At 38.7% G+C, this 144,179-nt stretch overlaps 4 protein-coding genes across 13 annotated transcripts; 1 reads left to right on the top strand and 3 right to left on the bottom strand.

The window, feature by feature from the left end:
- Positions 1-34,464: 34,464 nt before the first annotated feature.
- On the bottom strand, positions 34,465-77,548 carry eng (endoglin). Of its 4 annotated transcripts, none has more exons than XM_085167043.1 (15): positions 77,415-77,515; positions 76,738-76,895; positions 76,257-76,430; positions 60,346-60,488; positions 52,909-53,022; positions 46,526-46,715; positions 44,176-44,344; positions 43,989-44,094; positions 43,625-43,826; positions 43,070-43,221; positions 42,541-42,771; positions 42,320-42,386; positions 37,467-37,574; positions 37,320-37,367; positions 34,465-37,244 (listed from the first exon to the last, which is right to left on the bottom strand). In XM_085167043.1, exons 3-15 carry the CDS (start codon positions 76,315-76,317, stop codon positions 37,123-37,125), a joined length of 1,713 nt encoding a protein of 570 aa, XP_085023169.1. In that variant the 5' UTR covers positions 76,318-76,430; positions 76,738-76,895; positions 77,415-77,515; the 3' UTR covers positions 34,465-37,122. The 4 variants fall into 4 exon arrangements, with proteins under 4 accessions (XP_085023169.1, XP_085023170.1, XP_085023167.1 ...); XM_085167044.1 differs by having other exon boundaries at positions 76,257-76,408; XM_085167041.1 differs by lacking the exon at positions 76,738-76,895 and having other exon boundaries at positions 77,415-77,548.
- Positions 77,549-85,294: 7,746 nt separating this feature from the next.
- Positions 85,295-91,019, bottom strand: ak1 (adenylate kinase 1). Of its 2 annotated transcripts, XM_085166432.1 has the most exons (7): positions 90,881-91,019; positions 87,664-87,698; positions 87,009-87,044; positions 86,764-86,927; positions 86,455-86,571; positions 86,178-86,369; positions 85,295-86,077 (listed from the first exon to the last, which is right to left on the bottom strand). In XM_085166432.1, the coding sequence occupies exons 2-7, from the start codon at positions 87,668-87,670 to the stop codon at positions 86,012-86,014; spliced, it is 582 nt and encodes a 193-aa protein (XP_085022558.1). In that variant the 5' UTR covers positions 87,671-87,698; positions 90,881-91,019; the 3' UTR covers positions 85,295-86,011. The 2 variants fall into 2 exon arrangements, with proteins under 2 accessions (XP_085022558.1, XP_085022557.1); XM_085166431.1 differs by lacking the exons at positions 87,664-87,698; positions 90,881-91,019 and adding an exon at positions 87,146-87,361.
- A 656-nt stretch (positions 91,020-91,675) lies between these two features.
- gpsm1b (G protein signaling modulator 1b) lies at positions 91,676-116,793 on the bottom strand. Of its 4 annotated transcripts, none has more exons than XM_085166421.1 (14): positions 116,562-116,793; positions 107,203-107,424; positions 105,595-105,730; positions 105,342-105,484; positions 104,130-104,253; positions 101,942-102,057; positions 101,554-101,709; positions 101,357-101,465; positions 101,153-101,267; positions 99,276-99,346; positions 99,012-99,182; positions 94,120-94,282; positions 93,745-93,950; positions 91,676-93,621 (listed from the first exon to the last, which is right to left on the bottom strand). In XM_085166421.1, exons 1-14 carry the CDS (start codon positions 116,621-116,623, stop codon positions 93,421-93,423), a joined length of 1,995 nt encoding a protein of 664 aa, XP_085022547.1. In that variant the 5' UTR covers positions 116,624-116,793; the 3' UTR covers positions 91,676-93,420. The 4 variants fall into 4 exon arrangements, with proteins under 4 accessions (XP_085022547.1, XP_085022548.1, XP_085022546.1 ...); XM_085166422.1 differs by lacking the exon at positions 116,562-116,793 and adding an exon at positions 113,662-116,528; XM_085166420.1 differs by lacking the exon at positions 116,562-116,793 and adding an exon at positions 108,570-113,646.
- Positions 116,794-130,363: 13,570 nt separating this feature from the next.
- lhx3 (LIM homeobox 3) lies at positions 130,364-143,926 on the top strand. Of its 3 annotated transcripts, none has more exons than XM_085168328.1 (6): positions 130,364-133,454; positions 135,498-135,669; positions 135,799-135,998; positions 137,346-137,497; positions 138,625-138,796; positions 139,970-143,926. In XM_085168328.1, the coding sequence occupies exons 1-6, from the start codon at positions 133,358-133,360 to the stop codon at positions 140,401-140,403; spliced, it is 1,227 nt and encodes a 408-aa protein (XP_085024454.1). In that variant the 5' UTR covers positions 130,364-133,357; the 3' UTR covers positions 140,404-143,926. The 3 variants fall into 3 exon arrangements, with proteins under 3 accessions (XP_085024454.1, XP_085024453.1, XP_085024455.1); XM_085168327.1 differs by having other exon boundaries at positions 130,369-133,454; positions 135,796-135,998; positions 139,970-143,923; XM_085168329.1 differs by having other exon boundaries at positions 130,370-130,866; positions 135,796-135,998; positions 139,970-143,922.
- The last annotated feature ends 253 nt before the right edge of the window (positions 143,927-144,179 follow it).

The following is a 144,179-nucleotide window of genomic DNA, read 5'->3' as shown; positions in this document are numbered from 1 at the left end:
GCCTCCTCTCACTTCCAATCCAAATTAAGCAGAAACCCAGCCATGAACTTTTCAAACAAAATGCTAATGGTCTGCTAATGGATCCCTGCTTGCCATGGTGTTGCCTGACAACTGACAACCTATGGACAGTCACAGGTATTTTAAATAAAAGCCCCAACCTAAAGGTGCATCTGGCTTGCATAGGGTATGTAAGTGTTGTGAGTGTTTTAGTATCCCTTGATTATGTATGACCTGTATCTTTTAATGGTATGATGGTATGGATGATATGGATGGACTATTGCTCCACAAGATGTTTTGTGTTCACCTGCCCCCTCAGAAGTGCTTATTTGTATTACACCACAACACTGCATCAATAATGTTGAGGTCCAGACTCTGAGGAGATCAGTTAATGATTGAAACTGTTCTGTTGTGTGTGTTTTTTCTGTCCAGGTATACTTTTACGGCTTCGGCAGTGTTTTGGGGATCATGTGATTTCCATCAAATGCTTTCCAGATGGTACTGCATGCGGGACCAACTACTATTCATATTATTCTGTGCTAAGACAAAATCCCCAGCACCACCAGCTGAAATGCAGTTCCAAACCATGACAGAGCCTCCACTGTGTTTTACAGCTGGCTGCAGACACTGTTGTATCTCTCTCCTGTTCTTCTCTATACATACTGATGACAATTTATGGCAAAACTTTCAAAACTGCATTAAGAACTGCATTCCTAACTCCATAGGACCTGCTGCCACAAATTTTCAGTTCTTATGCAATTTGACATACCTTTTCTCTCTCTGTCTCTTTTGCCTAAGAATGGCTTCTTGACAGCCACTTTTCCACTGAGACCATATCTGATGAGGCTTCAGTGAACAGATGAATCAACTGAAGAGTCAGACACTTCTCTCACGTCCTGTCAGGCTGAATTTATCCAACAAAAACCTGACACATGACTTTCAGCTACTGTTCATCTACTGAAGATAGCTTTTTAGGTATGCCACTTAAATCTTTTAGTTCTCCATGTGTCCAGTTTTCTCTGTTTTTTTTTTTTTTTTTTAGCAAAACATGCTAAAATATGCCAAGTTTCGGGGAATTGCCTTGCTGGTGCAACAGAATAAATTAGCCCCTTATTGACATTGTACATGTACAACAACAAAATTGTATTCATTATGACTGTCAAACTATGTTATCATTAGCATTCTTTGCAGATTCAGCTAAAGAAATGGGAACAAATGATGTTTTTGTGACAGGCTGCTGGTAACAAAGTGCTTATAGATACAATTTAAAGTAAAAGACCAGTTCCTCTTAAAATGAAAGTGAGTGAAAAAACAGCCAATGTCCATAGAGAAACTTTAAAAGAACTTCAAATCTAAAACCAGAACTATATTCTAGAAATGAAATATAAAGAAATAAGGTGTTGGCAATGACTTTTGTACAGGACTTTATATGCTGAAGCATTTGTACCCTGATGAGAGTGTCTCCTCTAAGATGGTAATCGCCCCTTCCATAGGGGATGAGGCATCACTAAATTATCTGTTGATGATAACATAATAATAATAATAATAATAATAATAATAATAATAATAATAATAATAATAATAATAATAATAATAATAATATTTTTTCCACAATAGACAATCTTAAAATAAGATGAGAATATAATCTTTATCAGAATATACTGAAGCTATTCTGGTAATGTGTGGTTGTCCCACTTTCTTCTTATGATACACAGTATTGCTTGGTGCAAATGTTGGTGTCTTCTTCTGATTTGTCACCCATCTGTAGACACACAACTAACTGAAGAAGTTTGTCAGAAATGTCCAATCAGTGATGAGCACTGGCTTGAGTAATTTATGCATTGTAGTATCCCTTCTCCCTGAATGGAAGTGTCTGTATTCATTATTTTGTCTCTATTCATTTTTTCCTTTTCCTTTTTTTATTTTTGTTGTTATATGAAAGAGAAAAATCTAACCCTTCATAACCAGTACCATATAGCTCAGAGGAATTTGGTTTTATGAGCACATGTTTGGTTTTTTTAAGTGATAAAAATACATAATTGCATAGTAATAAAAAAGAGCTCCAATAGGGGTGCTGTCAGTGTCACAAACCAGCTAAGATTCAAAGTATACCTTAAAGTGACAAAATAAAAATAGCACATTAATAACCACCCTCTGTGCAAGTGCAGCTTGCATATTTGACTGTTCTGGTTCTGACGCTTTTCAGATTTTTAAGGATGTTCAAAAAGATGGTTTGAGAAGCAAGAGGAGTGATGAAATATCTTGTGATCCTGTTTTTATAGTCTGCAGAACACGTGTTGTGTATCAGTTAAGTCTCCTTTATTTATTCCTTCTGGGTGTCTGCATGACACCACCTCATGCTTCAACATGCTAACTATTTTTACTTTTTACCAGCTTTGATTTTGATGACTCTCAAATACATCAGTCAAATTTGCACAAAATATGTCCTAATTTGACAAGCTCGTGCAGCGTCTGCAGAGTATTGGCATCAGCAAAGCTCTTACACCGACTGTGAGATAATCGGTCGCTGTTATCAAAACATGCATATTCAGCACGGGCTGAATTGTGTGCTTGATTTGACATAGGCAACACGGTGATAAAATAGATAGTGGAATTGTTAATATTTACAATAGAGTGCAAAGTTTGAGGGCAGAGAAACAAAAGCAAACTCACACAATCTAGTGATGTTATTTTACAAATGATGCAAGAGCCATACTTATTCTGATTATTTATATTTGTATGAGCATTCATGTGTGAATGTGTTTGTATGATTGGGAGTTAAAAAAGCGAATGCAACAGACAAAACAATGCATCAGTAAATTTAATTTTGAGTGCATATTCATGATCTGTGTGCGCAAGTATGCAAACGTTGTTGCTTATAAATGGTTTGATGTCGCTGAGAGTAAATACAAACTATTCCAATTTGTTTGCTCAGCTATTTTCAGTGAATACATTACAAGAAGAGAATGCAAATCAGTGGAAAGACCATTCAAGCCGACCTTTCACACTATCAAACAGGCAAGACATTTTCTGAAGTGCTGCACAGCCAGCATCTCAAGAAGAGATGTCAGCAGTGAAGTAGAAAGTACTGGGATTCTTGATTAACCTATCGTAAAATACATAAGCATGCAATCCTAGGTTGTGCTGTAAACAGAAGAAACCTCTTACCCAAGGTGGGCACTCAGTCCTCCGAAAGCCATTTCTCAGCATTATCGATTCATTCCCTGCTCGGTGAACTGAATTACATTCGATCCAATTTGGTTTCCCACCTTTTCTCCTCTGCAGGACAGGGGCCTGATTTGCATGAAGCTGCAGTGGGAGTACAGTGGCTCGAGAAAGGTGATCAAGGGAGGAGAGGTTAAATAGTGTCACGTGGCAAAAACAGAATTGTGAATACAAATGATTTATTTCAACAAGACGATTTTTTTAAATCAGTTGCAAGACCCTAAGTTGCTGTAAATACATGATAACATATAACACTGCAATTAATCTTAAAGCCATTGCAGAACCATGTTGTAATATTATACCTGCGGAACAACTTGGTTTCAAATATAAAGGTCTGTCCTTGGTAATCGTTCAGTGTATGAAAGAGGGTTGCCTTGGAAACCTGACATAAAGCTTTAAATTAGAGATTCCTGGTGAACAATAAACTCTGTGGTATCCGGTTTTCACTAACAATGGTCAAATGTACAATGTGCAGCTAACACAAGTCAAACATTCCCCAAATTTTGTTTGCTGTATCATAAAGCATCCATGTTGATTGTTGGCTTAGAACTGCCAATTAGTATAATAATGATGTGAGGGCACTTCTGACATATTTCCTTCTTTTTAGCAGAACACATCTGGTAAAGCCAGTGGCTGCTGACAGGACAGCAGGCTTATTAATGATTACCTTCAGCAGGTGCCCCATCGTACTGTATCCTCTGACCTTTCCCTCTGAAGAAAACAGTCAATGGACTGCAACAGCGCCCAGTCAGATGCCCTGCCTCCTCCTCCTAATGCCCATCAACAATGTTAGAAAGCCAAACAAGGAAGGAAGGAAATAAATGCTACTTTGAAAGCCTTAATATTTCTCTGGGTTTGAAAAAATCAGAAGCTACAGCCTGTTTGTCTACTTAGCTTTTCTCTCTTTCCCTTTCTTTATCTTCTTTTTCCTTATAGGGGTACTGATTGCAAAAGCTGTTTTTTGTGCTTCTGTGACAAACAATTATGCACAAAAAAGGTCAATGTATCCTTGGGACAAAAGCCAGAATTGATTACCTATCTTGACAACCACTTAAGCCACACCGTTATCAAATATTGCTCTGAATGTATAAACTGGGCTTAAGTGAAAATGCGAGAATAAACTCACCTTTCACCACTTACCTTTTTTTTTAAGACAGTGAAATCATCCACCTATCCCCATATCATCATTATATTATGCTGAAAAAAGCAAATTAGTGACAGGCCATAATGATTCCTCATCTGTTTTGTACCTGGGTGAAAACTAAAGTGTAATCTAGCATCCCAGATGCCTCCTGTAGAGAATTACTCCAAATATAATTATATTGTTTTTTTTGTTTTTTTCTTAATTTTATTTTTCATTTCTTGTGCTGTGTGTTCTGAGGAGATATCATGGGGTGGCACTAGCCCCTCCGGTTCTGTCTTTGTTCATGTTTGAAGATCGTGACAGGCTGCATAGCCTGAATCTTCCTTCTGGGAAAGCAGCAGGACATTTCTCAGATAGAGACCCTTTAAAGGGCTCCAGTGGTTTTAGCTCTGAGAGAGAGAAGAAGAAGTTCCTATTAGTGTTTCCATTTCACTGAGAATCAATGTGAGTTCTGGGTAATTAAGAGGCTTTGGTAATTCTCACTGAAAAAAAAGAAAAAAGATTCTTGTGTTGATTTATGTATTGCCTTCTTTCCACTTCAAATAACCAGTTTTACACCCTTCCCCCCCACCACCACCAAAAAGGAAAATCAGGCAAAGTAACGTGTATATTATTGACTCTAGCATTGCTTTGTTGCAAAGGCTATATACAGCTCAAAAGAATTAAAGGAACACTTTGAAAGCACATTAGATCTGAATTGGGAAAAAAACATCAAGCTGAATATCTATACAGATATAGACTAGGTAATTTTAATTCCCACAGCATTTGGTGGAAATGCATGGCCCCACGGCCGTGTAAGCCACTTCAGTAAACTGAATATGTTTCTCGGTTTTCCGTTTACAGGAAACGTGGCTCTCTGTGGATTAAGCAACAGCAGAAATTCATCACACCATCATCATACGGGTCAGAAAAATGTTGACTTTTTTAAATGGTCATTCATTTTCAGACAAATGAACTAATAGAACATAAGACAAACCAGTGGAGTGTTTTCAGTCACAAAGCTCAGCAAGCTTGTTAACACATAACTGAAATTAAATTCAGTATTCTCTAGAGTTTCATGCTTTGAGACTATCATCCATCTTGACCACCACTATGCCCTTCACTCAAAAATTTTTCTTTGTGACCATAATCCAGGCAGTGATTGCATTTCAAACAAGGTTGCTTGTGGGGCTTACTGGATTACTTGTAATGCATTTCTGCCTTTATGTGCTAGACAGTTTCTCGCAAGCACTAGAAAATGTGTCAAGTGCCAAACACAAGGGTACTAACAAAGATAAACATTGCCAACAGATTGATCCAACACCAGCTGTTGCATTTGCTCCTCAGCAACACAAACTCTCACCTCATAGTTTGCCAGCGTGGTACCAACAACAAGTTGAACTATTTAAGTTTCCCGTGATTTTATTTGTTGAACTTTTATTGCTCGGCATTATATTATAGCGCAATGTGTGCTTGTTATTTCATCCACCCCCATGTATGTGCATCACTGTCCTGAGGGAGTCCACACTGCGCCTGTCATCCAATTAGGACTAAATCTGATTTCACTAAAAGGCTCCATCATTTAGACGGTCTTTTAGGGAGCAGGCACTGAGATGCATTACAACTGGAGAATTGTTTGCATTCATTTTCACAGCAGTGAGCACATTCTGCTTCAGCTTTTAAGCAAATGTGTTAGTGCCTTATGTTTGGTAGTGGCAGCTGGCACATACTGACAGATTGGTCTAAAGCAGTGGTTCTCAAACTGTGGAGCACAGAGCATAGGCACTGCAGAGAGGTCATGGAGGACCAGGAGAAATGTATGGCATGAAGCTAAGTTGAATGAATGGGGAAAATAAACTAGAGATTGCTGCAGCTTTCTTTTATCATTACTGTTTGGAGGGGGGGGGGGGGGGGGGGGGGGAAGCATCATAGGTGGAGATTGTAGCTTTTTCAGGTGCCAGTGGTATGAAATCCAAAAATCACACCTATCATACAGTACTAAAAGGATTGGAAAAAAAAAGCTCCAATTTAATCGAAATGTTATATCTTGCGAAGTTTAATGTCCCACTTCCATCGGGTGCTCCCTTCTGATGCAATTATTGAATATTGCAATTGTTAGCTAAGTGGAGACGATTAGTGTTGATGCAGGATGCATAAAACAGCAAGAATTGTGTTGAGGGTTAGGAGTTTGTGTGCATTCTGTATCATTCGTCATTCACAAAGGTATCCTACCCGACATTTATAAGTCAAAAATCTAATGCACGTACACTACTAGACAAATTTATTAGACCACCTGTCATAAGAAACAAGAAAACAGATATTTCAGAAGCTGGTCAAAAACACAGGCACAGCACACTCATCTTCTCTGAGGAGTTTTAAATTACCTAAGTGTAACAGTCAACCACTAAATCTAATTTCAGAATTTCTGGTAAATAAGTCTAATTTGATGACATCATCGAAAATAATTATGTGCTTTACTATTTGTTTCTTTCTTCTAATTTTGTAAAATAGTAAATTGGAAAGTTCATGAACAAAAACAATTATTATGTTTTAATATTAAAAATCTATTTCTGACAAAAGAGCTTGTGCCTACTCATAATAGAAACATAAATAACATTTTAGTCATTAGGGCAACTGTGGCATAAACTTTACATGGGTGGTGGTCAAGGAAATTTGTTAAGCACTGTACGTTTCTCAAAAATCCTGTAAGCCATGAAACAGCTACCTGCTCCTATGTGTTTCATCTAATCAAACACTGGTCTTTGCCTTGATGTACTTGCTAAAGCAAAAAATATGGTTTAAGATACCAATAAACCCAAGTTGGGTTTTTGGTCTTCATACCTTCTAAATCAAGAAATGACCACTATTGCTTTGTTATTGTTACATTATATCATTATTTCTTTAACACCTTTGGTGATAGGGCAGATGATCTAAAAGCTGAGCTACAGTATGTGCCAGTGAGGCTGCTGTGTGCACACTTACAGTTTTCAAAAGAAAGGCCTAATTAGCCAGAAACCTGCAAGTGAAGCAGAGAGTCGTGTCAAAACAACCAGCTTCAATTCTCAGGACACTGCCACCAAACAGCAAACATAGGAAACAGAACAACAGAAGCCTCTTCACTATAGCACATCCACAAAGCCAATCTCTCCTTTGGTACCTTTCATAAAAGAAAAGTAAGAGCAATTTTATGTGCCCTCTTTTGTTGAAGGTCCCCAATGTCAGCCACTGGTGTTTTTCTTCAAATGAACATCATGAAAAGTGTTTTAGCTGCAATATCGGTGACATCTTGCGTGCGACCCCATTTGAACCCAACAGAGGGATGAAGAAATGAGAGGATGTGTCAGTACAAATTCACAGTATAAACCGCTGCAAATACAAAAGTGCAGCACTGGGGGGGGGGGGGGGGGGGGGGGGGATACATCTTTGGGGAGCATAGCAATGTGACATTTCGCAGACACATTAAACGCAATATTACATGACAACTTGCTGTGCTTACGATAACAGGCTAACTTGCCACCTTTCACACAGACACTAGTGTCCGTGGCTAAATGGTTTATGCAACCTCTGCCTGCCAAGAAGATAGCAGTACATGATTCTTATACATATGAATATGAGAAACAAAAGACACAGTCATATTAACTGAATAATTATAAACAGAAGTTTTTTCTGATAGCAGTAGGAGGCAGTATATAACCTGCCTCCCCTGAAAGTCTCATCAGTGGAGAAGGCTAATCATCCACATGCTATGCATCTGAATGAGAGCACAAAAGAAACACATGCAAAAGAATTAAAGCTCTTTTCCAGACATTATGTCTGCCGTATTTTAAACTTGCAGCTCTTTTTTTAATCATAAAATAGAAGCGGGTGAATAACATACAGTGCAAATCATATAGTTTAAAAAGTAGAAAGTTATGACTTCCATTTAAACCGCCACCGTAAGGAATTTTGACTTTGTTCTACACATTATATTGCACAGCATTAAGGTTCAAAGAATGTAACTCTGCTGTAACTCTGGTGAAGAAAATTTGTGTGCATGAAATTTGAAAACTGTGACTAAAAGCAGTTTGTATACCGTATCATCTAACTGTGATGATCCACTCATGAGCCAAGCTAGATTAAGAAATATTTTTTTATTTTTTAAATATTTTGCTACAAGGTGAAAATGTAAAAACTCAATGGAACTCCAGGATAATACATCTGGGCCTAGTTATGCAGAAACAGGAACATTTGGGAAACATTTGCATTTACATAAGAATACATGTATGGCTTGTACTTGCTATTAAGCAGCCTCGGTCTCACAGACCAGGCTATACATGAAGTGACCTCCTGTTTCCTACATTGTACACTAACTAGTAAATCAGCTTATTACAGTGCTTTATTCCACATCACCTATTAATTTCATCAACTACACTTCTTCTTCCAGTTGTTACATTTAAGCTTCTGTCACACCAACCCTCTACATGTTGTTCACTTCATGAACTCTATGAACTTCCTTTGAGGTCTTCCTCTTTTCCTCTTGCCTGGCAGCTCTATCTTCAGTATCTATTGCCCAGTGTATCCACTGTGTATTGCTCCTCTGCACATGTCCAAACCACCTCAACTTTGCTTCTCTAACTTTATCTCCAAACCGCTCATTCTGAGCTGGCCCTCGGATGTACTCCTTTCTTTTCCATCTTCATCACTCTCAATGAAAATCTTAGCATCTACAGTTCTGGCACCTGGAGAACTGACTCTTTTGTCAGCATCACCGTCTCCAAACCATACATCATAGCAGGTAAACCTTCCATTCCACCCTTGTTGCTATTTTTCTATCACAAATGACCCCCATCTCCACCTACTCCAACCTGCCTGCACTCTGGTCTTCAACCCTTTTTTGTGCACAGTTTGTTTCTCCCTGTCATCCAGAGACATGTATTCTTTCTTTCTTCTGCCGACTTCTTCTCCCCAGTGAATACTTCCACCTTTCCAGATTCTTATCCACTTGCTCCCTACTATACCTATGGATCACAAAGTCATCTGCAAACATCATAGTCCAGGGGGACTCTTGACCTTGTGACCTCATCTATCAGCCTGTCCATCACCACTGCAAATTCCAAGGCGATCCCTACTGTAATCCCAAGCCCACCTTGAACCCATTTGTGACTCCTAACAAACACCACATCACTGTCTCGCTGTCTTCATACATCTCTTGCACTACCTTCACATACCTCTCATACAGAACTACAGTTCGTGTTTTGACACCTTACCACGTCCTTTCTCTAGATCCACAAAGACACTCCTTCTGACCTTCTCTATAGTTCAACCCTGGCAAAGCAAACATCAACTATTAACACACTACAACATGGAAATGTTACACTCCCAAAAAAAGTGTAGAGAAAACACTGTCTTCATCAGCCAACACCATCATGCATTGTGGTCTGTCTGTCTGTTGCAGAAGAATAAAAGGACCATCAAATATGGAGCTAAGTTAATTTTCTTAATTGCTCAGAGTGTCTGGTGGGAATAATACTTCTCAGACATCTCAGCTCTGCAGCAGCTCATCTCCTCCGCTGCCCAAGCAACAGGATGTAAATAGAAAATACTAATTAAATGCCTACAGTATTTGATATTTTAGTTGCTCAGTCTGAGCTGGAAGTTTCAGAGATGCATTGAGGTTTGGTTATGAAAAATGTGCATGTAAGCAACAAAAACAATGGGGCCAGTGCTCAGAAACAAAAATGTTATAGAAATTCATTTGACTGCCTTGTATGGGTGACATTATTTCACAATTAATACATTAAAGATTAGCCTATAATAGCACAGTTACAGCTGTATTTGCCTTCTGGCATGCCCGGGAGATAGAGGACCTACTTCAGCACATATCTTTTCTCACACATATGCAAGTTTCTATAAGATGTTTCAGTTACAATGTGCATGTAAGTCACATAAAGTCAAAATTAAAATGGCTGAGAGTATTCTGATGCCACTGCTCCCCAGACCTGTGGACATGTGGACATTTTTGCAAACATGAGTGTTTGCAGTTGGCAATGGCAGAAGCCACCGTCTGTGTATCTCTAATGCCAGCAGCTTGGACAAAACAGTCGTATTTGATGCTTTGGGAACGGGATGAGCTGGTTTAACTGAGTGGAGCTCGAAGTGACAGTCTGACATGAAACTATTTTGACAGCATCTCATTATAGTGTATTGGATAAAAGACACCATATCAATCTCTTCCTCTGTCATAATTTTATATTCTAAGAACTTTTGAAGACATTGCAATGTTGCCTTCATCTAAAAGAGCCCAATGAAAACACTCAGAAACACCCCCCATTTAAAACCCCAAACCCTTTATTCTACTGACCTCTTACATTAAAACAGTCTTATGTTTCTGTTTCCTTTGTCGGTTTTAAAATGTGAGGGGTTTCAATTGGGAGGAACTATTTCCAAACAGTTCAAGCAATCTGGTAAAACAAGATGCTTTTTAATTGCAGTTACTAGTATTTGCACTATTATCTGCAAGATAACACATTAAAGAACAGAAAATAATTGAATACAGTGGTACAAATTTCTTTAGAACTGTAAGATGGGGGAAAGGTTGGTCTGTTTTCATACACATAAATAGAGCTGCAATATATATTTGTGTGTTTCTGACCAGTCTGTCGGAAAAATTACTGACACTTTTGTAAGCTACAACTCAAGAAATGTCCAAGAAATGAACTGGATATGTATGTTTAACGATATACAGCCAAGTATTCAATGAAAAAAAGGTATTTTTCTTTTGGCAAACACTATGAAGCCCAACTATACGGGAGACTCAGTTTCACTAACATCTTATAGAATTATCTCTCAGTAGGACTCTATCAACTATTACTATCATAAGCTCTCAGCAAACAGGAAATTTAAAACATGATTCATTGTGGCATTTCTAGTAACATTTTATTACTTGCAGATGCAGCTGTGTGTTATTACTGGCAACAAAAAATGTCAGGCATTAGGCACTGTTCAAAAGACAAGAGAGAAATTATTTTAACAGTATGCAAAACTGCACTCTAATATCTCAGGGGCACAATTGTACGCAAAAGGTTAAGAAACCCATGGTTAAAATTGCTGCTACTGCAAAGAGTTTGTGAAGTTCTGTACAAATAAAGTTATTATTGTTATTATAACATTTAACAGAGTAGAAAATTAATTGGTCTCCAAATGGCATAAAGTTAAAAGGAAATGATATTAGTTAATTATATTGAAAAAAGGAAATGAGGACTGTGCATATTCCAGCAGATCTGAACTCTCGGTTAACTATTTGCCTGAGATTGCAGCTAGCTCTCCAGGATTGCTTACTCCAACACTGATGGGAAAAGCCAGGTTATATCAGATTTGCCTAAATAATATTCTGCACGTGCTGGGCTTTTTTAAAACAATCAGCATCTACCTAGGCAAAACAAAAGCTAAAATAATTGACACAAGGTCATCAGGCAATAGAAGTGAAGCAGTTTCATCAGCTTGTGCTGTCATTATGAACGTAGAAAATGAGAGTTGCACTTTTCTGCTTTGCAGCGACACGTGCACAAACAACCCTAAAAAGCTACTTTTAGCTGCGTCCTTATTGAGAAGGGGTTGCTCCAGTATCTGCAGCAGCTCCACCCCAAAGGGATGTGAGTCTCCTCCTATGTTCGAAAGAAAAAAATCCCAAAAAATGCTTTTCCAGTTTAACCAGATAATTTAGCATCCGATCTTTTTGTTATATGCAATAAGAAAGAACACCTGAATGTCATGAGGAAAAAAATCCTCTTTTCAACTTCTACGATGGACAGCTTCAAGAGAGGCAAGTTAAAGGTTTCACCAAGGCCCTGCAGAGACACCCAACCTTAAAAATCTTTTTTTTTTTTAATGTGTTGTTAAACCTCAAAGGAAAATGGCATTAAAGACAGCCCAAGTGTATTACAAAATTTGAAGCCTTTAGCTAAATAGAATGGAGTTCAAATCTAAAAAAAAGAAAAAAGAAGCACTGACCATACATAAAGAATGCCTTGACTTTTGCTTCAGGCCTTTTTCCCTTTTCATTAGTTTGGAACTGTAAAAAACTTAAATAAAACATAATCTGTAAATAAATGATTCGTGTTTCATTTTATTTTGGAAATAACACATTTTAATCAGGGTTGCTTAAACTTTTGCTATCCACAGGATACTTGAGCTATACAGAGATAATATCAGCTAGAATATGTTGCTGCAGCATGTTAAGGAACAACACTCATGGCCTGTGGGTTAATATGAATCACAGCTCAATAAGAGTGGAATGAACTGTTGCAGTGTGGCTCTTTCAGGGACGGGCTTTTTGAAAGGAGAAAATGGATTTCAGCAAATTATCTCAAAATAAAGGGCACAAAACTTATTTTTGCTTTTCAAGTATCTGTCTCTTTGCTTGTTTGGCGGTGTTATTTTGTGGATTCGGACGAGTTTAGATCATCTTTCAGCTGGAGTAAAATCCTATACTGACTGCTGGAAATGTGGCCAACAGGATCTAGGCAGCGTGGAGATTCATTAGGAGCAGAAGATGAGCACATTTGCAACACTAAACAACAAACCACAACAGTTAAACCATGAACGTGCTCACGGTTTGCTTAGAAGGTATGTCAGTGGTTTTCACTGTTATATAGCAACTACTGTCTCATTAGCACATTCTCCAATGTCTGGTCTCTGTGTTTGACTGTTGCATATTTTTGTAAAGATCATTAACTGGGTGTGCATTAAATATAAATACAATTTCTTAATTACTTGCACCTAAGACAAGTAACATAATAGCAAAGAGTCATAGAAACAAATAACATATACATAAATTTGAAAGAGGAAAAACCGTCATGTCTTGAAATGAACTGGGGATACAGCTGAATATTGGCTTTGAGTTTTGATATTCTTCACTGTAATTTTCAGTCATATGCACTCACACACTCGCCTATCAAGTTCTTGGAGGCAGCCGGTTTGGGGGCCACAGAGATTTCCTATGACTGGATTTTTAAGACAGTATTCAGTGTTTTGCCATCTTCCAACATGACGTTCTGTGACAGCCTCTTTTCTTGGCCAGACTATGTCTGTGGTGAAGAAGTCTGGGATTGTAGACAAAGCACGGGGTTTAAAGCCTCAATTTTTAAAGAGAAGAAGCCTGCAAAGCATGCTTTTTTTCCATGGCTGCTGAAGTTTTCGCATTACACTTAGGCGTGTCAGAAATAGTATTCATGTATTTTTCTGTGCATATGTATTGCAGTGTAGGTAGTAAACATGTACATTTTCACAGTCCTAAAATATATAAATTCTTTTTGTGAAAGATCAATGGTAGTAAAAGCATTAGAAATGAACTACATAGAGAGGATAGAGATAGATGCTTTGATAGATGTCGGAGTTGCTTGTGCTTGAAGACCTGCACACCTGCCAGAACCATAGGATGCAGCCCGACTTATGCCCTCATATTTTATTACCTCTTGATGAGCAGGCCTGTGGTGCCATTAATCAAACACCGCATGGCAGACATATCCTTTTAAGCATGGGCTCATTCTCAGCTTCATCTTCTATCTCTTAGAAACACCAATCTCCACTTTGCACTGCAAAAATGCAGAATAATTTCTACATTAAATTACTTCACAAGTGAATATATTACTATGAGAGGCAGCAAAGCTAAGCATGGTAATCAATGCCTTGGCACATCAACAAGCAATTTTTCTTTTTATTTTCCTTACTTCTCTTGAAAGCCATTTAACTGCACAACTGAAAGTCCCACAATTCTGTTCAGCATAATAGAAGACGTTATTATTTGAAAAGACATCCTTCTATACTTCAGTATGCTAAAGATGAATGCTTTCTTTTTCTAAAGGGAAGGAAGGCATAAAAGCAGAATGGAATTTCTCTGAATGTGTTGTCATTGCCTCACCGGAACCCAGCCAGAAAGGTCAACCTGTCTAAGATGCACATTTTCCCAGTGAAGTATGGCCATCTTACATCCCATGCAAAACACCTTTTTTTAACATACAAGCACCACCCTTCATTGATCAAATGATAATTCTTATAAATCTGATTGACATTTATGACCAAAAGCAGTATTTCTTTCCCCTTTTTTTCTCCCATTGTCCCTATGTTTCAGTTTTCAGTTTTATTTGTCATATGCAAGTTAGCATAGGGTCAACATCGCAATGAAATGTATTTGACGAGCAGGAGACAGTCACTCAGCAGAATGGTACTGTAGATAAAAATAAAATAAAATAATAAAAAATAAATAGAAAAATAGTAAGAGCAAAATATTAATAAGATGTAGTAAAATAAAAAATAGATTTTCAGTTAACTGACTATATATATATATATATATATATATATATATATATGTATATATATATATATATATATATATATATATATATATATACTTACATAGCTCTGAGTACAGGATCCATAGAGGCTGGGGTCTATCACACCAGGCAAGACCCCAGGTGCAGGCTGTGTAAAGATGCTCCAGAGACAATCCAGCAGATAACAGCAGGGTGCAAGATGCTAGCAGGCAAGGCATACATGGAACGCCATAACCATAGTGTACAGGAACATCTGTGCCGAGTATAACCTGGAAGTCCCGAGGTCAAAATGGGAAATGCCCCCAAGGGTGGTGGAGAATGACCGAGCTAAGATCCTGTGGGACTTCCAGATACAGACGGACAAAATGGTGGTGGCTAACCAACCGGACATAGTGGTGGTAGACAAACAGAAGAAGACGGCCGTAGTGATCGATGTAGCGGTTCCGAATGACAGCAACATCAGAAAGAAGGAACACGAGAAGCTGGAGAAATACCAAGGGCTCAGAGAAGAGCTCGAGAGGATGTGGAGGGTGAAGGTAACGGTGGTCCCCGTGGTAATCAGAGCACTAGGTGCTCCCAAGCTAGGCGAGTGGCTCCAGCAGATCCCGGGAATAACATCGGAGATCTCTGTCCAGCTAAGATACTGCGCAGGACCCTCAAGCTCCCAGGCCTCTGGCTGAGGACCCGAGCTTGAAGGATAAACCGCCCGCAGGGGCGTGCTGGGTGTTTTGTGGTTATATATATATATATATATATATATATATATATATATATATATATATATGTATGTACACACTAGTGATTACATAAAGAAAATCTTAAATAGGAATGTGGGGGGGTGGGGGGGGGATGTGATATTCAATTCAATTCAATTCAATTTTATTTATATAGCGCCAAATCACAACAAAAGTCACCTCAAGGCGCTTCATGGATACAGAGAAAAACCCAACAATCATATGACCCCCTATGAGCAAGCACTTTGGCGACAGTGGGAAGGAAAAACTCCCTTTTAACAGGAAGAAACCTCCGGCAGAACCAGGCTCAGGGAGGGGCGGCCATCTGCTGCGACCGGTTGGGGTGAGAGAAGGAAGACAGGATAAAAGACATGCTGTGGAAGAGAGACAGAGATTAATAACAGATATGATTCAACACAGAGAGGTCTGTTAATACATAGTGAGCGAGAAAGGTGACTGGAAAGGAAAAACTCAATGCATCATGGGAATCCCCGGCAGCCTACATCTATTGCAGCATAACTAAGGGAGGATTCAGGGTCACCTGGTCCAGCCCTAACTATATGCTTTAGCAAAAAGGAAAGTTTTAAGCCTAATCTTAAACGTAGAGATAGTGTCTGTCTCCCGAATCCAAACTGGAAGCTGGTTCCACAGAACCCTCCCATTCTACTTTTAAATACTCTAGGAACAACAAATAGGCCTGCATACGATATTGCACAGGAATGAGCAGCAGTACAAACTAAACAGTACAAAAGTTTTTGTCTTTTGTGGCAGTTGTTACAGTATTGCACTACAGTACATAACATCAGAGTGGACTCTGAACAGCAACATCTCTGTTGCCACAGCTCTCTTTAACATCTTGTCGACCTCAATATAGTGGTATCTCACTCCCATCTCATTAAGGAACCTTATTCTTCTCTTATATAACTATGAAATATTTCATTTTTCTTTCTCTGTTGTAAGATTCTTAGCTGTGGGACATGAGACGTGTCATTAATATATTTTGTGTGTGAAAAACTATTTCAGTGACATGGATGATCAGGGACAGTTGGACAACAGAGAGTGTTGGATAATTCTGTTTCCAGTCATTAATGACACAACAGTTTAGTTGTTTTGTTTTTTTTAATATGCAGACTAGTTGCTGTATAATGCTATCATGTTGGGGTTGGGGGTAATCATTTTCTATTTGGTCCCTCGCTCAACTCTTTTATGGTGCCGTTATGAAGCCAGTGGCAGACTGGAGATATATGATAAATTCTCCAAATCAGTGTCCTCAAATCTGATGCAGAAAAGGGTGATTATTTTTTAGCCCCAAGGAGGAACAATCAACAGTAGAGTAGTGAAGCTGGTTGGTACTGACAGTCTCCTCCAAAATTAATCCGGCAGGAGAACTTTGGTAAAGACAGCAAGCTATCTTAAGCGTCTGAGCTATATGTGCCGTGTGTGGGTGTAGAAAAACGTTTTTTTATCATCGGCATCAAATAATTAATTAAGTGTTGGATTTGATTTGCATCTGTTTGATACATTGCATTAAATCATGTAGGTGTAGTTAGTGGAAGTGGTTGGATACCGCACAGCCCCATCACCAATCACTTCTCTGCAAACTCACCTGATTTAAGAGGAAATACCTGAGTCACAAGCAATGCAAAAGACTTAAGCATTATAAAAGAAGAAAACCTGATGTGAGGTACTCGTGACAGGGAAGCTGCTGCAACAGATGCTGGCTGTCCATATAATTTCATAAAACATGTGGGACATGTAACACTTATGCTGAGTTGCCAGGAGCCCATCACTTTTTCGTTGTTGTTGTTTGTGGGATTTCACTACTGTCTTAAAATGCTTTTATTCTCTTGTTTTCCACAAAGCCAAACTAAACTGCACTTAAGCAGTCCATGAGGGGGGAGGCACACTGTCAAAATGAATAGTCATGGAACAGTCAGTCAGACATTGACTCATGACCTGCGTGCCATTCCTGACTTTTCTCATTTAGTCTAACTCAGTAGGATACTAAGCTGTTTAAATGTCTCTCAATCAGGGTGTTGTAGTTCATATAAATGACTAGACTAACACATCCTTCAAGTCACCGCAACACTGAACAATGAACATCAACCAACTGGGTAAAAATTGAATGTTGTGTTCTTATGTTTTATGCAATTCTGGCACCATGGCTTAGGTTTACAAATCAAACTACAAAACATCTGGAACGATGCACTTAGGACATATAAGACCAAAATGATGTTTGGCCATTAAGCACAGGGTCACATGTGCCAAAAATCAAAAACATAGCAAATCAACACAAACACCAAAACCAACTGTCAGCCCGTGGAGGAGTTATGAGTTGGGCTTATTTCGAAGCCACAGAAGCTGGGCACATTGTAGTAACTGAGTCAAACTGCATACCAAATTATTCTAGAGTCAAATGTGAGGCTATGTGTCGTCAGCTAAAGTTTTGCCCAAAATGAGTCACGCAACAGGGTAAGCACACCAGAAATTCAACCAGAGTGGGTGAAAAAGAAAAGAATAGGGTCCAAGACCTTAATGCATAATTAAAATGCCTGCAAATATCAATGAAATAGAGTGTCTCTAAATTTCTCTACAATAATGTGAGCAACCCGATATCACGGCAAAACGTGTAATAGACACGCCGTTCTGCTGTGTCCATTTAACACCTTGACACTTCGAAACGTGAAATGGACAGAAGGTGCAGTAAGCTGCAGTAACAACAGAGGGAGATATTTTATATCAAGCCAACATTAAAAATATCACGGGAAAACATTTAAACACACATTATTAACGCATTTGCATGTATATACATATTAGCTTAATCATTTCTGGCTATTAAGGACCCTGGAATGTACTTCATACGTTTCTTTGCTAAGTACTGACTTTGTGGCTTTAAATAAATATATTATCTCTCCTTGCTGGTAAGGCAACTTCTGCATGCAGTAATGCAATTTCTGCATGTGTGTCCATGTCACATTTCAGAGAGGCAAAGCATAAAATGGACCGGTGCATATTACACATTTTGCCATGATATCCAGTAGTTTACAATTGCAGTCTACGCTGGCAATAACACAACAGTTATGTGTTAATGCGATCATATGACATTTTTCGGTAGTTTTGTAATGCAGCACTTTATACTAAATTAAGTAATCACGTTAAATTTATAATTACAACATTACTTGTGTTACAAAGGTGCAATGGACAGATAAATAACAATCTCTTTCAGTGCTACAGTCAGCTGGGCCAGTCTTTAAATTTTAAGGAGTGGAGATATGGGCATTACTTTTATTTTCACAGAACAAAAGGAGCATTGAACATGCTGTTAAAGCGCACACTGTGTCCAGAAACAGAAACAACTATCCAATGCGGCTAACAGGACAGCATTTCTTTGCAAGTATCTGCAAAGTCAGCATGCTAGTACTAATCCAGTAGGGAATGTTAAAAGGTGAGTGTCAGCGGACATGACCCCAGAACCCAGAGGCTGATCAACAGGTAAGAAAAGCAGTAAGTCTTAGTCAGTCTACACCTGCCTCTACAGTAGAATTGCAGTGATGGTTTCAGTTTTGCTATTGGCTATGTCCTCATTAGGATATAGGTTTCGGTCAATGTGTGTGACTGTGTGGGAACAGTTACTGTGTCAATTTTTGTCTAAGGTCATGTAATATAATGCAAACAACTAATTAAGTAACACATGGCTCTGCTTTTCAAAAGAAATGTCTAATACATTACATTTTTTAAGAAATCACCCCAGCAGTGTTTGCAATATCCTTGTGTGTCAATTACTTTCACTTGCTTTGTCCTGATCAGGTGTTTGTATCAGGGGATTTAGCATTCATCATAGCATTCACCACCTGCAGTTATTTCAGTTGCTTTTTTTCCACTTCTCAAGAAATATTTTAGTAATATGCACCTTTTCTCCTCTTTGGACACAATTTTTTAGACCAACTAATTCTGACTCAATGTTCAGGAAAATAAATGTTTTTCATGAGTCTTCCTGTAATTTTAAAAATATTTGATGTGCACATATTTTGTGCACAGAAAAAAATGGTTCTATGTATATCATAATAAAAGAGAGCCACTAAGAGTAGATGTCATTCAAGTAAGGAAAGTACTTGTGGATAGTTGCGCTACAAAAGAATTCACAAAGTGTAGCAATATTTATGAAAAAGAAAATGGCGATTTTTTTTGGTTTAGGGCAATTTTTGGGGGGTGGTTGGGTGGGTTTGTTTGTTTGTTTGTTTGTTTGTGTGTTTGCATTGTAGTGTTTTCTTCCTTAACACCTCTGTGTGTGTTTGGAAGGTGCAACTTTAAAAGCAGCCAGCGAGCACTGTGGAGTTTAAGAGTTGTGAAAGTGTGGCATGATGGATGCTTGTGCCCAGTGTTGTGGAAAAAGTGATTCCACTTCACACCTAATGGACTGGCCCATCCCCTACACTGCTAGTGATTCCAAAATAAAAGCCCAGTCATTTTGTAAAGCTGACAACAGTCCTTCCATCTAATTAAAACTTTATGATCTAGCTCCACCAGTACAATAAGACAAATACCCCTATATACTGCATACTGTTTGAATAAAATGCTGAAATCTGAATAAATCTGAAGAGTTGCAAGCAAAACAGCACTAAAAGAATTATTTAATGTTCCCATAGCTACTCATTTTTGTGATCACGCATCACAACGTTCAACTCTTGATGTATTTAAAAATGCTTAAAATACTTCTGACCTTTTCTGGTGTTCGCTCTGTGTCACATCAGCAACACCGCCTCATTCTATAGCTCGTCTCAGCGCAGTGTGCTTCACACAAGTCCACAAAACCACATGGACACAGAGAGAGAAACAAATACAGCCATAGACAATGAGGCCAAACATCATGCTGTTTCTCACCTTTCTTAAAACTACCCTACCCTGGGTATTTAGGCATCACAAACACAGAATAGTGCAGTGGACAAACAGGGAGGCTGCCCTGGTCTGACCTCACTAGTAATGGGATGACTTTGATATTCCCTGGGCACACGACACAAGGTACTCAGATTAAAAGCCTTTTATTCACCGTGACCTTTCGCTCAACAGCTTTCCTCAGAGAAATCGTCCCTCCTTCTACAGCCATCACAGTGACAAGCCATCCCCACCAAAACAAAAGGCCAAGTGGTAGGGTGACACAAAGTCAATATGGGAGACTTGTTGATGTTTGAACACGTCACAGAATATCCTCTGGGTTTTCTTGTTTCTTTATAAAACTTACAGGGTGAAGAATGCAAACTTAGAAGATTGATGTTGATTAATCACCACTGTTCAGAGCCTTATGCGTTTCCACCAAAAAATATAGATTAACTACATTAATTAATGTCTGCATTGTAAATGTTTTATTTATCACTTTCTTCTACTAAAAATTTTAATTAGTCATTTAATTCTTGGTTGGATGGATATCATGCAACATTATTGTTTTATAATCCAGTGTACTATTATTGAAACATATACCGAATTAGTTTCCTGCTTTGCTCCAATCATCATTATCACCATTCTTATTATCACCTTCTTCATGTGGGTGTGACAGCTCACCTTCAATATGTCATGACTGTGCATGAACATGGATTTGATGGTTTCTTCAATCACACATTTTGATGTATTTTTGTGTAACTACAACTCTCATGAAATCTCACAGCTTACCTATGACAAACATGTTAGAGAGGTATAGTAGCTTAATGCTGCAACAGAATAACAGTGGACACTTTCACGTCTTTGTAAAGTAAAAGTGATTATTGTTATTAGTGTGTGGAGCTGTGACTAAATAAAATGCGCCGTCTAGCTTTTTAGAATGAAGAAAGATGTCACTTCAGCAGTGTGGCTCAATAATGCCTTTTTAATAGTTTATTTTAGCCCTGTGGCACAGAGAAGTAAGCTGAATCAGAACACAGAGTACTTCCAGGATTAATTCAGAGTTCAAAAACATATGCCCGCTTTGTTTTAAAATTAATACGAAATGCTTCCATTCAGTTGGTTTAAATCTTAGTGGAGCCTCACAGATTTGAAGCTGTGCTGATTATATCTTGTAGTCTTATGCAAAAAAGAAAAAAGAAAAAAGAAAAGAAAAAAGTGCTTGACTGAGTTCATTACACAACCATATAGCGGACAGAGAGTGGGATGTAGCATATTCATGCATACGATGGCTTTTAGGTTTGCCCTTGTGCATAAATAATTGTCAGGAGACAGAGGGATGGTAAAAAAAAGTATAATACAAAGTATATTATATAAAATGTAGACACATTTACTAAGAATTATCACTTGATATCAAGGAGAACTGGTGAACAATATTATAGCTGGCATGGTTATCCAATTCTGAAGTTAAAATCTTACATAGAGTCATATAGACCATCCTAGATAAACTCTCCAGATAAGGAAAGACAATATGGGTAGTCTGCTCTTGGGGCTACAATAGAGCCAAAACACTGATTACCATCAGTAGATGAAGGTCATGATAGTCCTAAAGGTTTTTTCCAGCTTTAACGGATAGTGAGACGTCACCAAATAGAAGGATTGATCAAAAAAAAAAAAGAAAGAAAAGAAAACACTGACAACAGGAGTCAATAGCATACACTGAATGCTGTATTTCTGTATTGTATTCATGGTTACATTACAGCAAAAATAAATAAATTGGTACCATAACAAGGTCAGCCAGTATCTTTCAATTAAAAAACAAAGAAAAGAAAAGAAAAAATTGTATCAATGATATCACTGCAAGATTACTTGAAAATGTTGACTTTAGTAAGCACATGGCCATTTCACAGATTTTTATCCTCCTGGCTTTTGTTCATTGCATGGAGCCTTCACTGTGAGAGGTCATTTTCATTTTATAATGTAATCTCCATAACACTGGCATTACAATTTGTTCCAAGCAACATATGGTGAAGGGCCTCTGCAGGACTTAAATGCTAAATATCAGTCTGTAAAAAGAAGGACGGAAATGCACTCGAGCAGTTACACATAAAACTATGTTCTCTTTCACTCCTGTGTAGCACACACATAAACACACACACTTCATCTCTCCTTGGTGTGCAGATATAATCATAATAATTCGATTTGAAACCACATTAACATGTATGTTGTTCCCCAAAATTCATTACGGCTGTGATTTTGGCTCAGGGCACTGTTAGTCATTGTCCAATTGGTCCGTGCCACCCGCTACTAACTTTATCTCTCAGTCCAGCTTTCCATCCACTGTAGCCAAGTCCTCTCTCCCCCCCACCCACAAAAACTGTCTTTTTTTTTTTTTTTTTTTTTGCACAAGGCCCCCTCATTCATTCTAATTAAGCCAACTGAAACTAAATAGCAGAAGCTTTGTTTACAAGGGGATAGCTGCACTCAGCATTCTGTGCACGGAGGCACTTGTCTTTACAGCCAGCCAGAGGTTTATCTAGAGCTACACTTACTGCTTACACTAATTTACATTTGTGTTTTCCTTTCCACTTATTTCCATATCTGCCACGGTGGGGCTAGGTTGCCTTCACAGAGGAAATTTATCAGTCACATTTAAGCTATAACTAACACAGGCTGCTTCAGCACTACAAAAACATGAGCTTACACTCAGTTTCTTTTAAGAAATTGAATGGTGATGCAATAACATCATCACCATCAAGGAAAACAGCAATGCTGGATGAGGTCAAATAATAATTTTGGTCTTAAAAAAATAAGCAAAACAATATTGTGGGTGAAAGAAAAAGAAAAGCATCTGACAACTTCAAAGAAAACATCTTGAAAATATCCTTGAGGACCTTAAATAGCTGACGAAGGGTAAAATACCCAACACCATGGAAATGCACACCACTTTGATCAAGTAGAAGGATGCTTATGGATTGTGAAAACATAGAATATTTCAGTGTTCAAAATCTTATTTTATCTAATTGTATCTCCGAATTTAATGTGAGAAACCTTAAGAGTTCAATTTTGCCAAAGCTCAACTGCACCTGTCAGTCAAATCTATCTATCGATCTATCTATATACATATATGTCTATCTTTCTATCTATGTATCTATTGATCTAGCTATCTTTAGGGCTACATAACCAATTAGGCAAGTGCCTGGTACAGAAACACCAGCATATGAGCTACAAGGATATTAACACATGCTCTATGATCACAAATTTGCAGACATGTAAGAAACATCAGGGACCTTCATGTAAGAAGCATGGAAGATGTTTTGCCATACATCCCACTGAACATCTTTAATTAGCATTAATAAGCAAGGTTTTGTAAAGCAGAGTCTAAACAATCGTCTTGTTACTGACAGCTACCTATCCAGTTTCACACCTGCATTATAGATCATTTATAATCACCCACTAATTAACATTGATCTCTAACATTGATCTGTTTGGACTGAACATCCAAATTCCACACAGAAAGGTCTTTACCACTGCATGCTCCATCAGAACCACTCGTGGCGAGCCATCTGCATGACTCACTAGACTATACTATGTAATGTGTTCTTGTACCGCTATATATTTAGATGCTTATTTTTTTTAAATTTTGGCTTTGTGTCTTTACCGTTTTATGAGCAAACACTCGTCCATCATTCCCGAGTCAAAACAACTCAGGCGTGTTTGGTTATATCGAGATACACTAGATATATAAAACAAACCTGTAACTGTGAACTCTGTAATGCTTACCTAGTTCAGCCCATTTGAAAGTGGTAAACAAAATGTTCTGTGATAGACCAGCATTAGCAGAAGCGAGCAACCTGATGAAAATTTTAATCTGTTGTGGCAGTCAGCAGAGAGACAAACTAAAAGAGAAACAAAACCCAATACCTGTAGAGGATTTAGGCGAAACCAATTACACATCAGCTGGATCACCAGGCAAGAGCAGAAAATGTTCAGCACCTAAAATGTTACTGCGAGAGCCTTTTTTTTTTAAAGTGAATCATGGAAAACAAAGGTAGAGTCGATAGAAAAGACACCATTCTGTTCTTTATTCCTTTTCAAAGAGCTGTTGCAAAAGGAAAGATTGGTTTCTAGTAAAAGTAACATTACATTAGGCTACAGGTTAACTGTGGCTGAATATGCGTAATAATGAAGAAAATACACATATGTTTCAAGACTCAGTGTTCAATCAATAAGTAAACGCAACAGTCCTGGCTTTGCTCTGTCACATGAGGATGTCTGTCAGAGCTACTTTTGCAGCAGTTTAAAATGCATTGCTCCAGGCACTACTTCTGGGTATGTAATTTCAAGAAGAATTCAGCTGGCGACAACCTGGCAATTCTAGATGAGGAGACCACTAAGGGTTTGTCGGGGTAAAAGTTTTCTCCAGCAGAGGGAACTGTTGTGGACCATCCTGTTAAAACTGTTGAACCTTGATGATCTCCCGGGGCAGCACTTTGCAGCTGTTCTTAGCACATCTGAGGATACAACTGTGGAACTTTGAGGACACACTGGTATGGAGAGGCTGTGGGTTACTTCTCCTTGCAGGTCTGCAAAATAACAAGTTGGATGAATGGCTGGATTGACATGACCTACCATCTGCAGACTACGTTTCCCTTCACCTATCAGGAAAATATATTCACACACTAGCGGCAACTGGACTGAGATGTGCTGTATGTTAGGAAGTAGAACTGTATGTATTTTAAAATTTAGAGAAATGTATGAGCTTACAGGGTCTGCATCTATATTGGCTTTTATTTTGCACTATTTCAATCCGAGCACTGTTAGAAGAAAATAATAATGCTCACAACATTCACTTTTCTTATATGTAGACCTGTTTGTGTGTAAAAGCAACAAATTACAAATGTAAGTTAAGCTGCTCATTGTTAGAAGCAGCTCACCTGTTAAATACTATGTTTTAAGAGAATGTATGCCTTGAAAAAAATTACAGGAGTAATATGATACTAGCTGGGATATTTGTATTAAATGTCACATTTCCGATAACTGTTTGCATGTAGGTGAGCAAGATGAGCAAAGACTGAAGGAAGGGAAAGTGTTGCTGTACACCTCTGAGGTGTTTTATCCAAACATCAGCTCAGAGGTGTCTGCATTTTGAAGGAATACAATTTGCTTCTAGCAGACTGTACTGCCTTTAAGTTAGAGGATTACTCCGGACCAGGCTGTAGATACTCAGTGAGGTGTGGGCAAGCTACACGGGCGCCTGCGAGAGAGTGATGTGTGGGTGAGAGATGAGGTGAGAGGCTGAGCATGTACACAGGCTTGAAAAGTGTAAACAACCTTGTGTGCAGCACAGCGCCTCAGGGTGTGAAAGTCTGACGGAGAGCCGCCTTACTCCGGGTAGCTCCAGTTGCACTCTGTTGTAGCTTCCTGAATTCAACATGGCTATAAGGCTTCATGTCAGGCTTTTACACTGAATTTCTTTTTTGCTTTGTTATTGATTTCATTTAAGTGTTTCTCTGCAAATTTGTTTGGTACTTGGCTTCCAGTGAAGGCTCATTGTCTTCTTCTGTTGACAGGCCACGCAATCTGTGCATTCAGAGAAAAATACAAATTGTTGCACCATCTGGTGGTGGCCAGCAGTAATCCATTCATCAGGGTAATTAAATGGAATGGTATGTTTCCCCGCAGCCACTCATTATGCAATGTTAAAGGAATATTTAACAGTATAATGACATCTATACCGGGATAGTTTATCTTTTTAATTTCATCATAGTCGATGGTCACCTCTACACAATTGGGTTTATTGAGTACTAAGGTGGTGCTCGGGGACATACGACTGAACAAGACCACAAAATTAGAGTCACCGGTAAACTCCTACTGCACCAGTTTTCTCCCATTCTTACTTACTTGTTTGAGTAGTTTGTGAATGTTACATTTTTCAGCTTATTAAATCCTTTATATATTAATAATGTAAATGTAAATGAAGCCCAAAAACATAATGGAGATCCAAACATACATTTCATTACAATAATAACACATTATTATGGATTATTATTCATAATGCCGTGTTATATATATTACATATTTATTATTAATGTTGTTTTCTTCTTTCTTCTGTGTATGAGGTTGATTTTGTTTTCTAATTTAATGATACCATTCCTTTGCGCCCGTTTTCCTCGCAGCAAATACACACAGGCACAGCCCCTAGAGACAAAGCACATACAAACTCCAAAACACTTGCAAACTCCAAAACACATGCAAACTCCAAAACACATGCAAACTCCAAAACACTTGCAAACCCCAAAGCATATGCAAATTCCAAAACACAACGGAAGTGCTCCAGGACGCTAGGGGCAGTGTTGAGCTTTTGTTACCTAGTAACTACACAAGCCAGGAAGTACCTGTGACCGGATTTGGGGTCTGCAGCCTTTTTTTTTTTTTTTTTTTTATTTAGACAATTGAACAACAAACATACATAGTAATGTAGAATATAGAAAGGGTATGAAAAATTCCACAGCTTGCAGTGTCTTGAACGAGTTACGTATACAAGTACGTAAACAAAAAGGTATACTTTAGAAGAAAACAGATAAACAAAATAACTGAAAAAAAAGAAAAAGGGAAGTGCTCAAGGTATAAATAAACAACACGTAAGTCAAGTGAAATTATACATTTGACACAGCTCTAGTGTTTTACATGCTTTGGAGTTAGTACTGTTCTTAAGATTCTCCAGATAAACGGAAAACAAGGCTTTAAAAGCAAATATGTTTGGACGCTGTTGAGAAAATTTTGTACAATGTATGTGAAATTTGGCAAAAATAATCAGAAGATTAATAATATATTTTTTCCCTGGATTTATTTTATCGGTATGTGAGAGTCCAAATAGAGTATGTTGAAACTTCAGTTTACATGAGGAATCAATTTTGGTGTTTATAAAATTATTTAGATCAATCCAAAATACATGTGTATAAGTGCATTCCCAAAATAAATGACATATTGTTTCCTCTGCATTGCTGCAAAAAGTACAAAGAGTATCAATATTTTTTTTAAATTTAACCAGATATGTCTTTACCGGATAACATCTATGGATCAACTTAAGAGTAACTTCTCTTATCTTATTAGTAATAATAAATTTCCTTGATAGAATCCAAGTGTTTTTCCAGTCTATATCATTGTAAATATTGTTCCAGTAAAATATAGCTGCAGGTTTGGAAACAATATCTCTTTGAATGATTTGTCTAATACATTGATTTGTGGCTTTATCACTCAATAAAGGACAGATGTTACCGATGTATATGCTACCGGGATTTAGTTCTGGAATAATACAATTTCTACCCTTAGGAGCAGACACCAATAACCTTCTCACTCCATCTGGTATCGCATCAAAAACTACAGCATATTCTCTTGGAGTGGTCTGCAGCCTTAAAGGCCATATTTTAAGGCCGATTACGTCACAGCGACACGACGAAGGCTGTCCCAATTCAAAGGCTGCTCGAAATGCGGCCCTCAAATGCGTCCTTAATTTCCCTGAATTTTAAGGATTGGTCGTGTAGCCTTCATGGCCCAACATATCCCAGATTTCATAGCGCAGCTGCGGTGTGGATAATTTTGTCGAAAAAAACGGCGGAAGCGGAGCCGCTGAAGAGTAAACTTTCAGAAGTAAGTACTGAATATTATGTCACTTATTTATGCGCAAATGTTTTTATAATGAAGAACATTAAAACATTACTGTTGGCCACATGTCGGGAAAGTTATGTGACATTAGCGATGTTTGTACTAACTTGGTTTTAAAGCCTTTACTTCAAAATATACGCGATTCAATAATTAACTTTAATCTTACAGAGAATGTGATGATTTTATGGATAATTAAAGTAAGTCATATATCCACAAACACAACAAGCTGAAAGTCAGTGATGCTGCTCGGTTTGCAGTCCTGAATATCACGGCACAAGCAGGATTCACTGCACTGTTAATGTTAGCTATGTTATATTGCTGCCTCTGTTCGGTGGTGTCGAGCCAAATGGACTTTAACGTGTGTTTGAACGAGCTGACGGTTCACTCGTTAAGCTGAAAGAAAGATGCTTTAATCACAGGAGTCATACATGTGTCCACTGTACCATCTGGGAACTCTTCTCGTTTCGTAATAACACAATCCTCCTTCTTTTGTGCTGTTTTGTAGCAGTGTATACACCTGAGACTGCCACCTGTCTGTCTGTCCTGCACTCTCTCTCTCTTTCTTTCTCTCTGATTGTGGAATAAAAGTATGAACATGTATTTATAAGTTACACTTGTGTTTGAATCCTGCAGCTTATCACACATTTGATTTCCATGTGTGACAACTGCAAGTGTCCAGAGTGAGGACAGACTGAGGGACCCACTGCTGCACATCATCTGTGAGGCTTTACACCCCTGATGATTCACCAGGACAAACTCAGCAGTGTGTGAGGAAGAGGAGGAGGAAGAGCCAGCAGCAGCTGACAGATGGAGAGAATAGACAGACTGTTCCCTGTTTGTGAAGGACTGCTAGGAAAGTTTAACATAACTAATTGTCTGTCCTGAATCAGTCTTATTAGGTAATGTTCAAATAATTTTATCATTCCAATGTTTTCAGTGTGGGAGAAAGTACTCAGGGCCTTCAAGTTACACACTATGAAAGGCAGAAACAAGTTTAATATTCAGAAACCTAAAGTATGTATCAGCAGCTGAATGGACCTAAAAATAAATGTTTGTTTCAGTTCTATGAAGCTTTGAGTATTTTGGATCAGTAGTACTGCTGTGTTTGTTGCATCATATTGCTGTAATTGTTTATATGCTTTATATATTCTTAGGTAAGTTGATCTATAGTGTTACATCATATTCTATAAGGATGTTATGTGTTTGTATACTTTCTGCCCAGTTTGACCCATTTAGCAGAAGTCAGCCTGTTTAAGGCTCTGATATCTATTCTGTATGACTTAAAGCAGTTATGACATGGTCTGATTTTCTCACCCAATAAAGGAATATTCATTATATCAGTCTACTCTGCATTTTATCAGGAACAGTTATCACAGCTCATACAATTTCTTTTTACACATGTATGTAAGCAATGAGCCAAATTTAGTAATGCCAACATACTGAAGGAACAACATTTCTCTCTTATATATGATACACCTATATATGCACTGTCAAAGATACTTGTCTTTGAGTGAAGATTTAAGGTGATAAGACATATAAATAACTGCAACTTGAATCTGTACTGAGGCTCAGTATTTGACACAGAGTTGTTCACTGCTGTAATAACTAATAATGATTAATATAATAACTATAATATTGGCCATATTATATTTACATTACCAAAGTGATATGACTTTAGTCTCATGAACAACATTAGCTAATTGTTATTTACTAACTAATCTTAAATGACTGTTCAGTACAGAAATGAAGCCCAAAAATCATGTTTTACTGTCCTGTGGTCTCAGCCTCAGATACTTATCAAATCACACAAAGCTCATGTAGAAACAAACAAACAAATGAACAAATATGTTTTCCTTCATTTCTGTCAAACAAAGTTGTATGACACGTTTCCAACGGTTAGTATCATGGTTGCTAGGCAACCTGGGAAGCGCGACGGAGACTAGACTGTCCCATACGGACAAACTTGCCGTTTATTTTGCAAATTGAGCTCAACACTGCCCCTAGCGTCCTGGAGCACTTCCGTTGTGTTTTGGAGTTTGCATGTGTTTTGGAGTTTGCAAGTGTTTTGGAGTTTGTACGTGCTTTGTCTCTAGGGGCCACCGTACCTTTCTATTTCCAGTCTTTTCCTTTCTCTCCCTGTGCTTTTACCATCTATTAAATGCACTCTATGCAGTTCTTACAAAACAGATGGCAGCGGATCAGAGGTAATGTTTTCTGTTTGTCTACTGCTTAGCACATTTTTGTCATTAATATATTTTACTTTTTTTAAATATAAATGTAAAGGTTCTATTAATATGCAGAGAATGTGGTCTAAACACCATATACTAGTTAATAATCCTAAAAGTAATGTGCTCCCATACTGTGTGCTAATTTTCTATATTTCAGCTTGCACGGTGATCTTAATTAACTTTTTTTTTAACAATAGGAAAGGCTAAAAGTTAAGGCTAAAACCAACATATTTAACAACTACTGTCTGCAGTACATTACTTATTATACTCATCTGAGCTGACTGAACAAGAAATTGTTTTTCTAATGGTCTATTGCTGAACACTAATGTGTTACCGACTCTGCTGCCCTTGAGAGCCTAGCAACACGTTATGATGTATATCGTTGGGAAGCAACTCCTTGGCAACAATGGCTTTTCTTTCCTTCTACTTCTTGAAATATATCCTCAGAGCCTACAGCTGCATACAACACTGACATCTGTTTCTTTATTTACATATAAGCACACGGAGTGCATGATGTTGTCAAGAGAAAAGAAAAATCTTTCTCTTACACATTCACACCTTAATTCTATAGAAAAGAGCTGACAACTGTTTTTACCCCGAGGCTATTGTTGCGAGCTTTATGCATGGATAACACATTTCACCAGGCACCGTTTTGCAGAAAAGAACAGGCACGCACACAGACGGATACATCACGAAATGTATCCTGTGCAAGGCCAAATGGTTTCATGGTCACATTTGGAGATGAATGCTGTCCATAAACATGGATTGTGTGCCTTGGCTGCAGTCCTGAAAACACTGATTGAACTTGTGTATTAAAAGGAAGAGTTGGAGCCTAAAGAATGACTACAGCAGAAAAACATTTTTTTCATTTGTATCCCCTAACAAAAAGGGTTATATATGACTCACAAGGTCATTAGAGTGTGTTTTGAATTCAGTCATTCATGAGTCAAACCTTTTCTGAGTCAGAATAATAAAATCTGAAAAACTGACAACTCGATAATGGTGGTGGAAACACATTAACCCAGGCACGTCTTACACAACTTTATTAATGTATCTCATTGCACTTTAGAGCTAAACATTAAACTTTTATTTACAGTATGTTACAGCTGCAAATACTTTGTAAGTGACAAACTTAGCTGTACTACTACACTTTTTTTTTGTTTAGCCATAAAGCTAAATTCTAACAGGGTTACTGTTGAACACATATGAAACAAGAAGACTCAGAGAGTGCAAACCTTAATCTCTGGCCAGTATCTACTTTTAATGGAATACTATTGTATTTTGCATGAATTCATTTTATTTTCTTTGTTTTTAAACATACTTTATGAAGTTTGTAGTGTAGTAAAAACAAGTGCAAAGTCCAGGTTTTTATGGATTTTAGTTGAAATCCATTTTGATATACTTGACAAAATTTTGACTACAATTTTGTTTTTAAATGTGGATTCATTTGCTGGCCCTTGACAGTACAGGTGAATAAATGTGGCAATACACATTTTGGGGTCAACTTACAGGAAATGCAGATGTAAAATGTAAAAGTGAGATCAGAGGTCAAATATGACTACAATGTAATATTTAATATTCCCATGTACCAGTATCATTTCCTACGTGTTGCCAGTACAAACAGAGGCAGTAGAATTTCAATCATAGTTTTAAAGATAAAACACATGAAAGTTTGACCTTATTTGACCTTGAACAGCTGACATGTTAAAGAAGATGTCAGCGGTTTAAAGTGGCGTGATATTTAGAATCCCTATATAGCTTTCCCTACATGCCTTAAATATCTTTCATGTCAATACATGCAATGGCAGTAAACATAGTTTTAATAAATAGCTTCATTATTATCACTTCAGATCAATCTATTGACCTTGAACGAACGCTACCAAAAAGACAACCTCCTTGGCGGATGTATTCATTTCAAGTAATGGAGACGTTTGTAAGTTAAGTGAAAAACTAATATGATACAAGGTTTAATGTTTCTGTAATATACCAAAACCATATAGAGTATGTCCATATGGGTTGATAAGTAACCGCAAGTGTGTATCTAATGTATCTATTAGTATAAACTCTCTGCACCATACTCATATGGATTTGCTGTCTAATCAAAAACACAGCAGTCAAGAGAAGCTCTCACTTGACCGCAAGCAAGAGAATGCCAAAGTAGTTGTCACAGAAAAAAAAAATCAGTCAAATAAATCTTCATTTTTATAGCCCCATGTATGTTCAGCAATGATTTCATCAAATTGGTAGGCAAATATGGCTTAAAAACACTGTACTCTTTGTTGTTCCTTTGCATTTTTCATTTGTGCTATGAATACATTTGAGACGGTGCGGTAAATCTGGTTCTTTATTCCACATCAGCGCTCTACAAAGTGTGCTATATTACTGCTCTCTATTGCTTATCCTGGGAGATCTGTCGTGTCCTGGGAGTTTGCTGTTTCCAAGGTCTACCAGCGAGCGTAACATAAAGGCCTAAGAAACAAAGCAGAAAACACAGGGATTTTTTTTCAAATGGAGTTTATTAAGATAATTTTGACAAAACATATATTTCTCTGAGACAACACAGAAGTACACGGCATCAGTTGAATACTGTCTCAACAAATGGACTCATTTTAAAGAGTAAAAGGCTGCCAACTCCAGAACAAAAATGACACTGCATCTTATACTTGATAAAATAAAAGCAGACATTTTGACACATTGTTACAATTTCCGACTGTTTGGTAGGAATACAGGTAAGAATCCAATTGCATAAATGTAGCTGTAGTTCCTATTGTAACGACACACCCGCGCACACACACAGAGCACGCATACTGTGTATATGCGCACATATTTCATTAACTGTGTAGAGCATCTGTGGAAGTGAGAGCTTTTGTGAGAGGTAACGAAGGGATCTGCAGGGTTAACACTGAATTAACTGACAACCTGTCTGATTCTACTGTCAGTGCTTAGACAGTTACTGGGGCTGGTTTAACACAGGTGCAGGATAGTTATTATAGAAAAAAAGTCTCATGCTGCAAACGTTTCCACGAATCTAATGACAAAAAAGTTTGTAATAATAGCTGCGTTTTGACTATTTTTGGTGCGAATGTATCCTGGTAACTGTCAGTGCTGAATATTTAACTGTGATGCTACTGTTTAGTGAGACATCCTGTCTTCAGAATCCAGAATGCACTTCCCCCTCACACCCAGTGAAGATAGTACAATGAATACAACACAATGTCAGGATGTCAGTTTGCAGAGATATCTCATGTTTTTGGACAGCATGGGACCCTTAGGGTGAGGGCAAAAGTGTAACAGGGCTAAAATCAATAAACCATATGTACTGTGACGTGATGTGGCACGCACTGTCTGTGATTACAGAATAAAAACCTATATGAGATTCAAAAACAATTGCTATACAGAATCAATGTGCATTTTATACGTGCCATGATTATGAATTGTCCCAGTAAATTAAATACATAAAAGAACAAGTCAGGTTAAAAAATCATTCAATGTAAGATTATCATACAAAACTTACAAAAAAAAAAGGTTAAAAATGACATATAGACATTACATACAGGTTTACCTCATTATATTGCACAAATACTCAAGTGACAGCTTGTACTGGCCCTCTTTGTCTACAAAAAATATACAAAGAAAATCAGGCATGCACTGGAAAATGTACATGCAGACACACTGAGTAAGAGAGAAAATGTGGTTCTGCTACATTGCTCACATACAAAGAAAAGACATTTTACAATGTCGGTGGTTTGGAACATTTTTAAGATCATAATTAAAGGTGAACAAATTCTTATAGCAAACCAGAAGGAGAAGGAGGATAAGCATTTCTCATTTGAATTTAAATAATTCCTAGGTCTACACACACACACACACGCACACACACACAGATATATATATATATATATATATATATATATATATATATATATATATATATATATATATATATATATATATATACTGTATATCCTTGGCACACTTCATGTTTCAAAGCTTGAAGAACCACCCTTAGCACTATAACGTGTAGTAATCTTCCCTTTTCAGCTGCACTGCTGTAGATTTGCTAATGAGCTTGTACTGCTGCATAACCCAACTTCTAAACTAAATAAAATGCTTTGGTAAAAAGAGGAGATCATGCTTGATCTAATGACTGCAAGGTGCACAGGTCCAGTGATTAAAAAACAAGCCCAAATCATAACCCCTCCACCGCCATGCTTGACAGTTGGTTGGAGGTGTTTCTGCTGATATGCTGAGTTTAGTTTTTCCAAAGTCTTGTGGTTTGCTCAGATGTAAGAATAGCAAACGCTATACCTCCCGCCCAGTTCTTTTTAGAAAAGAGGCTTTCTCGTGACATGCTATTTTTGTTCAGTCTTCTTCTAGTTGTATCTTCATGAATTTTAACATGCTAAGTGAGGCCTGAAGAGTTACAGATGTTTAGTTTTTGTGCGATCTCTCTCACTTTGCTGTGAATTTACTGGAAAACAGTGGCATTTTAAAACAGAGCTGATTGCTGACCAAATCGCCAGAACTACTGCTTTTACAGAGGTGGTCACACTTACTGATGGTCAGTTAATCAAGTGCACTTGACTAGCAGCAATCTGGCTGCTACTTCCGCTCTTAATTCCTGAGTAAACAGTAAGGGTGTACTTTTTATATATACATCATATATATGTGTGTGTGAGAGAGTGTTTGTCATCATAAAGTTTAACATATCACAGTTTTACTACTTGTGTTGATGCAATGTACTGTAAATGCAAAATGATTTCTTTTTTCTGCTTACCTACCCCAGAGTTGATGCGATGGCAATATTTTAGAGGTAAAAGAGTGGCAATAAAATACTAAACTCATTTACATTTGTACATTAAAATAAAAAAGTGGGTTCACGGATCAACCGTCACTTTACAGTTGCAGGACCCCCCCACCCCCCCCACCCCCCCCTTAACATCCTCATCATGCAAATATGCAGCATAAGTCTAACATTAGCCAGGCAGTGGCTGATGCAGCCTATTAAATGTGGAAAGCAGAAGTTAATATTGATAACCACAAACTAATTTCTTGCAAGTGACAGCTTCCATATCTTTACACAGATCATGTGACAAATGAAAAAAAAAAATAAAGATTTGAATTTTTATAATAGTATGCATGGAGCTGAATTCAAATTTTAATACATACACATACATTCAGATTATGGTTTTACAGTACAGTTGCAATTGATACTGCAAAGTCACAATGGGCTGTGTTCAGAGCTGATTTAAGTAGGCAGTTAAAGTTAAAAAGTTAAAGGTCAAAGGATAAGTGGGGGGGAGCTGTTTTCAGGGGCAAATTTACATACACGTGGGCACATTCGAGCACAGCCATCTCATTTAAAGCAAACATTTGCCTTAGACTGGATTCATTTTTTTTTTCACATTAAAAAACAAAACATTTAATTAGCACTTATATTTATTATTTTAAAAAATGATCACCTTTTCATTGAGCCTGTACTTCCCACCTAAAGCAAGGTCATGGCATGGGTAACAATAGCTGTTTTTTTTCTTTAATGCAAAATCTGTGATGCATTTGTGGTCCACACCATCAGTTTAATGACAAAAGCCCTTTCACACCCTGTGCACTCATCTCCAATCAAAAATAGAGCAGAAAATTACTGCCTACATTTTGAATAAAATGACACTTAATATAAGAAGGTCAGCTGGTCTTCATGTCAAGTATTCAAATGTAAGTACAATATACTGTTAACACTATAAACAGTGCGCTTAATTCTACTGGGCGATGATTACACCACCCTGAAAACACCAAAATGTAATTTAAAATAGTCTGTTGTGAAAAAAGTACAGCAAATTGTCAGGCCGTGGTGATAGACGTGGTGATTGATGACTCTCATTAGAATGGATATTGTAGTGTTTTAGAACTAACGCCTAATTACAGCCATACTATTCAGTTCTGAATACAGCCATACGTCTCTACATGTGACACTTTGGACAACTAAAGGTACTGACGTCTTAATGATTCAGTATTAATTGCAACCTGTGAGCCATAAATGATGGCTTTGATTGTACTTCTTGAGCAATTAGTAAATATATCTTCCAAAACACATTAGTACAGCAGCTTTGATTCATCTATTAATAGCATGAAAATGGCACCATAACTTTGTTTCATAGGCTACATATTACCAAAACAGTCATTTTAAGATTCACCTAAAGTGACACAGAATTTATAAAAAAAGAAAGAAAGAAAATGAAATTCACTACAGATATCTAAGTTTAAACTTAGGTCTAGACTAAATAATAAGAGGTAGCTGTTAACCATTAACCTTAAACTTTATTTAAGAAAAATAGCCACTGAAATAAGCATTTTGTTGACTTGTCTGAGACCCAAACACGTTGATCTTTTCAGTCCGCAAAATGCTGCTGACTAAACTGACCTAGCAAACAGCCCCTCATATTTTTGTAGCTTGATGTGAGCGCACAACAGCTTTTCATCTGTTTTTCAAAGTATGTCTTTTGACTGGTTTTGTCTCCTGTCTGACTATTATTGTGCTGCCATCACACAAGCACAATTCATTGGAAGGAATGCAGTGAATTTCCTGTTAGCTCTTGTGGGGATATGGTTTGTTTTTCCTGTTGCTGCAAGCCAATTTATTTTTTTCTTTTGCCCTCTTTAACTTCCTGTCTTAGAGCTTGACTTTACAGAGAAGTAGCAGAGGTGAACGTCAGAAGCTATTGATTAAACTTTGGTTACCATCGCTTAGCCCTCCCCACCGCCAATTACAAGCTCCCAGATCACATCCGTTTCAGAGGTGTTATGCCAAAGATATGTGTTGTGCTTTTTAAAGGAGAATCTAAAGAAGTAGGAATGTAACAAATGCTTTTCAGGCACCGATTTAAAAAAAAAAAGAAGAAGAAGCACAAAACCCGTATAGGTAAATTTGAAGGAGGATGGTGGCCCTGCTGGGTGAAAATACCACATTCTCAAGCCATGCTGCTGGTAGGTGTGCTTTGGGTGCTTCCAATGCTAGCATTGGCACTGCTGTTCTCAGAGGGGGATGGGTTGGTAGAAACAGGTTGTCGCTTTGCTCCTGAGCAAGGACATCCTGTGGAAAGGAAAAACAAGCCAATAAGAACCTGCTAAAAATAAAAAAGAATTATTAAAAAATAAGAGTCCTTACCAGGAATATTGACTACAGTTGAATTCATCTCCAGTCCAGTTGGGTACCCTAAATTAAGGAGAATTGGACAATTTCAAATTCAGACATACATCAATTCTATAGATCTATTCTTTAGTCCAAACATTCTGTCCTCACTCATAAATTTACCTGTTTTGATTTTGATAAACCACAGCGCTCCAACAAGTAATACCCCAATCAGGAACCCTCCAAAGGCAATACCCAGAACTCCAGACAGGCCATTAATGCATGTTGGGGCTGAAAAGCAGACATGCAAAAACAATGTATGCAAGCTTAAATTTAAAAAAAAAAGAAAGAAAAAGATTTACTACAACTGCTACAACTACAATTACGTTCAATCAAACACGATTTAAAAAATCTTTGGAGACCCGAAATCCTCCTTTTATGTTGTAATGCAGCTTGAATATAATATAATATAATATAATATAATATAATATAATATAATATAATATAATATAATATAATATAATATAATATAATATAATAATTTCTCCAAAGAACCACTGAAAAGTCCTATTTGTTCTTACAAGCTATGGTGTGTCCTTTTAATAACATTGCATTTTCACATTGTAAAGGTAAAGGTTTGGTAGTACAAAGACAGAATTGTTTCCTCTATACCAAATAAAATCAGTCATGCAATAGGTTCATTATATAATGCACACAAGTAGAATATGTAGATTAGATTATCTCTATTACAACACAAACACAGATTCTATCTATTCACTCTAACCAAAAACAAAATCATATAGCCACATAGCAAGTGTTTTCTTTTCAGGAAGACCAATGTACTTGGTATTTTTTTATGTAACTTAACTCTGCACACAGAGATTTTTTGACCACTTTAACTGATTTTTCATCTGAAAATATGTTCTTAATTTGGGTTTGTCCTAAATCTGCACTGTGAATCACAATGACTACAATGTAATCTTCTTAGTTCAATAAAGAATTCACCCCAACTAACCCATGTGTGTCCTTAGAGAGCATCTCTATTAAATGTTCCAGTGAGCTGCTGTTCGTACATTTATGTGTGATGCTTAAAAGTTACTATTCCATATCCTCTGTAATAGAAAAAAACTAGTTAAAGTTTATGAACTCCCGGAAATGAGAGGCTAGTTCTGCAATGTACACAGTTAGAATTTACATCTCTATGAAGACACCAAATTTCAAACCTATAATCTGACAGACATTCAATACACTGGACATTTTTTCATGACTTGCCAATAGTTCATGCCTCAACATAAAGTACTATATTAACAATAATAATCGTGCCATCTATATCCAAAACAGCCTCTGTGTTTCACAATTAAGTGCTACTTAACCTTAATGCACGCCAGAGTCGCTCCACATAGGACTTAATGATAATCGCCATAATTGTTTCCATCCACTCCTGAAGCTGGCAGACTATCTATGCATCTACTAAAACACCTTCTGAAAATCAATAGAGCTTACATATAGTGCTATTTATCACCTCCCAAAACTACAGCTGTTTTGGGTGAGTCAGATTTTTTTTTAAAGAAAATTGAATTTGTCCTGTTCCAATGTAGCCATACAAATTTTGATTAATAACCAACTTTGCAAGTTTTCTGAGCATGCCATGAGCTGGCTTCTGCTACACAAGAGACTTTTTGGCTAACAAAATATATTAGATAACCTATAACCTTGAACCAGTAGTTATAAAAATAAAATACTTTCCCTCAAAGCAGCTCTGAATGAATATGTACCGGGGCACATAGAGACGTCCAGCATACTTGGGAAATGAAAATTTTTCTGTACACTACCACAATGGATTTTTAAACTTAAAAAAATAATAATAATTAAATTTAAATGTGATTGAAGAGAAGATTTTCTGCTTTAATTCAAAGGACAAAAGTATTGCATTGACTGTGTGAATCCATCCATTCTCTAATGCTTATCAGGGTCGCACAAGCCTATCCCTGCAACCAGAAGGCGAGAGGCACACAGAAAGGCCCCAGCCAGATGGTGAAGTCCAGCTCGGGACATTCTTGTGGTGAGGCAAAAAGTGCTAACCTCGTATTAAAGCCATTTTGTACATTTTTGCTCACTCTCTGGTCTCACCTGGCCTGCTTGTCAGTTAATTGTCCAATGAATCAAAAATGAATTAATTAAAATACAGACGGTTTACAATAAGGTGCAAACCACTGGTTGCGCTCAAGGTTAGAAAAGGTTTGCCAGAAAACATCAAAAAGACCCTGCAGAGTTCTGGGGGGGGGGGGGGGGATATTCATTGGACAGATGAAGCTAAGATTAACTTGTACAAAACTGATGGGAAGAGAAATTTATGGAGAAGGAGAGAGAGAGAGCTCATGATCTGAACCGCATCATCTGTCAAAAACTATGGAGGCCGTGCTATTGCATCTACAGCCGTCAGTGGAACTGGGTCTGCTGATAGCAGCAGCAGTTCTAAATTCTGAATTGTGCCGTGCTGTACTCAGATTCACTCAAGCCCCGCAAAACTGATAAGATGGCACTTCACAGTGCAAATGGATGATAACCTAAAACACAAAGTGAAAGCAAGAGTTTCTCCGAGCAAAGAAACGGAATATTCTTCAACCCAGCAGAGCGTGGTCTTTAGTTATTAAATACTAAACTGAAGGCAGACCGACAAACACGGAGCAACTGAAGGTGGCTGCAGTAAAGCCTAATGGATCATCTCAAGGGTAGAAATATCTTGAGTGTTTGATTTAAAATCCACTGTGGTAGTTTATAGAGGCAAAATGACAAAAAATATCATTACCCACAAACTGCATCAACCAGACTGTACATATTGTAACAGCCTAGCAATTTTTTTTCTCTAGTTTTAGTGGGCTGGCAAAGCTAGAAATTAACAACCTTGAGAAAGACATCTTTTCAAAAAGACTGCACAGCAGATCACTGACAGTTTTTCCCTTCTCTCAAACATCACAGTAAACTCTAACCCTCATTTGAAGAAAATAAAAACAGATGTTCTTAAATGTATTAAAATTTCCAATGACAAACAATGTTAAAAACATATTGCTTAGATCTAAACTTTGATTTGTTCAGTATCCATCTGAATTTGCACCAAAATCAATATCTGGGAATGTAGTGAAGCTTTTCAAGGCTGCAAATAAACAACCTTGTCCCAAACCATGTGAGCTGTTAGAAGTCCCCACAAGAGCAGAGGCAGTATGTTATGTGTTATCTATCAAGAAAACCACTGCGTAAATACCGGCTTTCCCTCCTTCCCCTCTACTGCTGCCTGTAGAGATTTTCCCACAAGTATCCAGAGCAGTAGGAGGAAACTAATCATCACCTTTCCATGAGTTTCTCACCTGCCTTCTGCTGCCTTCTGCCTCTGGGTTGAACATGCTAAGCACTAATGCACAAAACATAAAACCTCATTAGGACATAACAACCAGAAAGCAGGAGCTTGCTTTGCAAAAACGTAATCCTACTTAACACAGTATGGTCATTTGACTAATATCTGTGTGAAGCTGAATCGTGTCTGCATAAAGTCGTCATAAGGCCAAGACACATTTAACTCTAAATTAACGCCGAAATTCTCAGTGAGTGTGTGTGTTTATGTGTGTCATTTCACATATAACGTGAACCAGAGCACTGACACAGTGACATCTTGTGGGCATTTGGGTTGACTGCATTCCAGGCAGTCAACCCAGTTTGTTGATTTCACAGCAAAGGACATTCCTAAATGAGTGAGAAACATCACAGCAACCTAAGTAGGTTTTCCCTAGAGACGTTTTTTTCTATTATCAATTGGTGTGCTAGTTTGTATAAGTGAGACTTTGACAGCGAAGCTGAATAAACAAGAGGAGGAAGCAGAAGCTTCAGTGCAGGTGGAGAGGAGGAGAGAAACAGCATGCCTGCGCTCACACTCCCTGTAGCCCTCTGTATTACCAAACAGGAAAGATTGCTGAATGGAGTTCATAGTCCTGCCCAGTGAAGGCTTGCAACAGACTGCAGTCTGCTAGTGCTGCTGGTATACAATAACCCTTGTCTGACACTGGCTAATGAAGTGAATAGACGTACCAAACAAGTGTGTTACTTTAAAGTTTGATCTCTCAATTTACCCTGGTCTCCAAAAAGAATACACATTTCTTTAAACCATATAAGTCAAAGAAATGCAGAGAGAATCAAGGAAGAGGACAACCAGGACACAGGGAAGCATGGATGAGTAGTTTAGGCAGCTTCCCCTGCAATACTGACATAAAAACCTTTATCTTTCTTCTCTAAAAGGACAGGAAGCATAAAGGCAGCTTAAGGCATAAACAAACAAATTACAAGTTTTACAAAGACACTTCATGTGTCCTTCCATTTATTCAGCTTCTGCTTCCTTGTGTCTTCTTGTTTAGAAATTGATTCATCTGAAATTTCCTAGAAATTAATCATAACGTGTGGCGACGGTACTTTCTTTCAAGAAAGACATCTTTTCTTGTTTGAGTCAACTGTGTTGATTGGTCTGACAATAGCACAAAGCTCAGTGCCTATGTTAGGACAGCAGCGCAGTCAAACCCCTTGGAAACACAAAGGACTTCACCCGCCCTCCCCGGAGGGTCATTATTTTTGATTGTGGCCACAAGGTCAGTCTGCAGACCTTCCTAAAGGACGAGGGCCTGCCCCACAACCCCTTATGTGCCTCACTGCATATCCACTGTTATGACAACAGCCTGTGCAGCATTTGTTTTGCACTGAAAGCAATAATAGGAATGAAAATTATTGCAGCAAGCAACAACACTCTGACCAAGCACCAGACTAGCAATTAAGTCCTGAAGGCATAAAAGGTAATTTAAAAGTTTTGGTATTTCTGCTGAGAGTTTGGAGAGTTTATTCTTAGAGAGTTAAATATAAAACATTCATCTGTCAAAAATGAATTTTAAACTCAAGGGGACATTGGGACTTTTTTTTTGCAACTTTTTTTTTATTAATTTAACGAAATTAAAAAAACAAAAAACTTATCCACATGTTGGAGTTTAAACTGAACTTACTTGGGGCTTCTGAGCATGGTTGAGTAAATTCCAAATTCCTGCTGGCTTTTCCTCCATATGCACATTGCTAGGGAAGAAGCAAAAACACAGCTCACCCAAAAGTGTCCATAGGTTTGTCATACAGGCAGATTTTCTGAATTCAGAGCGACTGAGTTAAACAGATTAAAACTGTAAAGTGTTGTATTGATGTGAAACATTAAAAGTGGCTGATAAATCCTTACCTCAGTATAACAAAAGCTGACATCACATTCCATGTCCCATGTGGTGGATGAAAGCTCCTGAAGCTGCTCTATGGAGAAGGTGAATCGAGCTCTGTTAGGACAAGAATTTGAGGGGCAGTCCACTGGAAAGAAGGGCAGGTTTTTCTCTGCAAGGCACGAGCCTTTGGATCGCAAAATACATTTGGTCACCTTCCAAGTCAAGACTAGACTCCCTAAAGTGTTTCCAGAAATCTGCAGAGAACAGAAAAGAATTCAAATCAAAGATAATAAGTTCGATGGGCATTAGCTGATGAAGGACAAACTGATATGTTAAACAGTGAGCCTTTTTGTTGCTATTGTAAAATATTTATATTTAGATAGAAAAATTTCTATTTAATTCAGTTTGCGGACTGCAGTTAACTAAAATCAGTAACTGTGTGATGGGTGTCATCCCTGTAACAATTAAAAAAAAGACCACAAAGACAAAAACATTGCCCATCACTTATTTAAGCAGTGAATAAATGCAGTTAAAAGGTAAAGAGAGTTTTACCTCTGCAAAAATTCTTTTGTCGGTCTGGATTTTGGTGTTAAAGTCTATGGGCGTCTGATAGTCTGCAGAGGTGTACAGCATTATCACCATGGGGATTTGAGTGGGGGAATTTGTCGCAACAGGATTGCCTGGTGTCAGAACGCTTGGTACAACTGAGTGAGAAATTAAATTAAAATAGGTCAACAAAATTTTTTTGCATGAAACAACTGTATCACTGTTGATGTTCTTGGATTCTTTCTGAAAAACAAGAGTTACTGAGAACTTAAATGACCATTCAAATTACAGCATAGTAAAATATATATATATATATATATATATATATATATATATATATATATATATATATAGATATATATATATATATACACCAAATGCAAGAATGTTAATATTTAATTTGTTATTGCTGTCGTTATCCTACTGATACAGTACAGTCTCTGGGTTTGGTAACATGTATTTTTTGGGGAGGTTATTGTATTTTGCAATACTCAGTCTACTCTATTTTTGCTAAAGCTTCCAACATAAAGCAAGAAGAATGCTTTCATTTTATTGTCTTACCTGTTGGGCTCTCATTTTTCTTAAGAACCAGTGAAATCCTCAATTCTTTTAATTCCAATTCAGTATAGCTGGCAAAAGTAGGGACTTTAAAATGGTCCAAAGCCATCCTTTGCACATCTGATGCAGTATCACTAGTCAGTGTCAATGCAGGGGGTATTTTGTGCGAGGCTGAGGCATGATTCAGCGTTATTTCATTGTTAGACTGAAGAAAATGAGGACAGGTTAAGATAAATCAGTAACAATGCGGAGGTAGACATGATAACTTAAATACCTGAAGTCTTTTTCATCTTAATAAATAATATCTCACACATGGTGCATTCCATAAATACTTCTTAAAGTATGAGACATTAATATGTATGCTTACAGCAAATGAAGTGTGTTGTGGATTGATGAAGGTCCACATGGTGCCCTGAGGACCCCTCATGAACACGCGGGTCTGCTTCTTTGCATGCACGTGCAGGGATACATTGCTGCAATAAAAAATTAAATGTCACAAGAAAGATTTTGCCAGTAAATATAGCTAAAAAAAAGCATTTTATATTAAGGTTTACCGAATGCTGGAATTCTCTGCGATGTTTATAATATGAAGCTCAGTTTCAGGACTTGAGGCCTGCTGCTGTGGGAAGCAAAATTTGCTTGGATTTGATTGAATCTTCATGAAATTCTTCTCCAGCAGATCTTCAATTTCAAGTGTACAGATTGGAGAGCCTGGCTTGGTTCCTGTAAAACCATAAAACAATTACTTTCTATCATCGGTCGTCCAATGGTTCAAGAAAGACACTGATGAGCTAATCTCTAACCAAGGACTAACCTGCTTTGGGAAGAACATTAACACCTATCATTTACTGCTGTTAAACATACTCCAGCAGCAGTTTTGAAGATACACACAGGTGGTTCAAAGGTGTAACTTGCTACAGTGCTCCAAAAGTTTTAGAACACTATGGCTGAATTGTGGGTTGATATACGTTTCCCACAGCTCCTGACACCGCATCATCACACTAATGGGCAAGCGGTGTGTGCCAAGAATACTTAATGTGTGTTTGGAACCAAAACACATGGGGAGAAATGGCTCATGCTATAGGGCAGGGTTGCTTTTCCCCATACTTTTATTAAATGCTACAAATTATTGCAATCTGTGACCAAGTCAAATTCAAGCTGGCTGCCATTGCTCCATTTGCACAGAGGATTGGAGCAGTCTTCTTCTAATTACTTAAAATCTTGTCTGTAGCTCTTCTAACTATAATTCAAAAGTAGCTTCATTATCATTGCTTAACACTTGTCTTCTGCAAAAGCAATAGCATGACATGAATTTGAAATCACATTTCAAATTTGACATTGACGAATCCCGAAGGACATGCACACATTTTCTACTCTTGCTGCTCGGCGAGCCCGCGTCTCAGCAACATATTGTTGTGTGTCATTGCACAGACTTTTCAAACACCTACAACAAGGCCTACGCAAATGCACCTAACACCCCAATGCAGGCAAGGCCAAATGATACAACAAAATAGAAATGTAAAATGTTCCACTACTTGAGTAATTATCATGCCCTTGTGGAGCATGACTCAGTTACAACATTAGCTAAAACTAAGCAGGCTGAAAACATCCTTTTGCTTACAATTTAAATACGGCATTTTCAATGAGAGAAAGCACTGCTTGAAAGGGAAGCTGAGCTCCCTCGTACTGTAACACATTACATGTTGGAAATCACAGAGAAGGACAGGGACTGATGAAGACAGATTCAAACATAAATCCTTAAAAATACTCAAAATTATAATAGGAATGGAGCACAAGCAGCCATCGCTATTTCAGCCCCACCACTGTTCACTTCTTTTTAAATCCAGCTAAGAGCTCTGTGTTGGCTCAGACTGCCTTAAGGAGGCTTTGCTAGGAAATAATTGTGCTTGCACTGAGCATCCTGCTGCTACTGCTGATGGCAGTAACATCCCATAATATTCCTAATGTCCAGCTTTTAGTCATCCGTGAGTGTTCACTTTGAATCTGTGTTGTTTTGTGCTTCCATCTTCAGCATCAATGGTCACTTCTCAATTGCTTCTCTTTCCAAATGTTCTGCCATATGTAATGACATCTTGTCAGCACTAAAAAAATATGTTGATTAGTCCTCAACACTTTAGCCAAGCTCAAGATTTTCTCAGACTACTTAAGATTTTAACATGTTGTGCTTGTTGCATACAGCTTTATAGAAAAAACAAAATAAAATGTTTTAAAAAATCTGTCGCAGCTGTTTGTTTTGCTTTTAATTCCTCTGGCTTGTCCACCTACAAATGTGTATGAAAAGCATTGGAAATATGTGCACAGATGACATTCAGTAATAGAAATCTTGCCTATGAAAATGTTCAACTCAAAACGGCTTTTTGGTGCACACATTGCTTTTTGCAGTTATTTCATCAGAAAGTGTTTTTATGCATACTTCAGATAAAAGAAGGTTAGAGATGAATGCTCTCTATAGAGCACCAGAAACAGCACCGCATCCAGCCTTGATTACTATAATGCAGACTCTCTCCTGAGTTATGTAAGCTGGAGCTGCATGATGTGCTGACTGTAATTACTTTGTTCTCTTCAGCATCCAAAACATGCTGTTTTAGACCAAACACAGATGCAGATAGCATATCCTAAATACAAAAAACCCACACAGTTTCAAAGTTCATTTAAAACACTGTTTTAGAGACAGATAAGAAACCTTTTTGCTGTTCTTCTGTGATCTGCGGTATCTATATATATCTATATATCTACATCTATATGGGAGAGAGAGAGAGATTTTCATCTTTATTTCATAATGTGTGTATGGCACATTTCCATGCCTTACAAGTAAATGGATGGTTTAGAAGATGATTGTAATAAAAATTAACCCAAAATCACCTTTACACAAATGTCTCTCACCTTGTGTTCCTGTTGATGTGATATGACCCACATTACTAAGAGTAGTGAATGAAGTCACACCCCCAAACGTCTCTGTTGCCCATTTGATCAGCTCCTCCTCTTCGGAGGGTAAACCTTGTATCAAATGGATATTTCTCTGAAAACTTGGTTCCTTGGCATTGTGTAGTGTAATTGTGGAGTTTTGGTTTGTCTGGAGAGAAAAGACAAAAAACAAATTCATTACCTTCATTTAATGCAATTTTCAGAAAGCACAGAGCCAAATCAGGTCCTAAAAGGCATGTCCACTACCCGTTGCTATGATTACACAGAACTGTATGAGTCAGCTTTGAATGTATTTTTATTTACCTCTTGTCTGCTTAGAATTGGTTAGATCAAACATATTTGGCCATCAATCTCATTATACTTTTTCTTACCCTCCACACCCAACTTTCCCCCTATTCTCCTAAGCAGGGCCCTGTTAAAAAGAAATGTTTATTATGGTTAAGTGTCCACGAGCCCAGTTGCACAACCCTGTTGGAGCCAAGGTCTTTCCTTTGCTTCCTGTGTGGGGCCAGGAAATGGGACCTTTTTTAGCTTTGTGCGTCACCACGGTCGGCTGGAATCTGGCTCCATACAAGGTATAAATATATACATCCATCCCAACGACTAGACACTGCTGTTTCCTCGTCTGGGCCAATGGGAAATAATGGAGTTTATATTATGTTTTGCATGAATAAGAAAGCAGGGGAAGGCTTTAGGAATAGGGATTGCTAAGATTGTTAAGAATAGGCTTTTATAACCTTGATATGTAAAAATGTGCTCAATAAATAACAATTAAAAAAAGAAACCATGGGCTCCAGGTTTATTTTGGGCTCAATCTTTAATGAATTTCTATCTAGGCTGAGTTGTTCTTCTCTACTTGAGTGCTCCAAGAGCTGAAGAAGAAAAAAAGTACTGCACCTCTTCAGTGCATTCAGTGCCACACAATGAATGGAGAACAGCTAATTTTGAAGAAATAGGTTATACCAATCCAATGACATCACTGGCCAAATAAAAGAAAATGTTATTTCAATTAGGGCTGGGCGATATGGCCTAAAATCCATATCACGGTATAATGTGAAGCATGTCTATGGCGTTATTTTTGTGCCACTATTCTGAGCGCAAGTAAAAAAACATTTGAGTGCACGTAAAAAAAGTTTGCAGGTGCAAGTGTTGCATTTTATTTGCAACACTTGCAATTTATTTTGAGCAAAGAAAAACTAAATTTGAGTGAACAAAATGCATTGCTGCGTGCAAAAATGTATTTCAGTGTTTGCTATTATCCATACACACACACAATAGCAGCCCCTGTCGCTCAGTTTTTGCACTTGCGCTTGCTCGCAATGTGCTGCTTGCGCTCTCAACATTTCTGCCCGTGCGCGCTCAACTCTTTCTGTACACCGTTATATTTGTGCCACAAACCCAGCCAATCACAGACTTGGATGCAAAAAAATCTGATTGGCTGTTTTGGTCTCCAATCAGCTCGAAATGACAAAATGCAATATCCCAGAATCCATTTCGTCCAAAACCCAAACGAGGCAGTGGCGGAGGAACACAGAGTGGCGGAGTTTGAAATATTACTGTTTCTGGGTCACAAAATAAACTTTTAAGATGTTTTCATGCGAGAATGGTGCTGTGTAAACTTCTAATATCTGCTCGATTCATCAAGACATCACATATTTGCAAAAGTGCTCTAACGTTTTCGGAGATGCCTGTTACCCACCAGCTGACCGGGTGGTCACTCGGGTTAAACATAATATATAAGGCTGAACTGACAAAACCACCACCAGGTATTACAGGAAAAACCCTAAAGCCTTTGAACTAAAACAAACGCTGTTGTGACAGTGATGTACACTGTCTTGTTGGTATATATGTATGATTTGTATCACCTTCATGTTTCCCTCTCACCACATATCCAAATCGATATCATGGCCAGCAGCTTTTACAGCTGTGGCTCCAGCAAACATCAGCTGATACTAGAAATTAATATTAAATAAATTCTAACAACAGCTGATCAAGCTTGAACGTGCTGCTGTTGTTTAGTGCAACATCTGCTGGTTTCCTCTTTCTGGCGCAAAGTGGGCGATAAGCAAACAAGAGAAAAAAGCCAATCAGCTGATCATTGATCAGTTTCATGATTGAAGTAGTAGAGAGAAGAGGCAGCTGTGCACCAAAGACACAGAATAACTCCAGCTTTGTGTCTTTTTTTCATTGTTGCTGAAGTCCGGGACGAATCACGTTCCTTTTCCTCTCAATATGGATGCATTGCAATTGGTCCAGCCCAGAGTTGATCATGACCAATTGGCTAATCCACCACCTTTCATTGTTTATACCGTTACAAAAACAAACAAACAAACATAAAAATGAAAAATCACCATCGGCCTACCGGGCAAATGTATGCCCAATGGCCAGTCCAGCTATGCGGTCAGCTGGTGGGTAACAGGCATCTCGGAAAACGTTAGAGCACTTATGCAAATATGTGATGTCTTGATAAATCGAGCAGATATTTGAAGTTTACACAGCACCATTCTTACATGAAAATATCTTAAAAGTTTATTTTGTGACCCAGAAACAGTAATATTTCAAACTCCGCCACTCCGTGTTTCTCCGCAACTGCCTCGTTTGAGTTTTGGACGAAATGGATTCTGGGATATTGCATTTTGTCATTTCGAGCTGATTGGAGACCAAAACAGCCAATCAGATTTTTTTGCATCCAAGTCTGTGATTGGCTGGTTTTGTGGCACAAATATAACGGTGTACAGAAAGAGTTGAACGCGCGCGGGCAGAAATGTCTAGAGCGCAAGCAGCACATTGCAAGCAAGCGCTAATGCAAAAACTGAGCGACAGGGGCTGCTATTGTGTGTGTGTATGGATAATAGCAAACACTGAAATACATTTTTGCACGCAGCAATGAATTTTGTTCACTCAAATTTAGCTTTTCTTTGCTTGAAATTAATTTCTCCTCAAAATGCAACACTTGCATCTGCAAACTTCTTTTTACATGCGCTCAAATTTTTTTACGTGCACTCAGAATAGTGGCACAAAAATGACGCCATACATGTGCAGTAACGATATATATCACAATATATTATTTTCTTCTGTATAACGTATTTTACACAATATAAGGCACACTTAAAATCCTTTAATTTTCTCAAAAATCGACAGTGTACCTTATCTATGAATTCTGGTTGTGCTTATTGACCTCGAACCAATTTTACGTAGCACACAGCATGCAGTAATCTGTCAAAAAATGTTTTAGTACGACTTTGGTAAGCTATGAAGGCACACTGCTTGATGGATTTTTGGAGCATTACGGCTACCATAGTCAGGAGCCTTGCGGAGTAATCTGGGTCCCAAAGTCAAACAAACACTGTGGCATCACTGAGAGTTAAAAACTGTCTAAATTCTTTCATCTTTAATAAAATGATCAGCGTTGCTGCTTTACCAGGTGTAACAATTAAGTTTAACATCCAGGCATCCATGAAAAAAGAATTTATTAAATTCAACGGAGTTAGAAGTTAGCAGGAAGTTAGCTCGCTAGTTTCCACCTAAACATTTCATACCATGTTCTGACTGAGAGATTTCTGACAAAATTTAAACGTACAGCTCTGCTAACACAAATGAAGACAGAAAACTAAATAGCAGTGACGTTTGTAGGGTTACTGCAGTTGGACTAGGTGGTATATAATGATGTCCTACGTGATCACTAGCGACACAGCTATGTTAGCATAACATTAGCACAGTGAAGCTGAAGGACGAACGCTAACTTTTTTCCACTCGATAAAAGTTAAGGTGAGGGTTTCTAGTGGTTAGGGACAAATGCAATTGCATGGAAGGGTGACCAAAACAGGCACAGCTTGATGACACCATCAATATGCGGTAGAGCGGTGTAGTCAAAATCTCTACCTTCGGCCAAATTTATATTGTTTCTACTGTATACCGTTTATACCGCCCACCCCTAATTTCAATCTCACATTAACTTTTTGCCTTGCTTTGAATGTTTCAGTTAGCTGTATCTGAAGTTTTACAATTGAAGTTTTAAATGAACACTCTAAAATTAACAGCTCTTATGCGTTTTGGGGGATCATCAGTGTTTCTTTCACTGTTCAGCACATTACTACAACTACCATGCCGATTGGTCCTTCAACTAGAGGTGAACACATTCAACAGATGTTTGGCATACCATAGCATCTGACCAAAATAAGCTTTTGCGTCACAAGGAAAGGGGGGGGGGGGGGGGGGTTGGTGAAAGCCGAGGAAGCCTGAGGGAGTCATCAGTCTTTCTACATAAATATTTGATTGACGCGTGATCAAAAATAGTGTGAAGGGAAACGACAGAAATAAAAGAAGGCAAGTTAGTCACGACAGACAGGGAAGGCCTCAAAGGCAGGATGGAAAGAAAAAAGGAAATAACAATGGCAATCATTTTAATGACTACAGTGGAATTTAACTCACATTAGTATCAGTAATATCAGTTTGTTATTGCGAATTCTTCCAGTAATGATCAAGGAACCTTCCTTTTGAAATAAATGAGCCTTTCTGTTTGCTGAGGATTACAGGAATTTCTTCTTCTACTACCCATCAGTTACTCCATCCAATAATTGTATAGTGTCATGTCAGAAGCTGGGCATTCCTCCATAAAATGTTATCAGTTCGTATAAGTATTTTAATTGTGTTAAGTTTGTTACAAATTGTTTGAAATCTGGTGGAGAGAAAAAAAAGAAGCTTTTTCAACTAACAAGCTGTCACGTAAGATCGTTAAAAAAATGCTGCAAGACATTACAGATAAAACGCTGCTGTCGCCACATGTATTCGGGTCAGCTATGGGAGGTCAACAAGAGCTGTGACACTGAGCCAAGCTGTCAAGCTGGTGACGTACTTTCTCAGATGCTGACCAGATGCTGATTCTCTTACAATGCAATCTGCAGTAAAGTGCTATTATCCCCCAGTGATATGGCTCATCCCGCAAAAACATCCTGCAGTCACAGGCAATGTTGTCTAGGCTCTCGACAGGACATGATACAGGATGTGCTATCACACTGCTGTCAGCATATCAGTAATTGGTGACATTCCTCCAAACATTTCATTGTTTTTCAAGCGTATCATGGCTTCTTAAAACTGACAAATATGAAACACTAACTTCATGAAAAGGACAGTGAGATTTAGCTTTTTTCTTTCTTCCTTTTTTTTTTTTGTTTTTAAAATCCAATGTTAATTGTTCTCAAGACAAAAACTGTGACACAATCCAGGCGAAAAAATGTTTTAAACTAGATTGGCAAAGTTTGTGGAAAGAAATAAAGACGATTAAATGTTCACTGTGATTCTACCTCCCGAGGATGTTTCAAATCTAAATTCAGTTTACTCTAAGGTAGGAAAAACACCTCCATCCTTCCTTTGGGAGCACAAAGTGTTACAGTCATTGTGTAGTTGTACAGTGCTGCACTGTGACTTTAAAAACCAAATACTTTCTATAGCCCTCAACAGCAGGAGATGCCTAATGGTTTTAATATTGATTTAATCACAGTTATTACAATTTCTCATGAAGATAAGAGTCCTTATGTACAGATACTGCAACATTTTTCATTTAGCAACGAGGAGCTTCATCAATAACATATTTAGAAATAATAGCCTAGTTAGAGGCAGTCTCATTTATTTGCCCATCTCAGTGCTATTTAAATCCTGGTTTATGTTTTTAATTACCACTGTAGCATTTTGCCCTGCTACATTATCACTTAAGCACACAATAGAATAAAAGTTTCAAGTTCTTCCTGAGTTCAGTCCACAAACATAATCTAAGAACAGTGTATAAAAGTCAGAATCTCCGGTTTCATTGGAACATTAATTTTATGGCCAGTGCCATCAGCATCAGCCTTCCTCGATACTCTCTAAAACTTCTCTTACGATTTTATAGTGTGGAGAGTAAAAGACACAAAATACAAAACTGCTTGCTCTTTTGTAACATTTTGCTACAGAGGGGCCACTGGGGAATCAACACTGCAAAATCAACATAGTTTACTGTCTCTCCAAACAGACTCACAGAGCTGCACAGCTGTGTCAGCTTGACTGTGTGTGAAAACAGCTGGCGATAGACAAGCACATCTGGAGACATGTGGAAATCATGCATTACGGATAAAACTAACTACTTGTAGTGGCATCCCCACAACCTGATCTTTTTTTATGATTAGTTAGTGACTCTTTAGCAACCTTATGTTACAGCTGAGGCAGTATGTGTAATCGGGGTTAAATAAAAGTGAGCCAAAGGTGGCATTTTATTTCCAGGTTCAGTCCCAAATGTGCATTCAAAAGAAAAGCAAAAAACTGCATGTGCACACAGTAGTACAGAAAAACAAAGATGCATTACTTACATACAAGTGAGCCTCGCTGTTGAGATAGGATAAACCATAAGCTGTTTCTGCAGATGTGAGGATAAGGTGCATTGGCTTTGCATCCGTCAAGTCAATTTCAAATATGGCATTTTCCTGAAAGGAAAAAACCCACAAATTATTACAAGAATAAAAATAGAAAATCAAACAATGCAGCTGTTATTTTAAAGATCTATTCATATAAGTTCAGACTGACGTTTTAAACGCAGCGTCTATTTTTACAGTGGAAAGTCTGCTTTACATATGAAAGCTAACAACTTTCCAAATAGTTTGCAGATTCAGAAAGTGTTGCAGGCAAATGATGTCTGAAGATGGTATACATCTCCAGGTGGAAGATTGGGACTGATACGAAAGACAAAGCAATCAAGTGTTATAAATATTCAGTCACACTGTTTAGCCATATGGGAGCTACTGCACTGTCTATTAGAAGTTTTCTGGAAAGCCTTCCACGTTGTGTATGTAATACAGAAATAAAATCAAAACATTAAAATGTTTGAAAAGCACTTCAAGCAATGCTTCTGGCTCCCATTGTATAATTTTTGATTGTGTTATCATAAAGCAGAATGGAAAAATAAAGGAAAACAGAATACATAGCAGCTATGCTAAATCATTTTTTGGGGGAGGAATTAATGTAGACAATGAAAAATATCCTGTAATGAAATGACAAGAATTAACCTTTAGCACAGGCAAAATTGAAACGTAATTTTTTCCTGAAATTCAAACATTATTACACTGGCTTAAGATGAAAAACATCACAAATGCGATTTAAGAATGTTCTAACCTGTGACATGAAGAATGAAAAGTTCTGAAACTTCAGAGAGCAAATAAAAAGACCAACATTATTATGGTCATTTTGCACTGAATCACAATTTGACAGTGCTCAAACTTTGAAGGTCTTGGGTAGAGCTGCTCACCAATTTGCAACCTTCCCTATCTGTCATTAAATTAATAGGCCTCAAGTTGACAGAGGAGGGAGATATTTTACTTGCAGCACACAAAAATAGTTCCAACCCCAATTTAATACCGCACAACTTTGATTTCATTTCCATGCTGGAGGAAATCTCAGCAGGGGGGACGTGACTATTCCTTATTTTCACAACCATGAGATGTCAACACGTGGATCGCTCCAGACACACGTGCAACCACTCATTTGAAGAGAGTCAAAAACAGGCAAGAAGAAAACAGTCTTCAAATGCCTGCTTTTGAGCTGACACTCATATTTATGAGGTAATGTAGCTTGGTTGTATTATTATATTTCTATGCAATGCAAGGGAGGAGACATAAAAAACATGCAAAGCTATAAAATTAATTATTTACCAGATGTGCAATTAGATGCATTTGTGTAATGTATACTCTGTGTCTTGGTTGCATTAAAACTATCCCTAAAGGTGTAGTCAGAATTACTTATGTACAGTCTTATTATTAATTTATCTACTTCGTTTCATTCACAACCTGCTGCCTTAACAATGGCTAACCTTGGTGGTTGTTATGAGGCATATTACATATAAAACTCCATTAACATAATTCAACACATAATATAATATCCAATTAACTATATTTTAACCACAGTAACATAATGGTGATGTGATTTGCTAATCACCACCCCAGTCACACTATGAATCAGCCTTAATTACTATGCTTCGCATATGCGTTTGGCAAAGCTGGTGCTGCAGAGATTTATGGATGTAAGTGGTGGTGAGTAAACCTTTTGAATGTGGAATAATAAGTCTGGGTTTAAAGACTTTTTATTTTTTCGACAGACTTAATTCCAGTGAATCCCAGGTCTTTTTACTTCCCCAAGAGCCCAAAGATAATTGGGTTTAGAAAAGTGAAAGAGTCATGGATTTGTAATCAGCTCAATTTTATGACTCAGTGCATTAGAAATGAACAACAGCTTTAAAAAAGAAGAAGAAGAAGGAACAAAAAACTTGGAAATATTGCTCCAATGTGAGGCTTTTATGGGAGGTTAACATTGACAACTTTTTTTTTTGACACCAAATGCTTAATTCTGTTATATTGTGTGTATTTGAAGGCAGATTGTTTTCAGACAGAACCTGTTAGTGAGACAATGAGCTTGCTGGGGAAACAGTAAGAAGCCCTCATATCAAATTCATTTACTTGATACCTGATGTTGCCAGAGTGTGATCCAAGAGAATTGTGATGAGCTCAGGTTGAAGCTATGGAAATTTTCAGGCGCATTCAGAGCAGAGCAAATTAAGTCTAAGGAGACCATGGACAAATTGCCTATAAACCAAACACAGATGAATTTCAAAGACAGCCTTGCACGCTGAGTGCTATGGACAGAAGGATCACTGATATACACACACGGTGAGACACATGCTTTAACCGGTGTCTAGTACATGCAGGCTTGTGCTTAATGACTTCTGCATCTTATAAATGGGTTCAGTCCCCAGTTTGAAAGGAAAAATGTCTAAAAGGGGTGACTGCAGTCCCAGGTGAAGATACAGTGGAATTTATCTGACTAGATGAGTGGTTAGGACTACTTATAAAAGAAACATGTTCGCTACAGGCGGAGGGTTTGGCATGAAAATAATAACTTACCACAAGAACCTGGAACACAGTGTCTAAAGCTGTTAGATATCCAAGTACTCAAATGCTGCTCTGCCCATCATAATAGCATCACACTCACTTTGAATGTAAAGATAGACCCAGTTCTACAAGTCGGGGAATTTAAAATTCCTGTGATAGCCCACAGGAAAATCAGATATCAGTGAATAAGACAGGGGCTATGAGATCATATCACAGACCGAAAAAAAAACCCTGCAAAGGGTGTTGAAAAATAATTGACTAACATATTAGCATACCGTATAATGCTAGTTGTCTGCAACAGTGCAGAAGGTGGCCATAAAATATGAGCTACTGCTGTATATGATTTCCATGTGTCAGTCTCTATAAATGCATAACATGTGCAATACTGTGTGAATGTGGCAAGGTGAGCCACAGGAAATCACATTTTTGATTCCATCTTCTGTGCGCGGTATATATTATTAAATTTAAAAAAAAAGAAAAAGGATTCAGCTAGATTGCCCTGAAGACATACTAACCTTGGAGAGGTCTGAGGTTCTTTTGTAACATTTAGTTTGTGCCTCACTTGTTGTGTTGCATGTGCGTAGAGCAAATGAATGAACGGCATTTCCTCCTGACTTCATTGTGCTTCATACAGAGATAACTCTCGGCGGTGTTTTCCTTAAATACCCCTTTCTAATGAGCTTTCTGTCTAACTTCCCTTCATCCTTTTGTGACTTTCTTTCTTTCCTTCTGAACTCTGACCCTGATCACTCACCTTTGCTGCTTTTGTTCCTGTGCTTTCAAGATACAATTGTTTTCCTTTTCAGTTTTTTTTTCTTTTCTTCAGAGCATTTTTTGAAGGGCCTTTGCTGATGCAGTTTCCAGTTATTCTTTTGACTCTCTCCCTTGGCTTGAATTGGCTCTCTTGGTCTCGTCTCGGCCTTGTGCCAAGAGCCTGACTATCCAAGCCTCTGTGTGACATCAATGAGTCCTGTACAAGCAGCTCCTCCCAGTAAATTCTCTCTGACTGTGTACCCCCTTGATGCTCCCTCTATAATTCTCTGTGGGGTCAAACTGTGACAGTCAACTGTTCCTGGCAGGTTGTAAATCAGTATGAAAATAAAGGAATGGGGAAGAAGGTGATAAGACAATTTGGAGGACAAAGAAAAGAGGATGCAAGAGCAAACCTCCCTTTTGACTGGACAGTCTGGCATAAGATGAATATGTTCCCCTTTCTTTTTGATTACAAGAACAGTTTTTTTTATATAAACAGACAGCCAAAAGCAGATAAGGGGTATGTGTTAAGAGGTCACATGTCCACTTTTTTCTTGCTTTTTGATATGATAAAACGTCCACTCGTGGTCCCATCAAGAGACCAGGATATGCCAATTATGCACAGTGTTGAGTGGATCACACAGATTGCAGACCAAATTCCTTTTGTGAACTCTCACCAGTCTCAAACAGAGTTCACCTTTTTTTTAAATCAGAGAGCTTGCGCCATTCTTTCCACAAACTACACTTAGAACTTTTCGCAATTAAATTTTCTTCCTCTCCCACAGAACATAATGTGCCTAATTTTACTCTTCGGGCCTAATAAAAAGACAGAGAACCATTTCCTTTCTAATATGCTTTAAATCTGTTTTGTCATCAAACTGCATTTTCTTCTGATTTACAGTCCATTAAATGAGACTAAAGACCTGACGACATTTGCAGCAGTAACTGTGTCTTTGAGACAAAGACAATGATGTGCTTGCACAATGTTAGCAGCGTTACTCGAAGCAAAGAAAGGCACAAAACCATATGTGAGGTAACCAAGCTTCATTCTTAAGGACGCTTGTGTTAATGATTCTTTGTATATCATAACATTTTCCAGTGGAAATCAAATTGAATCAGTTTAGCTTGCTGGTAAACGTTTCTGCTAAAGGATGACAGGATTCTCAATGGCTTTCCTGGGAGAGGTTAAAGGAAAGGACCTTGAGGCTTTTATTAATTCTGGAGCTGATGGATGGGCAGGCAGGGATTGTATTTCACCATCCTGTGACAATGTCTTAGCAAGGCTGCACACATCTGCTTTTCCCTTCTCATAATCTCTGCCAGATGACGGCGAAAAACCAATACAGTGAAAAATAATACGGGATGATCAATAAATAGCATTTGCTTAACAGAATTTGTGCAAAAATACTACATAGTCTAAGTGAAAACAAACAGCAGAAGCAAGCAAACAAACAAAGGACACTGATAAAGAAATGACTAATGCGAGCTGACCGACAATGTTGGACAGTGAAAAATGGAGTCTGGCCGAACAATAACAACATATAGATTAGAACTTTTCTGGAATTACTTTTCACTGACATTCCCTGAAGCAAAAAGTTTGAAAATCAAAACATCCCAAAACCCTATCAGCAATTACTGCATATGTTTGTTTAGCTGGAAAATGAATTCTTTAAACACAGACCAAAATTGAACAATGTGGCTTTTAAAAGCTGCGTTTCTGTCACATCTGGCATCTGTTAATGGTTAGCTAGTTATCAGGCTGATAAAGTTGGGAAAGGAGTGTGTTTATGTTTTGTAATGTGGGAAGAAAGTCTGCGCACAATGTTGACCAAATACGGTAAATTGTGCATTTTTTTTATATATACATACCAGATACACTATTATCTTTAGCCTTAAGTTTCTCTCATAAAATGCCAGGTTCCACACATTGATCCCCCATAGGACTTTTTTAGCCTACAGTTTTGTTTTCATGCCCGACACACATCAGCAGTAAGATCCCAGATCACATGACAGATTTTCCAACCTACAAAAGCTGTAGGTTGGAAAACCTGTCTTATGTAAAGACTGAGTCTTGATAAGGATATCAAGACTCAGTCTTTACATAAGACAGGTAGCAGTGCATCTTTGCTAACTCAAGGTCTTTACATCTCTGCGTTACAACCACATTTTGAGTTGTCACAGAAGAAAAGCCGCAGGTTTGACAACTAAACAATAACATCCATCCATTTTAAGGCAAGGCACTGTGAACATGTGTGCACATTACCCAAGTTCTAAAGGAGCTCAGCCATCATTAATTCATACAATTATACCTGTTCTTTTTCTAATTTGAATACTAAAATATATCCTTCATCCTTTCCCATCCAGCTGAAAATGTGCCTTTAAAAGGAATAACACTCTTTTGAAGCTGCACTTATTTACCTTACCACAGCATAATGTCTGATACAAGAAAGCACACAGACTGTTTTACTTTTTTTTTAAAAAAAGGAATACTTTAACATATTTCCTTCATAAATAAGTCATTATGTATTTTTCTTTTTATTCACAGGTCATCAATTTACATAAAGAAGAGGAGTGTTTAATGGTCTATGCAGTGCTTTTAACACTGTTATTCATTAATTTGAACACATTAAACCGAATAAAATCATATCTGACAAACTATATCAAGTGTGTAAATTATATGCTCCATCCTATGCCAGTTTTATTTCTTGCGAATTAATGACCTCACTCTGTGTGGGACGGTGTCAAACGATGTGTTTGAACACTGAGGTGTTTTTTTGGATGCTTCACTTGGTTAGAAGAACATGCTCGAATGTAACATTGATATTTTTAGAAATAAATAAGGAACATTCATCGTTTGCGCTGGTCTCTGAAAGCCCCCGTCACAACATTGAAAAGCCCAAAAAGTTACAGACAAGAAGTAAAAACTGCATAATTACTGTGACATAATCAGTAAAGTGCTGAACTCTGAGAATTAATTTTTGTCAAGGTAACTGAGAAATAACTGCACTGCCATCATTATAAGCTTTGTAAATCTTGCTCAAGCCTATTGATTAGAAACTAAAGGTCAACTGCTAACAATGAGGGCTTCGTCCCTAAAACAAGCTCTGCCGTTACACAATCTTCCATTTACTTCAAGGCCAAAAATTGCAACAAGCTGTCTGATATTTTGCCAGTTACACCAAGGTTTAGAGATGGAGCAAGAAAGGGAAAGGAGGGTGTTTGCTGGTGCTTTTGATGAGTGTAGTTCTGCATATTGTGGAGATTGGTTGAACTGGTGATTACTCACATACTGTATAAAAGGGGTTTTGATTTTGTGCAAGTTTTAGTTCAAGTATTTATTTTGAATTTTGGACTGTTGATTGCAAAGGTTCTTGTGGTGTTTTGTTTCTATCTACGATTGAATTTAGCTGTTAGCTCTAATACTGCTAAAATCATATGTCATAGAAAATATCATGCAAAAGAAATATATATTATATATTTTTAAATATATTTAAAGTTAAATGTGCATAATTACACAGTGCATGCTTCTTTTTACTGGATATGGTCAGTTTTTAAACCTGACTCAGCTTTAATACTGTCCCACTTTGCATAACATCTGATAACTCTATAAATAAGTAAATGAGCATCATTAAACTCAGAGTAATGATAGTTCAGTGGAATGAAACATTTCATTTTAGGAATGCTGTGAACTGTGAGGTGAACATAGGTGCAGAGCTTTCTCCTTTTCAGCATGACAGCACCTGACATACTATTCCATCAGCTAAAAAGTAAGATGAATGAGCAGACGATAACGTATCCCTGTCGCACAGGGGAATTTGGGATTAAATGACAACTAAGCCGTGCTTGACAGATGGCAGCAGTTTGATTGTGAAACATTTGAACTTTCTACATTGTGATGTTTACCTAAAGTTTTATTTGAATTTTACCACTACTTTTCAGGTTATTACTTCTTTCCATAAAAATTATTTAGTTCAGACGAGCTCGACACTTTACTCTCAGTCAAACTGGACTTTTTTTTAACTTGATGACAAGTTGACAACTTGATACAATTTTTACAGATTATTATATCTAACTTAGATAGTCAGCATTAAACTCAAATAACTTTGACATGCTTACCGGGTTATTAAAGTTCAGTTTAAAGATGTGGACCTCTGCCTTGTCCTCTCTGACAAAACTGGTCCAGCAGCCAATCTCATTCACGATCCACGGACTGCCTTTCTCACCTTTAGAAGTCACCGGGGTGCATGTCTGACTTGTGGCTGAAAGAAATGAAGTAAAAATAGTAAAATATGAACAGCAGCATGTTTTTAAGTTGCAGTAAATAATGAAACTCCCTGTATTCTCTCGTCTCATATCTTAAATAGCTTGTATTGCAAGAATTTGAATCCATCTGTAACAATCCTGTCATATTTTGACATAACAGGAGAAAAACCAAAAGAAAACCTTCACGTGTGAAAGTCAAAACGCTATTATTTAAAAGAAAGATAAACCCAGCAATGTTACAGATTTCTTGTCAGAACAGGGCTAAATTTGTTATTAATCATTTTGAAAGCTTTCCCCTGGTCGCAGAGAATGGATGTTAAATGTGTGGGTAGGACTACATTGTTTAAAAACAGATCCGCTGGTTCACGTTTATCAGACGTGTCAGGACACGGGGCTGCGGTCATTCATCACCGTGCTCACTCTGCTCCCTGCTAGAAGACGGCTGTTTAACCTGAGGATCCAAGTCTTGGGAGGCTGAATTAATCCAGCCAAGGGTGTATGATCAGTGGTGAGGGTGGGTATAAATGCCTGGTATCTGACCTGGACTGTGTATGCGCGTCTGTGTGCCAGAGATCTATTGTGCTAGACTAGAATGAATATGTGTACACGCATGCTTATTCTAACCTGTATAAAGTTGCCAGGGACAAAATATTCTCCAACAAACTTCCTCTTTCCTCAAGAAAAAAGGTCAGAGGCTTTTTCCAGCTCAATTAGAGATCGCTTTCCTTGCCCATCGCTCACCGTTCGCTGACTATAGATGACAGAGTTTAAGTGGGTTATTCTAGAAGTTTTCTGGCACTAGTCACAGCCACATCACGGCTGACACAGTCACTAGTTTGGATTTACTCCTTACAGAGTCTTCCTTAGCCCACCTGCACATGGAATGAGCTTTCATTAAATCAGTCAGAACTGATCTACACTCAAAAATAAGATAAGCATATCCATTGTGTGATGAATATACGCAACATATGCCGAAACATCCACTATTCATGCCTCAATCACCCTCAAAGCAGCTGGCACTGAAGCACATAAGTGAGCGAGCGTGGTATCATGACAGAAGCGACGAATTTACTAAGCAAATGCTGCATAACACTGCGCTCCACTGGCTTTTATGATGCATTTGGTCTGTTTACCTAGCAGGCCACAATTCATCACAGAGGAGATCTGGAGTGAGGCAAGCGAGACAGAGACAGAAGAACAGGGTGGAAGGGGTTAATGGATACATTACAAGGATTGGAAAGCTAACCGGATGTGCCTTATTTAGAAGTGGCACTAATCAGCGGCCTTGTTTGAGGCAATGTCATCACTGCTGGTGGGCGAGAGTGGCCAGAGATTGTGATAAAAATGGGACAAAGATGGATAAATGCAACAAACAACGGCAAGATAGTGGGAGCAAGAGCATGTTACATAATCAGCTCTTTGTCTCCTTTAATGGGCTGGTTTTTTGTGTTTTGTTTTGTTTTTTGGGGGGGGTGGGTATTCAATTGGTAAACTCACATGTTTTTTTTTCTCCTCACATTACCTGTGACCTAAGATATCCCTGATGAAAATAGGCTGCTTTTAATTTAAACTCAGTTATATCATTGTTATCACATCACTTTTGTGCACTGTAGAAGTGATGCATCATTTTATGTTCCACATGGTGCTTTTTTCCCTCTTAGATTGGAACAAGTCGTCTCATTATTCCATGAAGTTAGGAACATATTTGGCACAAATTGAGGGACTTGGGAGGCCTGTATCATTTGTAAATCGTCATCTTCACTGTTCCTCAGTCTGCTCAGCGTTAAACTAAAAGTTTTCCTGAAAATCCAGATGGGGAGCCATCCATACTTTGCTTTCTCTTTTTTTCCCTCTGCCTCTCACCCCAGAGGTCAAGGCTGGCTTCCTGTTATTCTGCTCCTCTGTGTTAATGTTTGTTGCTCAATAACCACAACCATAAAGTTATTTCTCTCTTGTTCTGCTGTCATAGAGTCAACGGCCCATGACTGTTGCCCAAGAGCTCTGGGTATAAATCACTCTGACCACACAAGAATGTGTGTGTATGTTTGCGTGCTTGTGCATGCTTGTGTCACCAGCCTCCTTTTTTTACGAGTCACCATCGGATATGAAGAACATTCATTTTGCCCTCTTGCCCCCGGAAATGCCAATGGCCTCGCTAAGCGGTCTGCTGGTAAATGAGGTATAGAAGAACTATTTCATTCGCTGTCCTCTTTATCTACTTATATCAGTCGCCTCCATTTTCCATTCCATGAGAAGACATGTTTATGGATGCTGCTGATTTTCTATTTAGATGTTAGGTATCAGGGGTAGATATAAATAGAAAACATAATTGAAGACAGAAAATACCCCCGATTCATGAAATAAGATTTGATCTTAAAGCCTTCTTTAATCTTTATTCCTTTCCTTTTCAGTAGTTGTATATGTCATGTCTGTTATTTTATAGACCTAAACAGGCTACTTAGAAATCCATCTCTTATGAAAACAGACGTGAAGACAGTTTTATTCAACGGGAGACCGATGAAACCCAATCGTAGCAAACCGATCGAAAGCTTATAAAATAAAACAAAGTCTGTAGTCAAAATCAATAATTGTCAATTTGCTGTTTGTAAAAGAGACTTTGGACAAGGTTCATATTTGCGGATTAAGCCGATATCTGTGACTGATGAAAACCATACTGCATGACACACTTGTCTGAGGGGGGGAATCCATCTGGCCCCTTTGCGTGTCCAGGTTCTATCTGCTCCTGCTTTCTTAACCTTCAGGGCATTCTACCAGAGGATGGGAGACGGACTCAGAAAATGACAGACATCCGTTTTCCACAAGTTCAATTGTGCATGGGACCATTAATCCAGCATCAACACTGTGCCCATTTTAGGAAATCTGAGGATCAGCTTGACATCAACTATGTTCTGCTTCATAGCTCTACTTTATTTATTTATTTGTTAGCAATTATGCATACACATATTGATCTCAATGAGTAGAGATGCAGTCTATCAGATTTGCAGTACTGTGTGAAAGTTTGTATTCCAAGGAGACAGATTTGTGGTCTTCAGCAGTAGTTCTCAAGGTTTTTTTGTAGGCCTTTCAAACTTTATTTTCCTTTTGGACATTGGCTGCTTTAAACTCTCTTTCATCCTTGTACTTTACCATTTTAATAGGAATGATTATTTTGGTTTTTTAAATAATTTTTTTGTTAAGCTACTTAACACCCATCTATGAATTGTTCAAACTTCAAAAAGGGACAATCTTGAGAGATGAACCAGCGTTGTGGTGACACATAACAGACAACTTATCAAAGAACCAACTTTAAATTTGATTTTTAGGCCCTTTGTTAGTAGCAGCATGTTGCAAAAACACTTCTTTAGTTACAAAAATTGACAGAGACAACACAATTTTACACAGGACCTGCATCTGGGCCTTCAGTTGATCCATTTACTGTTCAATGGAGCCTCATCAGAAATGGTGTCAGTGGAAGGCTGACTGTCAAGCAGCCATTCTTAAAGAAGTGAAATGGTTAGAAATGGCTGATGTATGCCAAATTACACAATAACTGGACTGAAAATCAGTGGCAACAGTTCTTATAGAGTGATGAATTGATATTTTAAAATTCTGGTTCAAATCATCATCAATATGTATGGAGGAGGTCAGGAAAGAGGTACAACAGTGAGTGTCTACAACCATCTGAAACACAGTGAAGGTGCTGTCATTGTTTGGGGCTTCATTCTGCCAGTGGTGTTGGGCATCTTGTTAAAACTGATTGAATTACAAACACAGAAAAATGACACTAGATTGACCATGCAATACCAGCTGGAAACCACACGACTGACAATGTATGCATTTTTCATCATGAGAATGGCCTGAAAAACACACTAGCAATGCAGCAAAATGATACCTGAATAGAACAGCACACAATGGAACAGTATCAGTCGTGCACTGATCTCCCCAGAGCCCTGACCTCAACATTATTTAAGCAGTGTGGGATCATCTTGACGGAGAACAGAATAAAAGGCAGCCAACATTCAAAGAAGACCTCTGAGTGTCCTTCAAGAAGCCTGCAGAAGTACCGCTGAAGACAGAAGAAATGGCAATAAAGCTTGACTTTATTCAGTTCAGATTTTCTTGAGAAATAAAAGCTGTCTTAGAAAATATAGATTTCCAAGCTTATTAGGATTGTACAAACTATGTTTTTGCCTTATATACTGTATTCCCATGTAAGTCTGCACAAGTTTCAATACATTGCTGCACCTATTTCCCATGTTCCAGCAAAAATATAAAGTAATGAAGTGTGGCTCAAGACCGTTGCACAGCGCTGTAGCAACTAGCTAATTTCCATCGGTAATCCCTAAGCAGGTAACAATATCAAATCCACATGTTTTGACAAAACCCGCCTTCTCATCTCACCCCAAACACATACACACCATAAAACACATATACATATAGTTCCCTATTCCATCCCCAGGCTACCCCTGCAGTGTAAAACACTGCATAGATATCAAGACAAGATAATACAGGGATAAAAATATCTGATTAATGTGAACAACACTGGTACTCAAGTGCTCATTCAATAAATGGCCATACTTTATTATGCTTAGCTCAGCAAGCTACATTTTATTTTGTCACGCTTGTTTTACACTTAGTTTCAGTTAGCAATGAGGTCAGGTTGGGTTCTTTATGTAAAAATGTTATCATGCTAACGCTAGCATTTTACGAAAGTATCACCTGACTGAGTCAGAAAGTAAGCCTCACAAAACAGAGCGCAGATTTGTCTGGTCTAGACCTCAGGATGAGAAATGTGTGACATCTTATTTTTTTATGTATTAATTACATTATGCTAATTTTAATATTTTTAGACTGCAGCTTGACTGACCAGCAACACCCCACTAAACACATTATCCACGTGTGCACCAAAGTGTTCTTCCACATTGTTTTCAGATTTAAATTAAAACACTTTGGAAAAATGTAATTAATTCGGGATGCCAACCTGAACCTCTCAAATGAAGTATCACTGTCCAGGAGGGAGCCACATAATTATGAAGAGTGCAGTGTAGCTGAACTGAGGCCAGAGGCTGTGCTTGGAGACTTGGGGTGATTTATCATTATTAAGATCAAAGGTACCCTACACATTGCTGATATCCTAACTTGATACGTGTTCAAACTCAAATCTGTTCCTTTTACATTTGTGCAAAATTATTGTAACACGTTCATGGGAAGCAAATCTTCTCTACAAAAATTGAAAACATATACTGTCTAGTCATCACACAATATGCTACCAGCGTCAAGTAAGTGTTTGTGAATCCACAAAAGAACAAGCTGAATGTTCCCAAGGTTATCAAGTTATTACAAATGCTAGGAAATAGTATAATACGGGCACCTGTGCACTGGCGCTAGCATTTGATAGGCTGAATGGGGATATGTGGAACTCTATGCTTTCAGTGCTACAAGTACTATAACATAACACCTCTCTATAATGTATTTGACCTTTTTTAAAGAATATGTTAGCTAATCATTACTTATGTGCACACAGTGCATTTCAGTATAACTCTCTTGCTCACATCACAAATCCTAGAAATTATTCACTATGGCTCCAGACTGTCTATAACTGCCAGGAAAAGGAGAAGCACATATATGCAAAAAGTAAAGTTCACTTTTCAGTCAGCTTCTCATTTTGAATATATTCTAGGGTGTCAGCATGTCATTGGTCAGCAAAAATAAAAAGGACTAAAGCTGACTCCGGTAATGGGAGCAATAACATTAAAGAAGACTAGAAGCCTGTGAACAGCAAATACAACATCTCTTTTATGGGAAAGCACCCTTGATGTAATGAACCCCAGAGAAATTGTGCTTGGTATATTCAAACAGTTTTGGTTTTGCAGAGACTGATGTTGCACATAGTCAGCACACACAAATAATTATTTAGTTGCATTATTTGCCACAAACATGCGCAATTTGGGTAGTTTTACATGATGTTTTACGGCGTTCTTAAAGATCTCAAAAGCCCAGGACTGTTTGTGCGTTTCGTTAACTTGAAGCAACCCCACTGTGCAGAATGCTGACAGCCACCAGCGAGTCCTTGAATTTAAAAAGTTCCATCACACCCTAACTAAATGCTGATTTTGATTCAAAGCACTGAGTACTTGCTGTTCAATAACTTGCTGCCTTTTCATTCACCTCAGGAAAGCAAGCAGGCAGGCTTGATTTCATGCCCGATCTTTCACGCACACCCTCATTGTGAGTCTCTGTGGAAAAATGGAGCTACTTGCCTGGAGTGTATGCAAAACGAAGGCTTGCAAAACTTGCAGTAGGATGGTTTAAAAGCGAGAGAGAAAGAGAAAGAGAGAGAAAGGGAGGAGAGAGGAAAGGGATAAAAAAAAAAACAGGAGGGGGAAACCCTGACAGCAAACAACATCAAGACCAGCTGTCTCCCATGGTCCCTTGGGGTCAAGTAAACTGTTTGTGTCCAGGGTCAGGCGACAGAGTCGTGACGGGGAATGTGGAGGGAGGGTCAGCAGTCCTACCCTAGTTAGTCAGAGAGGGAAAGGGGAGCTTCAAGGCTAGCTCAAGTTTCTCTCTTGATTACACACACACACACACACACACACACACACACACCTATTGTCCTGGCGCTTCCGCGACTGCAGATTGAGGCCTGACCATCCACAGGAAGGTAAACAAGCTCTTATCAGTGCTCTGCAGGGGCCTGCACTGTCCCCTGGCCTCTCACCCCTGCATACTACACAGTACACACTCCATGCAACACACAAGCTTCCTGACCATCTCACCTCCCTCTTCTAAGTCTGATATTTTATCCAAAAAAGAAAAAAAATGCTGATTAGTCTTGTTAGCTTGATAGCAAGTCCTAGATGTCCTGCTTCCACTATTTGCTGGGGCAGGAATTACGGATGTGATAGCAGGTCTGGAGACAGCCTGTCTTCACACTAGCTCTGTTTACACCTCTGGGAGCCATTCGTCCGTCGTCTCATCATTGTCGTAAACCAGTGGCGATGTTCACCACACACACACACGCAACCCCATACCCTGTCTGTTGCTAGCATTTAGCCACTGCTGCTGATTAGCTCAGTGACACACATGAAAAGCATAATTTTAATGTCGATGCTTTATACTGCAGATGGTTAACGGGTAAAGTGTTTCTTTTCTATCCACTTGTTTCATTAGATTTCTCTCCTCTACACCAAAAGAGCACTGGCAAAACACAATTAATCATCTAAGTGTTAATTGGTGGATAGACAGACTAATTTAGCAAGTTTCATGCTAACTGCGTGCAACCAAAACAGGCTGAAGCGTTGAGAGATTCATTGCACAGTAGCTGCTCCTAATCATTTAAGATTGATGTAGCTTTGCACAACATATGCTTCATGTAGAACCAATAGAGATTAGCCTGTTTTTCTTGACTGAGTTTTGCCAGTAAATATTAATACTTTCCAACATGAAGACTGCATATTAATGAAGGCTCTGATATTTTCTTAAGATATTCTAAGTGAGGGAGGGTCAAGGGTGCGATTCATGATCTATGGACTGAGAGCCACCATAGTGCACTATATGGGACTGGAGAGGCTCTCAAACTGGAAGTGATATTCTGCAAACACAAAATGAATAGTGTCTTTTTATTTCCATGAAGAGATATTTAAATATATGTGGTCACACAAACGACTTCAGTGGGCCTCAAAGGGTTTTGAATCATCTCAAAAAGAGATCTATGAGACAGCTTCAAGTTTTGTGATTTCATTTCACTGTTTAACTAATGGAAGTGTCTGGACTCCGGCACTTGTTATTTGACAAGTGTAACTTTATTCCCTGCAGCAGGGAAAAGATTATTAAGTACCCCAAGTTTGACTGTTGGATTTGTTGTAGTAACACTGTATAAGCAGATTAAAATAATCTGTCAGATGTCTCAAAGCTTTCTCTTCGAGTCACATATTCTGCTTTCTGACATATCACAGAAATGCAAGCAAATGAAATATCGAGCGTCCAAATCCAGCGAGGGCTCTCTCATCACATCAAACACACACACGCTAGGAAAAAACACACGCACAGCCAGACATCACAGAGAAATTTCAGCTCTTTAAATACAGATTGACCGGTTTGGCACCTGAATCAACAGGAAAACTACCCACCCAGTGCTTGAATCAAGAGGCCCTGCCATTTTAAAGCACTCGACTGCACATTGTGCACCATTAGAAATCAGTATATCGTGTACTGAGAAAGCCCATATTTCCTGTTTAGGAAAGCACCGTGTACAAGTAAATTGTACGCTAAAATCTAAAATACATGTGAGCTAAAGATTCCACAGTTTATGTTTGCTGAAAGTTAATTTAAACTAAAAGGAAATTTCCGAGCAACAGCTCTATACTCGCGCTATAACGTGACACAAAATATTTGAAAGCTTTTCAACTGACCATGTTTTTGTCAAGCTGTTCTGTCAAAAAATTTTGAACTCTGACCTGCAAAAGCATTAATTAAAGATACCCGTCTAAGATTTTGCTAAGCAAGGACAGACCACATAACCCTACTGTGAGTTGGCACCTCTGACTTGAAGTCATAGGGTGAGTCAGATGACCTGCCAGTAGTTCATCCACTAAATCCAGTAATACTGTGCAGGTACATTTCCTGCATTTGTGCAGACCAAGGGTGACTGTGGCAGACAGACCACAAGATAAGAATACATAACACCATGCCTTATCTTCACAGACAGCAGGCATGTTGACATGGGTACAAGTGGTCGCCATGCTGACTGGGCATTTATCTCGCCCAGCGCTAATGAGGCATTCAGTGCTCATACAGCTCCATAATGAAAAACATTGGGCCAGAGGGCATGAGACCTTGCAGTCACATAATAATGATGTTCAGGACACGGCTAAGTGCCGGTATCTTAAATTTATATGATGATGCTGCACTCAGGTTTCAGTAGTGAAGGAAACTTGCTGAGCCATTAAGAAGAAGATGGTTTCATTTATATAATATAAGGGCGAGATACAGCACAGCTGCAGCATGAACCGTGTTTCACATTTTTGGTTTGTTTGTGTTTTGAAACAGTGTGCAGTTTTTTCTTGTCCAGTGATACATTTAGCCCTGATATGAATTTCAAATGACGTCATTCAAATTTTTGACAACTGATTTTTTTATTGGAGGTCAGCACATGGGTGCAGTGGTTTGGCCATAGATCTAAGTGGTTGTCTTTATGTGTTAGCCTTGCAACAGGCTGGCAACCTGTCCAGGATTGTCCCTGCCTCTCACTCTATGACAGCTGGTGCAGGCTCCAGGCCCTGCCTCTGCTGCAACCATAAATTGGATCAACAGAAAAAGGCGGGTGGATTGTCATTAGGTTTTTGTATAATTTCTGTCAATAAAAATTGAAGACCTTATTGATTTCTTTTTTATCTAATTTCTCGATTTTTCATTTTTATATCTCCTAAGGATCTTTGTGTAAGGTTACCATGGCTACAAGAGTCATTCTCATCTGTGGCGAGGTTAATGCAGGAGGCTGAGATTCCATGTCCAGCTCCTCTGCAGTGTTCCAAAAAGACTTTTCTCAGTTAACATTATCATTTACAAATTCTGTTTAAGCAGAGCAGCTCTTCTCTGTCCATCCTGCTCATCCTGCTGTAGCATTATTGCCGCAGCTACTTGTTCTCTTTAATGATGAGCCGCTGCTATTCAGAAGATCATTGATTCACTTCTTTACTTTAAAAAAAGCTCTTTCTGGCTTTGCCTGGTAAAGAGAGCCAAATCTTTTGAAAGCACAGACAATACCTCTCTGAAATTAACATTAACACTGCATCACCTGTGTTTCATAAACTGTGTCAGATTAAACCTGGCACAGGAAACATGTTCTGGGCATCATTTGATGAAAAAGAAAATCCATAATAACCTTGGGGGCAACATATTGTAATTCAGGTGGTCTGAGATAGAAGTAAAAAAGCCTTAGCCAATCACAGGTGTGTTCAGTCCATATTAGACGTCTCATCTATAAAAGAGCGCTAAAGATCAATACTACAAGTACATGAGCACGAAAGCCAATAATGGCCGCACACAAAAAAAGTGAGATTTATAAAACACGTGAACACACACCTGGATCGCATGTTCCTTTTATAAATCCGATCCCACCTGGAAATGTGCCCGTGTTTGTATCCTGCCTTCTAAACACCCACATTCAACTATACACTGGGAAACACTGAGCAGAATTTAAACCGAGACCTCATATAGCTTTTATCTTTTATCGACAGAAACAATAATAAAAGAGATTTTTTGGGGGGGTCAGTGGATATGTTTGCTAATGAAAAGTTGCACTATTTAATTCCAAAGACTCCAAACAGTAAAGTGTTCTTTGGTTCATCGTGAATACTTTAATTACATTTTTATTTCTTAAATCATTTTTATTTGAAGAAAAAAACCCCTCTAAAACATATCTTTATAGTTTTAATCTCGACATACTGAGTTTATCCAGCTTCCTCACACGCAGACGTTTCGCTTTGATCATGAAAAAAATTACTTGTCAATATTTTTCATCCTGCTTTTTCTTTGATGAAATTAACACTAGTTTTCTCAAAGACAAAGTAAGAATGGGGAGATAACGCAAAAAACTGTAGACTCCCTTGATCGCACAGATACCATCGCGTGTACGCCACACTGCACGCCAAAGCCGTCCAGTCAAGTGCCGGGACATGGTGTTAGTGAGGCTTCCCCACAATGCTTTCTGTATTCAAACAGAGGAAAAGCGAGGCAGTCAGAAATGGATTGTTATTTGGGAGGGGCATAACACTGAAGGAGATTGAAATCAGTCTCAGGCAGCGACAAGCGGTCGCGTCTCCCTGCCACCCAGTCTGACTGCAGGCAGAGCTGGCTCACTGCAGTAAAACAGGGGAAGTTGACTGTTTTGACTCTCAAAGCCATTTTTAACATGACGTGGGTTTTTTTTTTTTCTACTTCAGCATGCTTTCTGAGAAGCCTCAGTCATCTCTTTCAATTTCTTATAATCTTTTTAAGTCCCTGACATCCCCTTTCTGTAAACGAACACATTCCTCTTTTGGTTTCAGAAGTTTTCTTCCCTCGTCTTTCTCTTTGGTGTCATTATTTTGTGTAATTAATAGTTTTGCATTTTCACTTATCACTAATTGAAATTTCCCTCCTCTATATCTCTTAATGTTTATCCGTTTTGCATTTTTCTTATCTTTCTTTTTTTTAATCCACTATTTACTTCTCCCCCCAAAATCTTTCTTCTGAACCACTTATCTTCTCTTTGACAGTCACATAAATTTGATCCCCACTCCCTCACTGTCTCCATGAATCAGCCTTTATGAATTCTGTTATCTCTGTTTGTGTTTCTGTCTGTCCGCCCGTCTCTCTCTTTCCCTCTTTAAGATTAATTTTCAGACAGCTTGTCGTCCTTCTCCAGTGGTTCGCTAATCACTTTTGTACTTTTCCTTTAGCCCGTGGCGGGAGGGTCGGGGGTAAGCAAAAGTGCAGCAGGAGGTCTGGCAGTTAACATCACGATGTCTGTCTCCCACTGGGAAAGCTGTTGCAGCAGGGGGCATATTCAACACGATTTTCCTGCCAGGAAATGCCGGACTCACAGTGGATAAAAATCACTAAATACAAAGACTTCAGTCAGACGCAAAGATAACTGTTTATGCGTCTGACTGCCACGGTCGGCTTAAGTGGTAACGCTTATTGTGCTCGGTCTGGAAATAATATCTGAAAATTGTCTTCAAAGGAGGTGGCATGCAGCTACCTCCCATATAATAAGCGGCTAGCCAGACGCAATCTGCAGCGACGCTTGGATAGCAAAACTACATACATGCTAAAATGTCTAGATCTAAAAGGCCAGCAGGGGCACTCCGCTGATTGTATACACAAAGATCTGTTCATTTGTAACAGCCTGAAAGCTAGTTGCATAATGTCCTCTGTATCCTGGAGGGTTTTTTTTCAAGTCAGGCAAATTAACCCCGATGACATCATGAGGGTTATCGCAGTTTGTGCTTAGAAAGTTAAGATTAATGAGAGAGTTATAAGAGAAAGTGGGGGCGTTTACAAAAGTAGACTTCTTAACAAGACAGGGAGGCACCAGTTGTGGTGCCAGGGAAACAAAGGCGTCTTCGGTCTTCAGTGTTTCAACTCTCCGTCACACTATTTTTGAACAGTGAGCCAGTGCAAATTTAACGTGACACAACATAAGCACTAGCTTACATCAGTAAAAGTCATCCTACTTACAGGCCGAGCAGTAAGCGAGACAAATGTTATCACATTCACACGGAGAAGGTGCCACGTTAGCTTCACATAATGCCTCAAAACAATGCAATTGCAAGAAAACCTGACACAGTAGCTGCACTTCACACTCGAAAGAGTCACAAACTACACAAAAAAGAGTCAAAAGGAAAACTTAAAGAGAGTTAGAAAACTGAGGGGAAACTGCATGTTTATTAGACCTATCACAGTGTCTATATGAGCTTGACACAAGCAAATACCACAGTTAAAACGGATTCAGACACATCACGGCTTCAGAGGCGCTCAGAGATAAACCTGTAGCTTGGACCATGTAAGACCTTCAAAACAAACAGCAACATTTTGAACACAATTGACCTCACAGGGAGACAGTGTAGTGAAACTAAGACCAGCGTGATGTTGTCTGTTTCACTGGAGCCTGACAGAAGCTCGTCCAGAGAATATGGATGAGCTGCAAACAAGAAAGAGAGAGGCCTGACTGATCCCAACACAGAGAGAATTTTAATAATCATGCTGTAACATGAAAGAACGGATGATCGTTTCACTGGAAGACATAGGCAGAGGGTGACTTTTCAGATAATCCAGAGCTAAAGAAAACACGGCCTCCAAACCAAATTCATCCATGTTTGTCAAATTGCAGGGTAAGTACAAAAGTCATGTCTGGGTTTTTAAGAAAGGAAGCCAGCAAGTCAGCGTAAGAGCTAAAGAACTGGAGTCTGGTGGGCTTAACAAGATGACTGCAGTTTTACTGATTTACCCAGGGACTGCTGCGAGGCATCCACCTTATTATCATCTATAGAGTCTCTAAATTTGGCCGGATTAGTTAGATAGTGTCATTTTAATGAAAGACACTGTCTGTACTATTGTAATAGGAAGAATATTTCAGTCCTTTGGTCTCAGACAGCCCAACAGTGAATTGATAAGCGTGCAGGAACATTAAGGAAAAAGCTCTAGCCTCCAAGTTTTTTTTTACTGCTAACGCTTTAACGCTAATAATCTGTCCAAAGGTAAATGAACACATGACAGAAGACCAAGGGAAGCTCCAAGGAGCAATTAAGTTTCCAATTTCAGGAAATTAGGTGCACACGTTAAGTATATGACTCTTAGAATTAAGGGTACAAACATAATCCTCTGGGTTTTACTGGGTCATTTTGCAAGATTGTGCATCTGTAGTAGCTCAAAGTGTGTAATATACCAATAAGGTCTATACATGAAGTATAAGGCTTGCTTTAACTTTGAGCTTAACAACTGTTTGAAATTCAAACCCTGTTTTAAACGTCACACGAGGATTTCATGAGTCTGATTTCAAGGAGCTGACAGGGGGTCATACATATGGAAAGCTTAAATAAAGCTAAAGCAAGACTGACCTGAAGCAAAACACAATATGCCATTTCTTGCAGTTGGGTAAGGGCTTCATGGGATTTGTGGCAGGCTGCGGGCTATTTTTGATTTACTTTTTTCTGTTTACCTCTTCTTTTAAGTTGCCTTCGCATCGTGTCTTCTCCGACAGTGACTTGAAGTTTACTTGGATTCGATTAAACACGCAGACATCGAATCACAGTGGATGTTTCCAAATGTGTATGGAATATATACTCGTATATCTATTTATGTATCTATCACCTGTCTGGAAATATGATTTTATGGCGCTGGGTACAGCATGTCACACCTGAGGATTGTGCTTGATTTACTTAAGAACGCATTATTAATCCCATAAGACTATATAAGAGAAAATGATTAAATAATATGACAGTACTTGGCTGCATAATAAAGAAATAAACTTAAAGCAGAAACAATGTACAGAGAATCAGAGTGCTTTGTCGCCTGAAAATAGTGGCACAGCTCCCTCTGGGTCTTCTTCTAAAGCTGCTGCAGCAGATGCAAAGAAAAGGAGGGAAAAAAAGGAAAATTTGCAGAGCCTCATTCAAGAAAGAAAAAAATAATAGCAAATACAGAACTATGTGTCACAGAGGCAATTAGGACTGAGCAAAACAGCTCCTCACAGACTACACCAGCAGACAGCGAGACTGATCCCCTGCGGTGGATGCTACATAAGGTCAGCTCTCCATAGGTCTGCCAGTTGGCCAAAAGATACCTCTGTATTTCTGCCACCAGCACCCCTGCTGAGAGGGTGTTTAGCACTTGTGGCAATATTGTGATTTGTCATACAGCAGGTCAGCACTGAAGCCAAATTCAGTGAATAGGCTTGTTTTTCTGGCGCATAGCTTTAACAGTGATGTATGCTTGCCTCGGCTACTTTGCTTTATTTAAAGAGCAAGCTGAAAATGTCACTTTATTTTTTCTGCTGTATGTTTATGGGGCTGGAGTGTGGAAAAGGTTATTTGGCACTTAAGTGTTTTGTTAGGTTTTCGTTTTTGGGTTGTTTTTTTTTGCATATGTAAGTATATGGCACTGAAAAATGCAAGCACCTGAGCTCATTTAACTGACAGTTAATTTTAAAGCTGTATTAAATAACACCAGGGCGTGTTATGCGTTCTTTTATGACATTTCGAGTGAGGAAATGTGTGTTTTACATTTACAGTCAGCTATTAAATTGAGGCTCGTAGCTTTTAACACTTGACAATTCAGAACAGCCAGATTGGGATAAAAGGTTTCCCTAAAGCTAATAATAAAAGACTGATAATTTCTTGTTTTTAAAAGTGAAACATTTTCATATTCAGATTAGCATATCTTTTATTTGGAGGGGGGGAAAGATGACTGTAACAAAAAAATGTGCACTTTAATCCACTTTTACCTGCTAATGTTTTAACATGAAATATATAACATTTTTTAACCTTATTAAAATAACACCTAAACTGTGGCCACCTCAAATGCCACGCTGCTGTGGGGAAGTGTGACGCAAACACCCTGAAGCATCACTGGAGGTAAGAGAGCGAAGCTGGATTACGGCCTATGGAGATAGGGAGGGTTTCTGATCCTTTTGCCACCTTGCAGGGATTACAGGTTTGAATTCGATATGAGCAGCCACATGCAGCCAAGGCAGGGAATGGCAGAGCGGACAACAGAGGAAGATCACATAAAATCTATCTAGCATCCGCATGCCGTCTTGTTACCTGAATCTGGACAATCTTTAAAGAAAATATTTTTTAGCACTAAAAAAAAAATGAAAAACTAGACAAACAAATGCTTTGGCTGACTTGGAACAACACTTGCTCCCTTGTTACCAGTATAATTCTTCATTTGATTTGTAAAATTCAACCATAATTCAAGAGTTTTGTTCTTTTTTGCATGTATTTTTTTCGTCTTCAGACTGATTTCCATCTAAAAAAAAAAATACATTATTGTCAGAGCACGAGACAGGAGACGATCAATATCTGCACTTGAACTTTAGGCCAGAAACAGTCCCTGGAGGTTTTTTCTAAAGCTAGTGTCTGCTGACTAGGATGATAATGTTTTCCTTTTTCCCAATTTAATAAAATCAAGCTGCAGAAAGAAAGAAAAAAAGAAAGAACGGAAACTAACTTCAGATCTGAACTGCTAAAATGCTCTATAACAGCAGGCAGACTTACCAAAGGCTGTAGTTGCGATGATGCACAGAAGAAGGGCAAACCGTGTCACGCAATCCTCCATCTCTGCTGCTGAAGTTTAAGGTGTTGGGAGAAAGCTGAATCTCAGTCTCTGGGGTGTGAAGACACTCGGGCGGAGGTTGAAGCGTGCTTGTCTGGTGGCAGAGCAGCAAAAGACTGTGACAGAGGAAGAGCAGAACAATTCCAGTCTTAAAAAGGTGGAAAGGTCAGAAAGTAAGAAGCTGGGGAAATGGTGAGGAGAGGAGGAGACGTGATGGCTGATAAGGCTCTGACTAACTGCCAATTTCCAGCATGTCCCTCTGAGAGTCAGCGTGCCATGTCAAACCAAGTGTCCACATGTGTGTGATGGACAGCTTATGCCATGAGTTTGGTCTCTGCTCTTGAGCAACCACGATTATGGTGATTATTATTTATTATTAACATGATTATTGTAATGATATTATTGGTGGAGACAGCTGCTTACATTTCTTCCTCATATGACGACTGGAATTTCCTTATGAGACAATCCCATCATGTTTCTGCCCGTCTTCCTGGCACACAATGAGGGTCTGAACCTAGAGGTTATCTGGTGGTCACTATGCTTCTGGCCGACGGTTTCAGGAAGCACCACGGCACCGTTTTCTTTAAATAATACCACAATGCCAGCATCAGATAAGAAGGAGACTGCTCCTGTTATATGATTCATATAGAGTAAAAGGAAGAGCCTGTGTAAACTGTTTATGGAGTTCCAAATGGAAAACAAAATGTCTCGTTAATTCGTTATTTCCCGCAACATCTTGCCGTAAGAGAGAAAATGACTTATCCGTGGACTAACGTGCTTTTTGAAATCCACAGATGTGCATATTAGTAAAGTAATAAGCGCGGATTTTATCAGGCACTGCGTTAATACAGAAAGTAGTTTGACTTTAACACACGCACGCGCCTTTCTGCCTCCCATAATTCCGTGTTTTCGCAATTCTAACGTTTGGCATCTTTACAGCGTTATTTGACCAAAACATGCGCATTAAATTGTTTTTAAGCGGACATGAAGCCGGATTGCTTTAGAATCTAGACACAGACATTTCCCAACAAACTTTCAGGAAATGAATCACAGAGAGTTACAAAGATGAAGTAGAGAAAGTTATAAACAGCAAAACTTACTTTTTATGTAGGTGTCTATCTCGAATAAAGTAGGTTTATAATCCACGGGCGGGGATGTGGTGCTTTGAGCAATGTAACGATGCCTGGACTTTCCAAACTTTTTTGTGCTGTCTGGGCGGTGCGAATTTACTTCAGCAGCCCTCCCTCCCTCCCAGTCTAATAAGCACTCCCACCGTCATGCTATTCTCATTCCGTGGAGTTTTTGAGTAATAAGACTTTACTATTGAAACCAACTGTGACAACGCACGGGGCGAAATTATTGTATTTAAAACGTATCTAGTGCAGGGCATGCTTAGATAAGAAAGGAAAACATGCCTTATACATGTGTTGATGAATGATGATCATATTGTTGAAAGAAAAGAAAAACTCCTATGACACATAGTTGCTGTACTTTCCAAAATGGGCTTGGACTTTCAGGAGAAGGATGAATAACATAGGCCAAGTTTTATAGCAAAGGTCGAACCTTCTGGAATCAGCTCCACAAGCCTTAGCTGTTTTATCTGGCACAAACACCGATCATCTACACTCACCTGCCAGTTAAAGCAAATATCTAGTCTAACAAACACATGGCAACAACGCAGCCCAGTTAAGTGTGCCCAGTGTGGTCAAGTTAACCCGCTGGAGTTCAAAGTGAGTGTCAGACTGGGGAAGAAAGAGGATTTAAGAAACTGTGAATATGGCAATATAGGTCTGAGAACTTTAGATGTACAACCATCTCAGCTTTACAGAGAAATGTCTGATGAAGAGAAAATATCTAGTTGCCTGGACAAAAATCCCTTGCTTTTGCCAGAGGTCAAAGGAGAGAAGCTAGCCTTCGTCAAGCTGATAGGAAGGCAATAACACCTTAAATAAGCACTCACTACAACTAAAGTATGTAGAAGATTGTCTCTTAGTCAATACAGTACGTCAAACCTTGAAGCAGATGAGCAACAGCAACAGAAGAACATGATTCCAAGGCTCATATGGGCCCAACAAAACAGAACTGTGTAGAGTCATTGCCTGGTCTGATGAAAAACAAAATCTAATACAGCATTTTTGGATTACTGTGGGAGATTCACATTATGGATGTGCAGCCATTAAATCTGCAGCAACTCTGTGATGTTGTCACGTAAATATAGAGCAAAATCTCAGAGTAATCATTCCAACACTTTGCAGAATCATTAGTACAGAGAATTAAGACAGTTCTTAATGTAAAAGTGGGCCCAGCCCAATATTAGCAAACTGTACCTAATGGAGTGTCTGGTGAGTGTATATTAGAAGCATCCACTCATTCTGGTCACCAGTGCATTGTTAGACCTTTTCTTAATATATGAGGTTTGTTGTGATGAAAAGCAAGATTGATCAGGCTCAGCGGTGTCATGAAAACCAGTGCAACAAAAGCATTTACCGTAATTACAAAACTGCTGCTGCGAGCAAATTTACTGAGCTGTGACTTAAGCAGAATACTAGTGCCTGCAGTCAGTGGTGAAACAGATTAAAGCAGTATTCCCAGAGATACGGCTAGATATCCAAGTTTCTGTTCCACACTTGTCCAAATCAGAATCAGAATACTTTATTAATCCCGAAGGAAATGTGATGTGTTTGGATAAGACCAAATGGCACATATGCCACACAACAGAGCACAGTTGTTACCAAATATATATCAACAAGAAGGTGTTTCAACAATTACTGTCACATTTGGTTTCTCATCTTTCAGTGAGACAAGAAGTTCCAGATGTCTGCTCATCTTATGCACATATATACAAAGTCCAAGCTGCCCAGAGCTGACGGCACACTAAATTGTTGCTCATTTTGAGTTATGCACGTTCATTTCTATTTCCAGTCACACACCTATTCGTGTACAGTATTGTCCCCAGAACGACACAGAATTGTGTAATATGGAAGTAAGTTTTTGTATGCCTCGGGGAAGCATAATCGGTGTCATTACAGTGCTATTATGGAAATTACACACCTATTATCAGGTAAAGGTCAGTGCTGTGTTTAATGGTCTATACTCAGGAAACCGATGCATAATTTAAAGATATTAGCAGGTCCATTTTAGTTAAAATTATTTACCAGGTGTCACTGAAGGTGCTTTTCCTATGTACACCATTTTCTACTAATATCCCCACAATGCAGTAAATGCCAATAATTACCATATCGCACAAAGGTTGTGCATTTTATGACGTTTGTGGTGGTGATGGTGCAAAGTAGCACATGGACACTATAGATTATTTAAAGTGTATTAAGATGGGATTGTTTTGGACTAGGATCCAAGAAGTCAGACACTAAGTTTGACAGCTACATAGTAAGAAAGGTGTCACCTGCAAGCAGTTACAACAAGACAGTTGTCAAGTTTCAGTTAAAAGGCAGAATACATTTTCACCAATGAGGGGAAAAATGCAATCTGTTGTTAGTTGAGTGCTGTTTATATCTAACAGTTAGGAGAAAATTCACAAGTGAAGTGCTACAGAGGAGGATGGCACAAGGAGACAGAAGTAAAAGAGCAAAACATTTTAAAAAGGAGAGAAACCATATTCACAATTTAACAGAAAAATGGTATTTATGTATCAATTTGAAGTTCATCACTGGGCCACACCAGCTTCCCTCTGGTCCCTTCAGCAAAGCAGAGACTTAAGTGATACTTATAATCTCATTTAAATCATGATTTATTCACTAAATGTGTTCCCACACCACAGTTTGTCACATTTTACTTTAACTAATATGCAATTTTTTTTTTGATGGCTGGCTTTTCAATGCCAGCAAAGTGGATATGAGACATAATTAAAGTTATTCTTACATTCATAACCTGCAAATATGAAGATTGAGCAATGCAAAATTGAGACTAAAAAATACGGCTCAAAAACTCAAGGAAACATTTAAAAAATGTTCATTTTTTAAATTGTACATACATAAATTAATTACTTATTTAACATTTCAAAAATATTTTGTTATTTGTAATTATTTGTAGGAACGCCTTGTAATTTTCTTTAATAAAAAAAAATAGTGTGACATTTTTACGAGCTGCTTACTTTAAAAACCAAAACTGGGAAAAAAAAGTTTGATTTATCTTTGAACTGTGTTTATGTTTGGCTACATCAGCCTCACAAAGAAAGAGTGAGAGTTCTAAAGAGTAGACACAACATCCTTTTTGCACTGAACAGACTCGGAGGAGTCATCATCGTATCAAATCAACAATGCAATAAAAGCGTTCACAGTAATCACAAAAGTCCAGTAGCAAACACTTGCACAAACAGCAACTCTGCAGTTTTGTGGCTTTCTTTCATTTTCTCTCTCCCTAATGATTTACATGTGCAATATAGGAATGTAAAATAAATACTTAACTGCCTAAGTCACTCTGAACTTACCTTTGTGTGCACAGTTTAGTGGACACGTTTAATGAAGGCAGCACATGTCTCTAAGTCTGGTTAGTATTCTGTGTATGGACTCTGTAAAATGACCACATTCCTTCAGGCGGAATGAACAAAGAAGTGCACATGGGATGTGACACTAAACAGAGACGACTGCATGCTACTTGTGTCCATTGATGCTCAAACAACTGCAGTGCTCTCGTACTGAGGCGTATATCACACTTTGCATTTGCTTCAGGTATTTAAGTCCCTCTGAAGCTAAAGGACAGTAGCCCTCTGCTTCAATGGCATTCCTTTTTTATTGGAGCCAGCCCCCAACTCCCCACCCCCACCCATGCATCCTTTTTCAATAACAGGAAACAATCGGCCGTCGTCTTTCATCACTAGTTGACATTGGTTCCCGCACGGTGCCACTGGGTCTCTGTGGTGGTGCCAGCCAGCCCGTGCTATGCAGTCCACAGCAAAGTAGAAGGAGAATGAGGACTATGAGCCAGCTTACTTATTTCCTTATCGTACTCCGAGGGGGGATTTGACACATGGCCTTCCACTGGTAATTTCACAGACTGATACCAGATGAACAAGAAGTCTGTCCGTTTTACAAAGCAATTGAACCTACACCCACAATCCCCTATGGTGTTTAATTGGCAAGACCTTCATTATAGAAAAGTCCCATTTGCAAAATCATATCTCACCTTTAAAAGTAATACAAGGCTTTTGTTAGAGTGCGTTTATCTTTGAGTTAAATGAGAGGCCCTGGTAACAGTCTGTGACAGTCTGAAAGCAGGCAGGTTATTTTCTAAGCAAGTTGACCCCCCCTCCCCCCTCCTCCAAAAATACCCCCCAAAAAACTCTGTATACATAAGTTACTGGTAGCTGGAATGACTCCCATGAGATACCCGATGTCTGGAATAAACAAAGCCCAACAAGCCTTTGCTTAGAATTTCTAGCTGACGTTAGATTCTGCGGTGCAAATAAGTGAACGCAGTTATACATCATGTACACATTTTTTTTCAGACCATCCTTTCTGCCTTGGCTGAAATCTTACACATGGACTGTTTCATTTGAAACTTGCCTTTTAACCAGGTTTTAAAGCAAATAAATTTGTGCATGCAAGGCCATTCACTTACTGTTTAAAAAACCTCCACAGGGGGGCACTGAAGAAAAAAATCTAATCCTACCTAGGCTATGAAGAAATAAGTGCTCAGATCTTCCCTGCTTGTTGTTCATTGTGCAGGTGTTGGACTTGGAACATTGCATAAAATCTATTAGTGAAAAAAGAGTGTAAAGATGTGCAAATCATTTTGACTTAGTAGTGAATTAGACTTCCAAGCGATGGAAAGTGAGGGAGGAAAAATGTTGTTGAGTTCAAAAAGGAGTAAAGAACTAAGTAAAACTACAAAGAAGGTATTTGGTGTATCCTCTGGACAGAAGAAAGAAGGCAATGACACATGGTGGTGGAAAGAGGGAGTACAGGCAAGTATTTGAAGGAAGAGGCTGGCAAAGAAAAAGTGGAAGAAGTAGTAAAATGAGTACTTAAAGTCTAGTTGTATATTAAAGAGAGAGGTGGCAACGCCTTATAGGACTTGTATCAATTGGCTAGGCAGAGAGTGTGTGCTGGAAAGGATGTGCAGCAAGTTAGGGCAATTAAGGACAGAGACGCAAATGTACTAATGTGTGAAGAGAGCGTGATGAGAAGGTGGATGGAGTCATTTAAGGAGCTAAAGAATGAAAAGAAAAGGGATAGAAGAGGACAGAAGGAGGACAGTTGGTGAAACTTTAGATGAAAATGGTAAATGTTAAATGGCCTGTATTTGTATAGCGCTTTACTTAGTCCCTAAGGACCCCAAAGCGCTTTACACTACATTCAGGCATCCACCCATTCACACACACATTCACACACTGGTGATGGAAAGCTACATTGTAGCCACAGCTGTCCTGGGGCGCACTGACAGAGGCGAGATGACCCCTAAAAGGAAGCCAAAACAAGACTAAATCAATTAAACATCTACTGATCAAACTTGCAAATGTATCATCTGTAATATGTTACTTTGAATTTTATATTAACAACACTCCCTATGCCGCTTTGATAAAGCTGCAATATGGGCAACAAAACACTGGAAAACCTGTCTTTCACTCATAATTACAGAAAGAGTTTACCACTCAGTGACAGGCTATGTGAGCAAATACTTGAACAATTTAAAAATGACGCTTTTCAACTTAAAAATGGAAAGAATTTGGGAGTTATTTTCTATTCATACTTCATAGTAGGTGATGTATCTTCATACTGTAAATAACACATATCATTAAATAATCCAGAGAATCTAAAGCAGCCTTTAACTGCAAGGGGCAACACCAGAAAAAGAAAATTCACATCACAACACTAAAAACCACTGACAGTGAACATACATCATCAGTACAGCCATGCAGTTTATGCAATGAAAAAAAATATACAGAAATGCCACGACTTTCACTGAGCGCGAGCTCATTAAAGATGGTCTCAGTCAAAGTGAAGAACTGTCTCTTGGACCAAGCAATCCAAGTAATGTACACCAAGCCTGTGGTTTGAGGAGGCAAGAGAATTTCCAGCTTGTTAAGAGCTGAACCTACACCCACATTAAATATATATATATATATGTGTGTGTGTGTGTGTGTGTGTGTGTGTGTGTGTGTGTGTGTGTGTGTGTGTGTGTGTGTGTGTGTGTATTCCCCATGCTAAGCCAGCCTGCCTGAGGTTTTTTAAAATAAATATGAAGTCATGTCAGCTTGGATGTCACCCGGATTAACAAGGTCTAGATGTTGAGGAATCAGGATGCCCTGATGAGAAGTGGGCTACTGGAACAAGAAGGCATCAGTGGGCAAGAAATGAAATTTTTATATATGAATGTTTTTGAAGAATCATGTGCAGAGAATGCTAAACTATAATCTGCACACTCATCAGAATTCCTCCATAGCAAAAGAGTCTAGGTGCAAATGTGGCCCGTCTGCAATGCAGGCCTGCCACCTTTTTAAAATATTTGCCACAATAGCAAATGAAAAATGTAATGAAGTAGGTCTCTTCTTTTATACATTAATTTTTTACAAAACATCACACGGCGTTGTGTAAAAAAAAAGTCTGGAGCCAATCTTTATTTTGTTATATTCTTGCTTTCAAAGAGCTAGATGTATAATTCTTGAAGTGTAACAAGATGATTCCCCAAATCCTATTAACTTAAGATTTAGCATATCTGCTGTGCAGTAGTCCTTAAAAAATCTTAAGGACACTGATGATCAACATCCAAAAGTCATGCCCTTAAGGGCCTGGGCCTTTAGCTGATCCATCTACTGTTTACCAAAGCCTCAAATCATCATCCATAAATTAAAGGTCAGGAGAGAGATACGGTGAGTGTCAACAACCCTCTGCAGAACACAGTGGAGGCTTTATCGTGGGTTTGTTGTTGCATTACAGCCAGTAGTTTAGTTGATCTTGTTAAAATTGATTGAAATATGAACACATAAAAGTGCCATCAGATTTTGAGCCCCCATGTAATACAATCTGATTGTCAAAAATTTCAATTTTCATCATACCAATGATAGCAAACACTCAGAAACAGCTCAGACTTTAACATTATTGAAGCAGTGTGGGATCAACAAAAGTAAGCCAACATCCAAAGAAGAGCTTTGAATGCCCTTCAAGAAGCCCAGACTACTTAAATAAACCAAAAGCACCTAGTAACAGAGCAAGAAATAAAGGGGGACTCAAAACATTTGCTCTGTATTGTATATATTTTTTAGTAAATCAGAATAGGTTAGCTTGGTTGGAGATCCCAAACTTGCAGGGCTGTAGGTAAGTAGACACGCGCACACACTTAGGGTTGCTATCACCCCCGTCTCCCTCTCACCTCTCTCCCACATTCAGAGACATGCGCCTCTGTCTTTCTTTCTCTGCTGTACGTGATAAATTCCACCGCGACCTCTGGTCATTCCCTTTGTCTTCTACCTTTATTAAGTAAGACTAGCATTCCTAGCATTCAAGCCGCATCCTCAATGGCTTCATGAAAGCACATAGAGACGCCGTCTCCTGATTGACTTTCCAATGGACACATCCTGTGCACCTTTCAGAGGTCGTTTTCCTCTTCCTTGTCCCTGCAGCACACGGTCATGATCAGAGCTCTCCTTTGAGAGTAGTCCGGATACCTGCCGCAGTGTTTGCTTGGCCAGCTGGAAATGTGTGTTTGTGTGTGCGAGAGAGAGGAAGATGAGAGGCAAGTGAAGACCAGGTGGTCACCAAGGTCTTAAGGGAAAACTTTATAACAGGAGAAGACTGGCTCACAGCTTTCTGCATCCTGTTGTGTCTACAAGCTTCAGCAACACCACCATTTCCCCTTTTGAACTCGTAAGCCTTGTCAAAGTCCCCTTTTTAGGTGTGCTTGTTGTTGTCCAGGATTCCTCACAATATGACTTTGTATATTGTTTTATGCACTGTAAAGAAGAGAGTATGTTTTTTTAAGTATTACTGCAGACTGCAGGGCAATGGTAACACAATCACCAGTAATAACTCAAATTGTTTTTTATTATAGGCTATTTCATTTTTACATATACCACATTATAGAAATACATGTAACATGTGTATATCTTAATGAAAAAATAGAAAAGAAATTGAACATTTTTGTGCTTTAAATGTAACTGTAAATAGATTAACAGAAATGACCGTGTGAAGTTAAAAGCGGTCAGCAACTGTAATTTAAAAGCTCCATCAACGAACATGAAAATGAAGTTCCACCAGTGTGTCCACAGTGATCTCTGCAGTTATTTAATGGCACAATGTATAAAGAAGTCGTTAACTCTTGGTTCTAATACGGCAGCACTTAAGAGGGGAAAAAAGGGGGAGTGTAAAGTGCGTGTTTGACCAAGTGTAGGCCTTAAAGGTTAGAAGGTGGTTAACATTTCTTGTATACAGCACCTCTGAATTGTAGACAGGCCTGCATCCATATCTGTAAATGTTAAGTATAGAATGGAAACAAGACTTATACGTTGTACATATAGAGATATTTTTTAAAGTTGCTTCACACAGAATCATTTCTGTGTAACTTTAAAACTTTAGGTTCTTATTGCTGATTAGGATTAAAGTTAAGACATCTTTGAGACTGGTGGCCAAAAGAGTTGAAAGTGTATTGTTTCTCTTTTGTTTTGGCTTTTTTTAGTTAGTTTTTTTGAAATTTGAAAATAAAATAACAATCAGACACAGGCCCATCTAGTTATGCTGCTTTACTACAGAGCATCAATAGCCTTGGCGACTTGGCCGAAGACATCATCCACTGGCAGCTCTGAGTCAACCTGGGCAAAATAAGATGACAATGGGTGCGTTAGAATATATGCTGACGTTTCACATGAGATTCAAATGTTGTTTTTCCGCTGACGCAGCAGTCACACACACCTTCCTGACAATACCACGGCTCTCATAAAAGGCAATCACTGGCTCGGTTGCTTTGTAATACAGGTCCAGGCGCTTCTTGATGGTCTCCTCGTTGTCATCAGAGCGGCCGCTGGTCTCACCGCGTTTCAAAAGCCTCTTGGCCATAGTCTCTGCTTTTGCGTCGACGTACAGCAGCAAGCAGGGTTTGCCGATCTGGGATCAAAGACAGTTTGTTCATTTAAGCTTCCTTCTTTCTTTCTTTTTAAATCATTGCTGCAAAGATGAATTAAGCCCATACCTTCTTCTCAAACTCCTCCCCCTGCTTGACCTCACGGGGATAGCCATCAATAAGGAAACCCTTGGAGACATCAGCCTTGGCAATCATGGCTTCCTTAATCATGTCTAAGACTGTGTCCTGCAGGTAGCCCCAAAACATTATGATCAATCTTCACCATGATATGGCACTGACAAAAAAAGCTGTCGTAGAAGAGCTGACACTTGTATTTTGTCTTTTCATTTAGTATTGGACAAAAAAAACATGAAACCTTTTATTTTCTTTTAAATTATGCATACTCGCAATTATTTCAGTTATAGTGCCCTCTCTTACCAAAGGTACCAGCTCTCCCTTCTGCATGATGGCCTGGAGATGCTTGCCCCTCTCAGAGCCAGAAGCCACCTCGGCACGGAGCAGATCACCAGATGACAGGTGAGTGTAGCCGTACTTTGCCACTATCTTCTCACACTGGGTGCCCTTTCCAGAGCCAGGCCCACCTTTAAAAATAAGATTTAAAAAAAAAAAACAGTCATGTGGCATGAAGTGCTAAAGTGCTAAGAGTGGCTCAGGGTACTTACCCACAACAAAGATGATCTTGGCATCTTTGAGCTTGTCTGAAATGAGCAGGCACAGACAAAGTTATACATGCGTGAATTGGGAGGTTTTTCTTGACAGCAAAAGTTCAAATCACAAGGAAAACGTTTTTGTAACAAACCGTCTTGATAGTCGGATGTGGAGGAAAGACGCGCACGTGATGAAGAAGAAAACACGTCCATTTTTAACTGCTGCAACAGGCTGTTTAGACTGAGCTTGTTTATGTCTAGGTTAGTGCTATTGCTTAAATAGTGTTGGCATGGCAACTGTTGTTACCCCTTGTTTTGTTGCCAAGTGTTCCCAGGCACTTATAACAAAGTCTGAATTGCAAATCTAACCAATAAGGCCATTTCCATTTGTTCTTAATCATATTCTGCGATCATGTCTGGGTTTTTCATTAAATGCAATATCACGACAAAGAATCTGAGCGCAATATTTTTAAAATGTACATACTAAAACCTCCCCTGTGTTCTCCAAACTGTCCAAAAGAGGGCAGTAGAGTTCATGGAAACGCAACAGTCTGTCTGCTTTCCTTTACTCCATTAGATTAATAATAAACACACAAATGAACACGTTCCACCTCATTAATCATCAGTAACGAGACATTTATAATAATACTTGAACAGGTGTATTAATTACCTGCCATTGTGTTACGTCTGAGTGTTTTCGGTCAACTAAAAGAGAGAAAAGGACACATAAAAGTAAATATATTCACAGACAATACATACAGCAAGCAAGGTCAAGCAAGGCATAGATTTATAGGTGGCCCTTTAATGTATAAATCAATAACTTTGGATTATGTATGCATGATCACCGTAATTACTGTGCCAGATTTAGGCTATAATAACCATAATAGGGTCATTTTCACCTCTACATATTCTTTAAGCAATACAGAACAGTTTTGTGTGCTCAGAAGATCAAATTGCTCTATTTAAATTAGTTTTTTCTGTTTAATTTAATTTAATTTTAGAATAATTCCCAGCATAAAATTGAAAATAATTTGGAGATTTCAGTATTTATAATTAAAAGTTTAACAGAATTCATATGAAATCTTTAAGAAATTTAACAATTTTATATTTTACACAATATTCCAACTTTTGGGGGGAAATTGGTTTTAGTAAAGGTGGCAATATTACTATTCCTGGTAAAGTCACTACAGTTTGTTTGTGTGTGTGTGTTTTGTATAGTATAATGTAGGAAAAGCCAGTTTTCTGGTGTGTCATTGAGCGTACAGTGTACTGAGCACAATTGAGCAGACACAACAGCACGCAGCATGCTGTTAATGGCAACCCTGCTTTTCTTTCCTATAGTGTAAAAGCTGTTATGAGCATATTTTGATTAACAAAACCTTTGGCGTAATAAAATACCTTTTAGTGTTGTATTAATAGACCTGGGCATATCTAAAAAAGACAATAGCCAGTTTGTTTCCTGTTTACACGTTTTAGATGACTCAAAGACAGAAGTCTGAAGAATGAGGAAGAAGGCTGAGTTGCTGGCATAAATAAGCATGTTCAAGTAGCTGCATGTCCGTCTGAACGCACAGTTGAAAAACAAAATACTTTAAAGCAGGGCCAGTCATATGCCCACACACTCTGTCAACTTGTCATGTATTGTTTCCTAAATTAAATGGATTTCTCTCACACAGCTGTTGTGCACTGAGATAAGTTTTTGCACTATTTGTGTGCCTTTGGAGTTATGCATACAGCACTTTTTGGCTATTGTGCTTGTTACTATGTTACACACATGAAACAAACTGGCTAGCTATAGTCTTAAAGTAACCTAAGAAGCTGCTTGTATGTCAAATTAAATGTGTGTCAAAAGGCAAGGGAGTACTTCTCAGGTTACTTGGTGCCTCCAAGTGCCTTGGCATGGGCACTAAAAAGGAAAGGACACACTGTACACCAGAAAAAAAAAAAACATTATATGGTGACAAATATCTTCATAGGTGCAGTGTTGGACATTTTGAGTGTAATCGTGGAATGCGTATTTAAATGAACAACTAAAAAACAGTATTTTTGGATTTATTATTTAATAGGAATTACATATTCCTCAAGGATCTCCAGGAACTGTTTTACTGTGGCACGATTTTATTAGAATGCATTAAAAGAACCACACCTCGAGGAGTAGCATTAAATTAATTGAAACAAACCTGACCTGGTGACATTGCAGCAGTTTGCATTTTATCTAGCCCTCGCAATTCAAATAGTACAGTTTGCATAGTGCCAGGTTGCAAAAATACGCTTGCAGAACAGTGCGATATGAGTCATTTTATGGCTAAACTGCCGGACAGAAAAAGTAAGATATACATTAAAGTATACTTAATCTGAAGGAAGCTTGTACATTCCTAAACCTAGTGTGTGCTTTTTGGTTTGCATTAAAAGTTTGTCAGCTTGTTCTCGGATTCTCACTTGTACCACACCTCAGTGCTCCCTGCCATTGATTCTCAGGTATCCAGTTTTATGTCAGCAGCCATTAACCCTGTGGTCTGGGTAAATGTCACTCGGAGGCTGACATCTGAGTCAGCACAGTGCCTGTTTTGGGAGTCTCGGTGTGACCTATTATGGTGCCACCTTCTGTGTCCTGACATGTCATATGTGTTCTAACTCCTGATTGCACAACTCCTAGGTGTGGGCATGGCATTTAACACTGTCTGCAATTATGGAAGGGAAACTACATACTACATTTCCTCGGGAGAGTCTTAACAGAGAGGTGGTGTCCAAATTGTCCCTTATATAATCCTGCAATATGAAAATTCAATTCAGTCCAATCAAGTGCTGAAATTATTTAGAGAACCTGATATAGTAGTGGTGTTCTATTCATATATGCAGTTTTGAATTTTTTTTTATTCTATATTTACAGATCCTACAATCACCATTACATGCATCCTAAGGAAGATGGCACAGTCCGTCTTGCCTGCACCACCCTCATGTCTAATTACCGTTTTTATACATGCGGCCCTGCTAAAAAAAGACTCAAGCTGATGTGCAGCTGTTAAAGGTTATCTGTCAAGCATTCCTAAAAAGCCCATGGAGATGAAGCTCTGACTGACCGCCCCTGAAAGCAAAACACAGAAAGCGATGATCTAACAGTGCATTCTCCCTGTAAATCGTTTGGTTACCAGGGTGCTCTGCGGTTTTAATTGAGAGCGCTGTCCCTTTAAGGGAAATCAGGGGACCCTTTGACGTCAGTGCGGTGGGAGATATTCCGTGTTGTTTGTGAAAGGATGGAGCATGAGACATTCAATTGTTTGCTGTGGGTGTTATTAATGTGTCTGTGCTCCAAATTGCACGTAAAAACAGGAATCAATAGCACTCAGCCCTCATCAGCTGCTAATGATCCTCGCGGGCTCTAAAAGCTTTGCAGCAGACTTTAATGGCTACGCGGGATTGCATGAAAATGCCCTTTTAAATGGCTGCAGGTTCAGGAGAATGTTGACACGGTATCAAAGTAGAAGAAAACCAGAGAAGGAAAAGTCAAAGCAAAACAAGCAAATACAATCAGTGCTAATTATAGTTTTGGGGATAATTATGATGCAATGCCTTAAGTAACGTCACTGTGAATGACAGACGAGCCCTGCATGCCTTTACACTGCAAAGAAATCCATGATTGGCTCCTTTGGCACATAAAGAAAAAAAGAAATGTCAACCATTTTAAAGTGTGACTAAACGGTCCCATGACAGTTCCCATAAGAACCTCTGCCTCTGTCATTCCCACTCTCCATCCCGTCAAAGAGCCCTGCCCACTTTGTCTCTCCGATATTTCTCTATTTGTCTCTCTCTCTCTGACAAACCCAGCCCTGTTCAGAGGCGTTTCCTGCCTGTTTTTCCTCTATAGAGCCTTTGTCCTCTGTACTGACCTCTCTTTTGCGTTGTGGCTTTAGATCTCAGCGTAAGGGGCTGCTGTCCCTGGATCCCCGTGTGCGTGTGACTGCACAGTTCCTGCTGCACGCCAGCCCTCCCTCTCCGCTTCTATGCCTTTTTATAGCTCGCCTGAGCCTGCTCAAGTTTGCATTGCATTCTGGGTAGGAGGGAGGAAAGAAGGGATGATGGACAGGAGGAAGTGGGGAAAGCGGAGTGGCATGGTCTGACAGCTGCACATCAGCACACCCCCTTAGTAAATTAAAATCTTGTGGTCAGTGTGTCTTTGCGAGTTTGGGGGATATCTGATGAGAAGAAGAGGACATGTGACATGCAGAAATGCTCAGTGTTTGAGGAAGTTTGATTAAGTGATATGTAACCATTAAAAAACACATAGATGCATTATAATGGTGCTTTTTAACCTAATATTGAATCTATAATTATTATATAATAGAATTGCAGTGCTTTGTAATTACACTATGCAGATTAATACAGCTGTAATTACACCGCAGGTTTATCCAATGTGATGCAGGGAGTGGTGTAAATGCAAATAAGAAACTTTGTTTGTTATATTTAATTCTTCACATTCCTACCCAGTCTTAGCTGAGCAACCATATTTGAGTGGGTCAACAGAGTCCGATTAGCTTTTTGTGAAATGTTCCACAAAAGATTACAGCTTGAGAAATCCAATCCATCCAAATGATTGCAAGGTTCATACAGCACAGAGGTGTACGTGTAAGCAAAGAGGAACTAATGCATGCTAATGCAAGCTTTTTTTAAAAACAAGTCCAAACTAAACATCTCAAACATTTTATTAAAAGCATGAGGGGACATATTCATGCCCTTAAAAGGAACATAAATACAAAATATCTTTATATATACAAATTATGGCAAAGACAAATCGAAGCGTACCGTGTAGTGTCTAAAAAAATGTTAATTCACAAAAAACATGAAGAGAATTTTTTAACCTTAGCTCCCAATGTGTTGTTTATCAAAGAGAGATGGACCAAACATAAAGCACTGTGGTACATGATCCATCCTGATTCACAATTCAGCATGTTTAAGGTTCCTGTAAGCATTGAGGTACTACTTTTGATTAAAAAATTAAAAATAAAGCAAGCCACTGGGTAAGGTCAAATATTTTCGGTGCCATGATGCAGTCACTTTGTACAATAAATATTTTCAAGCCTTTAGCGAAAAAACCAAACAGAAAAGTTTGTAAGAAACAGGAAAGTGCACCAGGCCGTACCTGGATTTAATGGTGCAATTTAAAATTTACCAAACAATATATCATGGTAACAATTAGGGTACAGGTTAGCATAACTTTGTTTGCAGAATTTGTGCAGAACAGAATGTAGGTATAATATAAACCTTCAAATATTCTAGAAGAGAGGAAGCCTGTTTTCCCCGACAGACTGCACTCTTCATTTCACAGAGGTAATACTAGATTTTGGCCACCGAGAGGCAACATATAGTAGCGACACAGAGTTAGCATTGCTCATTGCGTTAGAATTTCCAAAATATGACACACGTGTCTCATTTCTTATTTAATATATTTGCTTCTAAGTCTATTTAAGTAACAATAAAGGCAGTAAGTAGCAGTAGTCCATTATCAGAATTTTTTGAACACAAAGGGCAGCAGATAGCACCACTTTAAAAGCCAAGCAGAAACATAAACTGGAGATTAAATATCACACCATCGTACTTTTGAGCCTGTGAAATGTTGCAGATTTTGTTTTGTTTTTTTGCTCAGTAACATTAGCACAGCATGTGAGATGCACTTTTTAAAGGCATAGATTCGCATAAATTACACTTTTGTGTGAAACCAGACTTAAATCAGTGTTTTAATTTAACCAAATATAATCGCTTCGTGTGGATGGAGTGCAGTTACCAATAATGGAGAAGTTCAAATTGACCAAAGCATTTTTTGTCATAACACTGGGGGGGGGGTGTAATACTGTAAATAACAGCACATTTCTATGAGCAGTGGGGACCACGAAAATTGAATAATAAAAGCAGCATTGAGCACTTCAGATATATCTGTCTGAAATTTTCATTATCAGGTATTTTTTTAAGATTCTAAGATTCTCTAATGTCAACACTGTTTCTATAAATAAGTCTTTTGTGACTTCCACTGTAGCGATCTATATTAAATGTCCATATTATACAATGTGCTTCTAGAAGAAACACATCTGACACCCGTGAATACAATCTTGAGTCAGATTCTTTTTTTTAATGCTGATTAAGGCATTAGATTAAATATATATTTAATGTTTGTAATCATGTCACCCCCACGCTTTCATTTTCCTCTCCTCTGCATCACCGAGGTTAAATTCTGCCTGTTTGCCATTATATTTACACACATTTAACATAATACACTGAGCAACATTTAACAGGGCAACATCTATTGCACATTGAATTTGTCTTGTTATTAAAAAGCTTGTTAGTTCACCCTTTAGTACTGTCCTTAAATGTTGGCTCATCCTTTCCTTTTTTCCTGCTTCCATTTTCTTTGACATGAAGCTTTATTCACCAAATCCTAGCTGGAAAATCCGCTAGCTGGCTCGGGACTTGGGGACGGAGGGCTTTCCTGGTCGTCTGTGGGCAGCTGGACGCGCTGCTCGTCCATACGCTTGGCCTGCACCCTCTGGATCAGACTGAAGAAGTCTTCATCAGGCACCGTAGGGGCATGGGGGCCCGCTTCTGGTGGGGAGCACCGCTGATCGTCAATTCTAGATGACTAGAATCAGAAAGAGCGCATACAGATTATTTAATATAGGATTCACATTTGCTAAAGAGGCAACCTACATAAACAATACAACAACCACATTTCAAAATTATGTGTGTGCTAATGTGTCATTACCTGGCACTTGATAAGCATGTTGAAGAAGTCATCACTGGGCTCTTGATGATCTCCCTCTCCCACCAGGTGACCCAGGTTGTTATGAGTAATCCTCAGGCCTGGGAGGTTACCAACATTAACACGTTGGTCATCAAGACGTCGACTCTGAGAGCTGGCGATCAAATCAAACAGCTCCTCTGTCTGGGGGGAAGTGGTAATTGCAGGATCTAAAGAAAAAGGGGGGGTGGAGATATCCCAGTGAGTGCAAATGATCTGGTAGATCCCAGACATTTGCAGGGATTAGCTTTCAGCAAGAACAGAGATGCCATAAAGAAAGCAGTTAATCCTAACATAGGACACAAAAGACATAAAAGGCATATGCTGTTGTCAACAAACCTATCATCTCTCTCAGGGATGACATGGAGGTTGCGGCGCCTTCTCTGTTGTCTCCATTCTGTGGCTCATCGAGGTGGCAGCGCTGGTCATCCATGCGGCTGCTCTGGAATTTGCTGAGGAGGTCAAAGAAGCAGTCTTCATCAGAGGGGTCACGGCCCAGCTTCTGCAACGAAAACAACAAATCTCTCACTTTAAGCACAAAGAGCGTCTGTGTTATTTGCCGAGTGCCTGTTTTCTCATTTTCTTATTTTTTGCTGCTCTGTCTGAAAAGATACTTCCTGAAAGTGAGGCAACTAAAGTATTTCAAGTGCACTTGATTATGATGAACTGCTCGTACATTAAAAAACCATTATGTGCAGGTGACTTAATTAAGCTCAATGCCATTAGGAGTTGCATAATGAGGATTTTCAAGATAGCCAGCTCGCGGAGGTGAAAAATAATCTGATTAACTCACAAGGGATGGCACTTCTGAAGAGACTACCTTGACCTACATACGGAATGTGATACAAGCACATAAAATGAGTATCAGCTGCAGCAAGTCATGTGGCCCAATGACCATCAACTAGTAAAATCAGATGGAAATCTTTAAAAAGAAATGTAGCAGCTGCCACAGAATTATTGAACTGTTAAAACATCATTTTGTGTATCAGATCTAGTCAATGGGTCAGTCACATCGACTGAATGCCATTTTTGTGTTACACTGACTTCCCAGTCCTCCAGCAACAGCTTTCTGCTGTTTATTCTGAGATAACACCAAGAGGTTCTCTCGCTCATATCCTGCTGAATGATGCTTTTTTTTCTTTTAATTAAACACAACCAGAGTCTTGATAATACACACAAGTTTGCAAGTGAAGTGGATAATTTATGTGTGAAACAAATACCCTGCGCTAGCAAAGCAGATGTGGAATTTATTATGTTTGAACAATGCTGCTAAATATTGTGGCACTCGGGCTACAATATCATACCTCTGAAACAAAAGCTAATCTGCCAGACCGGATGGCAGCAGATGAAATGAGATGCTAACACCGTCTCAAATTAAAATTAAGCTGCTGATCCAGCGATCATCTGATGGAAAACTGCTAACAAACCAACTTTCACGCAACACATCAGAAAGTGCTAGACTGAAAAGAGAAACAACTTTCAGCTGCATATTTCACAAAATATTAAAACTACAATCGTGCAAAAGGGTGGTGGGCTGCACTTCGAAATAAGCATTTGTGCATAAATGATCACACTTGCTGCATTAACTCTCTAGACCCTCTAGAGCTGGGAAAATATGTGCTATATAATACTGTACATTTGTCAGAATAATTTTGAAAAACTTATTACCGGCCAGTAATTTTGAATTTAATCTATTTAAGTTTATAAATTAAAGCCTAATATTAATTCTTTTTTTTCTTTTTTAAAAGTTTGGCTTTTCATATCTCAACATTGAACAATCGACAACATCCGCTGCATTATATTTGTGACACAAAAGTGCCAGAGCAGGTTAACGGAAACTTGGGTCAATGGCACTAAAATCAACACAAGCTGATGGGGTCTTCCTTATAAAAGCTTTCTGGTTGTATTCCTCTCCCACGCGCAGCAAATATAATAGACTTGTTCCAAATAATCTGTTTTGAACACCTTCAACACCGACTCAAATCACTTTGCCTTACAGCAATATGTGAAGTAGGTCAGCAGACACCAGATTTCATGCATCTCTATTCTAAGAATCACGTGTTTTTCAACTTCTGCATTGAAAAAGTCAAACTGTTGTTTAAAATACACAAAAAGTATATATAGTATACTATAGATCATAAAGAAACATCTTTTTTCCAACTCTGCGGTATTTGCTCAGTGAAAACAGTAAAATATCTTTACATGCAGTGCAAGACAAACACATTAACTGCAAATAAAGGCACGCTTCAGTATCAAACGTGAAAAGAAAGTGAATACTCCCCGCTAAACCTTTGCAGGAAGCCGTTTTTCCAAGTTACAAAACAAAAAGTGAGACAACTTACCAACAACACTTCTTTGTCCTCTATCTACCCTTCTGTCTCATGTCTTTATGAGCTCTCTTTCTGTCTAGCGCTGTCCACACGTCTGGCTCACACCTCCTTCTCCCCTACTTTCACCCACCCCTTTACATCACTCTCTGCTTTCTCCCTGCTGCTCCTACACAACTACCTACCTCTAATTTCCTTGCATTCTCCTCCTCCAGACTTTTTTTAATCCCTACCAACCACTGCCGCCTCCTCTCTCTCTCTCTCCCTCTCCCCCTGTGTCTATCTTACTCTCTCTGTGCAGCTCTCCAGCAGGCCATTTTTGTCCTGTTCACTCACTGTGGGAAAACAACTCATTATGGAGAGCTGGGGGGGGGGTTGACCCTATGGGGAGAGTAGCGCTTCTCTGATCAAGGTCACATTATCAGCTATGAGGGAGGGCTGGTATGGACAAAGGGGAGGAGGGGGAGGCAGCAGGGGTAGAAAGATGGGTGGAGGAGTACAGTTATGAGTGAACTGCATGCGAGCACCCATTTCCATCAGAAGTCAACTACTCTCAAATGGCAAAAAACACCAATATCTTAACTTACTTCTTACAAACTCACATGACTGGGCTTTATAAACACACACCCAATGTGACTTAAAGCAGTTTCTGCTCTGTCTCTATGTGGATGCTGTCATTTGCTTCTCTGTATAGGCCAACTAATCAAGTAGGCCATATGGAAAGAACAAGACAGAAAGCAACACGTGATGATGGTGAGAGAGGAAGAGAATAGACAGTAGGAGGGTGGGAGAGGTAAAGATATGTGTGTGCTTGCAGAGAGAGACTGGGAGTACTGTCAGACCGGGACAGTGAATGATAAAAGGAAGTTCTTCCTAAAGTATAGATAGGTTACAAAATTAAAAAAGGACCTGAATCACTGACCCCCAAAGTGAGGGGGATCTGGTGACTTTGATATGCTTTGGAGGGCCTTTTGCTTGATGGTTTAGGTCTACTTCCCCCCTTAGAAAGAAGTGATTAACTTTATTCTATGATGAAATTTCTTAATCCTGATGGGAGAGGTTTCTTTCAGGGTTAACCTTCCCCTGTCTATAGAGTATGAAGAGGGAGGCCTTTGCCAGATTTCAACCAATGTAAGAAAAGCACTGCTTATTGAGTTCTGTGTCTTCTACATAACTTTTTCCCTGGTACATACAGCCTAAACCGCCTGTCAGTGCATTTATCTACTTTTTGCATGTTTCTGATTTTTAAAAACTAGAAGACACTGCAGACATCCCCCACAGCGAGCACTCAGATCAAACATCATAATGATTTATTCATGAACAAAGTGTAACACCAATTAACATACACACCATGTACTTAAACCACAAAGGAGTAACACTAAACATCACTGAAATCCCAATTAGACCCAACACTCTCTCATTGTCTAAACTGCTGGTGTGCATTGCATTCACCCTCTACCTAGGGCCCCTTTCTCAGGAGTTTTTCTACTGATATGTCATTGCAAACCATCTGCTGGTTACTTAACATGGAGGGAATAAAGTTTGTCAGTCCTCAGTGGCCCATTAACAACCCGAGCCTCCAAGCACGGAGCTTGGCATGCCTGTTCACAAGCTACTGGTGAGGCTAAATTTGTGAAACAGTTTCCATTCAAGTGTCATTAAAACTTGGCCGGTACTTTTTGGGTAATCCCGACCCTCTCAAGCAGGCGCAGTTGACACAAGCAACGAGTCGTCTGGTAATATTAAAAACTAAGCACGATGCAGCTTTTTCAACCGACTCGAGAGCTAAAGTTAGCTTATCTGCCTAGATACACTCGCTGTGGCAAAATCAAATGTCAAACTGCATGCTGCAGATGTAGCATGAAAAAAAAAAAAAAAGCAGAAACACGAAATGCTTAGCAACCAAAGCCGAGGACTTTATCAACTATGGTTTCATCAAAAATTAGCCATCCATTAACTTGTAGCAAAAACAAAGAAAAGTCGTAACATCTGCAGCTCACAGATACACAAATGGTCTTAAACGGTCTTAATGCCAGATTTGAAAATAGGTATGACTCAAGATCACCCACATTTACTTCTGTACTTCTATTTCTACTTCGCTGTGATAAACTGTTATTCCCAAAGCTCTGTAATTTTCACTTTCATTTCTCCCCATGTCACATTACTAATAACAACAATTAGCAGTGCCACAGAAACAAGGCATGATTAGGTGCTGTGGTGAGTCAGGCAGAACAGCTGTGGGGGGAAAAACATATCCATTAAGAATCTAGTTTATATTATTAACAGAGAAGTCACTTTTACACTGCAGAAGACATCTTTTACCAGAGTTATTGGAAATTAATGTAGTTTCTCCCTCATTTTCGCTTTAAAGCGGAAGCTACAATGAACAGAAAAGATAAGAAAGCAAAGTTAAGTGAAACATTCACTATCTCACAGTCATCTCGCGCTTTCTACAAAATTATCTCCACCTTTTCTCAGATGCACTGTAAGAGATTGCACTGAGGCTCAGGTGTATCTTAGAAATATGAAGCTGGTGAAATGAACACTCATCAGTCCATGTACAGTAAATGAGTGTCTGTGTTATACTGTAACAGAAATATCTACATTTTCTTGTTATTTCAAATGAGTCCATAAATAAAAAGGTCTACTATGTTTATAAAGCTTTTGTGTACAGTTTTTGTTATCAGCAAAAAAGGGGGAAAAAAGTAAAAACAAAAAAACTAAACAGGAAATGGAAATGGAATACAATGTGAAAATTCTCCACAATGTGTTACCTGTTTAATTTTTGATACTTGTTGAAGATTAGGTTACGAGTGCAGTGACGAGGCAATAAGGATAAGGATATGATGTGAGGTCGGGAGTTGATAAGTATTTAATAAAAACAGCAACATTGAGGCCACTTACTGGCACTGGAGGTGGAACTTGCACAGTGATGTCATCAGTGTCCACGGGTGAGTCAAACCACAGCCTTTCCTCTGATGACTGGCTGTCAGAACAGCCTTTTCTTTTGCTAGGCTGCGACAGGTGACTCTTAGATCTCCTCGGTATACTTTCCAAGTCTTGGTTCTCACCATTCTGCATGAACAGAGCTTGCTGTTAGAGGTGGATCACAATGTAGGCACATTTTCCTACAGTGGTTTAGAGACATGTTCAAATAATGGAAATCACCTTATCTGAAGAGTATTTCCACAGTTCTACACTGTCCATGCTGTTTCTCTTGGTGAATTTGGGTCTTGCTCCTACAGGGAAAAAAAAAAACCCAAATATTTAATAAAGCATTACATTACATTACATTGCAATTTTGGGTTTTGATCACTTAGACAGTCTTGAATCCCATTTATGAGCCGGTTTAAGCTTGCAAGCTGCCCTTTGTTTATCTTTTATTTTTGCAGTAGGCTGTAATCTCGGCTGTGGTCCCATGATGTTCGGTGTGGATATGAGGCTTAGGCCGACCACTAGGCAAGCAAAGTGAATAAGAGTCTGTTTGCCAGCTCTGCTCCAAAGAGGGAAATGTAGGACATGGGTGTGAATTTCTGCCTGGAGGATAGTTTATGAAAGCAAATATCACAGAGAAGCCAGGCAAACTGTTCAGATATTACAGTTTCTACTCACTTTATTATACAAGGCTCTGACGTCTATGTGAGCTGGTGGACCATTTGAGGGGACTCAATAAAACATTGTTGTTACTCGAGGCCTGATATGGCTTACGGACAACCCATCCTCCTGGACCACAGAGTGAAACAAGTATCTTTATCCTACCTCATAAATATGCACACACCACTTATTTTCTGTCACATTTAGCCTCAGTGCAGATTTAACACACCGTCCCACCTGGAGTATTTTTGCATTTATAATTTTGTGCACACATAAAACATTGTAGTTAGCTCGCTCAGGCCCACAGATACCACACAGAACTTGTGCAGTATGTGTGGGCCTAATCGGATGAGAAGAGCATTTAACTGCACATTTACTAACTACTTCAACAAAGTTCAGAATGATTCTTGTTTTTACAAGAATGTTTTTAGAAATCTGTAAAAAAAAAAAATTAAATACAAATTTACTGAAGTATATTTATGTGTATTTAAGTAACAAGTAACCAAATAATTTCATCACTAAGATTTTCTGTTTAAGAATGCAAGTTAAACAGGTGTGATTTGGCATCTTAAGCAAATATTTTTTCTAGCTTTTTTGTAAAAATTTGTGGATAATAGTAATAATAATAATAACAACAATGATGATGATGGTTATTATTACATTTTAGCATTAAAAACATAATTTTGATTACACAGTCTGCACATGCTAGCAGATTAACCACTAAAGAAACATAAAAATATATTAATTTAATGCAGATGTGTGTATATATGTATATGTATATGTGTGTCTTAGTGATAATAAGCACTTTCCACTGCTGTTCCATTTATTGTTTATGCATGCATATGTGTAAGAAGCGTTTCCTCTCAGCCTTGGTTCGCCTTTTTTCTGTCAGCTGAAGAAGAAGACATTGCAAACCACATGAGGACGTTCACACTACATATCAGCGATAAGCCGTTTTATTTGGGGAGAAGCGATAGAGTAAATGCAGGAGAAAGGTCCTGTGTTCTGGATTGGTGCATTTATCTGTGAGAGAAGTTAGTATATGCACATACTTTGAAAAGAAGAAGCACCATCTTCACACAATTGAGCAAAACAAGGAAGTTAATACTGAGCGTAAACAACAGCATGCTAGCAAGCTACATGATACAGTTTTTGCTCTGACATATTCCAGACACACACTTTGTTGAAAGAGATCATCTCTGTGGGACCTTTGCCTGAAACTACCTGACCAAACTAATCAACAAGTATATTTTTTAATATTTCTGAGCTATTTCTGTTTTGGGATCTTGTATTCATGTGACTAAGGCAGGTTGTTTTTCATGTTTTATCTACTGTGACGATAATTTCCCAACTTTCGACATCAATAGAGTATATCCTAAACACAAAGTCCAGCATGACCACATTACCTTTCATGTAAAAAAGAAAAGAAAAAAAAAATATTTCAGTGCTACCTTGCATCTCAAACTCTGAACTTGAGGGTGAAAGGTCGCTCTCAGTGACCCCCAGGGCCTCCATCAGCTGATCCACATTCATCCTGGCTGTCAGTTCACCATTTCTGTCTCCAATCTGCGGATGAAATCAGGGACAGAGACAAAAAAAATTACATGAAATGCAAGAGGCCTTTTTATATTATTGCGCTTGTAAAGATTTCTCACTTCTTTAGAGATTTCCAGGTGCTTTCTGGCATAGTAAAGCGCTTGTTTGTGGTTCCCTAAAGACACATATGCATTTCCCAGACTCCAACATGCACGGCCCTCTCCAACCCTATGAAAAAGTGAACGCACAACATTAAAAAAAAACCTGTTCCTGTGGTCATTTGTTTGGTTTTCTTTCAATTTTTTTTAAACAATACCTATCTGTAAGCTCCTGCGCTATGTACAGGTGCTTGAGGTGATAGTCTATGGCCCTCTCATACTGCTGTAAAAGAGTGTAAGTGTTGCCCAGGCTGTAACACGCTTGAGCCTCCATCACCTGATCCCTCAGCTGCCTGGACAGTTGAAGAGTTTTCCTATAGGAAGGAAAATAATGGGATAAATAAGGGTAGGGAAAAAATGAAGAAAATAGAGGCTAACAAAGGAATGCGAGAAACAGGGTACATGAATAAGAATGATGATTAAACAGCTACATAGCTATTTAACTACACATATTTAAGCATTCATGAGATATTCTAAGTGGTTTTTCTAAGTGGTGTTTCATTTCTCCTTCAATCCACTAGATGTCAGACTGCACTCTTTCCTTACCTGTAGTACTCTGTGGCTGTGTTGAACTGTCCCAGGAATATCAGGGCATTGCCTAAGTTACTGTAAGCTCGCCGTTCAGCTGCTTTGTCCCCGAATTCTTTGGCAATGGATAATCGCTGTAAATGATGACAGTAACAAGTTCACAAATCAAGACTTTTAATTTCAGTTGTTAACTTTCACTTTGCTTTACTTAGGTGCATTTGTTTTACTTGGTGCTCAGGCAGAGAGATTTTTCACAAGTTCATATTGGAAGCTCTGTAGGAAACCTTATTTTATAAGCAGAGGTGATGCTGCAGCACCAGTGCATCAAATCAGCTCCTCTGACTCTCTACAGGGAAACCTCTCCTCTGCAGCATACTGATAGATTTGTAACAGGGAAGGAAGTGGAGAAATCAGTTTCCCACTTGAGGAAAAACTTGGTTTTCAATAGAAACATGGAGGGCGGAAGCCTGAAGCCATGCTTCCCGCTGATTCACCAAGAAACCAATTTTGTCCTTTTTCTGTATGAGTAGCCATCAGTCTCTGCAAACTGTCCACTAGGGCAGCTTTAGATGGATACCAAAGTACTGAAACACACACTTTTACACCACGTTTACCTTGGTAAGACCAGCAAAAACATCTCTCAGGAACACCACCTGCTTCACTGACTGAAATTAAATGAACTGTACTCTACTCTGACTGAACTTAGAAGCTAAACGCTCAAGTCATGCAAATGTTTCTGATCTTATCTCAACACCAAAGCAAATTCGGTGTGGGCCACCTGTTTGCTTCTCAGGTGCATTTAACAGATAAAGGAGGCTAAAATAAAGAAAATGTAGTTTGACTCTGTGCTGCAGTTCAAACATCCAGGATGTCAAGGCCACAACAGTAAGGACACAAGCCACCAAAACCACACCAGACAAGGCAAAACATATGTAAAACATTAGGTTCATCTTTTACATGATGTTGTGAAACAAATTTGGAAAATGAAAGAGCTTCATTCAAATCTTTGGGGTTTTTTTTTTTGCTCAGCCAGATGCAAATAACATTTGTTCATTAATTCATTTTATTTCTGTCTGAAAATACTGCAAAAATACTGCAAAACAAGCAATATTTTCCAAAAGCAAAGGGAAACCAGAAAAGAACAACTTTATCTCTGCAAAAAGGGCACATAATATAAACAAACGTATATGCAACTACCCTTTATTCCTTTTAGAATTATTATTTATCTATTTACAGTACTGTGCAAAAGTTTTAGGCAGGTGTGAAAAAATGCTATAAACAAAGAATGCTTTCAGAAATATAAATAATTGTTTATTGGCCCCAAATGTACTCTGCAGCAGGACAACGACCCCAAACACACAGCCAAAGTCATTAAGAACTATCTTCAGCGTAAAGAACAGAAGTACTGGAAGTGATGGTATGGCTCCCACAGAGCTCTGACCTCAACATCATCGAGTGTGTCTGGGATTACATGATTACAGAAGGAGGTGAGGAAGCCTACATTCACAGAAGATCTATGGTTAGTTCTCCAAGATGTTTGGAATAACCTACCAGCCGAGATCTTTCAAAAACTGTGTGCAAGTGTACCTAGAAGAATTGATGCTGTTTTGAAGGCAAAGTATGGCCACATCAAGTATTGATTTGATTTAGATTTCTCTTTTGTTCATTCACTTCATTTTGTTGTTTGATGAAAATAAATGATTAACACTTCCATTTTTGAAAGCATTCTTTGTTTACAGCATTTTTCTCACCTGCCAAAGGTTTTGCACAGTACTGTATTAGCTGTACTGTACAGTACTGTGCAAAACCTCCATACTTGACCTATAAAATTCCTCTTTATAGGTCAAGTATGGAACTACGAGTGAGCAGCACATTATCTAAAAAGAAATGGGATTTATAAATTCTTTGACTTGGTGTATTAACGCGATTCTTGTAAACATTTTTATTGAAATATGTTTTATTGAGTTCCCTTACTTAATTTACAATCTATTAATACACCTAAGAACTTCAACATCCTTCACCCAAACATGATATGCATGTATCATACATGTATTATATGATGGGAGGCCACCGCTGCTGAACAGCTGCACAGTGAATGGTCCAACCTGGAAAACTGCTCATATGAAATCATTATGGCTGATACCTCCCACCTCAGCATTACAGCAGTGCGATCTTGATACTTGTGGATGAAATGTGGATTTCTTACCTGACGGTGGAACTTTATAGCCTCCACAAAGTTACCCAGCAGGTAGTGGGTGTTGCCCAAGTTCCCATAGGCTCTCCCCTGAGCAGCTCGGTCGCCAAGCTCTTTGACCAAACACAGGTTCATCCTACACATCCAGGCACACACATTTAGTTGTTATTGGTTGTTGAACTTTTTTTTTGCATTCCCATTTTTATGTGTAATCAACAGAATTGAGTCTAATATGTGAGGTATGACATGAGACAACAGCTAATTAATTGATGTTGATATAAAGCAATTACTACATTCATTATAGTTAGAAAGAAACCAAAAAAGTAAAATATTAATTTTTTTTTTAAATGGGCTCTTTAAGTTACCCAGGAAGATGAGCTGTATTGCACACACTTCTATCTGTAAAATAGTGTTTTTTCAGTGTAGCCTTTTTCTTATGTATTGGCCATATTTTCAGATATCATAGAAACACCAACTAACTGCATTTGGTTTCTTTTTAATGTCATTTACAGCCTGCCCGTAAACATTTCAGCCCATAATTTATAAAGAAATAAGATGATGTGTTGCAATATACTCAGTGTGTTGTACTTCTTGTGTTGAAAGACAACACTTCCTTTATCAAAGTTCAACTGAAGACTTTATTCTGTAAAACCTGCATTACAATAGGTTTAGGCCCAATTCAATCCTCTCAACATGTGGAGACATTTACAGACGTCTTAAACCTTCCAAACTGTTTGCATACGTTGTGAGTGGTTATTTGCTCTTATCTTGGCATATTAATGACAAAGATCTTGTTAAAATAACAGCAGGAGAGTAGAAATTAAAATATTTGATAGTATGGTGAAAATAAAATGAAACCTTCATTATCACAGTGGTGGTACCAAGACTGTATTAAAAGAGATTTAAAATATATTTTCAAAGTCACCCTCACCCCAGTCATAAAGACGGTAGCACAGTGAGGGCGGTGACGGTTGCTTTTAATCATCAGGGACTCAAAAGTAAATTCACTGTTACACACATGTACACTTTTATTCTGTTTAAAATGAGTAAGCAGCCAAACCAACTCTCGGCCACTACTTGACAAAAAAGGGAATTGACAATATTCAAAAATCATCAATAGCACCACAAAACGCAGCAACATTCGTATGTCAGAGCTACTGACTACTGTGACTCTGGTAGCTGTTCTATACATTCATTTGCTGTACAGGCATAAAACATACATACTCGTAAAATCCAGTAGCCCTTTGCAGTGTGTCTCTGACATCAGGAGGCAGGTCCCCTGGTTCCTGGGTGCAGCCCCATAACTGCTGTTTGCCCTTTGCATGAAACACGTTCCCCATGTTATACAGTGCTCTGGCCTCTCCAACCTTCAGGACAGTGAAGAAACACAGGCTGCCACTATCTTTTTCTAGAAGGTTTTCATGCTTGTGTTTGTGTTGGTTTGTTTGGATATCCAAATATATGTACGTAATCTTACCTTATCGCCCTGCTCTTGAGAAATGTCCAGGTGTCTTTGGCAGCAGACAGCGGCCTCATCGAAACGCCCTAATACTTTTAAAGTGTTACCGAGGTTGCCGCTGGCCTTTCCTTCTCCAATTCGGTCTCCTATTGTTCTGTGGAGGAAAAACATCTTTGGCGATTAGTGGCAGAGTTAAAGACCGAGTTATTGCTCGGAGATCTTGCACCATTAGAATCAATATCACTGCTTTTTTGAGACCCCTCTAGTTAAACATTTAGATCAATCAGTGATCTACACAGCTTTTATTTTAAAAATAAATAAATAAAATAAAAAATACACAATAAGCTTGGTGTACCACAAACTAAATATCACTGCAATTAATATCTACAACAGACCGTATCTGATCGTTTTCTTCACCAGATGACAGTAAAGTGAATCAAGGAAATCAAATGTCACTTTAAGGTTGTGGTTTTGTTCACTGTTTCTGTTTTCCAAGACTGTTTTTTCTGGACCTAAAATGACTATCCACATCAAGGAATTTGTAAGATATTCAGTCATATTGCTGCTATATTACATTTATTCAACAACGGGCTATTGAACATAACTGATTTTCTTTATTTGTTATACATGTAAAGTTATGCACAACCCTAGAGAGTCACTGACAATGTATTATAAAGCATAACAAGCACTAAGTAGAGCACCATGTCCACTAATTACTTTAGGCTTAATCATGCATCGCTGAATCGGAACTTGTCAACACGATTAGTTCCTCTCTGGTTGCTATGGCCTACTTTCTCTTCATGCTGGAAGTGAGAAATAATTTCCCCATTGTGTCGTTCTCCTTTTTTCACTTTCACACTTTGAAACTGAGCAACTAAAAGATGGTATGCACTAAGTGCTTGCAGTTACTATATGCTCTTATGAACCTGCTACTACCACATTGTTTCATTATGTTATTGTCCTCTAGCAGGCAGCCCAGATGACCCACAGGAAGCCACGAGTTATCCATTTAGCTAATGAATAACCATTAAAATACTGCAACAACCGTTGCCTACTTCCGAGGACCAAGCCCCAGTGGCCCTGGTGAGACTGTAATGTAACAAGGTAAATCTCCCTAGGGTTCTTAATTAGTTCCCTGCAGGAGTACCAGCTGCACTAACTGCAGGAGACCAGATTACTCACAAGCTAAATATCCAGTTGGTATTTGTCAACTGTTACTACGTAAAAGTCTCCTCACTTTTTTTTTTTAAATTTCTTTGTCTGAAATTCATGAAGGTCTCCATGCATCAAATCATCTAAAGAAAAAAGGGTGGAAAAGACTGTTTTCCTTTTGAACTGTGTGTACATCAAATAACAGAACGTAGCATATGATTCCTGCATACTGGTGCACAGTCCTCTTATATGTCCGTGTGATGGATGCAGTATGCATGCAGGGTTTATTGATCTGTGTATAAGTTCCCTTATCGTAAAGATGCAGCTCTTCTCAGCTAAAGATTTCAAATGTGAAATTTATTAACTGTTTACTGTGCAGCAAACAGATTGTTGAATAAGACTCCCAAGCAGCTCAAAACAAGCAGCACAAAGCTGAGGTGAATGTTTTACTCATAGCTTGTGCACATTGCTCACCTTGCTAAGGTAAGGTCATGTCTGTGGTATTCCAGGGCTTTGCCATACTCCTTAAGGTAGAAGTATGCATTGCCCAGCTGGCTGTAGATGGCACTGAGGGTCTTCAGGTCTTCTGTGCCGACCTTTACGGCTGCTTCGAAAAACGCTGTTCCCCCTTTGAAGTCCCCAGCCTTGCATAGCCGCTCTCCTTCCAAGGCCAATTCTAAGCACGAGGCCTCCATTCTGCAAGATACACGCATACAATAAAGTCATGAAACTAATGAAATAAAAACATTAGCCCTATCACAGATTAGGACATACAGTAAACATGGATACCATTACAGTCGCAGTGAAATATACTTTCCAAGAGAGGCAGTATCACCATGACAACAAGGTCTGTAATAAATTCTGTGGACTGTTGCCTTAGTAACTGAGTTTGAGCTCGAAGACGAACACCTTGAAAAGGTGATACACTTTTAACTGCTTAAATCAGTTAACAGCCTGATGTTCGAAGACGTGCCGTTCTCTTGCATGTTCTGAGATTTTCATGAGGATATGAAACAAAATAAGACAGAGACAGAGTGTCCCACCCACACCAGAGAGAAAACATTTGAAAAACAATATGGTTCTCTACTGACTGCAATCTGAGACAATGTCATCCATCCACTTCCTTAACTGCTTATCCACTTCAGGGCTGCGGCAGCTTAAAGCCTGTCTCTGATGAGAGCAGGGGTACGCTCTGGATAAGATGCCAGACCACTGCAGGGTTCATGCATGAAGTCTATGAAGATCTGGTATTTCTGGACAGCTAAAGGGGTTAGTATTTTGCCCTATGTCGCACTCCATGCCTTGAAGTTAACAAAACTATGTTTCAGAGATTGAAGTTAGCTGCTGAGCTAAAATACACCAAATCATCTATGGTGTCCAGTCAGAACTCACTGTAAGCATACAACAAGGCTTCATGAGTGAGCTATATCCACTCATGCATTGCATAATCCAGGATAAACAAGACCAGACAGTTTAGTAGTAACACTAAATTCCAGATAAAGTACTAGAATGTAGAGATAAGCAAGGATTATCCTTGCATCTAATCAAAAGGCTTTGCAAAAGGCTCGATTCAAAAGGTAAAGAGTTGTACCATTTGCAGTTTTCTGCATTACAGCTTATTTATTGTCAAATCGAAGATGCGAATGCATCGTCATTTTTGAGGCAAAAAGGATTTACTGTGATGTGAAAAGTAATTTAAAGCAGCTGAAATTACACTATGTTCTAGTCAGATTTCATAACATTGCCCTAATGTGGAATGTATGTGTTCACCAAGGTCATTTTAGTTTGTAAAACCTTGACGGGTTACTTTTGAGTTTTGTTTTGGGTTTTTTTTACAGTACCTGTGTTTTCGCTTGGTCCTTGTTTTGTCCACATACACCTGGAGCTCCAAAGATAAAGGCTTTAGCATAGCTTGAGGTCGGGGTCCACAGTGGACAAGTCTACACACGGCTCTTTCTGCTCCAGTCAGAGGACAAGGCATGATGGTATTGTTAAGTAAAACTAACTTTATCAGAAAACTCTTAAATGAACTCTGTAGAGTTCATTTAAGTACTATGCTTACAACTAAAAATTCCTCTCACACTTTAACAAACTGCGGTCTTATAAAGTTTATATTTCCCAGCTTCAATAAAAACCATTATATCAGCAACATTACAACAAACCTGGACACACTCATATTGTAAATTCTAACCACAGTCCAAAGCAAGCCGAGAGACGTGTGTGCTTTTCAAGTCCTCAAGATCGCTCCAAAACTACACAGTGAAGCAACCTGCAGACAAAACAGTCCAGAGGGAATTTGAGATCATTCCACACGAACGTTGAGCTCCAAAACAAGAGAATTTCTAAGATGTCACAAGTTTACAAGTTTATGTTTTATTAATCCAGATGATTTTAATCAAGTTAAGATATCCATTGTTGTTATGTAATTCAGTTCCCGCTACTCCCAACAGAAAATTGTGCTCATCTCTAATCCTCTTCAACTTCTCCTCAAGTCTGACCCGGAGACCAGTTGTTCTATCAGGTTTTAAAAGAACAGGGGAGCATGATGACAGACCATTCTGGGCAATAGTAGAGGAACAGTCAATGATTACAAAGTGAATACCTAATACCTAATATCTAAGCTTGACCATTGCCCCAATGAGAGGCAGAGAGAAAGGATGAGAGAGACAGGGATGGCTAATCCAATGCCCTGCACCTCCTCAGTAGAGACAATACAGCACAGTGAGTGGCCTAAACAAATCCAACTACATGCTGACACTAGCATAAACATTATTAGGTCACCAACCGAGACAGATGACACTGTGAGTAAATAAGACCTAAGGGACGTATTAAGTAAACTTATTTTCACTAAAAAGGAAACATGTTGTTTTTCTGTTTTTAATCTTTAGATTAATTTTATTTTAAAGCTATAAAAAACACTTCCTGCATGAAAATCTTGCCACTCTGACACACATGTCCAACTTTCAAAGCACAGAAAGCACAACTACGTTAACAAGTGCCCTACTTAACCAAGACAATGTCACAGGGGCAGCAAGCAAAATACAAGCTAAACAAGGAATTTACAAGAGATCTCTTCACTACAGTGTTGTTTTCCCCTTTTATTAAATATCAGTCTATACAGTAACATGGAAATATACATAGGAATTTAAAGTAAGTGGGGGTTTTTTCCTAAAAGTTTATTTTTGCCGTCTACATGTATATAATAAATGCTATTTTTGCCTTTTATGGCAAAATAACATGATAAATTGAACGCAAATAAATTATTTGTTAAGGTTAATTCTCAGTGCACAATGTAATAAAGAGAATTCAATGATTTTGATTAGTTTCCCAGAAATCTTGCTTTCAGTATGCAATTCCTCCTGCAACTGGATACAAACTTTCATTGGAAAATGTAAACAGGAAGAAAATGATTATTTAATTTTTCATAGCTGAAGTGGAGGGCAGTGGAACAACCACTATAACTGTATAAACTATATTAGGAAAAAGGAAGATGAAGAGAAGAATGAGTAGAAACCAAAACCAAAGCATGAATTTACACCAAAAGAGTGTTTATTCAGTGGAGCTCTATGGCTGAAGATCATTCAAAAGCTGGTGGCATTATTTTTACAAGATCCTTATAGAACTCAACCCACTACAAGGGATTGGAAGTTCAGGATTGTCAGATGTAAGTCTTGTTCTCTTAAGGTAGACTGTGTATTTTGCTCGTGCCTGCTAAGAGGTGGCTCACTAGAAAGTACCCATTGTGAAATTAGATACTACTTTACAAACAGGAGAAACATGCAAAGCCAACCATCAAAGAGTCTTGGAACATGCAATACTGAATTGCAACAAAGTCATCAGCGGTCTAAAAATACAAATACTAACAGGGTGGCACAATGATGCAGTGGTTAGCACTGTCACCAGTCCATTTCTATTACCCAGTCTTGTTTAGAAATTAAGGTTTTGTGTGAAAACCTGGATGACATCAAAAAATCAAAAATGCATTAAATTAGCAAACTACTAACAATTAAATTGTGAAGTATTGTTGGTTGAGGTTCCACAGCTCTTTGTCTTTCAGCTAACATTAACAAATTTTGCTGTTGTTGCAGAAAAACATGCTGCTAGAGCAAAAGCGGGACTCTCATCACCTTTTTGTATGGCTGGCAATAACAAACAAAAGTCCAGTCTCTGGAATGTGGATAATCTAGTTCCCACCGTAGATAACAGTCCTTGAAAGTGTACAACGTTATAACATAAAACAGCAACAGCTACTTCTTCAACAGTGGAGGAAAACTTGCCAGCTCTGTAGTCCTTGCGCCCTAAAATGATTTTTGCACTAGCCATAGCTAAACAGCTTAAAGACAGACCGGCATCAGAATGTGCCAAGGCTACCCTTCAGTGCAAACAGGAAGGTTTAGCAGAGCCTAACAGCCATAGCCAGAGAGATGAAAGGCATAAGGTTGGTGCATACACAAAAGAATACAGAGGCAATTTATTTAAAGCTGATCGGTTATATCAGCGGCATGTCAAACTCACTTTGACTCAATGTGAACACCCACCCTCCCATCAACATTTCTATAGTAGATAGGATCTGTAGAGATAATGAAAATACAGGTGAAAGTAGGGCTGCGCCATATCACACCGTTCACGGTAATACCGGTATACTGTTAGGCAATGATAAGAAAATGAAATATCGCGATAGAATATGGGTAAAACACACATGCGCAGTGCCTTTGTTTTTATATGGACATTGTGGAAAAAGCACGGCGGCAACGGAGAATGACAAGGGCGAAAGCGGATCGTTGAATGAAACAGATGAACCAGAATTGGTTCGTAAAAATGCTGCAACTTCAGTAGTGGTGGAACTAGGCTTTCATCCGTCAGATACACACAAAAGCACAATTTTTGGTAAAGCATGGGAGCGGGCCGTCGTTATTACCGTGTTTTTTGGAAAATACGGCACACTTAAAATCAATCTTTTGATTTTCTGAAAAATCGACAGTGCCCCTTATAATCCGGTGTGCCTTGTGTATGAATTCTGGTTGTGCTTACTGACCTTAAACCGATTTTATGTGGTACACAGTGCTCGAAAATCTGTCAAAAGATGTTTTAGTACGACCTTGACAAGCTACGAAGGAGCACCACTTGATGGATTGTCGGAGCATTATGGCTACAATGATATGTACTGTGCTTCAACATAATATTACCGTATTGTGTGTGTATAACCTCTTTTTAAGTTTTGTGGATATTATACATGTTATGCTGAGGATATCTCAGCCTCTTTCCACTAGAAATGTCTTTTGGTTAAACTGTCAGCAAGGAATTTTCATTAAAAAACAGCTGCTTGTTTCAGTGAAAATACATTGAGGGTTTTTTGCACTAATAAAGTTGCGGAGTTATGGTCTCGAGTCAATTATATCTCAGTTATATCATTATCGCAAATTTTTAAATATATATTGCGATAAATATTTTTGGCCATATTGCCCTGCTCTACTGGTGTGCATGGTCTGAGGAAGTTCTGGTGAACATTTGTTAATAACTTTGTAATGAGACAAATATGTGAGCATTTAATCACAGAGTGTTGACAAATTCATGTAAAAAGATATTGATGTAGCACAGATTTGTGCATTAAATGTTTGAATGGACTGCTTATGCAGGGATTTGTGCATACAGGGTGTTTGTAAATAATGCTAAGAGTAGGTGGTAGATACAGGCCAAAATGTTGATCTACCCAATCGTCAGTGCTATTGTGGTTGGATGAGAATTCAATTTATGGCTGGAAGTCACAGATGTGCAAGAATATGAGAAGAAAAACAAAAAGACAGCAAGTCTGGTCAGAGACGGTGACGGGGGCCTCAGTTTGTTAAAACACAGCCGAACAATAAAGGCTTGCATTGTAAAACTGTGGCTGTGGAAAAGGGTGTTGCCTTAATAATGCCTCGCAATATTTTTAAAAGCTTGAGCAAAATCCAAACTGTTGTAAAGTTGGAAGTCAACACATCCTCACTCACTTTAATCAAAGTCTGCAAACTAAACTTCAAGAGGCAGCCTGCGGGCTGACTCACACACAAAAAAGAAAGAATAGAAGGGGGAAAAGTTGAAGCAAACAAAGAGCAAAATTTCATGGCAGGATTTCCACAAAATGACATTAATTCTTGCCATCGTTGCGGTCGGAGTAAGAAGAATTTGTGCCGAACAGTCGGCCATTCTCTCCTCTTATTACCCCCTCTAATTGTTCTGTTTGGGAGACACTCATCTCATAATAGCCTGCTTGTGGTCTAACAGAGACAAACTCCCAGTGCTGTTACCATGGCATCAAGGAGTACATGTAGCACACTGGGCAGGTTTCAAGAGTAAGTAAGAGAGGCAGAAGTGAGGTTAGAGTGCAACAATGTCAGTGGAAAACAGTATAATGCCAATAATAAATATTTGTCAAATAATTAATTATAACCTATATAAATGTAAAATAATGCTTCATCATTATAGTAAGGCTAAAGTGTAAATGCAAGTTTAAAAAAGTTCAGAAGACAAAGACGGGGAGTAAAGATGAGACATCCAAATGTTTACTTCGGTGGAAGTTTATGGCAAGGTGACCTTCAACACATAAACTGGCCATGGCTACACAATGCCTGCAAAGACGGGGACAATGCGCAGTAGCTCAGATGTTAAGCTTGAGTTGTAAGTCTAGACTAAATGTACACTGTAGCTGCACTGGAGCAGCACGCCTTACGCCATAGCCTGACCTGTAGCTTTATGTGCAGCTCCCTCGGAAATGTAAGTATACACAACTATCACAGTACTGTAACAACTATTACTGGTCCATTTGGAATTTACAATTTAAACAGAGCATATTGATTTGTGCCTCTGTGCAACAAAATGTAATACGTAGCAGACTGTGATTGTACCTAGCTTGCATTCACAATAGCTGTTATGCTGCAAATAAGCTCTACCAACCTTTGCATAGACTCGCCTGGTTCTGACATCTTCTTCCTTTTCCTCGTTGCACAATATTCAGTAAAAGCAAGCGTTGAACATTTACTACTAGCTCTAAATCCAACAAGGTCACCCTCACTTTCAGACACCACTGTTTCATGACCACATAAAAAAAAAAACCTCAGTGGGCAAATCGAGTGTAATGTTACTTCAGGTAATCGCTCAGCAGATCAGCTGACCTCAGTGTCTGCTCACAGCTGATAGTGCAGCTGATTCACTTCTGTACATTCAAAGCATGCCCACCTCCAAGCTGTGTCTGACTTCATCAGTGTCACATTTGCTGTCTTCGATCATGTGTTGGCTCTTGCTGCTGCTCTCCTGGTACAGAGCAGAGCCCGGAGGACATTTAAAGAGCTATTCAACACTCATACCTGAGATTCTTATCAGGCATGTAGTTGGGAAAGCAGTAAACCCATTAGGATACATGCTGCTTCGGAGTAGCTTTGTAACTTGGATTTTATTTCATCATTAAAATCAGTTACACTTTTGTTTTAGCTGATTTAATTCAATTCATTGATTCTTATTTCATTTTTAAAGGCCTATACTTCCAACACTGTGAATCTTGGTTAAGCTAAGAAACTGTGCACTCAGTAATCCAGCCATAATTACAGAGTGCCATGGCTAGTTGTCAGGGAAACCAAAGAGAAACTCTCTAGGAATGCTTTCCTTCCTCAGTGCATGTCACTTTCAGTTAAAGCTAGGCTCTCTCCTCCTCTCCTTTGTCTAAGTCTCTTGTGAAGCTGCATTTTTACTCTCTGCATGTTCTGTTTTCTAGAGCCAGGTTGAATAGTGCTACACACACACACACACACACACACACACACACACTGTAGGCCATACGAAGGGAACCAAGTGCTGCAGGGGCCATGAAAACAAAGCAATGAACACGGCAATGATGTTAGTCAATCTAAGATGAACTTCAGTTAGTAACTACTGTCATTACTGACAGAAAGACAGGCTAGATTTAAAGATTTCAGAGTAAATCCCTTTCTCTAGCTTGCTTTTTTATGACACAAAGTCACAATTTTATAGTCAAATCATTTGTTACACGGCAACAGGTGCTGAGTCAGACATTTGTAATTTAAGTATTAGTAAACGTTTCAGTTTTCAGTCGCAAAAATCTAGTATAGGTTCAGGGAAAATACCATTACATGAAGTTTATGGAAAAACAACAGTACTATTCAGTTATTTCCAAAGCTTACAAAATCGCAGCAAAGAGTTGTTTTTGAGGGTTTAATTCAAAGTGCTTTGGTACTAATAAAAAGAGCTTGTGTAAGTCTTGTCTTATTTTTTTTTTTAGATTTATTTATTGAATTAATACTAATTATGTTTTGTGGCTTTTTTTGTTGTTGTTTCTTTCTTCTTTTTTTTAAAGATGTAAAGATTGTTTTGTTCTCCTCAATCATCACACACACACAAACACAGGTGGACAAATGGGCTTTAAAATACTAATCTCTATAGCCGGACACGTTCTCATTTTAGGAAGAAAACAAAAGGATTTTACAGGATAGGTCAGTTGACAAATAAATCCTAAACATAACGCCCCCTTTGTGCTTGCCTATGCTTTTTGGAGTTTAAAGATAATACACACACACACCAAACCGTCATGTACAAAGGTCATGTGTTGAGTTAAATAGAGGAAAACCTATCACAGCTCTAATAGCAGTCCTACCCACCCCATGTGTGTGTCTATGAATCTTGTGTTTATGTTGGCAGAGCATATGATAACCTTGCAGGGTTTGTGAATGTCACTCACGCAGCTTGACAATAGTAAGTAAGTTTAATTGTTGTTTTCTTAAAGTATCTAACATAATCACTTAAGATATATATTACATATCCCTTAAAGCCAATGGAATAAGGTATCAACTTAAAGCATACAAGCATGATTTGACTTTATATATAAACATGCCTGCTCCCTCACCCCAGCTCTCTGGGCAATGTTACCATAAATGTGTTTAATGCAGGATTCTTTTGATATTCACAGTGATTAATGATAGTTTTGTCCAATGCATGACACTGGACAAAATGTCAAAATTATGTGATAAGTGGTGCTGAATCACACCGTCAGCTAGCTGACCGGATGATGAGACATCCCATTTCTCATAAGCAAATGGATCATCTGAGATGAAATAGAGATGATTAATCATAAATCACAAACAACATAACATATGCTCAAGTTTTGTCAAACTTAACTAAAGTTCGGTAATACTGTCATTATTGAGTTCTTCATAATGCAAAAAACGAATAAATACTCTCACTGCCTGGCCATGGAGGACACAGTCAAATGTTGTGCTAATTAAGAGGCAAATGGTGCAAGTATACATATTTCTGATGATCATCAAAGATGATTAAAAGAAACTACAAATGAAACTGAACAAGCCTGTGATATTTGTATGTAAACACTGGGTTTTAACTAGTAACGCTCTGACAGCCAGTCTATGTGTATTTGGGTTTAGGTCCATCACCCTTCAAGGTGAAGTTCAGCACCCACATCGCACCTTAAAAACCATGCGCACTGTCAGCTTGTCCACCCTTTAGCCAAACTCCCCTTGTTACACCGCGTCTGCATCTTATGAGGCTCCTCTCAGTCTGTACATTCCAGCCACAGCCGCTCAGTGACCCGAGCCAGGAATGAGGCTTGGAGCTGGGCTCTGGCTGCAGCTGTGGCTGGGTCTTGAGCTCTTTAAATCTGTGAAAGCTGGCTGGTCAAGCTCCCCCTGCCCAGTTCCTCCTTAGTAAGCAAAGCTGTGAGCTGGCAGCCCTTGCTATTCTCAATCGTCTTACTTGTCTCTTTTTCGGCAAGGACGTGCTACGGAGCTGACCCCCTTATGATATACCGATGAACTCTCGAGGCTTCCTACCTTGAGTGCAGCCTCTTGCTGGCCAGATCCTGGTCCACACCGTTAGTAGCCGAATGAGCCATAACCTGGCTTGCTCGCGCCCGTTATGAGGGCCCTTCCCTGTATGCTCCAGAGGAAGCTAGCTCTTGTTTCTTGAGACCACCCTCCCTCTCGTTCTTCCCCCACTGTCCCCGTATCTCCCACTCTTCTTTCCTCATTCACCACAATAATGGCAGCAGCCGAGGAAGTGAGGTATTCTGCAAATACACCAAAAAAAACAAACAAGCCCCGCCCCCGAAATGACGTCACGTAGCTGCTCGCGGTATCGCCGGTGAGAAAGGATGAAGTGCTAATTTCACATTTAAAAAATAAATAATTAAATGATAAATATTATATTAACAGTACTTTTGTTAAATTATTTCCACACCCATAAAAAGACCTAAATGTACCAAATCTTCTCTAGGCTGTTAGGGCAGCGGAAAGTAAATAGTCTTTCCTCAATTCCTGTACGACAGTTAATTACAAAAAAAAGAATGTAAGTACAAAAATAAGCCGCACACTCTCAAGTTCGCAGACACATATGCCCACCACGGATGAGTAGTCATCCCTTTTATACAGTTATACGTTTTTCCAAGTACCCTGAAAGCAGGCATGCATGCACAGTTCATCGCGGTCAAGCTGTGTCTTGGGGATGACGCGTAAATATGGGCGTGTCCTAATGTCTCCCAGAGATTTGCAGATCGACGTCTACGTGTTTTAAATGTGTACTGTCAGCAGGGGGCAGTGTCAGCCGGCTCACAATGTTTGTGTTGCTCTTTGCTTTAAATCAGTCTTTGCAGTGAGAAAGGCAGAAGTCGCCTAACAAACTTATTAAACGCCAAAAGTGCCAATGTATCATTAAATAAAACTAACATGTGTCCTCATTTAATTACAGTAGGAAATAAATAATTAATAATTTACAAAATACGTAATTAAATAGGTACACGTACCATTTACTTATTAAAGTATAAATTAATTTCATTTAAAAACAATTTTGATTATTTTTACTATTTGATTTCATGGTTCCTGTGCTGCAGCGCATCATGAAATATTTTAACTGTCACTGCATCTCATTAACAGACCCAAACATCTCATTGGTTACCTTGCACACAGCAAGTCAAGACAATTTAATCCCAGATAATGGACTGATGCAGTGTCACGGTCAGTTGAATTGGTGGTAGCATAAATCTGGAACAGCTAGGTATCCCAGCATCCCAGCAATTTGAAGAAAATCACCAATGGCAATGGTTGTGGAAAGTGCTCCAAACTGTAAGTAAAGGTTTGACACACTGTTGTTTTTCTGTCACCAACTACACTTTCGAGATTTTTTTAAGCAGGAATGTAGTGGTGTCTTGCACTTGTTTATAACAGTTGATTTTCAGTTAAAAATATCATTAAAGCCAGGAGGTTTCAACTAGGAGGATCTTTACCCGTTCAAGGATTGTTTCACAAGTCAGACTTGTTTCCTGTGGACACTACCACAACTTTTATGAGCACAATTTATGTGTAACAAAGGGCCAGAGGGTGTCCATTTCCAGTGATTTTTTTTATCCTGTGGGGATCCACAAGCCATGATCTACAGCCCACCCTGTGATCTTTGTAGTAAAAATAAAAGCAAATGGGATGAGAATTAGTTCCTCCATATCTGAATCCACAGATTTTAGCCTGAAAAGGGTGGAGTGCCCACACTATGTTATGGATGAGGTGCCACATCACATGGAGGGTTTTCAGTAATTTGGAGTGTTGTTCATGACTGGGTGAAAAATGGAGCAGGAGACTTAGAGCATCTTGGGAAACCTGAGGACAATGGCCAGCGAGTTCATCCCTGCACCCACTACTGATACCAGGATAAGAAAGTGGGTGGAAGAGTGGATGGATGACTGGATGTATTTTGTTCTCCTTCATCTGTATCACTAAATATGACTGAGGAAACCATTAAATGTATTGCTGGTATGATGCCCTTTTTTTCAGAAAACACAGAATAATAAATACAACCCAAAGAATACCTGCTAATTCTGCAAATACCCTCATGTTCCACAAAATATGTGTTCTGAATATGGGGGGAAAAGTCATTTTTACAGGAAACAAAAGGTATTCGATTAAATTAAACTGATCCACACAATACTCGTGACCGGGAGGTTGTTTTTCTGTGCTTGATGGAAACTAACAATAGCAGCGTACATACATCTGTTAAATTACTTTGCTGTCAATGTCACAGATATAAAATATGATTGTTTTTCTCTTTTTATATGTGACCGTGCAGGTAAGAGCCGTATGGTTTTCTTGCCAATCTTTAAAGTGCTAATAATACACTTGTAGACTGGTGTTGCATAAGGTGTTGTGTTAAGCAGCTTAGAACAGTAAAATATTAGTTTGGTCTTGTCTAATGTATTTTGAATTTTTAAAACAAATCCCTCAACACTGCAAGCTTTTGTTATGAATTTGATTCGTATCAAATATTCAAAGATCCCTGCAAATCCCTAAACCTTACCATAGGAGGGCAGCATTGTACTGGTGAAAGACAAGCAGGAATAAAGCTGGATTTATATCCCAAGGAAAACCAAGAATGCATGCAATTAAATAACAACAAAAAACAATGATCTTTAACGTGGCTGAAGATATTTCAGCATAGTTAGACAGTTACTCTATATAATAAATATACTGCTGGCACAATAACACAGACGGATATTCAGCAGTCAATCTGTGATGTGGGTTTTTTTTTTTCAATATTAAACTAATTATAGGAAGATTTAGAAACTCTATGTGAAAATAACAGCAGCATACAGAGTGTAGACATCCGTGCACATCCAGTCCTCTTCATCCATCATGAAAAGAAAAGCATTTCTGACCACCAGAATAAATATTAAGATGTCAGATATCTTAAATAATTTCAGTCATCAGAGATTACAGATTTTTTGTTGAATCTATAAAGCAAGTGTAAAAAAATAAATAAAGAATACACTAACAGATCCTACATTTTTTTATATAAAGTATATTATATTGTTTCAAATGATTAATCTGCTATTTGATTATTTCTGTTTTATTTCATTTTACTCGTTTGATGAAAATTGTTTTAATACTTTTTTTGGGATCATATGGTGATGCGGTGTCATCATACAATTAATATTATGACTTTCTATGAATAAATTCACAGATTTTGCCCAGTGTCATCTCAGTTTTAGATCAAAAGATTTTATTATTCTAAATTTCTGCTTTGCCAAACTAAGAGCGATAAAATGATTCTGGGGAACAAAGGAAAAGCCACTAATCTTCAGAGTGTGCTTTATTTGTTTGTGTTTGATATTATGGCGGTGGGAACCACTTATTTTAATGAATTGCCATTTGAATGTTCAGATAATAATAAGCTCCCCAAGGCAGCTATTTTAATTTCCATTTTCTCACCACTCAAAAAACATGTTTTTCTTCTGTTCTCACTTGTTTTACATTTTTGGTGTTTTTTTGCTTTAATCCTCAGTTGGATCTCATCCATGGGCCACCCATGCAATAGCTCATTACAGACAAAAAAGAGCAACAGAATCACAATGAGATTGAGGTAAGCTGATTTTTTAGATTTAAAGGGAGCAACTTAAATTTGTTTCTCTTTAGTAAGGCAGCCAAACAAATAACAAACCAAATCGTATGCCTGTACATATTAGGTTATCTCTGTACTGCTCCTTTTCCATTGTTGTAGGATCAGGTTGTGAATCTGTACCAAAGGGACATGAAGTCGTTACCAGTCACATGATTTCCATATGATATTGCATGGTGGATCAAAATCTGATGCTACATGTGTTCTGTGTTCATAATTCTGTCAATTTTAACAAGATCCTGAACATCACTGGCTCTACTGTGTTTTGCAGATGACTGTAGACTCTCACTGTTGTATCTCTCTCCTGACCTCCATGCATATCGATGGCTATTTGAACCAAATAACCACACCAAACCAAAATTTACACAGTATTGGACCTGCTATTAGTCCAGATGTTGTGTAATTTGGGCACACCTCAACCTTTTCCTCCCTGTTTTCCCTGCTTAAGAATGGCTTCTTGACAGCCATCTTTTCACTGAGACCATTCCTGATGAGGCTCCAGGGAACAGTAGATGAATCATCTGATTTTTGCTGGATGTTTTCCTATTTCTTTAGGGGCATGATTTTCAGATACCGCTTTCATATTTTCAGCTCAGCTAGAGATATTTTTTTTAGGTCTGCTACTTCTTCCTTGTTATCTTTTGTCATGTACGTGTTCATTTTTAAGAACCCACTGCACACAATACAGAGAAATGCCAAGTTTTCCACTAATAGCTCTTTGGGAATGGCCTTGTTTGTGCAAAAATGCTATTTCATGCCTGTCACACTATGTTATCTTTTACATTTTTTCATAGATTCAACTGAAGAAATGGCAGCAAATGACATGTTTTTTGTGTAACAATACAATTTAAAATTAGTTTGCTGTATTTTATGTGTAGACACAGCATTGGTTCATCCTTTGAGTCACTTCATGGCAGTGCCAAAGATCCAGAATGAGGTACCTTTGGTGGGATAGCCATTGTGAAAAGCTTTTTTCATCCGTCCATCAATTAAAGGAGAAAAGTAAGTGGTCTAGAATTTAATATCACCCTCTAACAGATACAAATGCTAGATACAAGTCCCTATAGGTACACATGCTAGTGGTCCAGACATAGGAGCAGTGCTGTCACAGGAATATGCAGGGAGCATGCCATTGCTCACAGTAGTAGGGCTCTGGATAAACAAGAAAGAACAAGATGTAAAAATGTGAGATTTGAAGATATATTCATGCAGTGTGTGATTTTGTGCTGTGTGTCATATCGAGAAAAAAAAGTGTGATATACAGCTCTCCCTGTACCCTTTCATATGATACTTTACTCAATATGGTTTCTTGAAATTTTGTTCAAGGTCACCTTTGATCTTGGGTGCTAACAATGATTGTCAAGGTCAAATGCTTAGCCAACCTAGGTACTCGTATCCCGCAAGGCATACTAAATAGTTGTGAGGTTTTAAGACTGTCCATAATTGAGGGTTTTTTAAAAACATTTCGTGTAACCTTGACCTTGACTCAATTTTCACTGAAATTAACAGCTGTTATTGGCATCTACCATCACACAAAATTTGAAAATACTATCTTCACAACTGTGGATGCTAAACTGCTGACAAACAGACAGACAGACAAACAAACAAACAGAAATGATTACGTAATCCCTCCCTTCTAGGGGCAAAAAATGCTGCCACCAAGAAGGAGCTTCTGTTCATATTCACTAATACAGATACTTATTCTAGGCTGTCTGCATTTCTGTGAGCCATCTCAGCTACCATGATGGAAAGAAAAGTGGGCGAATTTTCAGTGCCATCCAATGCAGGTGCAACTTGGAGTTAGTGTCTTGCCCAAACACAACACATTCACTTAGTACATTACAGTAAATTGCCTATTTTCTACTAAGTTTGGTTCTAGTGATAAAGCATTATTTTAATAAAACTGTGTAAGGAAGGATAAGTGAGAAGGATAAAACAATTTACATAATGGGAAAATCTGACATAATCTCTTGAAATCAGCCTGGGAACTTAAAGAAGATGAAGTAAAGGAGGGAGGAAGGATGTAAGAAATGGGAAAAGTGATGGATAAGCCTTTAAATAATACTCAAAATCAAGCTCGTCTTGTCTCTTAGCTCCATTCTTAAACCTCTTTGAACACCAAGACAATGCTTTAGTCTCCACCGAGCCTGATATTGAAGAATACACCGGTAAGCCTCTCTTATTTCATACGTGATTTCTATAAAATCATGAAATCATCAACTGTATCTTGACAATACAGTTTATAGATAATGTATGCATGAAGGGCGGCAACTGCTATTTACATATTTTGATATTTACTCATTTGCTTTATTTGAAGTCGCAGCATATGGTCAACTGGTATAAGGCATGCACACATGGCCAATACCACTGCTTAGATTTCGAACACATCTGAGTAAATTTACTCCAAAGAGCCAAGGGGTGGCAGCGTTGTTCATTCCTCTCAGGTCTGAGTTTACTCAGTTATTATGGTAGAAACTGCAAACCACATTAAACTGTAGTCATGATATGTTAAAACAATAATCAGGCTTTTGTGCATAAGTCTCCATCGGTGTTCTTCCAGGTTTCCTGTGCCTAATAAAAAGGAATCACATTTGTTTACTGGCATGCAGCTTGAGGATAGTGACAGCTAAATGATTAGCTTCCATACATTTGCCATATATTTGATTTACATGAACAAAGAAGTGCATATTTCACAGAACATTAAATGTTTATTTTATTGCCATCCCTTAAATCATATTTACATTTGCAAATCCCAGTGTCACTGGCCACAAGTGGAATAAAATAGCAAAAAGCCACGTATACAAGTTTTGAAAAAAATAAAAGATGTCACAAATCTACTTTTTTAAGGGACTTTGAGGTATTGTATTGACCTCTATGCATATGTTTAAGTCAATAATAACCTGAATAACAAAGAATAACTGTCCAAGGCAGACATGTCAGTATTTACACCTACTGTCTATGTGGACAGCATCGCTTGCATGCAGGATATGATATGGAACACTATTGATTTGTGTAAACAGTTAATACTGAGCCCCTCCTGTTCTACTAAGAATAAGACCCAGTAAGCTGTACACAGAAAGTCATCATCTAATCAGCTGAAACAGAGAATATGGAGATGATTCAATTTGGATGATTGAAACACTGAAATCTGACTGTTGAAGAACATAAAAGAAGTCGAAGAAGTCTAATGATTCAGGTTAGCATCTGGGTGTGTCGGTATGTCAGCTTGTCACATATGTGTCTATATAGTACTGTATACCAGCTTACACACCATCAGTCCATGTATCCGTCTGTGTGCATGTGCCAACGTATGTGTCATTCATGTCTGTCTGTCGGGACGCGTGATAATACTGAGCCTCGTGAAGCCGCTTGCCTCTCTGTTGTGGCTCCTTGTTCTTGGCCTACTTTGGGAGAGGTGAATTGAGGGCAACTCGAGTCTATGGGTAAGGGGATTAGGTCTCCAAACACGCTCCTCTGCAGTTTGGGATTTTGCCTCGATGCCAGACACTTAAAGTCTGCCAGGGATTAAGATAAAGAGAGAAGTAAGAGCTGTGTGTTTTCAGCAACAAAAAAGCAAGAGCAGGGGCGGGTGGTGGTGGTGGTTAATAAAAATAATAAGAAGTATGGTGGTGATATGATCTAATGCATAATGCAGCATTTGTTGACCTATTTGCCTTCAGCGCGTGCCATGATGTCGGTCAGCATGTTTTCAAGGGATGAGACATAATAGTGGAGAAGCTGATCTTTTCATTTCGTTTCCTTTGTATCAGTGGATGATATCTGCTTAATTCAGTAGTTTAATTAGGAAATGGCTGAGATCCTTGCTTTAAAGTCTTCCCATTTCCTGATGTAGTTAACAAAAAAACTACACTGAATTGGCAGATCAGCATGAAGTGTTAAGAAACTTCTCAAGAAGAACCATCTGACATGAAGGCCAAGATCACTCATTTGCCACTTTGTTCCACTGACCGACTTAAATTTTAAATCTTCCAGTAAAATAGAACATCGTCTGCATAAATGCAGATTTTTACGAAGGTTTCCTGAAAAAACATGATATTGACAAAGAATCTTAAGCGTATCAGCAGAAACACCTAAAAATATTTAAAGTCCTCAACTAACAGATTTTTTTCCTTTATTTTTCCAGACTGGAAACAAAGTGGCACATCCTCTGAATTATTCATCAGATTGAACTAATAAGAGCATCAGGTTTGGGTATTAGTGTTCCTGAACCTCTTATTTGGCTTTTGGGAGACTTTACAGGAGTCTGCCTTTTCCTTTGTCTTGACAGAGTAGGGGGGGTTGTTCCACCCCTCCACCCCGCGTCTGGAGGCTCCTCATGGGTAAGAGGAGGCTGCTGCTCCATCATGTTTCTCCAAGAAAGTGGGTCATGAGTCTGAGACTGTAGGATTACCGAACATCATGCAGGCGTGTGCCGGGGCCCTTATCCGTAATGTTTAGACCACAAGCACCTACCCCACCCCCTCCCTTCAGTGGAAAAGAAAGACAAAAAAAAGAAAAACACATTATGTCCTCCACTGACAAGAGGTATACAAACATCCATCTTTAACCATTAGTTTGTTAGTCAGAGGCAACTCTGAATTCAGTTTCAAATCCTCTGTCATATGAAGAAACACACAAGCAGTGGTTGAGGAAAGAGTGGCAAATCATGTATCATTTGAACAGCTCGTTTAATTGGTTCTCGTTTACTCATTTACTGTGTCCCTACAAGCTCAGTAATAATAGCAACTAATAGCGCAGAGACATAATGATAAATGCTAGCTTTAAAATAGCTGACCCCTGCAATACTAATAGCAGGATGGCTGTTTGGTATGTTCTGAAATGGAGTATAATTAATCAGCAAATAAACTACTAATAATAAATACATTCGTTTTGCAGTAGAGTGATTACGAGCATCATCCAAGGTCGCTGTTGCCTCGTATAGCCACTAATCACTGTTTCACTCTCTACTTTCCATCTAGTTATTGCAATATAAAAGGATAAGGCAGTGATAGAGTGAGGAGATTTAATAAGTGGTACTCTATTCACGTTTATAAGGATGTGGTTCAGGTGTTGTATCAGCTGGTTCCATCCTCACCTTCTCCTGTCCCTGCACAAAATACCAAATCTCAGTCACACATACATCACACACATGATATATTTGATGTTCTGATAGAAAAAAAGAAGAATCTACCAACAGGACCCTTGGATTATAGATGGTATGCTTGGCAGCAAGGATGCTTCTTTTGATCAAAACATATCAATATGCATAGTTTGGAAATTTCCCATCTGGGCTAACAAACCTGATTAGATGGGCATAACCTGGCCTTTTAAAGCTTAGATAACTGGTAAGCTCTTTAAAACTTCTGATTTCCTCTACTTAATTTTGCTTCAAAAAAATGCCACCTACAAACCAGATAGATCCCTGAGGCAGGTCAACATCTGGAATGACACGCAAGGTCAAGCTTCGGCTCTGCTTGAAAGGTTTGACCTCTGACTTCGTAGGCGTTATGTCTGCCTCTGGGGTGGCTTATCATTGCTCTACAATGCTTATGTTTCCCATCTTGGACAAAGACAGCTAAAACACAATGTAACCGGTCAGGACCCCCAGACAGTGCATCCGCACTGAGTAACAGAATCCCCCGTATAAATGGACAGACAGTTGTTGGCCTTTATTGTCTGAGCATGAAACTAGGGACACATGTTAGGTGGTAAAAGTGTCAGAGCCTGACTGGAGTGCCATTGTACCGCTTTCCAGTGGTAGCATTCAAGCATTGTTCCCTGTGTTGTTCTCCATTAGCATATCAATATTCAAAGGGGTTGATTGGCGGCACTGGCAGGCTTTTTAGCGCAGCATAGACCCTCACACACAAATAATGAAACCTGCATTCAGTTCTTAAGGGCCAGCTGTTGAGTTAACCATATAAATGAATGATCACAATCAATCAAAACATAGAGCTTTAAAGCACTTGTCATTTTTTCCCCAATGATCATTTTAAATTCTTTGCAGTACACTTTTAACACTCCTTCTCTTTGGCATATAACAAAGGGCTAAATGGTGTCACCCATCTTGCCCCACACCACCCTTCAAGCATCCCCCCCCCCCCCCCATTCCCCCAAATTCAACTCAAGCCAGCTGACCTCAAGGCTGGCAGGCCAGTGGACAGTTAGCCTTGTGCAGCATTGTGTGTGTGCGTGTTTGTGTATGTTTGAGCAGCAAAGCCACCAGAGAGTGTCGGTTAGTCGCCGGGCCGAGCAGAAAAGCGGTTGGGCAGTTTAGCCAGCTGCCAGGGGAGCGACCCTCAGCCTGCCTGGTCAGTGAAACCTTGCCAGATGGAGCCATTTCAAAACAATGAGAGTTCCTGGCTGTGGTTGAAAAATAGAGGATGGTTGCTCAGAGGGCACAGAAAGTGTAACTATAACTAAATTATTATTTTCAGTATGTTTAGATGCTCTTAGGGTCTACTCGGTCAATCTGAAACTTTTTGGGTTATTCGCTGTAAAGGCTTACTTTTCAATTTCAGGTTCGATTCTGCTGCCTTCCCTGACATCATCCTGCTAATCTTTTATCTTTCTCGCTCTTTTTCTATACCCCTCACACACATTTGGACTCTTCCTACTTCTCTCCAGACAGCAACAGGCTGGGGTGTCTTGGGACTACTTCGCATAGGAGTAACCAAGCCTGGGTAATGAGGCGTGTGATTGGTCTCCTCCCTCCAGGACAAGGCCAGTCTTTGGAGGACATGATCGATCATGACAGGAGCACAATGGCAGACTGGTGTCAGAGGGGTGGCATTGGTGCACACAGACCCCCTGCAGCAACACTCAGCCCCCCAACTCAGCTGTGCATAAGTAGTTATACAAATAGACACAAGGAAGGAAAACAGAGTAACGTTTCTGGATGTATGCAAAGATGTAAAATGGAATAGAGGATCATAGAAGTATTGTGTGCTGCAATAAGGGCATCTGAGAATATTTTGGTTCCTCTTTAAACTCAAAAGTTTCAAAAAATATCAGAGAAATCCTTAAAAGCCTTTTGTCAGCAGATGGTAGAAGACTAAAGAGACTTATTTTTAAAATATTAAGTTCTTTGTACCTCTATTTTTTTAAGTTAGAATAAGGACTTTAATTTATCAATTTTCATGGTGTTGAAAACTACTCGGAATTTTATTGTTACAAATATATGGAAAATATATGACAGCTTGGTTCTATCACTACAAAAAGGCATTTCTGTGATATCGTTTAAGGATTGTTAACTTCAAATCTTACTGGAGTTATAAATGACCGAGGGAAGAATTCTGCTAAGTGAAGTTTACAACTAAGTTTATTGGCTGAAATATAATCAACTCTGCTCTGTGAATGTTGTCTTTGTTACTGTTTGTTTGTTTGCTTGTTTGCTTGTTTGCATGTAAACATACTGGAAGCTTTAGCAATCACCGAAATCCACGGAAAGTGCAAATTTTAGTCACAACAACCCATTATGCATCAATTCCACATGTCCCTGATTATGTTCATCTTTGCTTTTTGACTGCCTTCTCACTTTCATGCTCAATTAAATAATCATCCATGTTTCTTTTGTTTTCTGTCTTTTACAGAAAAGCTACTAGACAGGGTTCTTCCGACATGGGTTTCAACTACAACTACCCCCTCCTTTTCTTCGTACTTCTTCTCCAGTTGATGTTCCTGTTAATAAATGTGGTTCATCCTTTCTTCATTTCTGGAGATGCAGCAGTGTCACCACTCCAGTGAGGAGGGCCAGCATATTCTCTCTGTCTTTGGTAGACTCTTCTCTGAGACCCTGCCAAGAAATGATGCAATAAATGTTTGTTACTGTGATAAAATACTATACACAGCAAGACAAAAGAAAGAGATGCAACAAAATTTACTCCATGTAACAAACAGGCTTGATCTCTGTTTAACTTTACAGCATACTAAAATCATATACATAGTTTGATTAAAATTAAAATTCCATTTTCTATTTTTTGAGTAGTTGAGTAGTAATAGCAGTACTAGTAGGACAAGCAAAATGTACAAATTCAGTGATGCTTCTGTCTAATTCAGAAGTAAGTAAGTAAGGATTCCTAGTTCCCCTGGAGTTCTCTTTTACAGCTGTCTTTCTGTAGATGCTAAACTTACTCGACATCCATGATCACAAATTAATCAAAATAGTCTAGTTTTATATCAGAAAGTGCACTTTTTGCCTTCTATATCCATTAAGGGCTTAGTACAAATTACATTAAGTTTAAATCAGTACAAACTGATGTATATAAATAAGTTGTGACTTGGTGATAATGTGATACAACATACAGCAGAATCTTCATGTTTATGATTATTTCGCATCTAAAGTGTCAGCTCTTCAACTCTGTGTCTTCTTTTTATTATTATCATTAGTAGTAGTAGTAGTATCATTATTATTATCATCTTTATTCAGGGAAACAAGCTCCGATCGATAGATAGATAGATAGATAGATAGATAGTGGAGGAGCGAGGTGGGTTTTCCACTCCAACTGGAATCATTTTAGAGAAAATAATTCAAGTATAAGTGAAGTTGATTTTCTATTACGTTTGAAACCTAACAGATCTGAGTATAAATTTGTGTCCTCCACCAAAACCCTCGCTTGTTCAGAAAAGGGCCTCCACTTGAAGGACAACAGAGGTTTCATGTGAAGCACCCTGTGTGTGCTTTGAAGTAGCCCTCATTTGTGTGGCACTTGTGAGCCTCCTGAAGTAGCTCGTGATCAACGTTTAAAAAAAATAAAAAATAAAGTTCTCATAGGCGTAAAAGGCAGAGTCTTATATGAAATCATTAGGAGCTGATTGCAGCTGCTTTCTTAAGTAGGACCCAGGTGTATTACACTTTACCAATTTTCTGTGATGACTCTTGAGGTTTCACAGCAGCCAAACAAACAGGGAAAAGAGCCTCGGCATCTTTTGGAAGATTGGCTCATAATCATCATAATACTCGTGTGAGGGAGCTGAGGATAGAATAACACAAAAACACTGGCAGAAGAAAAGAAAGTGCCCATGGAAAAAGCTGTAGTGACACAAATTTAGATATGGATTTCTGATTGCTCATAAGTGTATCCTTCACATTCCTCCAAAAATAGAGAATTTGTGCACTTATAGTATACGGAAATAATAGAATTGTAGAATTAATAGGGATGTTAATCAATTATTAATTGTCCCTAACCCAGATCTGTTTTATATCCTATGTGATAAATATGTAATTACATAATTTTATAATGCAGAACACAATCAGAGAAGACAGCTGATGAGAGCAAAAGGAAAGCAGTCCTGTTGTTGTGCTTCTGGTTTAAGCTCCTTTGATGCTGTACTGGCTTTAGGAGCCTAGTTACTGCATTCAGCTCCTTCCAGATTTACAGTTCTCCCTTAATCTGTACAGGAATCCATGCAGCCTTGTTGCCCAGAGATTACTGCCCACAAAACAACAAAAAGTCACCCATGAAAACAAGCATCCAGCAGGCATTGTTTTGAGCTTAATGTCATGCAATAATAAATGTGAGTGTTTATCGGAGGTTATAGAGGAGATGTGGCTATGCTCAGTTATGATGAATGTGAGAAGGGTGGGGGTGGGGGGGGGGGGGGGACTTGTTGATTTCTTTGGATGTTTTGATGTGTGGACTAATTGCCTCAAGTGGACTAATGAACAGCGTAGTGAGTCTAATTGGCTTACACCACTCATGGGGCTGGGGTGCTGGGCGAGGAAAATTGAATCAAAGCTGTAGGAAATTGCTCAGTGTAGTTGTCTCATATGGTGCAGTTCGGTGTCACGAGACCAGCCAAAAAATTTCACATGTTAGCGGTGCCCCTTTTTACCACTTTACACTGGAGGAGAAAAACAGCTTATTAAAACATGTTGAATTATTTTATGTATTGTTTTCTGTTTTTAGCCGATTGATGTTTATTTCAGTAAACTAGTCCCAGAAGGAAAAATGTGTTTAATTCAAGCATTTTTTTTAAAAGTGAGTTTACTTTAATAAGCTTACATAATGGCATCTTCATTCCATCTACCTAATGCAGTGCCGGTCTATTTTTAATCAAATAAAATGGAGAAGAGCACTGCCCAATTGCCCCATTGTGCGCCTTGAAAGAGACACACGTGCAACACAACATAGATAAGGAGAGGGAGAGAGAGGGGGGCGGGCAAGTGTGCGTGCGCGTGTGTGTGTGAGCGCGCTTAAAGATAGCCTCTGGGGATATCTGAGCGCCACACACCCCTCGAGCCTGTTTAGGGAAACTCCCCTTTCAGCACCCTGGACAGAGGCAGCGCTGACCGCTGATTATTTCAACTGAAGTAGGTTTTGCAGGGTGCAGGCTCACTTTCCCACCTCTCATTTCAATGGTATCGACACAACGTTAAAGATCAACTTGATGAATATTCAAAGTTTCAATTCCTGCTGGCTGTCGAAGGGGAAAAGGTCCACGGAAGTTCTTTTTAACTTTTTGCCGAAATTCATCCAGAGTCGAACAAACCTCAGCTTCATCTCCAGAGGATAAGTCTCCAGGACAGTGCGGGGTTTTGAATCCACATACTCAGTGTCGCGTTAGAGGTTTTGTTGTTGTTGCTGCTGAATCACAGACGTGAGTCTTCGTTTTGGAGCATCTTCAAAATGCTGCTTGAACACCCGGGATCAAGCTGTCAAAACACCGGGAATTTCTCCCGGTACAATTCTGGCCAAGGTAAGAAAACAGCCTGCCTGTTTTTACAACTGATGCAAATTACGCAAAGGGTTTGGAGAAACACAGCTATCAAATACAGTTTAATTGGGCGCCGTGGGTCCGTGAATTCGTCACGATCCTGTCCGGCACAGCAGGACTGAAAATTAATTTAAGTGATCTGTAACAAGCATGAAACGGTCGCTGTAACGAGGAAAGCAAAGGCATTCCAGAAAATGCTAAATATATAAATAGGTGATTTAAAAAATTAAATAAAAATACCTAACATAAATAAGACATTTATGTTACTGCATTAAAAAAAAAGTTGCAGGAAGACTGCTGGGCAACCCACGGTGGTGCATATAGACTGTTTAGAGACGCCTGTTCTGCACTGCGTGTGGGAGACGTTATGAATCCGTAATGAGTCTTCATTGTTGGAGACTCACAGGAACAGATGTTATGCGCGTGTTGTCATTTCACACCGCCCGTCCTCATGGCGCAGGAAGCGGATATGGGGACAGCACTGGGCCCGCTGTGGCAATAGCAGCCTCTGTGAGGACGCACGACAGACTGCCAGTAGGCACGATGTCGCTCCCACCAGCGGACCCAGCAACACGACACATGCTCAACAGGTGTCCCACCTGCCCTGACAGGTGGGACACCTGAGGCCGCTACTGGGAGCTGGTTATGGGGGGAAAAAATGGAATTTAGGCTTTGAATTGTTAGTGGATTGTAGTCTAGAAATGTTATTTAGTGTCCAGAAAAGTCTCATGTTCGATGCTTCTTCATTTCGCTAGATTCTGGAACAATTTTGTAGCAATAGTCACTTATGTTATAACATAAGTGACTATCTGAAATACAGAATCATTCAAATCTTAAAATATTTTTCAATCCGATTTCCGCCACATTTTTCACCAGATTTAAACATTTGTATTTTGATTTTTTAAAAATACATGTTTTATCAACGTTGCAACCTTTTTCCTAACCGACTGGCCACTTCTCTGATAAGATAACCTTTATTAGTCATTTTATAGCTTTGTTGCCACATTACTGTCGGCTCACCCCCTCAAAAGTGAGCGATCAATATGACATAAATATTATTACAAAGCTGAAAAGTAAGAGGGGCACACATGAACCCCACACCTTTCTCCAAAACGTCGTTCATATACTTCTGAAATACAGGCAAATGGGACATTGATTTTAGATTCATCAGCGGGTCCTGGCGGTTGTGGCACTACCCGAGATTTCCCCAGGCGCTCTTTTGTGCCAAAGATCAGTGTCAATAAAATTCATTGGGGTGCTGGCCCGATCAACATGTTATTGAACAGCCAATCTCTCCCCTGAATAAACACTTGTCTTCAAGCAGACACTCAACATGACATGGAGATTGCATATGCGTGCTCAGTTGCGCATGTGTTCGTGAGTTAGTAAGATATTTAAAATGAATGTAAAAATCTGACCGAGCGGAGGAATGCAAAAAGAAAGCATTCATGAAATCATACAATTTACTCTATTATTATTATTATTATTATTATTATTATTATTATTATTATTATTATTATTATTATTAAATAGATGGAATTGCTTTAGTTAAAAGCTATTATTCTCTCTTTTACGCATGCATTGGAATCTGAATTAAGGCGTATACTTAGTCGTGTGGCAGTTTTAATCACAGTAATATTTATTTTTTTAGAAGAACATGAACCAATAAATACATAAATAAATGAATTACATTACAAAATGTAATTAATTGGAAGAAACACAGAAAAATTACTGAAAAAATAAAAGCTGAGACTTAGTATACTTACCTTTTCTAGGCACGCTCCGCTATTGTTGTTGTATGTGATCAGGTTGCACATGCAGGGTTTTTTGTTGTTGTTGTTGTTGTTGTTTTTGTATGCTTGCTTTTTTGCAGTTGTAGCAAATGAAGTAGTTAAATCATTACAATTACCCAGTGAAAAAAAGTTTCCAGGTGTTTCGGTATTTTTATGCCTAAAACAAAAATTTAAGCGTTTAAAGAAGACATATAAATCAAACGTTATCGCCACAATATTGTGTTGTGTTGGATGATTTTTTTTTTTCATGAAAACATATATGACTATCTATCATATAGACAAATAGATTTCAGTTCAATAAAAACAAGTACTTTTTTTCGATCTTTTCTCTTCGTGTTTGTAAAGTAATAGGCTACAACATTATAGTGCCTCACTGAGCACAGAAGAGCTATTAGCTTCTCCCCTAACCTCCTGTTTATTCGGATCCGGGGTAAGGTACTCAGTAGGTGATGTTAATCCATCTCCCTGTCGCCTAGGAAACGGCGCAGCGTAATCCAGCCCTGGCTTCAGCACGGGGAAGCATAAAAGCGAGCTCTCCTGGACTCTCGCGCGTTTGTGTTTCAATCGCGGGCTCCTGCAAGCTCGAATTTGACAACACGTCCGGTGTGAGTGTGTGTATGTGTGTTTGGATAGACACAAGCAAAGCAGGTTTGATTTAATGTAAGTGTTAATCATGAGCAATGGATGGACATGCTGAGCTCAACTCTCCAAAAGAGGCACCAAATAACGCGGAGATGCTGTTCGCTCTGCTGGCCCACAGCGAGGAGTTGCAAAAAGGTAACCAAGGCAAAATATAATCACATTGTTCGTTTTGCACATACGTTTGTGTGTGTGTGTGTGTGTGTGTGTGTGTGTGTGTGTGTGTGTGTGTGTGTGTGTGTGTGTGTGTGTGTGTGTGGCATGTGTTCACACACACCTTTTAAAAAGGCCGTCATATACGGCTACGGGACTGATTGCAGTCTGTTGAGCGTGCGCTATCATAACTGGCGTCTGGATGATGGATGTTCCACAGCTGCAGTCTTTTATTTTGGAAAATAAAACCTTCCAGGACTGACAGCGTGTCATTTCTTGTTGCTCCACATATCTGCAGGAGCAATCGTAAACACCGGGTTTTAACTTTTGATCTGCCTGAACTATCTTTCAAATTTCGTTTGATGCTCTGTGTGGAGGGTAAATCCGGTTTAACTCAGATTTATCCACCGTTCGAATCTCTAATTATGTTTTCTATATTTTGCAGTCAGAAATAAACTGGGCATTTTTCTTGTAAACATTCATAAGTTGTTGTTTTTGTTTTTAAATGCACGAACTATAACATGGTTATATATTTATGACCGTTCATTTTGATCAGTTATCAGATTGCTGACGTGATGCGTGTAATTTCAGCTGGGATGTTCGTGTATCATTTTAGTATTTTGAAGTGGGCCCTCCAAGGTGAGCAAATTGCTTGGACACCATGTTGGTGTGTGCCGTGAGACTACAGGCCGCAGCTTTCTAGTTTTACAGAGCTCTCTGAATTAATGATGACCTGGATACACCTGTTCTTGATGTGGCTGCCACCGCACTTGTGCACAGCTCGCTGGTGATACCATAAGAAATGGTTCGTTCATATTTTATGAACAGCCCGCAACAGAACAATAGGAATGCGATTCCTTGCACGGATGGAATATGAAGTGGTTGAGCTTCTTTTAATTAATAAAGAGGACTCGTAAGGTTTTACCTGCCATTGTAGCTGTCCTTATTTTGCCTTTGTGCAGTTTTAATGCTAAACGCTTAAAGCGTCTCTAAAATCTATTCATTTTATAGCTTCATAAGTGGGAAGTGCACTGAAGGAACATTATAAAAAATACTTTTTTTAGTGTCAGGTCATGAGAGGCCTCTCTTTTATCCGGGCGGTCAAACATGGGAAATTTACAGGCAAACCAGCAATCACTGTTAGTGTGTATGCACATCTCAATCCATGCACATTTATTTTTCTTCAGTTTTAGTGTGTTTTACCTTAAATGAATGAATGTTGTTACAAACTGTCGACGTGTGCCTCACAAAGCAGTTTAAAAACATTCATATTTAGCCGATTTCTTATCATTTTATAGCTTATAACACATCACTTTTAATGTAATCGTTCATTATTCAGTTTTTAAATGTGCCTAATTGTTCGGTTTCAAATGCGATTTTACTACTTAATGCATGAAAAATTATAGTCTCAATTTTTATTTTTCCGTAACTTCTATGATTTTTTTTTTCAAAAGTGAACAAGATAAAGAGGGCGTCTGTAAAACGCCAACAGTTGATCCTCGTAATTACCAAATGAATTGTCCAATTAAATTTTAGCTTACAACTAATAACTGACTTCAATTTTATGTTATTTAATACGACAACAAAAAAAATAATACATAAATAAAATCAATGATTGCCAGTGTTTTAGGCCTAGATCATACGCATGAACTGGACATAAATTATGGTATTAAAAAAAATGTGCCAATATTTTTAAAAAAACACGCGCACACACAAATAGATGAAAGGGCTAAAAAGCGAAGAATCGGTCAGATGAAATGAAAAATCTAATTACTATCATTATATTTACAGTGTTTTGACCCTCCCGCTCTTTATTTTATCTATAAAGCGGGACGTTTTCTTATTGGGAGTCTTGCATAATTAAACAGTTGTGTCCATTAGGAGATAATTATTCAGAGTCTCTTTATATTAAGCACAATAAGCATGCCCGGCTGTCATTTTGCGCACCGATTCCCTTCGTGATTTTTTTTCTTTTCTCGTCTCCTTTTAAAAGACTAAAATGCTGTGATTCCATCTTGTCTCCCGCAGAAATCCCAATGTGTGCAGGCTGCAATCAACACATCGTCGATCGCTTTATTCTCAAAGTGCTTGATCGCCACTGGCACAGCAAGTGCCTGAAGTGCAGCGACTGCCAGGCACAACTGGCGGACAAGTGCTTCACCAGGGGTGACAGTGTCTACTGCAAAGACGATTTCTTCAAGTGAGCAGCTTTCAGAAAATAAACCAGTGCTAAATAAGACATTGATTATAAATTACTTCTTTTCAATTTCTATTTTTGGCTTGCTGGATGAGATGTATACTGATGGCAACCTTCTGTTTCCAAAAGGAGATTCGGGACCAAGTGCGCAGCATGTCAGCAGGGGATTCCGCCCACACAGGTGGTGAGGAGGGCGCAGGACTTCGTCTACCACCTGCACTGCTTTGCCTGCATTGTATGCAAGCGGCAACTTGCGACAGGTGACGAGTACTATCTGATGGAGGACAGCAGGCTGGTCTGCAAGGCCGACTACGAGACCGCCAAGCAGAGAGGTGAGCTGCAGATATGATTGCCTCACGTGTAACAGATCGGAAAACGGTCGGCAAATCAGTTTGTCAGACTCCAGGCTCCGGCATGCTTTGTGTGTCTGCTTGTTTTAAGCAACCTGCCATGACAGACGTCATCCTTAAACTTTGACCCACCTGCGCTAATTGCATCATTGCCTCCAAACCGATCGATACTAAACTGCATAAAGCGCAGGTCAGGAGGATTACATCTGCACTCTGCACTTGAAAGGATCAGCTTTCAATAACTCTTACTCACTTACTCACTACAGTCATTGCAATATATTCATGTCTGCATGGATGAATTTTACATTGCAAATGCTGCAAATTGACATTCCACTTATTATTTTTTGTAGGAATAGTTTCTAACGTTTATTCATGTGTATAAATATAAAATAATTCCCTTACATGATAGTTTTTGATTTAAAAAAAAGTCCATAATTAAAATTAAACATGCTTCAAGACCACTAAAGCTGTTTCAGAGTAAAAGTTTGCAATTATAGCTGTTAAAAAAACATTGCTTTAACCGTGGCATATAGTTTAATAGGCCTTTCTACATTGTGGGGTACTGATTAATTTGAGCTTTAGTGTTAGATGCAGTGTTTATACTGGTTTGAAAAGAACAGCTGACTTGTAGTCATTGAAATGATATGAGGCCTAAAACACATTCACCAGATACTCTGTTTTGTATCAGTGCTCTGCTTTACCTCATATTACTGAGAGTCCCAGCAGGCTCATTCGTGACAGGGCAGAGTGGGCATGGCCGATTTTTATCTCCCCATCTGTTTGTTTGAATTTACTGTGCTGATTTATGCAGTGAGTGAACACAAGTTTTCACCAAAAACACACACGTTTATTTTACTAATGACAGGGTGCAATTACTTGGGCAGCATCCATTTGGATGATGGCTTTGTATTTTGCTGTGCTGGCAAACAGATGTGCAGACATGATGCAGTTATGCACAGGGATCCAGATTTAGGGTTTATGAGCTGAAGTGGATTTATCTATTTATGTAAAATTAGGAGCCAGGATGTTATGCAGGTTATGTGCTGTTGGTTGCTGTAATAAGTATGTATATTTATCAGAGATTGTAATGTTGGCAACTGAGGATGTCTGTACAGAATTAGCTGGATGGACTAGACTGGAGCTTATTTCTTTATAGCAAATTGATTGACAGCTGTTGTACAGTTATAAAAATATTGAATTTGTCTTTAAATATTTTTGCGCATTTACAAATATTAGTAGCAAATATTGTTACTTTTTCAGATCCACATAGAATCTCAAAAAAAACACCTGCCCAGTTCTGACACTGTATGTTGTCCATCTGTCTTTCAGAGGCCGATTCTACAGCAAAAAGGCCACGAACAACCATCACTGCGAAACAGTTAGAGACACTGAAGAACGCTTACAATAACTCTCCAAAACCAGCCCGCCATGTGCGGGAGCAGCTGTCATCAGAGACGGGTCTGGATATGCGGGTTGTGCAGGTAGAGTACATTATTATCCATTAAAGGCTATTCCATTAGTGTCCTGACTTCATTATCAAGGGACAATTGTAGCTGACCTGGCACAAGTGTACTGTACGAACAAGTGCGTGTATGTGTGGGTGCCTGCTGGGTGGCGTGGGGGGGGGGGGATTTACGGCTAGATGGAGTAAAATGAAGTCCGACTGAACGTCAGCACTGTTTAAGTGCAAGCTCGTTAACAATGCTAAGAGGGCCCCTCGCATATTGTCTGCTGCTGAAGAGCCTCCTCCTGGTTGCTGGGTGGTGGTCATATATATTGTTTTATTTGCAAGGACAAAAGTAGAGACAGAAGCCACTAAAATGCTCCTCATTATTCAGTGAAAGCGAAGGGGTGAAGAGGGTTCACTCAGGGCGGAATATCATTAACAAGAATGTAAAACTGCTTTCTGTGCTCGTGACTGAAATGAATACATTTTGTGTGCAAAATAAAATGAATGAGAAAAAAGAAGTTTTTGCATTTAGTATCAGACTTCACAGACACCAGAAGCCAGAGAGATTACAGACAAATTAAGACTACCAGCTCCACATATACTGCTGTCTGTGAGCCAGAGTTTGAGCGGATCAAAAGCAAAGCCACAAAATTTCAAATATTAGAAGTCACCAGCAAGATAACCTGTCTGCTCTAAGTTGAGGATGACTTGTAGCTGTCATGAAGTTAATTAAATGCATGATAAGTCTGATGCAGGGGACACTAGCAGTGACACCAAACAGGATTACTGTTCGGTGTCACTGCTCAAGTCTCTCACTTGAGCTGAAGTGGGCGTGAAGTGGTGTCCGGACAGTCTCTGAACATTAATTTTGCTTTAATGCTTTAAAGCACAGTATGTGCATCACGTAAGGAGCTGAGGACATCAGATGTAGGAGACTTTGACTTCTTTAGAAGTCATAACGATGAAAAAAAAAGTGGCTACTTGTTCAAAGTCTTTTACACTGAGAAAATTAAATAAATTAGAGAAACAAAACAAGCTGAAAATGATTTAATTAGTTTAATCAGCCAGACATTGTATTTGTATCTAATGATTTATCATCAAGTATTACAACTTTGACTAAAAAAAATGTCTTCTTCTTCTTCTTTTTTAACCCTGCAGGTGTGGTTTCAGAACAGGCGAGCTAAAGAAAAAAGGTTGAAGAAAGATGCCGGGCGCCAAAGATGGGGGCAGTACTTTCGCAATATGAAGAGGTCACGGGGTAGCTCCAAATCTGACAAGGACAGCATCCAGGAGGAGGGCATGGACAGTGATGCAGAGGTGTCCTTCACAGGTAGCGTCAACAATGCAATTACTGAGAGAAGAGACAGCTTCTTTTACATGTGCCCTAAGAAAAGCACAACTGCTACTACTAACATAAAGATGGCTCCTTCACTTTAAGTGTAACTGCCATAAAGGTGAGCCAGCATGCTCACAATTAAATTCATTACATGCACTTGTTGCCTTCCTACTATGATATGTTTTCACATGAGCAAGTATGTAAAGAGTAATATTTATTATAATGTATTCTATTTATTTATACCGGTGCTAAACCATCTTTTACATGATCTCATATAGCAGGGAAACTGAATAGATCCATCATTATTGTTGAACTGTGGAATATTGATAGGCAGTGGAAAGTGATGACAGGCTCAAATGAATTTTTCCTCATATGAGATTGAAGAGCTTTTCACACAATGGCACCAGAACTACCACTCCAGCTACATTTAGCTGACTCCCTTAAAAAGAAGTTGAACACATTTCTGTTTAACTTGGCTTTCTTTTGCAAATGCTATTTACAAAAAAACAGATGATAAAATAAAATAGTATTTTTATCATCGTTTTTTTATTATTATTTTTGCTCTGCTTTGTGACTATGTGTCTGTAAAAAGCACTTTTTAAATAAACTTTACTTACTTGCTTACTTAGAGCAAAAATCTGCTTTCCTTTCACGTTTCAATACATGAAGCTGTGACGATATTCAAATAAGAATTTAGTGTCTGATATTCCAGGCACATCACAAAGTGCTGCAGTAAAATTTTGTCTTGCAGAAAGTACTTTGTTGACTGGATGTTTATGATGAATTGTTGTAACTGGAGAACAAACACATTAGCTAACTGGAAGCTGGCAGCCCAAGCTGCGCTGATAACCTCCCCAAGCCTCTTATGGTTTTTGCTGAGGTGTGACATACAGCATATTCTCTCGTTTCATATTTTTCTCTGGGTTTAGTATATTATTATATTCAAGGAAGGGTTAATAATTAGTTCACCAAGCTAACAATGTGAGGAAGTTACTTGAATCAGGAAAATGGGTTTGCGAAGTCCCATTTGTGCAGCTTTACTTGACTTGAACACACTGCATCAGCTCTATTGAAGTTCATTTTTTGCAAACATTTCTGCTATTTTTTTATTACTCTTGTAATCTTAATTATCTTAATTATTCCTTTATCTTTATCCTTGTTTGACAGATGAACCACCAATGTCAGAGCTTGGCCACACTAACGGCATTTACAGCAGCCTGAGCGAGTCCTCTCCAGCTATGGGAGGCCGCCAAGCGGGCAACAACCACAACTCTTTCCCCCTTGAGCACGGCGTCCTCCCCTCTCAAGACCAGTTCCACGACATGCGCTCCAACAGCCCCTACAGCCTTCCTCAGTCACCGGGGTCACTTCAGGCACTACCAAGACACCAGCCTCTCATCTCCAACCTGGTCTACCCTGACTCTGCCCTATCTATCATGGCCCAAGGCAGCGGTCCTGGGATCAACCCTGCTGTGAGGGTTTCCATGGGGGCAGCTAACGGCCCCAGCTCAGACCTCTCTACCGGCAGCAGCGGCGGATACCCAGATTTTCCAGCCAGTCCTGCCTCCTGGTTAGATGAAGTGGACCATGGGCAGTTTTGATTGGTCAACAATAACAAGTTTGAGCTTTTTTTCTGCATTTTTTGTGTCTTCTGTTGGATTTTAAGAGTTGGAAAATAGTCTCACAGGGCTGTGATTGTGTAAGGAAAGGAAGCAGATTGCTGTCCCTGGATCACATCAATAGCTGATTGACAGGTTCATTCGGTGTTTGTTATCTGAATGAAAGTAAGGAAGACAATGCTCCTCATTTTAAGGACTTGGCCTAACAATTATCCTTCAGTAGTAATACTGTATGCAAAGTAAGGAGTTTTTCAAAAATTCTCCATTTTCAGACACCACTATAAGCTCTTTAAGAACAATATAGAGACCACACACACACACACTCAGAAAGTTTAGACATCAACCTTTTGTTTGCTTTACCAACTCTCCCTCTCCGCCCACTGCTCTTTGTTAACTAAAGTGTAGTAGGTGCAGAATTCAGTTCAACATTCAAAGTCTTTAAATGTCTGGTTGTTGCCAAATGTCTATATAAATATATATAATGGTTTATCATTGTGGAGACTTTATTTTTATACAAACCCCTTCTTGGACATGAATAAGAACCCGCATATGAGGACTTTGTACATTCTTGAACAGGGATATAGGCAAAAATTGTAGATGTTGTCTTAAATGGTACCTAGGGATCCAATTACGTCTATGCATTTGTGTGTTCTCAGATGTAACTTGTTCGTTTTATTCTACCGGAAACCACCCCAAGGAAGAACTGTAGTACCCGGGGTCTGATGTATATGTTTGTTTATGTGGGAAAAAAACAGTTTTATGTCTTATTTATTCTGTCTGGTAATGATGATGATGATGATAATGATGATTCCTAATTAAATGGCAGGACTTTAATAAATTTGTCACCTAAATCAAAATTGGATTCAGTCCTTTTTGGTTGCTGTACAAAACAGTGCATCATACCTTATGAGACGACGAGAGTAATGAGCGCTCATAAAAGTAATTGAGTAAAGTATTCGAAGCGGTTATTCAGAAAACTGAAGATGAAATTTTATTGTTACATTTTAGGTTATTTTTAGCACTTGAAAAATTATTGTTAAAACAGGGAAACAAGAACCAACGAACAAGGCAGTCACCCTTTATTCGTCTTACCTGCAGCATTTTTTTTATCTTGCATCTCTATAGTACATATCGCCAAACTGACTGTGAAACCAGAGCAAGCCTGCAGTTCTGCCTGTGTCTGCAAATTGAGTATCTGGCTAACTACCAACACTGTATCAGGGGTTCAACAGCTCTTTAGTGAAGAAATTTGATGCAGTCAACCCATCAATTCAGAGATTACTGGGTCTTGTTTGCCCAAATGTCCCTATGGGAAAGGAATCTCCAATCCATTATCCAAGAAGGGATCAAGTGCCCCTTGTGAATTTCCTCATTTGTTTAGTTATTCAAAGTCAGATTCAATTAAATAGATTAAACAGTAAATGTGTGCGTGCATGCGAGTGTGTTGTTTGTTGACGTGTTTCCTTCTATAAGGGCTTGTGATACATACGCATGGAAACACCTTTGCATCATACAAGTTTTAAATCTTTAAGCTTTCTGTAGTTTTTTTAATGGGTGCTTTCTTTTTGTATTGATATTTGTGCTCACCATCTATAAGCCATTAGCGGGTAAAGCCATTTTGCTTTACCTGTTTCAATTTCACTTCAAGCATCCTAAATATGTAGATCAATAAACCACGGTGGAAGCAATATACTTATGGACACCTTTGAAAACTTTTTTTCTTTTTTTTTTTCTTTTTATGCTACATCATGTAGTTTTGCTTAAAATATTGTTTTTCGCTACACTAAAAGATCCAGTGAAAAAGGTTAAATTACTAAGCAGAATGTAAAATATTTGCAATCTGTCCATTTTTGGATAATACAGTCAAAGTAAATACTGCTGCATTCAGAGAGACTGAATCTGAGTCTTGTGCATGGTTGTGCGTTTTTGTATGCAGATTTGTAAAATTTGACATGCACGAGGACAACAGCCAGCTGTCCTCATGCCCTTCTTTTGTTTTGAAGTGTAACCTCCAACTTCCTCTGCTGCTAATGGCTGCCTGATCTGCTCCTCGGGTTCCAACAACAAGGGAAGGAACACCAGAGCTGAATCCTTCCAGCTGAGAGGCAGGTATCATTGTTGCATCCCAGGTGTGTAACCTGACCCAGAGAGTGTTTGGCAAAAAGAGAGTAAGGGGGTGAGAGTGAACAGTCAAAGGCTCGGTCAGTTTACCGGGTTGTTTGCATTTGGGTTAGAAAGGCTTATTTGTTGCTTTCCTTTGCTTAAAGGAAAGGTGCTAATGAGTGCAGTAACGTGGCACCTGTGCTATAGCTTCATGCATTTACACTCTAAGAAGTTCTTTGAATTTCTCAGCCCCATCACATTTTAACATTTTCACCCTTTCTTTTACCTTCACTTCTCATTACTAATGCGAAAATGCATTAGTGTGGACATAGCCTGTCACTCTGCAGGTGTGAGATTTTGGTGACCATGATGTGAACTCCTCTAAGCAAATAACTGGGATTATGTCAACCCACTCTTTCAGACTGAGTTGGAAATCCACTATTTTCTGAGTGAAAAATTCAATTAGGGTCCTTTATACAATTTGTCAAATGGGTTGTACAGGATTTGCTGCGGAAAACATATTCAACAACTTAAGTTGAATGAAGAGCGTAACGCGTAAGTAAATGGTGGGAAAATTCAGAGGAAATAGAAATAGGTGGGGAAAAGTGTAACGTGATATATGGAGTGTACAAAGGTTGCACGCAATTTAAGGAAGAATACGACTGAGACAGAAAGAACAATAATTAATTAACAAAATTAACAAAAATGAATTAGGAAAACCAAACTTTACTTAATTGTGTGAATCAGTAGGATTGTTGTTGTATTGTACACAATTAAAAGCAGTTGAAGATTGCATGATTCTTGACTTGTGCACAGGATTTCTATAAAAAGCAGTAACATTTGTGCAAAAAAAACTTTTATAACAGTTAAAATCTAATCATAAATAACAAATTATTTTATTTCAAAGTCTGCATGCAATATAAATAATCAGCATTTTAAAAAAGTTCTTCTTAAATGTTTTAATTTTTAAGATGAGCATCCAATGAGAAGTTAAATGCCCCTCTCATTTCTGTCTGCTGTTACATATGAAGCTACAAACAGGACACAACTAGTCCAGCATAAAGAATGAAAACAAAAGGAAACAGTGCAGTTGGTTTAAAAACATCTGCTATTCACTGCATGTAAAGCTTATTTTTGCAGTGTTATGTATGTTATTTTTTGTTTAAGGGTTTTTTCATCATCATACAAAAAAATGTAAAAACATTTAATTATTGTTTGATGTGGATTTCCTCTTAACCAGTTTCTTCTGCTTACAGCCTTTATACTATGCTATGTTAGCCAACTTCAGGTTTTGAGACTGTCAATGATACTTCAGTCTTTTCTTCTAATTTCTGATATCACAGCAAACAAATCCTTTAATAATGTATATTTTTATCATGTCTGTAAAATAAAATTTATAAAACCAAGACTTAAGTTAATTCTGTAAATTACATTATAACGTAATTCACATTATAATTGTTATTTTCATATCATGGCTCTTTCAGTGCTTTACAGAACTTTTTTTTTCCAGTTACAATGAGTTATAATTACGCTTACAAATGAAATTTAGATACCTTTTTATGACTGCCAGTTCACAGTCATAAACAAGAAAAAAAATTATTTAAAAATTATTTGTGCGTTGCTCTTTCTCTAAAGCACTGCAACCACACCTCCAC

This window comes from Neolamprologus multifasciatus, chromosome 7 (assembly GCF_963576455.1).
Source record: "Neolamprologus multifasciatus chromosome 7, fNeoMul1.2, whole genome shotgun sequence".
Lineage (NCBI taxonomy): Eukaryota > Metazoa > Chordata > Actinopteri > Cichliformes > Cichlidae > Neolamprologus > Neolamprologus multifasciatus.
The sequence above is the reverse complement of the archived record's forward strand: the minus strand, read 5'-3'. Positions and strand labels throughout refer to the sequence as shown.

Excerpts from the sequence above, each read along its gene's own strand:
- gpsm1b (XM_085166419.1), bottom strand. The coding sequence starts at position 109,498 with ATGTTTATGCTAGTGTCAGCATGTAGTTGGATTTGTTTAGGCCACTCA. Across the intron at positions 101,268-101,356 it reads ACCTGGAAATCTCTAAAGAA|ATTGGAGACAGAAATGGTGA; the intron begins GTGAGAAATCTT and ends TTTCATCCGCAG. Across the intron at positions 93,951-94,119 it reads ATCCCTGAGAGAGATGATAG|ATCCTGCAATTACCACTTCC; the intron begins GTTTGTTGACAA and ends CTTTTTCTTTAG.
- eng (XM_085167041.1), bottom strand. The coding sequence starts at position 76,317 with ATGGAGGATTGCGTGACACGGTTTGCCCTTCTTCTGTGCATCATCGCA. Across the intron at positions 42,387-42,540 it reads TCAGCTTTTGTTATACTGAG|CAATGTGCATATGGAGGAAA; the intron begins GTAAGGATTTAT and ends CTTCTTCCCTAG. Across the intron at positions 37,575-42,319 it reads ACCATGCTCAGAAGCCCCAA|CCCCAACATGCATTAATGGC; the intron begins GTAAGTTCAGTT and ends TCTGCTTTTCAG.
- ak1 (XM_085166431.1), bottom strand. The coding sequence starts at position 87,206 with ATGGACGTGTTTTCTTCTTCATCACGTGCGCGTCTTTCCTCCACATCC. Across the intron at positions 87,045-87,145 it reads CACATCCGACTATCAAGACG|ACAAGCTCAAAGATGCCAAG; the intron begins GTTTGTTACAAA and ends TGCTCATTTCAG. Across the intron at positions 86,078-86,177 it reads GCCGTGGTATTGTCAGGAAG|GTTGACTCAGAGCTGCCAGT; the intron begins GTGTGTGTGACT and ends TATTTTGCCCAG.
- lhx3 (XM_085168327.1), top strand. The coding sequence starts at position 133,358 with ATGGATGGACATGCTGAGCTCAACTCTCCAAAAGAGGCACCAAATAAC. Across the intron at positions 133,455-135,497 it reads CAGCGAGGAGTTGCAAAAAG|AAATCCCAATGTGTGCAGGC; the intron begins GTAACCAAGGCA and ends TGTCTCCCGCAG. Across the intron at positions 135,999-137,345 it reads CGAGACCGCCAAGCAGAGAG|AGGCCGATTCTACAGCAAAA; the intron begins GTGAGCTGCAGA and ends TCTGTCTTTCAG.